This window comes from Clytia hemisphaerica, unplaced genomic scaffold (genome assembly GCF_902728285.1).
Source record: "Clytia hemisphaerica strain Z4C2 unplaced genomic scaffold, Clytia hemisphaerica genome assembly, whole genome shotgun sequence".
Classification (NCBI taxonomy): domain Eukaryota; kingdom Metazoa; phylum Cnidaria; class Hydrozoa; order Leptothecata; family Clytiidae; genus Clytia; species Clytia hemisphaerica.
Window position 1 is genome coordinate 426,506 of NW_027103627.1, and position 132,234 is coordinate 558,739.

Genomic DNA, 132,234 nt, shown 5'->3' on the forward strand with positions numbered 1-132,234 from the left:
AAATAGGGAGGAAATATTAATTTTGAAATAGCTTTATCTCATCACTTACCTACTGTATTTTTTGAGATTTACACAGCATTTATGCTGTAAGATTTTTGAAGGGCTTACACTTTGTTTATCTAGCAGGTTTTAATTTTTATTCCCTTGTTTGTTGATTATTCATTTTATCATGAACATATAAACGACTGGACATCTATCTTTTATTGTCTCTTTGAAGCGAGCTTCGTTGCCGCCTGTATTTCAAAATTGCTATAAAAAATCCGACAATATTCCGTCGTAATTTTATTTCTTTGAATTGTTTAGGTAAAATGATTGATAGAGCTTGAACATTACTCCTAATGCACAAAAAAATTATTTTCAAATTTTTTCACGAGTTTGTAATATATTTTATCAACATTTTCAACTCTGAAAACCAGTGCTCTGTGGAATTGCTCCATCTGACATCCGTAGGAACAAAAACATGCTAGATCTCAGAAACCGTGCTCTTTCCGACGACCACATGCTTAACATCGTCGCCAACAACCCGCTACTTAACGGCAGGTTAAAAAGCAGATCTCCACTCTCAAGGAGGATGCACTCACTTGCTGCTGACAACATCGAGAATGTTTCCCCTCAAACTTGGGCCGATGCAAAATGGCGCCAACGCTGGAATGATTCAACTCACCAATTGAAACAATTTATTCCGCTGCCCTCGAACAAACCATCTGGTCACGATCTAAAGCGCCACGAATGGGTCCTGCTAAATCGCATACGTTCGGGTTACGGTCGTTATGGTAGTTTTATGCATCGGATTGGTCTGAGCAATAACCCTAACTGTGTCTGTGGTGAAATACAAACTCCTCAACATGTTTTAGTTTGCCAAACGATAGGCATCCGAGGTGATATTAAAACAGTTGACAATGACTTTCGAAATTGGATCAATTCAAATAATTTAGATATTTAATCTATTATTTATTTACTATTTATTATACATACTCATTTATTTGTCTTCCTATCATACGCATATATATAACTCTGAAGTGCAGAATTTCAACTGCGTGTATACTTTTGAATCCCTTTTGTCACTCCAATAATTTTTTTTATGACTTGAAAAAAATAGCTTGCCAAAGTTGAGAGCCTGTGTCATAAGAATATCGAAATTAGAATGTGACTCTCTCTAAAATTATTAGACACTTTTAAGTCAAAATTTGGAAATATTTGTCGGAGTTTTGACAAGCTGACGATGATTTTGCCTCTGTTATCTTTGTTATGATATAGATAAAAGACTTGAGAAAAGTAGAACAACAAAGACTTTTGTCGAAATTTTGACGTTGTTAGCAAGGTATTCCCAAGAGGTATACCATCAGAATTTATTGTTTCATTTGATGATTTTAACGAGGCGGCAACGAAGTTAGCAGTGTTATCTTCAAAAATACAAAGGAGATGGATGTCCAGTCGTTTATATGTTCATGATTTTATTCAAAGCAGGTTAAGGTTTTTCTAGTTAGTAATGGATGGTTATGTCTTTGATTTTGGTTGGTATGGGATCAATAGATTAAAGCTGGTGTTTTTTTATGAAGAAAAATAACTCGGAAAGCTAAAGGAAGCAAAAATTCTCGAATTAAAAATTCAAAAATAACTCGGAAAGTTAAAGAAAGCAAAAAATCCCGAGTTAAGAAATGGAAAATAACTCGGAAAGTTAAAGGAAGCAAAAATTCCCGAGTTAAAAAATGGAAAATAACTCGGAAAGTTAAAGGAAGCAAAAATTCCCGAGTTAAAAAATGGAAAATTACTCGGAAAATTAAAGGAAGCAAAATAAACCGAGTTATGAAATGTAAAATAACGTCACTAAATTCAAAAAATGACGTCATAACTCGGGATAGCTCGGTTTTTTCTTAACTCGGTTTTTTTAACTCGGAAAAAATAACTCGGGAATTCCAGGCCTCATCTTAATTAGACGATGCTATCGTCCGTTTAAAGTAAATGCGAGAAAGAGTCAGGGCGTGAGGGCGGTTTACGGGAAAAAAGTGGCGGTAGAGTTTCGAAGAAACGGACGATACCAATTTGGCGCATCTTCACTCAAACGATTTTGCCTGACTGACCTCTGAGAGAGGTCAGCGGGTTTTCGAGATTTTCCGTTTGCGTTTTTTGTTCGAACTGAGTGCAAACAGTGCAAACAGCTAAACGTTTGAGAAAGATGGCTGATGAAATTTCACTCAGATTGTTTTTATGAGATTTATTTTCATGGTGGAGAACAATTATTTCGACTTTTATTAGTCTTTTTTATGCATGAATTTTTGTGTACAGTATATAAGTCTTTAGTGTGTCAGTTGTCAGTAGGGATTAGATTCCTTAAGATTTGCTTTTGGAAAAATCTTTTTGAATATGAACAACAACCTGACTGACTGACTTTCCCCTCAAGATTCCATTTTAAAGGTATGTTTTCCATTCTTTCCATTCCTTGAAATTTTCAGCTTGTGCTTTTATGTGGTTTATGAGCATGAGCAAGTAATATTCACATATTCTCACTCTATTCTCAACTACTTTACTGCTTTATACCTCAAACTACTTTTTGATTTTTGATTGAAAATACTTTCCTTCATTTACTATTTTTTCATGTTTGTTTCTAATCTATTTCCCCAAGTTTCTAGCTGAATAGAACCTTTTAGAACTGGTGTTACAAATTCTAATTCTTCTTATTTATTGGGTGTTCAGATTACCACTGGACATATATAACAGGCTTTTTTGAAATTTTTCTCGAAAAGTAAACAGAGGGTGTTCTTAGGTTAGGTAGGGGCAATTAATTGAACCAGAACATACAGTAGTTTATATTCAGTCAATTCCAGATGTACGAGTACATGAAAAACCAAACGTTTAAAAGTCACCATAAATTTTGGCAAATCAACGGTGTGAAAGGTTGAAATTTTCATGAATTGCACCTTTTCACTGCAAATTCATGATATGTGCCATTCCATATTACATCACGTACCCAATATGTGATTCGTTGTAAGTGACGTAAAATAAGTCAATACGTCACTTTCAACCAATCAGCTGTGGAATAGACAATGGTGCATATCAAGAGTTCACCAAAAAATGTTTTTGTGAAATCACCAAAAAGGTTTTGGTAATAAGTTTCCCTACTGCTTATATACCTTTTTATAAAATTATTTCTTGTTATTTTATGTACTAGTAATTTGTGAAATTTGTGGAATTGAACCAGTAGAACGTGGTTGGAAAATTGTTCTGTACGTTATATGAAGAATAAAACCATTCAAAACAATAAAAAATGGTACTGCCAAATGCAAGCTGTGAATACTCATATCGCTACCCGTACATTGAACCTATTTATTTAATTTTTGAGAAATTTTTCTATATAAGTGATTAATTTGTTGTTTTCTACTTGTTTAGGGTAAGATGTAAAAATTGTACTTACTGTATACATTCTCAAGCAATTGTTATTCCTTTACTATTCTACTACAGTTCAAGACATTCAGCGACAAATTTTTTTTTAGCATAATCTTCGGTTGCGGGAATTAAAATATTTTCATATATATGATTTTTTTGACTTATATTTTTTTATAAATAACTTCAGATTGAATAAATATCTCAAACAAAATTTGGTGAATTGTGTGGCAAAGGAATGTCTATATCATATAAAATAAATTCCAGAATTATCCCAATTTTAGCAATTTTTAACAAGAAATTTGGCTGTTTGAAAAAATAAACTGTCTGACTGTTGTCGCCCTTTGCTGAAAAAACAAGATTTTGATTGGGGTATCTTTTGGGCATTTTTTCTTTGCAAATTTCTTCCAGTCTGTACAGAGAATTTACACACCAGATCTGAAGTCAATCTGAATAGTGCTCTAGGATTTATGGTAATTTTAATGCTACATAAGTTAATGTAAAATATGGTTTCGCAATAGCAGACAGTATATAATGTTTATATAAAGAAGTTAGCAAAACAGAACTAAAACTAAAATTTTATCCTTATTTTTCTATAAAGGGATAATCAGATGGTCTGAGATATTTTGCCTGCAGATAGCTTCTACGATTTTAGGAAAAACTTCTAAATGAGATCAGGAAAAAACAAATTTTTAATTTAGAGATTACTTCAGGGATTTTAATTAGGGTGAGAATTTGTTCGGGCATTTTTTGGTTTAATTTCTCGAAACCCTGAAAAAGCTCAGTTTTTACTCCAATCAGCCGATTAAAAGGCCATTTGTAGAATATGTAGTACGATATGTCTGAGAAAATAAAATATTTTATCTTCTTTTAAATTATCATTTTTTCCAGATAGGATTTGGATAAGACTTTCAAGTAGCATTGTATGGTAGCAATAACAGCATCTTGCTGTACCATGAACGTCTACAACTTCTACCTAAGGCCAGAATATAATTATATTTAAATATAGAATATGGTGGAAAATATTGTAAACAAATTGTCTTCAATTGTCAAACTATCTTGTAATGATTTTTTGTATCAGAATAAAAATCTTCTCTAGCTGCCAGAAGCACATAGTCTACCTTCAAATTGATACCATCTTCCAGACAAACAAAAATTAAAAACTTCAAAATGATTTCCTATAATATAAAAAATATGTATGAAAGTTAAAAATTAGTAACTTGTAGAATGGGCCTAGAATTTCTAACAAAACAAAAATGGAGAGTATTGAAAAGAAGGTAAAAAGCTGTTTTTATCAGAAGGGAAGTGTGTAAAATGATACTAAATGTACAGCAAGTGTAGTGTCTTTGAGTTATAAAATTAGTTAAAAAGAAAAATGAAGGTTGTAAAAAATATTAACAACAAACCTGTTAGTCTTTGTGGTGATTATTTCTGAAGTCAAAGTATGTTAAACATATGAAGCACGGCTCTTAAAATTTAAATACTTGTTGCAAATAAATTGCAAACTAACATTCTAAATTTGAGCTACAAAATAAACCCATAAAGAAAAGAATACACCTTTCCCGTAATTCGTAAAACTGATGCGCGCGCATCATTTTGATGCTCTCCACCGTTTGATCTCTGGAGGTAAACAAACCCGTTTTTGCCTGCGTTCCCTTAGGGAAAGTTGGTTTTTTGAGCTTTTCTTAAGTTCTGTCGAACAAAATCCCCTCAAATTTTAGTATGTTCAATCTATTCATGATATTATACCACCCTGAAAATATTTTGCCAAAAGAAGGTCGCTGTCAAAAGTTAGAGGCTCAAATCCCACTTTCCCTAACCCCTCGCAGGCAAAAACGCGTTTTTTACCTCCCAAACAATTTTATACACAACGGTGGAGCGCACATTTTCCCGGGCCATTTCTGAGAAATTTGAATTACGGGAAAGGTGTATTTCATGCAAGAAATTCCTTCAGCCAACCCTACTGTACGTTGCGCTTTCGAATGTTTTGAAAATGGCCGAACCGAATCGTCAATAATACGCAAAGGCAAATCCACGGCTTTTTTCAGTTTTTTTTCTTTTGCGCCAAATTGGTATCGTCTACACTGTAAACATCTCCGCCACTGCTTACTCCACCCGAATTTATCACGCCTCTCCTAAACTATTCCCTTTTTAGTGATTTTGTGTAGACGATAGGATCGTCTACTCTCAATCTTGCCTTGTTTTGGTTTGGAATTTTCGCAAGATGGCGCATATCATCGAAAAAGTCCCTACAGCTAGTTACCAGGCCCTTTTACGGAATGTGGCTAATGTTGTCTAAAAAGAAAGGGACACTTTACCTAGCAATTTCAGCACTATATTTGCAACAGAATAATCATTTTTCTCGAAAATTGAAACTTTTGTCCTACATTTTAGTATCGATAGATAGATTTTAGGAGGGGCGTTTATTAAACTATTTGATTCTAACGTCGAATATTTAGAGCAAATCTACTCTGTTTTAGTTCTACAGGGTGGCGACGCTTATTTTAGATGAAAAATCCAGCTCTTTTGGTCAAAAACATCCTTTTTTCCAGGTATTTTGAGCTGAAAAATGTACCTTTTTCCAGCCTTCACCAAAAAATCTGTACTTTTTTCCAGCTATAAGCGAGTGCAAAATTATTACCATTGGATACCCCTTTAAAACCTACAAAAAATAGAGATACCCTCTATCTGAAAATTTAGGCTGAAACTTTTCGTGTTGAAAGTACGCTGTCTATGGTTCCTACAAAATGGTTTTTCTCCAATAACTTTTTATATAATAGTCCTTTTGGTCTCAAATTTTGAACAGTGATTCACTGCAAAGTAACTAATGTTGCAATTAGATCATTGGGACCTAAATATTTTCAAGACTGTATGTTAGAATCAAAATACACCTTAAAACCTAAATTAGAACTTTGAGGGCCTTAAGATTTCTCTGGGGTCTAACCACCTGCCATAAATATAGGTACCAAAAAAGTTTGATTTTATGACCCTAAAATACAATTGTGTAGTCTCTAGATGAACTGATCTGGTTACAAAAAGACTAAAATCTTCCTTTTCAATCCTAATCAGAACTTGTATCAAAGTATTTAAGTCATACAAGTTTCTAGTAAACGCCCCTGTAGCACTGTAAATTAGGTCATTTTGCTGTTTTAAGCCTACCTCAAAGGGCTCATTCTGGTTTATTCAACAATTCTTGGATAATACTGAAGGATGGTAGAAATGCCAGGAAATGCAAACCTTTTTCCCCAAGATTGAAACATGCATTTCTGAAAGCAGTTCTACCACCCTTCAATAAAATGAGACAAATCAATTTTTGTTCAAGATTTTTTTGTATTAATTTATTCGTTTTCCTCAGACCTTAATCTGGCGGTGGCGTTGGTTACTTTAATTGAAAGTTGATTGGCACGTTCAACAATGTCTTTTCGTTTACGGGCGGAAACGTTGTGGGCGATTTCTGCGGCGTATGTTCCTTTAAGCATGAGGAGGAGTTCTAATTCCTAAAGTGAAAGAAACGAAAAGAAAACAATTAGGTTTAGGAATTTTCTGTTTGCAAGTTTTAACTGACTGCTTTTCACTGCATGTTTCAAACTTGGGGAACTCTCAATGTTGATCGTAACAGAAGGGTGTGATAAACGATCACAATCACATTTGCCTTCTAATTTTGTTTAAGAAGTAAAAAGACCTGCTAAGACATTGAAACCGGAAAAAAAAAATTGAATTTACAGAAGATTAAAACATGGTCGAACGTGCGCACTGCACTGGGCTCAACTTCAGATTTTCCCGTTATTAGAAGGCCCAATTGTAACATTTCAAATATTTAGTATTAGGTAGCAAATATACTTTGTCCGTTTTGGCTGAAATTTGGTACACTTGTTCCTTGGGTGAATACCTGGGGGTGCTTTTATCTTAATTTTTTCATTTTTTTATGTGCGTTAGAATAGTGTCCTCGTCCTAAGAGCCTTTCAAAATAAATAACTTAGGAGAAAGTTCCTCAAACCTTTTGTGGCTTTTGTTCACACGTTGCTCTGAAAAATTAATTTCCCACAATTTATCATATACGAAAATTGATTTTAAAATTTATCAAGATATTAAAGTTTTCTTGGGTTCACAAATGTTTACATATATCCCTATTCTTAAAGTCTACCATCATAGCTTTACAGTCACTATCCACAGACAAGTTTAAAATATCCCGATCAAAGGGTCTGACAATTGTGAGATCAGCCAATCTCCGAACTCTGCTCAATGGCACATAAACAAAACTCAAATTGATTCTTTTCATTCCTTTTGGAGGGATTAAATCAATTATTATTTTGTTTAATGTTTGTCCTTGACTCTTATGGGCAGTGCAGGAAAAAGCAGGAACAAGCGGAAAGTGGTTTCGTTTCAGCCAAATCGGACCGTTTTTAAAGTCTCCAAGCTGCCAGCCTCGTTTTGGTGAAAAACTCATCCCCAGGCCCCAAAAATCAAAATTTTTAAAAAATGAAAAAAACACCCCCAGATATTCACCCAAGGAACAAGTGTGCCAAATTTCAGCCAAATCCGACCTTTTTTGAAGTGTCCAGGCTGCCAGCCTCGTTTTGGTGAAAAACTCGTCCCCAGGCCCCAAAAATCAAAATTTTCAAAAAATGAAAAAAACACCCCCAGAAATTCACCCAAGGAACAAGTGTGCCAAATTTCAGCCAAATCCGACCTTTTTTGAAGTGTCCAGGCTGCCCCAAAGTTTTAGCCTCGTTTTGGCAAAAAACTCGTCCCCGGGCCCCAAAAATCAAAATTTTCAAAAAATGAAAAAAACACCCCCAGATATTCACCCAAGGAACAAGTGTGCCAAATTTCAGCCAAATCCGACCTTTTTTGAAGTGTCCAGCCTGCCCTAAAGTTTTCGGACGGACATACATACATACAGACATTCTCAGATTATAACTCAACTGAAGTTGAGAAAAGAAAATCAGCTGGCCAAATCAGAAACAATTACAATAAATAACTTACTTTTTGGTTGTGAACGACAAATTTCTTGAAGCCATCAGGCATACAATGTCTGGTTTTAGCGTTAGTTCCATAACCGATGTTTGGCATCAAATATTGCCCCTTGAATCGTCGTCTGACTCTGTTATCAATACCCTTTGGTTTTCTCCAGCTTTCTGCGACCTTAACATATCGGTCAGATTGATGACGAATAAATCTTTTGGTTCGCTTTTTGATGAGCTTCCTCTTTTGTGTTGGAACGACCATGTTGACTCTGCAATGAAGTAAATCGGAAAATAAATATACCTGGGTTTGATGTATTAATAGAGAAAACCTATAATACATCAACAAGTTTAGATTTTAAGTTTCGTTACAGCTTAACACGTCGTTACTCTTTCAAAATATAAATCGGATTCTCAATTTGAAAACGCAAAGTACCTGAACAGTGGTGAAAAAGAATGTGGCTATGGACTATTTTAATTAGTTTTTTCTTTTGAAAACTCTATCTATTTTAGGCTGTGCTGCAAATCAACCCATCATTTTTAAAGGTCTAATTTTACTTTTGTCATTGAAGCTTGAGATTCCTTGTCGAAAAATGTAACGAATCAATTTTTGTCCATGCTCTGTTTTATTTATTATTTGTTATATCTTCCTATCATCATAAGGAGCTTTTTCTCACTACACTTATCTCAATTCCTTATCTGCTTTTACGGATGCTGAATAAAGAAAAGACATCAAAGTCATAAGTGTTTACTCCATAATTGCTGTTCATAGCTACTACAGTAAGCCAGACCACACCCATGAAGCAATTTATCTCCTTCATTTGACGACCTTGTATATAATTGCAAGTCTTGCATAAAGAAGGTGCTTTACAGAAGGGTTAACAAAACTGAGGTAAACTGAAAATATGAGCCTCTTTAATTTCATTTAAATCTATTTATCCCAGGGACATAATTACCATGGTAATTGTTTGAATACGAGGCAAGTGATGTTCGTGCAGGTTTGTGACGTAATTTTTGAAAAGGTCTATTCCTTATCTGCAGCACTGCTTTTAGGGAAGCTGAATAAAGAAAACTTGGAAGACAGCAAAGCTTAAGTCATAAGTGTTTACTCCATAATTGCTGTTCATAGCTACTATAGTAAGCCAGACCACACCCATGAAGCAATTTATCTCCTTCATTTGACGACCTTGTATATAATTGCAAGTCTTGCATAAAGAAGGTGCTTTACAGAAGGGTTAACAAAACTGAGGTAGACTGAAAATATGAGCCTCGTTAATTTCATTTAAATCTGTTTATCCCAGGGACATAATTACCATGGTAATTGTTTGAATACGAGGCAAGTGATGTTCGTGCAGGTTTGTGATGTAATTTTTGAAAAGGTCTATTCCTTATCTGCAGCACTGCTTTTAGGGAAGCTGAATAAAGAAAATTTGGAAGACAGCAAAGCTTAAGTCATAAGTGTTTACTCCATAATTGCTGTTCATAGCTACTATAGTAAGCCAGACCACACCCATGAAGCAATTTATCTCCTTCATTTGACGACCTTGTATATAATTGCAAGTCTTGCATAAAGAAGGTGCTTTCCAGACGGGTTAACAAATTAAGGTAAACTGAAGATATGAGCCTCATTAATTTCATTTAAATCTCTGTTTATCGCATCTGTCATTAAGACAGAGATCAACATTAGGGGCACTACAGATTTTAAGTTCAAAATCAATCTAAATTTCATTTGAGAGGAAAAATCTTTTGTCAAACTCTTTACTTTTATATCACCTATTAAGAAGGTGTAATAAAATGGGAGAGTGCAACTGATCTCCTTTCACGGTTCAACACAGTAGAGCATTGAGATGCAATACCATGTGCGATTCAGAAAGGAGACCTATCAATCATCAAGCTTAAACAGACTTTGACATAATTTGGCATGCGAATTTAAACATAATCCAAGCATAGCTATCATAGAGAGAATTTTAAAGATTCAAATCAAAGTTGTCAAAAATGTTTCTATCAAATGGTATCAACATCCATCTAAAGATTCATCTAGAAATCCTGAAATGCAATCTGAAATTACAGGCTGTCTTCTCGTTACTCTTGAAGAAAATCTTTACGTTGAATTCTCATTTGAGCCATGTTATATTGATAAATACTAAACGTTCAACCAAGCCCGTAGTGAATATCAAAAGAAAATAAGTTACCGTTGATTGTGAAGGTAATGTTAGCTTGTGAGGTCCTCCACTCTTTTTCTAATAGAGAAAGATTGAAAAAAATATAGAAAATGCAGTTACATTTTACATTGTCAGTTCTTAAAAAAAGCCACGGAAAAAATTCAAAAACAATTCTGCAATTCATGGAACAAAGGAGGCCTTAAACTTAAAGGATCTAAAATCTAGTAAATTTCCTCAAATCCGTTCAAAGCATTAAGTCTGTAAAATAATCAACATTCCCTCATATTCAAGGCACTAGCTTTACTAGATATCTGACGTCCCATAGAGAAAATCGACCAACTTGACAATCTTGAATATAAAAAAGCTTGAGACTAATTTTCATTCAATTTGAAAGAAAAAAAAAACAATTTTGTTGAACTCTTTACTTTTATATCACCTATTAGAAAGGTGTAATAAAATGGGAGAGTGCAACTGATCTCCTTTCACGGTTCAACACAGTAGAGCATTGAGATGCAATACCATGTGCGATTCAGAAAGGGAAAGTTGAAACTATTCCTAAAATTTATTCACATTTGTTACAATAAGAAACCTTATACTGATTTGGTTCTTTTCCCAGAGATTCTGATAAGGAGTGACATCAATACTCATTGTACCACAAAAAACACCAACAACATCAATTTGACATTTAAGGGGTCACTCGCATATCGATTTTTCCTGCAATTAACGTCATTGTGACGCTATCTGAAGAACCCCACCCCCCTTTCTTAGCATTATTTACATAAATATAACAAAAATCGATGAAAGTAATTTTTCTTCTCTATTACAGATATTGATATTCCAGTCACATTGATTTTTGTGCTTTGTTTCGCACGGTTTTAAAACAAATGGTTTTGACTTGTGACTTTCACATTTGTTTGTCCCCAGACAAAGGGCTCGTTGTTTCGTCATATCTATGTAGATGGTCTGTCAGCGCGGCCCTTGTATATCAAAATACGGCCCATCTATTTTTTATTGCGGTATCTCTGTTTTTATGATTAGGGAGATAATAACATATTCCTACAAACGTAACGGAAGGGTATTGGATATCATCTGTTATATTTTATGCATTTGAATTAAGATGGCAGGTGTAGCGAAGGATGGAATACAAAATGTTACAGGTTTGCAAATCGATATTCTGTTGAAATTTCTTAGCGTCATGGGCTCTGACCCCCCGTCCCCTCGCATCACTCACAATGACGTTAGTTGCAGGAAACATTGATATGTGGGTGACCCCTCCCTAATGGGATAGGGTTTTATGTTTGATGTTTTTAAAATCTGTGGCTAAATGTTACACATGTCCAGACGGTGTCAATCCAACGAATCGAACGTCGAATCAATTGAACGCAATCGAATTGCAATCGAATATAACCCAGGATTTGCTTTTCGATTGCTTCGATTACGTTCGATTGTATTCGATTACGTTCGATTGATTCAATTATATTAGATTTCATTCGCTTTGCTACGGTACTTTTAGCACTCGGTCACCCGCTAAACCCTAAAAAGCCCTAACAGAGTGATCCAATTTAATTCAATCAAACTCATCAAACAGAATCCTCTAGTCTAATCAATCGAAATCAAATGCAAATGACAATCGAAAATAGTTCAACTATTAATCGAACCAATCTACCTTATTCAAACGCAATCGAACACAATCGAATATTACCCAGGATTCGGCCGTTCGATTGAGATTCGATTACGTTCGACCATCGAATTGCAATTATTCGATCGCGTTCGATTACGTTCGATTGGTTCGATTGCGATTTTTGTTCGATTGACACTGTCTGGACATGTACACAGGTCTTAAACCTAAAACCCCTTAACCTGGCTTTGTTTTGTCACATGATTATTTTAATTATTTTGGATGTACATTTCATATTTATAATTTAACACGAAAAAAACAAACTGAATGATATTCACAAATTTCTTTCTAATTTTCTATTTCGTAATTTCCAGCTTTAATCTTTGTTGTCCAACTTTGTCCAACATTTAATTTATTATAGAATTTGTAATTGAACTCTGTTGAACATAGTTTTTGCTGAATGTGATGAACATTGTATGTTTGGTCGAACTTAAATCATCCACTTTCTTAGGGGTCTCTCACAAATTGATTTTAGGTTAGAAAAACATCAATTGATGTTTTAAAAGCGAATTTCCGATGTATTTTGCAAAAATACATGGATTTTCATCGGAATTTCGGACCACCACTGGAAAAGAAAAATTATTTTTGAGGCTAAAAAAATTTTTAAATGGACGTCTTCCAATGGGGGGTAACAAAAATTTTCTGGGATGACCCAATGACTACAACAGTGAGCTTTTCCCCCTCCTTTAGCCTTGTTTATCTTTGACTTAACAGTGAGAACATGAAACAAAAAACCCAAGCAATCTGTTAAATTCGTTGATAGATCATCAAGAATAATACAGTAAAATACCACTGAGAACAGAATCCCAATCAACAAAAAAAATGCTGTTAAAGATCAAACAACCAACTCAATCAGCCTTTGACAGGCTCAGTAACAATTTACTTGGAGAAGTAGAAGAGCAATTTCTCAAACCGAAGCTGAAATTCATTCCTTTCAAAACCAAACATTCATATACCAAAATTATACACTATCAGTCTCCATTACAGAAAATATGCCAACTCCAATGTGATGTAAACAAAGCTGCATAACAATGCCAATAGCATTAAGTAAGCCAAAATTTTTCATCCATAAGGACCTTCAACTATTCTACAATGCATATGATACTCATCCAGCATACAAAATCATGAGATTATCCAGAATTTCGACGATAAACTTACATGGTATAATTCCAGTAACCAAATTTCTTGAACAAGTTTGTAAAGGAATCACTGAAATTGCGGGTCAAGTTTACGGGTCCTTTGCAGCCATTTTTGTTTGTAATTTGCGGAACCGAACAAATACAATTAATTTCCAACCGCCCGTCGCCCCCTTACTTTTTCTTTTCTGAATTCGATTCACCCTATTTTTTTCTCCACCTCTCTTCTCTAGCTCGCGAGTGAGTTTACATCATTGAGGATTGAGGTTTTTCTCGCACTTGATGTAAGATTTTATGCCAACTAAGCACTACAGCTCTAGATTTTCAACATCCAAAGGTTTGTGGATTATTTACGGAATTCCATCAGCCCCGAGAGCGCGAGTTTTTTTTTTGTATTTGTTTGTGACTGTGAGAGCTTTTGAGGACGGTAAAATGACTGAAGCGATTTAGAATAACACGCCGTTTTGACCCGCAAAATCGAGAACGGTAAAAGTGCTGATTTACCGTCGTCCTCGGTTCAATCAGAATCTAGTCAAATCAGAAAGCTAACCGTCTCCGCTCCATCCGTAGCAGAAAAACACAGTACCTACTACTGAGCAACGGTGGCATGCGCCTCGCTCTCAACCTGGACTCAGACCCCTTGTTTTGAGGGATCGACGATTTAAACAGTAATTCTTTTTCGCTTTTTAGGCAAGGAATCAGATACTGAAAAACAACACTGACTGATTTTTGCCGATTTCTCATGTTTAATATGACACTATTATTATTGTCTCTCTATCGTGTGTGGACAAATAAAAAGAAACACCATAATTCCAAATTTGAGTCAAAGTTGTTCTTATAGATCAAAAAACAACAAAAGGGTGTGGTGGTGGAAAGAAAATCCTCCTCAATTAAATGGGGGTGAGCCACCACACCTATACACGCAACAACGAATGAAGTGAAGACAATCGACATTCAAGCTGAGTGGTCAATCCAAGAGGCTGTACTCCTCGCGAATCCAATTGGATTACCGGATACGGTGGGATTTGGCAATCAACACTCGTAGCACCCCATAGCCTCACAAGCATGGTTGCTAAAAAGCTTATGAAGAACATTTGCTTCATTTCGCAGAATGTACGTGGAATCAAATCTGCCTCGAGACTCGAAGAGTTGTTCAACTCGCTATCATTACGTAAAAATGTTTGGGGTATGTGTCTTCAGGAAACATGGAGATTCGGACATGAGACTCTTGACTGTGACAAGTTCAAACTAATAACAAACGGACTTGAAAAAACAAACGATGCATGTAATCGTGGCTCGCAAGGAGTCGGCATTGTATTAAACCACGAAGGAATATCCGCATGGAAAGCAGCAGGATACGAAAAGCATATCGATTATGGTGCTCGAATTATTGCTATAAGACTTTGTGTTAAAGACAAACACAAAAGAGACGTTTGTTTATTTCTTGTATCAGCGTACGCTCCTGTCGGTAATGCACCAGACCAAGAGTGGGATGACTATCTTGAAAAATTCTCAAATTGTATCAATAAGAGACGCAACGGCGATATTCTGATCATTGGGTCGGACTGCAATGCAAGCGTCGGTTGTGCTTCAGATAATGATAATGGCCCACTCGGAAAGTACGGCTTGAGTCACAGAAACAATGCTGGTTTACGTTTTCTCACTCATCTTGCCATACACGAACTTAAAGTGAGTACAACATGTTTTACAAAGAGACTCTATGCAACCTGGACACACCCAAGGAGTAAAAACAAACACCAAATTGATCATTTCCTAGTAAACGCTGAAATGTTTCATCGTATTGTTGACGCAGGTACGTGTAAACAAGTCATTGACAGTGATCATGGTGCAATCATGATCAGACTTCGTATTATGAAACGTTTGAAAAAGAAAACTACCCCTCGAAATCGCTTAATAAATCTTGATTACACTGTTTTAAATGACAGAACTGTATGTTACAACTTTTGCGAACATGTGAAGCTGAACACTCCAAATACAGTAACCCATACAGAGATTATCAAATCTGTATCCTCGGCTTGTCATTCGATTTTACCAACCAAACCCAGAGCACAGCCAGGCTGGTTTGAAGCAAATAAAGAAACTTTGATCCCGTTGATAAACAATCGTAATGAAGCAATGCAAAGAGTGCTACGAAGGAGGACGAGAAATAGCAGCGAGAAATTGAAACATGCACGAAAGAAGCTGAAACGTGAAGTCAAAATTGCTAAAAACAAGTGGATAGAGTTCCATTGCAATAACATTAATGACTTTGGTACCAAGAAAGCTTGGGAATCTATTAAAATACTAAGAGGTTCTCTGGCAAAAATTCGTCCATCTGTACAAAAACAAATGAAAAAACCAGATGGCTCTACATGTCAAACACCCGAGGAAAACGACACCGTTTTCTATAACCACTTCAAGAATCTTTTTGATCAAGAAGGCACGTACGATCCCACAGTGCTTGACGAAATTTCCCAACACCCTGTCCACAAAGAATATGACCACCCTCCGACAGATGAAGAAATCCAAAAAACTACGCTCAAGCTCAAAAATAATGCACCAGGTGAAACAGGAATCATGTCCCAACCCCTAAAAGCGTTGTTAAATCATCCGGATACTCGTATCATCTTACGACAGATCATTATAAATTTTTGGAATACAGAAATTGTTCCTGATGAATGGAACATCGGTCGACTGATTGTACTCCCAAAGAAAGGTGACTTATCACTACCCAAAAACTATCGTGGGATAATGTTGTTAGAAATTACATACAAAATCATTGCTAACATTTTACACGCCCGATTGCTTCCGATAGAAGAGCAGCTAGATCATGAGCAACAATGCGGCTTCCGACCAAAACGTGGCTGCATTGACGCTGTCTTCACAATCAAATCCGCAATTAAGAAAAGGAGTGAGCATGGACTTGAGTCGTGGGTGTTATTTCTTGACTTAGTCAAAGCGTTTGACAGAGTGCCCAGAAAATTGTTATGGGGCATTTTACTGAAGTACGGTGTGCCACCTAAACTTGTGAACCTCCTAACTGCTTTACACAAGACATTTGCTGTTAAAATCGACAACAACTTCATCACTGATCCCATCAACAATAGTATCGGTGTTAAACAAGGGGATGTCCTAGGCCCCATTCTCTTCACGTTCTTCATCACAGCAACCATCAGTAGTTGGAGAATAAAATGTTCTGCCACTCCTTGTGTATTCATGACAAAAAATGATGCTCAAATGACAGGTAGATCGTTCAAAGCACGTGGAGAACCAATTTCGTTGCTTGATTCAGAATATGCAGATGATACTGCAGTCGTATTCGATAATCGTCATGATGCTGTTGTTGAGACGCAATCACTAGTTCACCACTTTTCTCGCTTTGGTACAGAAATCCACACCGGAGTAACAGAGCCTCGTCAAAGCTCAAAAACTGAATTGCTCTTCTGTGCCAAGGCACCTTCTCTTTACGAATCGCGAGAAGATTACGATAAAGCTGATTTCTCTGACATCATTTTAACCAATAACCGATACATCCCAATCGTTAGCCAGTTCGCATATTTAGGAAGTATCATTACAACAAATGGTACGGATGACCTCGAGATTGAAACACGTATTCGTAAAGCGGGAAATGCGTTCGGCGCACTGAGAAAATCGATTTTCAGCTCCTGTAGTGTCGATTATGTCACAAAGGGAAAAGTTTATTCTTCTTTTGTTTTACCCATACTCTTGTATGGTGCTGAATGTTGGTGTGTTACAGAAAAGTTATTTAAGTTATTATCGAGATTTCATCATCAATGTGTTCGTGTTATGTGCCACACCAATCGCTTTCGGGCTTGGCAGGAAAGGCTTACGATGTTATCTATGTTCGAAAAGTTATCTTTGAAATCGATTGATTTGTATGTTGTAAAAAAGCAATTACAATGGGCTGGGCATGTAATGCGTATGTCGTGGGAAAGGTTACCGAGAAAAATGATATCTTGTTGGGTTCGATCTAAAAGGCCCAGAGGTTGTCCAAAGTTTACATATGGTAGATCTATTTCTAAATGTTTGAAAAAAGCTGGTATTGATAAATGTAATTGGTATGTGATTGCCTCTGATAGACTGAGATGGTGGAAGTTGATTAACAATATTTCGTAGATTTTTATTTTAATAGCACTCATTTATTCTTTAGTTATTTATTTCCATTATTTATTTTTATAATTTATGTAGTATATTGTGCAGTGATCTCTGACTTAGGTTAGGGCCTATTCCCATTTTTGGGAAGGTGTATGTCTTGTCTTGTCTTGTCTCTATCGTGTGAATATTACACATCAAGCTGTGGAGACAGAGATCCCAATTTGATTCAACGCACACTACTCAGCGAAAACAAAAGTAATCATGGTTATCTCCAGGATCTTGGAGTTGGATAAAGCCATGCTAATCAAATTACAAGTGGAAAACGTTAGAGTAGAAAAATTGAACAACAAATAGTGTAGTAATCTCAAAACACAACATAAATATTTTTGTAATTTACATAGGAATCGATAGTAACTTATTTAGAATTGAATAAAAATTATTATTAATGAGTGGGTAATGACTGTTACAGACGAGTAGGTTACACAATTGGCGGAGTCAGAAAAAAGAAATATTTTGAACTTGAAGGAAACTTGTTTCGCTGATGATAATAAATATCATAAAAATTACTTGAGTTTGATAACATGGGGATACATTCTCTTCATTTTCGCATTATTTAAACTTTAATGTGATTGAGACGCAATAAAATTCTTGTAGTCTGTCTCCACAGGTCAAACTTTAGAGAAAGCTCAGCTGTGGTGCTCACCACGGTATATCAATACCCCCTCCTTCCACCATTAAATGGTTTTCATAGCATTTTGATTGCATTTTTCATCAAAACGCACTCATCCAATACCCAAACGAGACTTTTAAGTTCCTCCGAGTGTCAAGCTCAGCTATGAGCCCCCGATAAGAAATTTCCTCCCTGAGCTTCAGCAGCACCGGTGGCCACCACTCCACCATCGGAATATCAATGACCAGTTTAGAAATGTGTGTTTTTTTGTGACAGAGACGGGCTAGCTTTTGAATTTTCCAGATTCCTGAGTATAGCTAAATCGAGCACTTTTATACCGCGCGTCCTCGATTTTGTGCGGGTCAGAACTCCGGGTTGTTCCAAATCGTTTCAACAGACACTCTGTCGTCCCCTTAATTAAGTGTAGATTAGATTTAGAGTAACTATTCGTATTTTTAGGACGCTTTTGGATCCGGGGGGGGCAGTGGGTTTACCAACTGACGGTATGTGCGGCGAAAAAATTGGCTTTTAGAATCGCACCCCTTACAGTGCAGAAAAAAATCGGTGAAATTCATACCCTTACAGTGCATTTTTTCAAATTTTAAACTCTTTTAGAGCAAACAAAATCAACATTTTCGAGCAGATTTGCTGAAATTTGCACCCTTACAGCGCATTTATCAAAAGTCCACCTTTACAGTGCATTTCTGATATTTTGAAAAACATACCCTCTTAACCGCCACACATACCCGTCGGTCAATTTGCCTGACTGCCTCCCCCCCCGGGTTTTGGATATAGCTTATCACTAATATTCCCCGTGGTGTATGTGCTATGTAGTGCGATCACATGAACTCCATCTTTTCTTTCATCTTTCTTTTGAAATAGTATTGTTGGTTAAGATGACGGAGGACTCGAGAATATAACCATGTGCCACATCTGACTCTAGGCTCTATTTTCATTACCATGTGTTTAAATGTTGGCATCTTTTTTGAATCCAATGTTTCTATTTGTGTCTTCTTCTCGGTTACGCATGTTTATCGAGCGTACGAGATTGTCAACCCATCCAACATATGTGGTAACTCAGTTATAACAGTTCCTATTAGCCAATCCTAAACTTTGGTTCTCAACGGAATTGATTAAGGGTTAATCCACACCAAGAGAGAGGAAAGCATATTACTGTTTAACAAGGTGTACGATATGACAATGTTTACACAAGTGATATCCTTCTAAAATGAAGCGGGAAGACCATGCGGTACCACAAATAATGTAAGTGTTTCCGCATTTATAAAAGAGGGAGAAATCTTTTCGGACCATTTCCAATTGTACCGCGCGTGAAATTTAAATATCTGATTCATTGGTGTCATGGGAATCGAATGTTTTGGTAATAGTTTGGTTCACTTGATAGACTGGAGTTGCGAATCATGGAATAAAGTAATATAGTTGTTATATGATATCAGATATCGAAACCATGGAAAAAGTACATTCTCAGTGGATTTTCACTGAGGCTTGGCGGTTCTTATTTAACTTCTTAACTTCTGTTCTTATCTTGTTCTCATGATTTTACAGCAAGTATTGTGGCATTTTAGATTTCGTAGCCTATTTACACCTCTTCGACTCTCAATTTTTGCTAAAAGTTGAATCATTCCAGGCTTAGCATTGTACGTAACTTGTGTTTATTTTCGGTATTTTGTTCTTATGAGCCTCATTGTTCTTATGAAATCTTTCTTATAAATAAATTTCTTATTGAGCCTCTCGTAGGATACCTATTCCTACGGCACGGCACTGCTTTCTTGGACACTAAAAAGGTAGATTTCGTTTCGAACTGTCAAAATTCATGGAATGGGAACATTGTTTTTGACCTTTTTGACAGAGAGTCGTACCAGGTTGCAATAACATCAATCATCTGATTCAGACATATATTTGCAGGTTTTCAAAACAAAAATCTTCATGATAAATTGGATCTTATAAGCTCTTGAAGTTAGATTTTGTGAGCTTTGCTTGTAGGTGAACAGCTTGAAAGTTTGGAGAAAAGTCAGATTGTGGAACTCTTTTTGAATGATTTGCCCGATCAAAAGTTATAGAATTTATTATGGTAATCTTTTTTGCATTTTTTAAGTGTATGATTTTAGTTAAAAGACCTAATGGTTAGAGAGGAATCTTCAAATCTTTCCCGGGCAAGAAAACAGTTACTTTATTGTCCATCCAAGAGGTTTGACTCTAGTCTCTTCAGGACTTTTAACTCAATGGTGCGAGTCTTTAACTCGCAGGATGATCCATGTTTCTGTTAGAGAGACTTAGCAACCATTGCCAAGATTATGACCGTAGGACCAGAAGCAGAACATCTTGATAGTATATTACACATTTTGTAGAACAACGCACAGAGACATAGGCAAGTTCCACAAAAGTGTACTAGAGAATTTGTGTAGTAGAGCAGATTTTTATTACATTGTAGTTATTTATTCACATTATAAAAAGATAACTACTGTACCCCCTGTGTCACAGACCCGCTGGGACCCCAGCCCGCTGGAAAATTTGGCGAGAATTTGGTCCCTGTTAGGAAAATACCCGGGAATTTCATCCCCACTGGAAAATTGACTTTGATTTCATCCCCATCCGAAAATCAATGTTTAAAAACTGCACTTCAAAACCATCCCCACTGGATTTTTTTACCTTAGAACAATAGAATTTTGATCACCTCACTTCATCCTCACTTGAATTTTGATAGAAATTTTTATCCCCACTGAGGAAAAGTTTCAACCGGAGCTGTGAGACAGGGGTGTTACTGTGTCATACCATACTGTAAAGTTCGTCTAAGATTATCCCTTTGAAATGATCGTCCGACCCCTGTATGGAAATGGAATGACCCAATAACTAAGCTTGTTCTGAATAGCAAGATTTTGTTTCCGTTTTACTTGGACTGCTGGATATACAGTTGACTCTCTCTAATTCGATCTTCAAGGGACCAATAATTTTCTTCGAAAAAGAGAAAGATTCGAAATACGTACATAAAATATTTTATACTAATTTCTAGCTGAGGGGACCAATATTTTAATTCAAACTATATAGAAAGATTCGAATAGTAGTGGTTCGAATTAGAGATAGTTGACTGTATTTGTAAACTTTGCTGATGCATTTCCAATGTTACAGAAAATGGGAAACTGCAATCCCCACCGTAATATTTGGCACTAAAGGGGAATTCCCTCAGATTTGAAAACTGCAAGTGATTTTTAAGTGCTTTAAAGTACGGTTGGAAAGTAGAGTTTTAACTCTGAGTTTTAACATGAGACTTAACACTTAGGACCTTAGGATCTCAAGATCTAAAAGCTCAAAAATGTTCCAATGGGGCTGAGAATATAGCCTGGAAGCCACTTAACCCCTACCAAATCGAAAAATCCGATGAATCAAAGTGGAAGTACTGAAACAGCGATTCTCGCCCGATCTTTAAATTCTGAAGTACGTTAAAATACCTGAAAGTGCCAATACCTTAAGGGAACTTATATTGGCGGGAACTAATTTGACGAGCCGCGGCAAAAATACTGAAAATTTTTAATTTTGGCGAGAACTTATTTTGGCGATTTATGATTTTTTTTAATTTCGGCGGGAACTAATTTTGGCGAATGACAGCGTAAATGTGTTCCTATCTATTCTATGTCTAAATTCGCCAAATTCGCAAAAATTAGTTCCTGCAAAAATAAGTTCCCTTAAGGTATAATTCGGCGCCAATTGTGTGTAATTTACTAGCCTATTTACTAACCTATCAAACAACATGATTCATCTTACGACATTTTAAATACTCGAGCAATTAAATCATATTTTATTGATGGCAATTTAATGATCCCGCATAGCAATTAAACGATGAAAAGAGACAAACTAAATTATACTCATCATTCCAAATTGTTGAAATTGCATTTTATTCGAAACTTTGTGTGGGTTTGTGCAGTATTTATTGATATGCAGAATCTTGTTAACTTGGTGGCACGTGGCTTTATGAAGGCGTGTATTAGAGAACCCTGCATACAGTGATATATTACTTGATTTTGGTTTGGAATTGCAAAGCAAAAATATTTGATATGAAATTTTCTTTGGCATAATTTTGATTTAGAACTTTTTCAATAACATGTGGGCGTTGTTTCGAATGTTTTGTGTATTATTCCTTCCCCAGCTGGCACACAACGTTGTTTCAACGTTCATCTAATGTTCACAACGTCCATATAACGTTAGATAAACGTTGAAACAACGTTGTGTGCCAGCTGGGTCCTGTTAAACTGGTGAGGAAGGAAATCAGATCATTCTCGCTAAACTTAAAGTTGTGGTTCAAACTTTAGCTAACTTCCGTCCACCGGAAAATTTACGCGGAATAGAAACAAAAAAATAAAAGTGCAGAATTCTATGTAGCCTGGATATCCAGACCGTAAACTCTTTTACCATCTAGTTTTTTTTAATATTTTGTCTCTGGTTTACGGTCCGTCCCAACTAACTCGTCTGCAGGGATATTTGTCCCTGCATATGTGAGTGCATCTAATTGGTTAAAACGCGCCCAGTCAATTTAATAAAAATATGGATATTGTAAAGATTAAACAAATGAAAATGAAAACACAGGTTCATTGGCTAAACAAAACGACTAATGGAAAGGAGCCTTTATGAATGTGGCTGACGTTTGGATGTAGTTTAAAGTAGCTTTGAAAGACTTTTGAGTTTGTAAAAGAGGTTTTATGGTGTGTCTGCATGGGTTTCCAAAGTTGAGATTCTGTAAACAAGGGTTTACTCACAGACTGTGTCATTCAAACTGTACCAGACTTTTTTTAGTTGCACCATACTCTAAAATTTTAGAACTTTGTATTTTGAGGTAAAAGTTTTTTTACTGAAATTTTAAGTCTGGATACCCAGGCTAAATTGAAACTAGATATTTTCCTTATCAGACAGACACTTAAGTTTTAAACTTTATTGTTATGACTTTTTCGGACTTCGTGTCTTGTTTTTTGAAACGCAACGAAATTTAATTTACGCATTGAAGTTGTCAGACAGTTGTAATCTTATTTCTGTCAGTTTCGCATCGAAAGGATTATATAATCACGGGCAGTAGCGGCCTGGCTTAATTTTCTTGGTGGTGCAAACTATGAAATTGGCGCCCCTGATATTTTTGTCCTTATTTGCGCCCTATACCATTAAGTGAAACTATTAAACTGGTAAGAGCAGTGACTGGTTGAAAGTAACGCCCGGAATCTCTGAGTAAACAAAGTTTTATTTATACGTTCGAAAGTTAGCAAGAATAAGGGTTCTTTGTAATTCTGGCGCCGCAGGCAAAAAAATTTGGTGTAAAAAGGTCAAAAGTTAGTCCGCATAAGACCACAAAAACCACAGCGAGCAGTTTCAATCTCTCATTTTGGGGGTGAGCATCCTCTTTAACCCCTGGTGGATACAAAACACTTCTCTTGCTTTGACTTTTCGCAATTCAATGTTGATAGTAGTTTTGAAAAATTCGTAAAATAAAACGAAGCGCCGCAGGCGTGAAAAAAATTTACATCGCACTTATAGAAGGCGCTAAAAACGAGTCAAAGGGCGCAAAATCGCCCAACCAAACATCAAAAGAATTTTTGGCGCCCCCTTGAAAAGCTTTTTTGGCGCCCCTCTCAGGTCTTTCTGGGTGGTGCACTGCACACCCTGCACCCCCTGCCAGGCCGCCACTGATCACGGGGAGTACAGTTAGTCCTGACACATACCACCTGGAGACACATTCACACCCTAAATCTCTCTCTTGGAAATTTGAATCCATGGCATATGTATGTAAATCATTTTATAAAACATTCTCTTAGGTTAGAATCAAGTCTGATAATCAAGGCAGGTGTGTGAATGAAAAAAAGAGAATTTGGTAAGAAATGTAAATTGAATCAAGAATATATGAACGTAGTTACGGTAAGACCTTTGATGTAAACACACCCATGTCACTTGATGGGATCCCCGTCCTACTGAAAAATTCGATCGCGGAGATTTGGCCAAAATTTTGTCTCCGATGGATGAATACCCTATAATTTCAACCCCACTAGAAAATTGACTTTGTTTTTATCCCCATTTAAAATTCAATTAAAAAAATCGAACCGTCCAACTGGAATTTTGACCTGAGAACAGTAGATTTCCTTTCACCCTGACTGTGGGAAGAAATTCCACCGGGGCAGGAGTGTAGGATTTGAAACAGGTAATAGATTATCGTATATACGAATCTTCCAAAAAGTTTGCTCAGCTTTCAAACATGCAAAAGTCGCACAAATATTTCATCGTACAACAATAAAGCCGCTTCTGAAATAAATTTTGAAAAAGCTAGCCGGCACAATGACGTGACTTTTCTTTGCAAGGTTTTTTCCAAGGTTTTTCACGTTTATGACTGTTACCAGGAGAATCTGAACTATTTCAAACTATTTCCGATTGCAAGAATATTTTTCAATTTTTTTTTAACATTTTACTTCAGCTAATATTGAAGTTTTCCGTATGTGAAAGTGATGTCCATAGCATAAATAGACAAGAAGTTGTTCTTTCTTTTTCATTTTCGATATTTCATCGTTTTTGTTATCAAAATGATATCTCACTCCCGATAATCTTTCCAACAAGCACAAAATCACCCCTTAATACATAAGTTGCAAAATCAAAGTCTGAAGACAAATCATGCTTTTACTCGAAATTTTTATGCGCTTGTTACATGACATTTATTTCTGATTGGTTCGAAATTATTGACACTAATAAAGTTATCAGCTGTAAGTTGTAAAGCAAGTAACATGGGAGTAAAATCACGTGAACTTTTTCGAGTAATCACATGTTTTGACTGTTCTGATATAATTTTGCAACCCGTGTATTCAAATTCTATCAAAAGTTATTGAGTTTTGAAAAAACACTGCCAGCTAATTTGAAATAGACTTCAGTTCAGTCAAATACAGCCTCTCACATTTCACGTTTCACTAAGTTATGAAGTTACACGCTTTATTATAAGAACATCAAAAATGTTTGAAGTCTTCAGATGTTCTTGACTTTTTGAGTTTCAAGCCTAAAAATGTTCTTAACATGTTCTTATTTTCGCCATTTTTTGAGTATCTTTGTCCATTTTCCTAAGAAATTGGGTGTTTTAGAGTCTACAAAGCCTTAATATGTTCTTAACTTGTTTTTAACATTTTGGTCATCGAAGCTTTATGTTCTTATATAGTTTTTTCTTATAAAAAAATGTGTATTCGAATGACAGGTACAAGAAATACGATTATGAAACAAATCCCAGCCTTATATACTATTCAATTCCTCAATCGTTCATTTGAAATGTGCAATATATCTTGTTAAGCGATTAAATTTCTACTAATAAATCTCATACGTGCTTTTTTTATAAGACAAAGTAAAGAGTACATTTTGACTGATTTTTGGCCGTTCCTAATGTAAATATTCGTGATTTTCAACTTTAAATGTTCTAAAGATGCTTACTTATTGACTTATTGACTCGAGAAGGGCTTAAAATCCCTTTAGAAACTAAATAATTTTTTTTAGCCTTTTCTGATATAATTTAAGACTGGGATTGTTCTTAATTTGTTCTTAGGATTTGGCCAATATCGAGTCTCGTGTTTTTATGAAATTGTTCTTACAAAAAAAAGCACAGATTTAATTGAAATGACCTCCATGTCATATCCATGCTATAAACACAAAGATGAAGGGTGTTAAGGCTTGGGGACACGAGAAGTTTTTTTTCGCGTTGGTGCAATGCAACATGCTCCATCTCACCAACACAATAAAAAAGTGTGTCCCATGGTTTCTTTTTTTGTTTCATAGGACAAAAAGTGAAGGGAAATACCCAAAAGACACTCTGATTTTGTCCCAGGAATACAAGTGAGATTTCACTTTTATAGAATACAAGTGAGATTTCACTTTTATAGAATAAACAAAATTTTCTTTGGGTATCTCCCTGAGAGACTAAATGAGAATCCCCTTCTTTTGTTTTCGCAGACCCAGTTGTGAAAAATTAGGTCGTGATTTCGTCCCTGGTGGGGAAATACCTTACAATTTTACCCCCCTATGCTGGAAAAAAATTCCACCTGGGCTGTGAGACAGGGCTTGTACTTCCTGATAAAGAAAGGTAAAATGATAAATTTTATCCCTGCTGTATCACTGAAGCAATAACCCTTAAAGCTGTAACTGTATGACTTTATCATCTGTTTGCAAAGAACCCGATCTGTATTTTATTGGAAAAAGATCCTTGAAAGGCTACTGGAAATACTGCCCCCTTTTTTCCTATATTTACAAAGCCCCTCCCTCCACTTCAAAAAACTCTAAACCTGGCACAAAGCGTCAAAACAATGACCCCATAACGTTAAATGTACGTTGAAAAGACGCTTTGGACAGGGTTAGATGATATAAATGATTACAGTTAGCAAACTTATGTATTTACACTTTTGAGAGTGGCGGAGTGACTGAAGCAATTTTGAAAAACCTGAAGTTTTGACACACAAAATCGAAGTGCTCATTTACCGTCGTCCTCAGTCAATCAGGATGATATAGACAAACTAGAACCTTACCGTTTCCGTTGCTGAAAAACACAGATACATAAAAGTGAGGTTAAGGGCTCTGACCATAGTCAGAAAATTGATTTTAGTTTCTGAACATAAAAGTTATGTTTTAGATTCTTTAATATTTTTAACAAAGAATCGCCTTTATGAATTGCTCTTTAATCAAACCCCTTAAGAGTAATTAAAAACTTATTTGCAAAAATGACGTTATGAACTTTAAAAAGACGTTGCATTATGTTGCATCACCTTCTTTTATAAAAAGTGCTAAGTTTTAATGGGTAATTAACCTTTTTGTTTCGAACTTTTTTCAAACTGTCCGCAAAGAATTGAACTATTTTAAATTTTGCGGAAAATTTTTCTAAAAAGATGTGTCAAAAGTTATGACTGTTTTTTTAAGCAAAATTCAGATTAAAAATTGATGAAACACCACTATTTTGAAGATTTTGAGACAAAGAAGCATTTACAAAAATTTTCCGCAAAAATTTTTATTGTTCGGTAAAAGATACACCATCTACTGCGAAAACTTTTTCAAAATGTTTTTTCTTCGCCGAAACTAAGCTCTTCAAAGTTGAAATACTCTTCCTCGCAAAAGTCTTCATTTTCTTCTTCATCAAATTTTTTCAATGCAATGTTTAAATTTTCAGATTCAAGAATAGTTGGCCTAACAGAAAATGTATAACATGCCATAGTTTTGTTGATGTAACCAGTCAGAAAACACATTTTAAACACGGCAATTATGAAAAATTCACTATGGTCAGAGCCCTTAAGTATACCGGGATAATCACGACGACGGACGAAAATCGTAATAGACTAGTGGAAATACGAAATTTGATTGGTTGAAACTCACTAACCTGTTAAATTTTCGTTCGTCGTCATGATTTTGCCGATTTACTCAACCTCACTAAAGTCGCTAGTTTTAGAACTCAAAATATAGAAAAGTCAAACTATCTACAGTATAAAATTTCCGCTTGAGGCTGTATCAAACCAGACAACGTCCGCAAAACGCTGTGCGAAAGCCCCTCCTCCGCTGTGAGGATTCAGAATCTCTTTATTAATAAATCCTTAGTGGAATTCTCTGAAGTTATGATCTTGTAATTAATTCACGTTTTTTTGACAAATCGAAATTTTGATGATGGGATGGTGATGCATGTTTGAAGGTAACTGAGTATGCTGGAGTATGCAACATAATGTTCAGTTTTACGTGTGAAGAATTTGTTGTAACGTTTATGTTGGAGCTAAACCTAAATATATTGTTGATACCGTAACCTTGTGCAATGCCGACACATACCGTGTCTAATTCCGCCATAGCAACTATCTGGTCTTTAAAATGTTCATAGATAAAACCTCCTGAATAAGCTGTTTCAAAAAATCTCTAACCACTCGTAACTACTTTGCAGACCAGATAGTTGCTATGGCGGAATTAGACAAGATATCTCAACATTACACGAAGCTACGGTAATACGATGGTTTATCAGACTAGCTGGATTTACAAACATTCAGGAGGTTTAACACCCCTGTCTCAGTACTTCGATAAAATCTTTTACCACAGCGGGGATAAAAATTTCTATCAAAAACCCAATATTGTTAGAAAATCTATTTTTCCCAGCTAAAAAAGTCCAGTTTGGATGTTTCCGGGGTGCAGTTTCTTTCCATTGAATTTCATTATGAATATAATAAAAGCAGTTTACACCATGGATATCCAGGCTAACACAATTAACATGGCCATTTATAAGATGGATGGTTTACTTCAAAGCTCCATCTAGCTGTTCTGTTGAAAAATATATATTTTAATTTTCCACTTCGAGTACAAGAGTGAGGATCTGTTGAAATCTATCTAGTACCAGTTGACTGTCTCTTTAACTCGAATGTCTCCTTAACTCGAACAAGCTTTCTCAGTAAAAAAAGCCCTGTAAACCTTACTACATTATCTCGAAATTTCCAAAACTTGAAGAACAAATTTGTGTTCCTTGTGCGCATTCGACTTATGGAGACTCCACTGTTCAACGTTATACGGGAAAATTCATGATATGCACCATTGTAATGTCTTCCACAGCCGATTGGTTGAAAGTGACGTATTGATTTCACGTCAATTACGACCAATCAGCTGTTTTGGATCCGTGATATTATGTCAGAAGACATATTGCAAATTATGTCAGAAGACATATTGCAATGGGTCATATCATGAATATTGACGACTGTATCTACACTTTTAAGGAGGGCGGAGTAACTAAGCTGCTTGCATCATCTAACGTATACAATTGAAATCATGATTCTTATACTACCTACCTTTGTAGAGGTATGTGGTTCAAACTACACGGAGTGACTGAAACGATTTTGAGCAACCTGCAGTTCTTGCTCACTCAAAGATAGTAAAAGTTCCGATTTATTGTCATCTTCAGCAGTTCATAGGCCATCTCACAGTCAAAATGGATCATGGGTAATCAGGACTGACTTCGGCTACATACCGGCTTGCTGTTGGCTAGACGCGATAATCTTCAACATTTTTCAAAACTTCAGACCAATAGTAAGTCGTCATTAGTGCGCAATGGTCCTGATACCCAATACACTTTGCAAATGTGAAATGGCCTATTCAATCTGGGTTTTAAAAAAATCGAACACATCAGTTTCCATCGCAGAAAACAGAGATAAACAGAGATAAACGGACTTGCTTTTACAGAGCTTTATGAAATGCACTTTAAAATTTTTCCAAAACAAAAATAAAGTACGTGAGACATGTTGAAACATCCCATTTTGAAAATATTATTACGTTTAACAAAAACCACAATCTATCGAAAAAGGCTGACTCGTTATTGTAAGTCTGTTAATACATGACACGCGAAATTGTCCTAATGTTTTGTAAATACTGCAGACTGTAGATTATCTAATAACAAATTTTCAGGATCGGTTAGTATGATGATGTCAGATGAGATGGAGTTTTTATAAGATACTTTAATAATTGGTCATTTGAAGTAATAGAAATGACGGGTTCTTTAGAAAAAAGAAGTGTGAGTTCTCTTTTTTCATGATGTGGAAACCATGCTAGTGTTATGAGAATACTTCTCGGGATAGTGGTATAGAACTCTTACTCAGGGGTTTTGGTTTGTTTCTGGTAGGCTGGCAATTTCTAAAATCTAGGCCGGCGAATTCTTAGCATGCGCAGTGTATTGATTAGCGTAAATAAGTACTTGAGGCCCGGGGGGGGGTACTAGGGTTGCGAGCTGACGGGGGGTGCCGCCCGACTTTCGAACTTTGGACCCTTACCGGGACTGAAAATGAGAAAACAAAGGGAAAAATTTGACCAATTTTGACCAAATTTCGATCTTTCAGGGGGTAAAAAGTTAAAATTTTCCTATTTTTCCGACCCTTAGTGGGACTGAAATTTGATTTTCTGATTTTTCCGACCCTTAGCGGGACTTTGGAAGTCCAGAAAAGGTACCCACATACCGTACCCTCCATTTGCCTAAATACCCTCCCCCCCCCGGGACTTGAGGCTGCGAAACAAACTTTTCGAACGGTGGATTGCAATTTTTTTATTGCCTTGGACCGGCGAAATTCACTGCTCGCCGGGTATAAATGAGACTTCTGCAAAGCGAATGGACTTTAGTAATGCACACATGAGCATCAGTGGAGTGACTTGTTTTAACTCAGATTGATTACACTGGTTACTGGGAAACTGAGATATGAAAAGTTTTTTCATTTTATCGTCCGTATGAATGGCTATCTAACAAGATTATCCTACTATTATCGTACAGTGAAAAAAAAACAAAAAAAAAATCGACAAAAGCAAAAGAACTGAAGAAAAAGAAAAATGTTTCAGAAGAAGAAAGGAGACCAAGAATTGATGATCTCAACGCCAAAGGTAATAATGACATCCCTGTCTCACAGCTCTGGTGGAAATCCCATTGTTCTAAGCTTTTGGTCTGTGACACAGGAGTGTGGTAATGACAGCTCACAGCTCTGGTGGAAATTTTTCTTGCAATTAGGCTGTTGGCATCCACTAAGGGATTCGTGCTCCTTATAGATACTACCTGGGGTTTTGTAGAGGTCTGTGATTCAGACTATCTTGCAATGGGAAGAAAAGTTTCTACCGAAATCCCATTGGGGAAAGAAATTCTATTGCTCCATTGCTTGGTTGGCAGGGGTTCCACCGGGTCTGTGACACAGGGTTCTGGTAATACCAGTTAGCCTTGATTCAACAAATACCAAAATGTAGCACTTATCGTTTACTCAGACAAAATTCATCAACTAAGCAGTCGCTATGTGGCGAAAATAGATCCTGTCGGCCTGCTTGTTCGATAATTTGTTTTTAAATGGATGTTTATCTATCTGGAGGCTGTGAAAGGGTCTTGTTCTCTCTCTTGCACTCTATTTACACTTGATTGTTTACTAGATTTAGAAATAAATTGAGGTGCAGCCTTCGTTAAAAGATTTCTTTCTATTTTTTAGCCAGAATTCAGTACGATCAAGATAGTATTTTTACGAACGTTCTGCGTTTTATACCTCTTGATATCCGCCATTTTATTGCACATGGTTGCCATGTTCCGCCCATGGAAACAGGAATGGGTTGGGAAGCCAAGTAATTTGTTTGAGATTTCGATATGGAAGATATGCAGGAAGTCGAGAAAATCAACAAAATGTTATGAAGGTGAACTGGATGATGCCCCAGGTGAAAATAATCTTATTTTGGCATTTTCAATGATGTACTGTACTGATCACGAAGGAAATCATCTACAGTGGATTCCCTTTAACACGATCCTTTATAACTCAAAATTACCTTTACTCCAAATAAATTGTGCTCCATATGTGTGTTCGAGTTATGGAGACTGTATGTATTAAGTTAACAGCTTCTGAATTGTCTAGATCCTAATCAGCTGAAGACGGCGGTATACGAGCACTTTTACCATCCTCGATTTTGCGGTGCAGAATAATTGTTTTTCTGAATTACTTCCAGTCACTCTGTCGTCCTCAAAAGTGCAAATTAAACTCAAGCTAAACTAATTAAAACTCGTTATTGTTAACAAATGTTAGCTCAGTCCTTTTACAAATACAATAGGCTGACCAGAATGACTGGACACAACCCAGCTGGCACACAACGTTGTTTTAACAACGTTCAAATAACGTTATATGGACGTTATGAACGTCACATGGACGTTGTTTTAACGTTGTGTGACGTTTGGGAACGTTATCTGGACAAAGATGCACGTTAGCGTGTCATATGGAGGCGATTATCAAAGTACAATTTTTTTAATTTTCTTTCATTGTCTTATAGGTTGGTTTATGGCACTTCGATGGTTTATCATGTTATCAGTATTCATGCAGTACATCTCCTTGTTGTTCACATTGGCTAAAATCACTTTCACCAAAAACTCAACTAGTCGACAGTTCTGGATACCCGCTTTCTTATGCTTGTTCTCAGGTAAGCGTTTTCAATTATGAATCAAGTTTTATGAAAACCAGTAGCGTAGACAAGGGGACGCAAAATTTGTTTTGGAGAGCAGATTTCTATGACACAGTAATTACTCTTTATATTACGAATAGATAATTACTGTTTCATAAAATTCTGCTCGCCTACACAAATTTTGCGCCTCTCTTCTACGCTACGCTACTGAAAGCAGTAAAACCTTTTGAGCGTCTTGTTGAATAATAGGTGAGTCTTTTGTATGCTGCATTTTCCAGCAGAGAAGGTCAGTTTTCATTTTGTCTTGATTTTGATTGACTGTGGACGTGTTTTAACCACAGATTTCTGTAAAAGATAAAAGTGAATATCGCAAAAAAAATGCTGCTTTTGTTTTCGAAAACACGGGAGACTTCTTATTGGTCAAGTGCTGATATTCTATTGTAATGTTACGTGACCTAGGTAGGATTTCCTACTACTAATCGATCAGTCACTCTATTATTATCGAAAGGCTAGACACATAAATGGGGGGGGGGGTTTGTACTTTTACGGTGTGACGGGATTGGCCCTTTTTTAGTACGGTATTACGGGATTTGACGAAAAAAGAGACGGGAAAACGGTATTTTAAAATCAGACGGTGACGGGATTTAGGTACATTTTTGCCCTGTACAAGCCGGTGTGACGGTGTTGTTATTTTTTCAATTTTCGGGATTCCGGGATTCATCAAAAATTTTGACGGGAAAACGGTATTTCGAACCCTTACAAACCCCCCCATAAATCCACTCTCTCGGTCTTCATCCATTTATACTCTTTTGAGTTATTTCACTGTAGTATTTTTTTCTCTTTTCATAGCTATATTCATACTATGTGGAATGTTGATGTTAGTCGGTTACCGTGAGTTTGACTTCTTAGAAGAATCCAGAATGTATCGCATGGGGTGGCGATTTGAAGAAGTCCGAATTGACGAGGCATGGGGCTGGCCTTACTACCTAAGTTGGGGTAATTTTGCAATTTGTTTGGTCGGCTTTTTAGTATGTATGTACACGCATGTCACAGATACAAAATGGAGTAAAAGTTATGAAATGTTTAACATGAGAAATAAAGCCAAGAAACTTTTGAGGTAATTTCTGATTGGAGGAACGAAGGATATTGTGCGACTTAAACGAGAATCTTTAATGGAGTTTCCGAAGAAAAGGAATACGTTTGTAAATAATTGAACACTGGAGAAGTTATTATTTTTTTGAAATCATTTGGTAAAGGCATTACACGGAGTGGGCACTCACACCCGTGTGTCTCAGACTTACTGGGATTCCAGCCCCTGGAAAATTTGGCCAAAATTTAGTCCTGGTGGAAAAAATACCCTACATTTTTAGACCCCTTCTTTGAAATTGACTTTGACTTCATCTCTATTTAAAATTCAATAGAAAAAATTGCACTCTAAAACCATTCCAAACTGGATTTCTTAACCTGAGAACGATAACATTTCTATCCCCACTGGGATTTCGAAAGAAATTTTTAACCACACTGTGGGAAGTTCCACCACCCGGGGCCCGGGGGTGTGAGACAGGGGTCTGTTTCTTATGACATTTTTTGGTGAAAAACTAATCTCCTTGTAAAATATTTTTTAATTACTCAAATTCTTGAAACTACCCATTATTTTCAATTTTTTAATTTTTCTTGAAAAGCGAATTTTTAATAAAAACGGGAGGCTCAATTTTTCCAAAAACCTTTAGTTTTGACTGTTTTGGGATGGTAATGTAACGAGTTTTAAAAACTAGCCAGTTTATATGTTTGGCTGTAGTAGCCAATCGCCAATCGATCAATTTATTTTTTCGGTCTCACCAGAAAATTAAGTTGTTCGCCGTGATCAATTCCAAAAAGGCTTAAAAGATTTAAAAGTTGAAAGCATCTGAAAGGTTGGTAAGTGTTCAGAGCAATCAACGAAAGTCTTTTGGCTTTTTCGAAAATATATTTTTCATGTCAGATAATTAGAGAGAAATTTATACAGTGTTCTTGTATTTACAATAATATTTATGGTGGACACAGAAGGTACTCTTAGCAAGGAATATAACAAAGATTGCAGATTATTTTGCTTCGCCTGCCGTTGCTTGGAAAATACAGAGTGGCTCCATAATGGGATATCTGTGGATAATGTGCATGGTAACCAGCTGATATTACGTATTTATATACAAAATCATTGTGTGCAATCTTGGGTGGCACAAATTTAATTTTTAAATTTTCAAAGAAAACGTAACTTTTTCCAGTGCTGAAACTTGAAATTATGTTTTTATTCAGTCGACCTTTATTGCAGTCTTTTTAGCAGAAATGGAAGAAGCAACATGCTGCCAATTCTTATGGATTAATGGTATATTTAAAAGTTTTTGCTGTTGTGTATATGGTCTGTTCAATTTTCGAAATGTATGAAGAAGTTGAATGGTGTTCTGATTCACTCTACATTTCTCAAAACTTGAACCAATCCTTCTTTAACTCTCATCTGACGATCTATAGCATAAACCGATTCGTCCGGTCGGGAAACAATCGGTTTGCCATCACTCCATAACCATTCCGAAACGGGTTGTTGTTGTTGTGCCGAAGCAGCGATTAATCTTGAGTTGTTGTCTTGATCGTTGTGTTGTAAGATGCCAAGGAAAATATGTTGTAACAAAAATTCATCTCTCAACTTCTTGTTAACTTCGAGCTCGTTGACTTTTTCAAAGCCCATTTGGTGGAACACGTCATCATGTAAGACTTGTATAGTGAATTGCTTAGCCTTGAGAAGCTCCTTGAAATGTTGTTGAACATCACCAGTGACTTTAACGCATAATCCTTTGACGAAGCAAACTTTATCAACAACCATTTTGCGATTTTGTAACAAACCTCTGATTGGACTCTTCTTAAAAAGCGAGTACATGACAGACAAATCTTCGTTGCTCTTCAATGTTTGCATGAGTTTGATAGCAGAGTGCTTGATGAGGTCATCGATTACAGTGATAGTGAGGTTAGGCCCATAACTTAAGGCTACTTTTACATGGGCATCGTTGATCTTGTGTGAAACCTATGGAAAAGACGAGAAAATGTGGGTAAAGAGATGAGTGCGTATTGTATTGTAATCGATCTACTCTATAGGAATAGACGATATCGGCTTAACGAAATTCTCCCCGAATGATTACCCATGATACATTGCGCAAAAAATTCAGTGAGTCAATATTGTCCGTGAATTTTTTTGCGCAATGCATCATGGGTAATCATTCGGGGAGAATTCGGAAAGCTGATATCGTCTATTGTAACTCCTTCAGACTCCATCGGCAATTTCCCAATATATATAATGCTGCTAATTTTCGCTGTGGCTAATTTTGATTTTAAGCGCTAAAGTGAAGAAAAAAGCAGCTTAAATCAACTTATAAAGAAGTCCAATAGTAGATCAGGGATGTCACTTGAAAAATGTTGCGTTGTCAAATTTTTTTAATTTTCTTAAAAATACTCTCCCAGGACCTCGCAGTGCACTTTCAGAAAACCTGAAAAGTCCTCCAGAGTCAAACCTAAGTAGCCTACCTGTCCGTTGGGTTGGATGAAAGGTTGTAAGACAAAATTCTTTTGTTTATTTCCATAGGTGAATGGCTTAAAAGTCATTCGTCCGGTTTTTTTGGTGACATGTCCCAGTATCATGTTCTGTAAACTCCTAGGACCAGAGTTCCTGGTGGATTGAAGGTACGTTTTAAATGTGTTGTCTTGTGGACAGAAAATGTTGATAGTGTTTCGAGTTGATTTTTTGATGATGGATTTCAAGAGATTCAGATTGTCGAGGTATTTCAAGAAGAGGTTGCAACCAGCTGATTTAGCAATGTTGATAACATCTGTGATCCCAGAAGCAAGTGGCTCTAAATAATTGTAGAAAAAAAGATATATTTATATAGAGCCTAGCATCAATAACTTAGCAGAAAATTTATAAAACCCATTCCTGAAAACATTATTGGGGGACAAAGCCCCCCTCTTAGCCCCCTAACCCCCCGGTAGCTAGCGGCACTATACAAAAGCTACTTTACTCGCGAGTTTGCGATTTAGATTTCCTTTTACATCTTCCCTTACTGCAGTAAGAATCATCGTTCGTCCCTCTCTTTTGAGATGTCTAATGGTTGGAGGGGGGATAACGGTTCAGTATACAAAATACCCTATCTACAATCTGTGACTAAATATTGTGGCAAGAATTCCTTCCCCCCTAGTATCAATGTTGATGGGTGGAAAGGCTGCCAGCATGCTCAGAAAAAGCTCACATCAACACTGATATTAGTGGGGAGGGGTTTTTCAAGAAAATACCACATATTTTGTCAAGTTGAATGGATTGAAATCTGTGTACGAGGGCAATCTGTTTTCGATTATTAATACGACCCCCTACCATTCTTACCTTCTTTCACATTAACCGATCGTCTGACTCTCTTTGATTGGTCGAAAGCTGTTCGCAATGCATCGATGACTTCTGCGTTGCCTGGCAATAATTTCTAAATGAAAAATTATATTCATTAATTTCTTAATCGAAAAAATAGTGCTATTATTGTCTCTTTCCTTTTTTTTGAGAAAGAAATACAATTATTACCTTAAAAAAAGAGTATCTTGTTGACCTTTTTTATGCCGGCCCTTATTGGCGTTTTTTTTTTCGTCGTTGGCGTAATAAGGGCCAGTGTAAGGGATCGGAATTAAATTAGGGCTGGACTAAATATGGAAAACTTGAGTTTTGGTGTTATAAGGGCCGAAGTAAAAGGGGCCAGTGCTAAATTAGGTACTGCGTAGGACAGATAAGGAATTTTATGCTTTGGAGCAGCAATCACTGAGTGATCCAAGGTGTCAGTTACTGATATCTATACTTTTATTCTACTGCCAACATATCAAATGACAGTGTTTGCATGAGTGAAAAATGTATGCTAATCTGAGATTTAAGGGCCCAAAATATCTATAATACCTCCATTCTCTTGATAACTTCTTCGTTATTTTCACCAATTTTCTCTTGCATGTTAACATCAGGTTTCAAAGCTTTGAGGTTGGATAACACGTCATTACCATTGTTTTTTCCCAAAGGTGCTCCTTGCAATAAGTAGTATGGTCCCTGTTGGTGTTTGAGAATGAAAGAAAGTCACTAAACATTAAGTCAACAACGTATATCAAAACGCCTTCACTCATATAGCTAGAAAAACGTTTATCTGATAGTCCGATGGCGGATTGGCGGCCACCCACGCTAAAGCTTTAAAGATGCGGGCCAATTTTCCATCAGAGAGGAATGATACAATCACGGACAAAACATTTGAGACAAAGGGGACTTCCCGGCGAAATGCGTTAAACTACAATTGTAAAGTAGAGTTTTAACTCTGAGTTTTAAGACTTAGGACCTTAGGATCTTAGGATTTAAAACCTCAAATTTGCTTCAATAAGGCTTGGAATATAGCCTAGAAGCCACCGAACCCCTCCAAAATCGAAATATTCAATGAAAGAAAGTGGAAGTGCTAAAATAGCAATTCTCGCCCGAACTTGAAATTCTGAAAAACGTTAAAATACACTAAAATGTTAATATGTTTCGACCATAATTGCAGTCAGCCTTTGATGTGCGGAGAATATTGGAGAAATCAGGGAATTTGAAACCTCCCCTGTCTCGCTGGAAATGCCGGGGCTGTATGGAAAGAGTGATAACGGTAAAAGAGACTTACATCGCCAGACTTGAAGATATTGATGTAGACATTTTGTTTTGGACAACATTGACTGCATTTTGGAACTACAAAAACATTAACAAAATCTAGTTGAATTCTTATCAATAAATGAAAGAGTGTCATAAGTCATTGCTAGGTCTAAATAGAATAAATATGAAACTAGACGAAAAATACCTGCAATTTTGGCTTTGGCTTTTTCTAACTAATTTAATTCAATGTTCTAAAATTCGATACCCTCCATTATTCGGTAATATTTGAAAGTCACCGTTAACAAGAAACTGTCAAAAACGACGCTCTACTATTTGATACACTGAGAGCCCTTATTAGATGAAAATAAATCCAATTCCTCTAGAAAATCAAATTTGAGAGTGTCAATTATTACTTGGAAACAATGCTAAGAATATGACTATTTCAGTATATTATTTAGAGTTCATTGGCTTTGAATTATACCTCCACATGGTGCTTTGGTTGTCAGACATTCAGTGGTCGTTGTTGGTGGCTCTGTGGTCGTTGTAGTTGTAGGGGTGGTCGTAGTGGTAGTTGTAGTAGGGGTGGTCGTTGTTGTGGTTGTAGTTGTTGGGGCTGAAGAAATTTAAATAAGGAAGTATAGTAAGGGTAAAAACTAAACCAAAAGGGGATCAAATATCATTTTTAAAGCGAGGGTGTGTACTGGGATGCTTTTCCCTGTATAAATCGAATAATTTTTATGAAATCATTGAAAATTATTGAGAAAATGAGGATAAACTTTTTCTTACTAGTCGTTGTTGTTGTGGTGGTAGTTGTTGTAGTAGCTATAAATCAAAAAAAAAACTGTCCCCTTTAAACGTATTCGGGAAAGGAGGTTTATAGGGAGTTCGGTTAAGTCAAAGACAAATTTGGTTGAGTGCTTATGAACAAAGAATCGTTGCAGAAATATCTCGTTAAGATATTACCCCCTGAAGTGGCACCGTCATCGTCATTTTTTTCAGAGTACACCTTTCTAACTTCCATCACTCTTATCATGTCAACTCCTGTTGACATATGATTTATGGTGTATTTCTTGCCACTCTATTGGCATGGTGTATTAAATCAACCGGTAGAAATTTTCCATTATGCCAAAGTTATGAAAAAGTCATAGCACAATTTCAAGATTCTAAGGGTGCCCTCTGCCAAACTCCCCTAAGGTGCTTCCCCTACTAAGAAGATACAAGAAGAAATTTCTCACTTGTAGTCGTAGTAGTGCCGTAGTAGTGCCCTCCTAGGGTGCCCTCTGACGAATCCCCACCCCCACCCTAAAGTGCTTCCCTACTAAGAAGATGCATGAAGTTTTAAGCATTTGAATTTCTCACTCGTCGTAGTTGTAGTGACTTTCTTGCAAGTGTTTCGTGTGACTTGTTTCATGAAGACATCACTTTTCAAAGAGGCGGCATCCTTTGAAGTAAAGACACGTTCTGGATCACGTGTGATGGCGGATAAATCGGCTTCGGATGCTTTGTCTCCAACAGCGATGGCGAAAATGTCAATTCCTGTAATGAAAAAGAGTTGACAAAAGCCGACTTAATATAAAAAACTTGAGGACGGACCGTGTCCGAAACGAAATAAGTGGGAGGACTGTATATTTCTATTAGATGCTTCTTCTTCTCTTTCTGGTTTCGTACTAATCATAAATTACAAATGTCGCGCTATTTATATATCCACGTGACCCTACTGGTCACGTGGTCAAACTGTCAATCATAATTTCTATTCCACGACATTCCCCCCGAAATATAAATCACAACATTCCGATACAATCTAAATGTCAAAAGTTTTCAAATTCAAATCTCAAATCAATGTGTGACGATATATTCCCCCAAATGACGGATAGGAATTATTCGTAAATTTGTATCCTCAAATCTCAAATCAAATGTCTGACGATATATTCCCCCAATGACGGATAGGAATTATTCGTAAATGTGTATCCTCAAATCTCAAATCAAATGTGTGACGATATATCCCCCCAATGACGGATAGGAATTATTCGTAAATTTGTATCCAAAGTTTTCCAATTTTCGATACAATCTATAAGGTTTTCAATTCAAATGTAAATCCATAAATCTTATCCGTGTGAGTTCCAAGCTCAACATCATAAGTTCAATCAATAAATGTTTCATTAAATTTCCAATCAAATCCATAAATCAGTGTCCAATAAGTTCAGGTTCAGCAGCACAAGTTCAATAATTATTTATTCAAATCAATTCCAAAATCATTCCAAGCCGGTCAAGTTCAACAACGATAATTCAATAAAAGTTCTTTAAAAAAACTTTTATACCAGATTCATATCCGGTTCGTTTGGACCAAATGTCCGAAACGAAATAAGTGGGAGGACTGTATATTTCTATTAGATGCTTCTTCTTCTCTTTCTGGTTTCGTACTAATCATAAATTACAAATGTCGCGCTATTTATGTATCCACGTGACCCTACTGGTCACGTGGTCAAACTGTCAATCATAATTTCTATTCCACGACAGACCGAGTCCGAAACATGTCGGAAACAATTAAATAATAATCGCCGCAATCTCAATATATAGAAACAATAGTATGCTGCGAAAAATTTGAAAGAAATCATTAAACAAAGGCAAACAATATTCTCACCGAGTTAGTGTTCATACTTTGCTACCCGGCTTTTAGTTTTAAAGAGGGAAGGATCTTTTAACTGATTATTTGTGAGCCATTCAAAGATACGCCACTCAACATGGCATTCCCATTAGCAGCTAAAACCAGGGGAAGAAAGAGGTCACCGCTATTTACAGACATCATATTATCAAACTTCAGACAAACCTCTATCAACCATGGGTTGTGATGCGACAACAGGGTCGTATTGGACTTTTCCATCAGGGCTTTGTTTGGGGTTTTGATTACCATCGGTGATCAAGAAGACAATCTTCGATACTCCATCACGTTCACCTGAAAATAAAATCAAATGAAGGATAAACTCCCTTCTGTTCTGCTTGAAAAAAGCCAAATACCAGTTCGATCAAATAACTACGGAAATTTCAAAATTCATTTACAAGTTATACGTTATACCTGGCTAGTACAGAGTAATCCAATAAAAGGCAACCTCTCCGAAATTTCCAAAAACGATTGCTTACACGGTTAGTTAATTTATAAAAGCCTTTAAAATCGTCCGTTGAGTTTCAAGCCGGGCTAAAGGTAAATCCTCAGCATCAACCTGTTGCTTTAAATCCTACATAAGGAGATTTGAACCTATTCAGCTATATGTTATTGCACATAAGTCTCTATTTTACACTCAAAAATAGATTTATTAAGAAGGAGTGTCTGATTCAAATACCTGATGCGCGTGTGAACAATTTCTCATTAGCTAACTTGAAAGCCAAATCGATTCTAGTTCTGTATCCTTTAAAAGGAAGACGTTCGATTGTTCTTGCCATTTCTTCAAGATCAAAAACTTGATTAAAATTCAATCGGACGGATGAGAATTCACCAGAGTCGCTAAATATGATAACTCCATAATTCGATGCTTCCCTTGAGACATTGAAGCTGAAAAAAAACAATACGGCATTTTTGACTTGATAAATAGATACGGTCCATAAAACCAGTTTGAGTATATATGCACGCTGCCTTTATAGAAATAATCAAGATTTCAAATCGTATTTACCTTTATTTTGGTAAATGTGTCAGACGCTTTTCAAACATTTCACCTGTTATCCACTGACCTCTATAATCCCTGGACCAAGCTATATTTGCTTCCTTTGATCGGAATTTTAAAAGTGGTACCAGCAAAAAAATCATTATAGTGTTTAATCTATACCTAACGACAAACGGCGCTACATCACTAGTGTGCATGCAAAAAGTAGATCAAGCGCTCTCGATGCGTGTACCACGTTCAAAATAACTCCAATCAAAATAATTGCTTTGCGGAGATTAAGAAACTGTCTCCAAGGTTTATATGAAGTCAAAAGATTTTATTCCTACAGTGGAACCTCTAATTAGCGGACATCATCGGGGAATCGGATTAGTGTCCGCTAATTAGAGGTGTCCGCCTTTTGGAGACTTTTTTTATAAGGATTTGACCAGGAAAATCGGATTAGTGTCCGCTAATTAGAGGTGTCCGCCTTTTGGAGACTTTTTTATAAGGATTTGACCAGGAAAAGGTCGGGGAAAAATATTTTGTCCGCTAATCAGGTGTCCGCATTTTAGAGTGTCTGCTAATTGGAGGTTCTACTGTACCTGGCAATGATATACTGAACGAATTGCAATTGCGACAAATACTCTTCTCGGATACTTCCTGATGCATCAATTAAAAATGCTACGTCAGCAATAATCTCACAACCTGGGTCTGAGCGTTGTAAATTCTCCGGTGAAAAACGATCTAAAAGATAAGAAATTGATTGAAATTGACTAACCGTCTGGATTTACCTAACGCTTTGTTTATAAAAAAAACAAGACTATTCCTTGAGTGCCAATACTGAAGCTAGTTTAACTGAATACGATTCTCGGTGAGTACTACGTTAGCCGAATAACAGATAGGTGCCGCGTGATTTGTGAAAATCTGAGATTTTGGTTAAAAAATTGAAGTAATTTATTTGATTCTTGAAGTCATATTCATAAAACACGGCCGAAAAATTTAGAGCTTTTGCGACCCTTATCGGGAGTTTTTCCTCCATTATCCTCGCCACCCCTACGAATATAATTCCAGTATACAGAATAAGGAAGGAAAGACCTCAAAGAGACGAAAATATCCGTTATTAAATAACAACAATTGACATCTAAGCCTCCTTCACGTAGTTTATTTTAAGTAAAATTTAGGATAACGAGAGTGTTTTATCAAAACATTAGATTAAAATTCCGATGTTGTGTAGGCTTCCCGCTTATAATAACAAATCAATGTTTCCGCAAATTTTTGCGCGTATCGAAGAAAAATATTTTTTCTAGCGCGAAAATAGGGACGCGTTAAAAAGAAAATAGGCGTTACAAGGCGGAAATGAAAATAACTTTTTTTAAACGCGGATGGTAAACTTTGAAAATTAGTATAGTGGAGTCTTCAAAGCTCAAACACGCACTGGGAACGCAAATTTGTTCCAGTTAAGGAAATTTCTAGGGTAAGGTTTATTGTTAACTGAAGGGACCATATAAAACTTGTCCAAGTTAAGAAGACATTCGAGTTATACAGGTTCGAGTTAAAGAGACTCTACTGTACAAACAAGGAACACTAGACCTTGTATATAAAAAGCATTACAGCTTTCACAAGATATCCCTCCAACGTTTATAGTCCACCAAAAACTAAAATGAATGAAACAAAAAATACTGGCTTGGACCTATGAAAATTGTACGCCTTTTTGTTAGAATTAACGTACATAAGATTTGAACGCATGTAAGAAATTTGGCGAAAATCTTAAAATACACCTTTTCGATCGTAGCCGCCAATTGCCACGCGTTCTTTTTTTTGTCCGTTTTACCACCCTAAAACCGTCCAAGCCTTTTTTAGCACCTATAGACTATAGAAAAAGGTGTAAAAAAAAGGATTGAATCGAGTTTAGGTTGGTAAAACGGACAAAAAAATTTCCGCGCGGCAATTGACGGCTACGGTCGAAAAGATGTATTTGTCAAACTTAACAAAAATCGGATGACGCTGATCCTTGGCCAATGTTAGCCAATGGCAGATCTGAAGAGGGTCCAAAATTTATAGAAAGTTTTTTTAGCCATACTCCCTATAAGGTGGAGACATTCCCTCACAATTTTTAACCCTCATAAATCTGCAGCTGTCAGCCTAATTCACTGCTACTTTTTCTTATGTAAAAAGTGTATATAGGATGTCAACTTGTTCTACTTTCTTACTATATGTAGAGTCAGAAATCATATCAACAACAACTTCGTGTCCAGCCTTCCCCGCAAACATTTCTTCCAGAGCTCGGACCATCAAATAATGGTGTTGGTTATTCTCCCCTACCAAAATTTCAGCTTCGTCTGTCGCTCCTTTGTCAATGCCAATAACATACAGATAATTTCTGGAAAATACAGTTGAAACAGCAGGTTTAAATTTTAATTGTTCCCTCTTAAGATTGAAGATATGTTATCAAGTAAAGACAAAAAGACAGGCGGCTAACTACTGAGTATTAAGTTTGGGAATAAAAAGTCCCAAACTGAAGGTACCAATTGTCTAAACTATATAAGTATGAAGTTTGATACTAAGTAACATTTTTGCTTTTAGAATAAAATAAATTCAAAAAAGCTATTTATGAGGCAATTATCACCATAGATAGCTGGCAAACAACGTTGTTTCAACGATACCTTGGATTATCTTCTAACCCAGCAACAACACTAGTCAGATCTTCATCCAAAGGAGTTGTCAAAAGTAAGATGATCTTCTTTCTGGCATCCTCGCGACCTCCTACTTGTGATCCAATGATTTCTTGTTGATTCTTCAAAATATCTGCAATCTTGCCTTGGTAAACTCTAAAATGAAACAAAAATATTCGACATAACAATAATGAAATATTGTGAGTATCTGAGAGTTGAAATACAGTATTATGCTTTTGCAGACAAAACTCCAGATAATCAAATAATCAGATTCAATAAACTTTTGGATGACTTTTTTTATTTAAAGTAAAGGACCTTGGATATCTTCTATTGTCTCTTTTACCGCCGCCCTAATTCAATCAGCATTTAGAAAAAATAAAAAATCAATCATTTCTGCAGCATAAAATACAGGGCACTTGCCAAAGACACCCCTTTCCTAGTCTGAATCACAGACCTCTACAAAGTAACACATATCTATAAGGAGCACGAATCTGTTAGTGGATGCGAGCAGCCTAACCCTACCTGGAATTCAAAGTAAAAGGTTTTAAAAGTCTTTTAAGCCCTCTTGAAAGCTCTTACTCTTTGGACCGTTTGAAATTGTCGACAAAAGTAGACAGTTTTCTTTGCACGGTCGTCGTGCAAGCATCATCACATTGGAAAGGTTTGACATAGTCGATCGATTCGCGTGCTAACGTCAAGCTGTACTGGTCACAGGGATCGTTCTTGAAGCCTTGAAATGTGGTAAAGAAAACTGAAGTTTAGTTTTTTTATGTAAACAATCTTAATGATCATCACCTTCCTTTGTGCCATAATTGTGAAAAAGAGATTATACTTAACGAAAGATTTTTCATTTTTCCAGGGGGTAAACATTCTTTTTTTTAAACTTCCAGGGGGTAAAAGACTGGTTTTAGTTCGTCCACCCTAACTTTCAAGGTGTGAGGAAGTATTTTTCCAAGGTTTCTTTGCAAATTTTGCCATTTTCCAAGGGGTAACTATCCACATACATATTTTAAAGAATTATTTCTTTGCTTGAAAAGGTTCGTAACCCCACCTGTATGGATGTTGAATGGAAAAGCCCATTCGAATTTACAAGGGCCAAATAGCATCAAATGTACCCGAGACGACAATTTTGAGATACAGAATATCATTGAATAATAGAGTTTAGTATGGATTAGTAGAATGTGGAATTAAAGCCGGTCTGCACTTTCGCGCGACATGAGCAAAACTATTTGACGTTTTTGTAAGGTCATTGGTCGGTTGAAAAATGAAGCAATTCTATTAGTAGAAATTGACGTAAGGGTTTTTAAAAAGTAGAACTTCCTTCAACTTTTTTTTTGTTCGCGCGACTGCGCGTGAAACTTTTTTATGACGTACTTTAAGGTCCCGAATAATAGGGGGAGAGTCTGAATAAAAGGAAGGGGTCTGAAATTTTTGCAAAATATAATAAACGGGAGGGTCTGAATAAACGGGGGGAGGCCTGATAATCATCATCATTTGACACGTATTTGACCTGGTTTACAGTACTCTAAGGTCGTTTGAAATAGATTAAGCCTGATTTACACTTCAACTCAAAAACAAAAAAACAAAACCTTTAAAAGGAGCAAATAAATGTTTTCGAGTTAAGGAGAATCTATGGCTCGTCGGAAAGAAGTGACATTCTACACGACTAAGTTCAACCCTCTCACCTACATCGTTCGCGGCCAAATACTTACCATCAATGAACTTTTGCAGGGCACTAACTTGTTTTTTACCACGTCTGTCGCTCCCAGGGACTTCATAAATGAAAGCTACATCTCTCTTCACGATGCAATCTTGCGCTAAGGTTATTGTCGCACCTGGAAAAAAAAATAAACAGAAATAATATATGCAGTTTCATTTTGTACGGTACGGTTAATTTTGAGGTACCGTGAAGGTTATACAAAAATATCAATGCACCGTACATAAGGGCAAAATATCTCAAATAAGCGACCCTGGGTTTGTTTTCAAGCATTTCAAAAGTACCACTTTTCGAAAATGTCTCAGACAGGATGTTGCCTAACCGTGAACAAATCGTATGCTTGGCGTTTATTTCTCGCGATGGTATAGTCCATAGATTTAAAAAGCCATCGCAGGCAAAACAAAGTGAATATCGGAAAAAATATTATGTTGCTATTGTTTTCGAAAACCTGCGAAGCTTCTGATTGGTCAAGCGCTGAATTCTATTGTAATGTCACGTTACTTAGGTAGGATTTTCTACCTAACCACGGCACACTTTTCAGCAAAAGCTTAAATCTAAGTACAGTCTAGCATGTCCAAAAGAAAAACATTCCTCCCTTTTGACACGGTGCTTCTAGACTCAACCAATTAGATACAGAACAGAAAACATGTCCCCATTATTGCTTTAAAAAGATTCTCAAAAACAAATTACAGTTATTTCTATCTAACTTTAAATCCATCAAAAAAAGTGTTTGGTGTATTAAAAGCCATAATCAAAAACAAGATAAATTCCAATAAAATCTAGAAGTAAAATCTTACCTAATGACAAAAACAGCAGAAACCATATGACATTTTCCATCTTTGTCCTCAAAAAACACACCCGATAAAATAAACGCCTTTTATGTTTCCGTGACCTACCCTAGCAGTGTCTGATCTGCTAAATAGTTGATCCTTGATATAAGTCTATTAGATTAAAGTCATTAGTAAACACGTGTCAAATTTGGCGACATATTGTTGATTGTTTCATTCCGAAAATTGGGTAAAATCAAAGACACCAAAGGGTGTTGAGCGGCCCGAACGGTATATCAAATACAATAATTGAACTCCATCACGGAGGTTCTTTTATTCACCTGTTTCAAGTGATACCGCCTTTCTAGGCAAAACATACAATGTGACGGAGAGCTATTCTTTTCTTATAAGGCATATCAGTAATTATCAACTACACTCCAGTGGGTTGTTCGTTTTTTCTAACTGGGTCAACACTGTTCCTGTTGATGAGACTTTGGATAAACAAATAACGTTAACGTGTTAAATAAAAATAAGTTACATTATATCACTCAAAGGTGGAGAAGTCTATGACAGCCGAAAATATTGTTTTATAAGAAACGTTCGCCATGTAAATAAATTTTAATCTCTACTATTCGATACGCTCCCTTATACGATGAAAACCCGATTCCCTTTTATACAATACAAGAAGCCGGAGCGGCGTGAAGGTCCAGCTGAAGTGGCAATAACCGAATGTCGTTCGTACCGGGTTCCTTAAGTGATGCAAAAAAAATTTCCTTCCCATCCTCCACTCTGAGCTTCTATTCTTTGACACTTTCTTTGTATTGCTAAGTTTTGAAAGTTTTTGATGCATCTCCCGAAATTTCGAAACTTTTGCCGCTTAGGGGATTCGAACCCACTATATACAAAGCACCTATGATTAGAACACCAGCACCTTAACCACTCAGCCATCGAGTCGCAACTGCATTAAGGAGTTCAAAGTTGGTTATAAACATGGTATTTACTCCAAACTCTACCTGGGGGCTAAAACCCTAACCCTACCTGACCCTACCTGAAACAACCCTTTAATCTAACAGGGAAATTTGACTCTACTACCAATTCAATCCAAAACATAGGTCAAACATCGCACGGGTAAGCGGGGCAAAAATTCTAGATCGGCGGTTGGTTTAGCCTGGACTTGTTAATTTATTGCGCGCACAGGCCCGACAAAGACAAAATCTTTTTGATCAGTTACTTTTTAAAGGTCCATTCTGCAGCGCGCTGGACCAATTAGACGTTCAAACTTTTTATCACAAATTTCTCATCATAACACAATCATTATAAGCATATCGGAATATCGACAAAGTGTTGTTACGTAGTACACGTTTTTTATTTTAATAAGAACGTCAAAAATTTTCGAAGCCTTCGGATGTTCTTAGTTTTTTGGATTTGAAACCTAAAAATGTTCTTAAAATGTTCTTATTTTCAGCATTTTTTGAGCATTTTGATGTAATTTCTTAAGAAATTGCATGTTTTTAAGTCTCTAAGTTCTCCTTCTTAGAATGTTCTTAAATTTTTGGGCCTCGAAGCTTTATGTTCTTATATAGTTTGTTCTTATAAAAAAAAAATGTGTAATGGTTTTGGCAAATACAGGAGAAGAAACTGTTAAATCCACTTGACATTATTAAACATTATAAGGAAGCCGTCCTTTAAAGTTTGTGCCTGAGAATAAGATGATTTTTTATGCAGTGTAGTCATGGTTGTGTCATCAAGAAAGGTTCTACCCTTAGCAAATTCAAGGGGCCTCAGACTCCGACTTTGTATAGTGATTAAAGAGGCGCCACCATGGCTGGCGCCGACGGTATATAGAGCATAAGGCCTAATCAAACTCATGATATTCAATATTTTTAAAGAGTTAATGGTCAGTTTTAGAAGAATATCTAAAACAAACCCATCTTTTCCCAGTGAGGACAAAATATAGAAAACAAATTCCAAGCAGAATGAGAATGTAATGGGTGTTTTTTTGTCAGAGATAAAATTTCAGGGATTCTCAACATTAGAAAATCAATAGTGTGACTCTGTGACACGCGGTGTTTAAATAGATTTAACTCTCTAGCGATTTTTTCTTACAAAAACCCGAAACTCGATGGATGAATGATAGTTTAATCTCCTTCTTTGGACCTTATGACTAAAATTCATTGTTTTCAGAAAACAACAAAAAAAGGGTGCTGGCCCAAATTTTGCTTGATCGTTAAAGTCAATATTATTATACTTTTGCTATTTCGCGAATTGGAGTCTTTAAATAGTCAATATAGTCAAATTATCTTTGGTTGCAAAATTTGAAAAGATCACTCAAAGTCTGCAATGTACTTTGCATTTTCATTTACACTTAGGGAAATTGGTGACCCAGACAAAAAAATTTTCTATAGTAGGGAGAAGTGAATCAATTGAGGTTGAAAATTACTTACAACAAACTTTTTTTGATGAGCAAACTGCTTTTGTTTTGCCCAAAATATACAGCATTTTCTATTTTATTGCTTCTATGCTGAATTCTGTCAGGAAAAATAAAAGCAAAACTTACATTGCCATTGGTTATGGGTTTTTGTTTTAGTCTTGATTGATCAATTTCCATGATTGCAAGAGATGTACTGTACTGTACCTAAAATATAGTAAGAGGTCACATGAGAAGACGGGAAAAAACGGTGCATGGCGTCCACAACACATTTGAGAAAGTTGTGTATCAGCAAGCGTAAAAGGGTGAACAAGGGCTCTTTGATTCATGACAAGGATGACGGCCTGTAAATGGTCAGCTCTAGTTTGGACGGCCGACTTTCTGCCCTACCTATTCTAATTGTATGAGTAGGCAGAAAGTGGACACAAAGTTGGCTGTTAAAATCTATGCTTGGAAAAGATTGAAAGAAGACATTGCATTGACGTCAAAAGAGGGCAATGCATTGACTTTATGCCAACTTTTATTCATAATTAGAATAGACAGGGCGAAAAGTGGGCCGTCTAAACTAGAGCTTCTATTTCTAACACATAATATGATAAAGCTCCTAAATTATAGTATAGATAACAATCCTTAATTTTTTAATAAAATGCTTTAGACCAGCTTCCAAGTTTTAGGACTAAGGTTGCTAAGGCTGATCCCTTTCATAACAACTCGGCTAAGTCGATGAAAATGTTTACAGAACTTGTCTACTTACTACACCTAAAATTTTTCTTTGAAACTATTTCGAGCATTGTTACATAGTCTTCTCGAGTCAATAACTCTCCGATTTTAGGACATCTTTGGAATTACTTGAATACACGTAAGCCTAAAATAAAGCATAGATGAGATAAAATCTGGTTGAACCTCTCTAGGTCACGGAATACACGCTTTTTTTATAAGAATATACTTAATAAGAATGTTCATGATGAAATTGGTCAAAAATTTAAGAAAATGCTAAGAATATGACCATCATGGAATTTGGCAACAGAACCTAAGAATACTATTTTTAAAGCAATTTTAACTGTAAATTTGGGTTGAATTTGGATCCGAGCCTAAGGATACCGTAAGAATATCTCAGGGTGATTATTGGCAAAATGCTAAGAATATCCATGATGGAATGAAAAAACACTTGATTCTTTAAAAGTCCTTCTCATTGTAGACAAAATATTGACATTTTCAAAAAGTAAAACGTCCTATCTACCAAAACATGTTATTTTGTCCAAATGAAGGAAGGAATTTGAAGTGTTTATTTGGGGGTAAATTAGTGATAAGGAAGTAACGGATGGATATGATTGACATTTTATGATTGACAGATCTCTTTTTCATATCTCTCTGAATGTTACGGTTTTTTAAAGAGATTATCAGATAAATTTTGATATCTGGCTTAAGGCCGGTCTCTACTTTCGCGCGACATGAGCGAAAACTTTTTGTAAGGTCATTGGTTGGTTGAAAAATGAAGCAAATCCATCGGTAGAAATTGACGTAACAGATGAAAAAAGTAGAAACTTTCTTCAAAATATTTTTTGTTCGCGCGAAACTTTTTTATGATGTAATCTTTTCTTCAGGCAAAAAAGGTTAGGAAAAAAACTGTCGCCCATTTCGCGCGAAAGTGGAGTCCGGACTCATTTTTAGAGATTTCGAAAGTCAAATATCTTAGTTTTGGAAAAAAATTGGATCGAAAGATTTTGAGGTGTCTCTCTGGACCATAAACGGTATCTCTAAGCCAAATATCAAAAATCATCTTTTAATATAAGAACAAAGTATATAGGAGCATCTAAGACTTCGATGGCCAAAATATCAAGAACAAGAAGACTTTATGGGAAAAAAAGTTATTGAAAAAAAGAAATTAATACTCTTACGAGTGCATCTGAAAAACTCATTTGCAGAATATTTGAGCAGCAGTGTTATACCAGTACTTTTTTCCTGTTTCATGTTTTTTGCTCTAAAATGAAATAAACCCAGGAAAGGTATTAGGTGCTACACACCCTCCGTGAGGGGTTTTCATGAGTGGGAATGCCAAAATATAAAACTTTTCAGGCCATCAAATAAATCAGACCCAACAGCTTGCAACCCATGGGACCAATCAGCTGTTGGGCCCGTGATGTAACGTCAGAAGACATTGAATTGTGATACATAATTAAATTACGTGTATATGTGTATGTGAAGCGTTGCAATATTACATGAATATAAGATAATATGTACAAAATGGTTATAAAAATCACTAAAATTGTGTAGGTTGGGGGTTGTAGGTATTAGAAATACCGTTTTCCCGTCAAAATTGTGGTTGAATCTTGAAATCTTGAAAATTGAAAAAAATAATAACACCGTCACGCCGGTTTGTAGAGGTTAAAATACCGGAATACTGACAAAGAAAAGGGCTAATCACCGTCACCGTTTGATTTTGTAATACCGTTTTCCCGTCTCTTTTTTTCGTCAAATCTCGTGATACTGCACTTAAAAAATAGACCAATCCCGTTACACCGTAAAAAGAAGACAACCCCCTACATAACTATGCTCCTATGCAAAACATGCAACAAAAAAATTTTTGAAAGTATTTCAGTTCTTAGATTCACTTTTAACAAGAGTGTACTGTAAAATTGGGGATAAAAATTGTAAAATTGTGAATAAAACTATTTATTATAAATCAATTAAACAAACTTTTTGAGAAAACTCATAAGAAGAAAGTCATGCGTCAAAAAAACGATTTAACATCCGTAACAACCAATATAACGATATTTGAGCATCAAAAAAAAATTCGACGTTCATATAACGGTGAACAAGGCTACAGTGAAGAAGGCTAGAGGGTCACCATCTTGAAATCTTTCACTTTCGTTTTCAAAAATTATATAAAAAATATAAATTATGATTATAAATAAAATGAATAAAATAAGAAATTAAATAAGTATAAATCACCCAGGCTAAACAGTGCTTACGTAACGTTATGTTCATAACATCAAAATAACGTTATATGAACGTCGTAAGTGATAGGGCAACGAAAAACATTTATCTTCGCCACTTGTATTATCTTTCAATGCATAACTTCTGTAACGCAGCTTGAAAGATTTTTTGGTCATATAATATTTGGTCTGGTTTTTCAAATTGCTGTCCATAACATCTAGTATTGCTTTGGGTACATTGTTTTAATTTAGGTGATATTGTGATGTGTAACTAGGGCTTTACTCAAGTCTTCTCAAAACTTGGACTAGTCCTTCTTTAACCCTAATTTGACGGTCGATGACAAAAACCGAATTTCCCGATTTTACTACAATCGGTTTGCCATCACTCCATAACCATTCCGAAACAGGTTGTCGTTGTTGTGCCGAAGTAGCGATTAATCTTGAGTTGTTGTCTTGATCGTTGTGTTGTAATATGCCAAGGAAAATATGTTGTAACAAAAATTCATCTCTTAGCTTTCTGTTTGTCTTCAAGGCAAGGAACTGCAACGGGTTCATTTTTCCAAAGAAATTATTTTCAACAAGTTGGATGGTGTATTGCTTAGCTTTCAACAAATCATTGAAAAGCTTTCTTAATTTGCCTACGATTGGTAAACAGATTTTGTCAGTGAAACACACACGATTTACGAATCGATTGCGATGTAGCAGCTTCTGGAGAGGGCTTTTACGGACTAATTCATTCATGACTGAAAGATTTTTGTTGTTTTCCAAGATTCCTTTTACAGTAGAGGTGATTGGCTGAAGAACTTTGTCGATGATACAGATATTGATGACTCCTTGAGATAAACAGATTTTGATGTTGGCATCTTCGATCTTGAATTCAGCCTATTGAGAAATTGGAAGGAAGTAAATGACCTCTCCACATTGACTAAATCTAAGGATAGTTTTGACCTATCCCTTGAATAGTGATCGCGTGCTTATGAAGCATTGATAATCCTCTGTTCGGTGACGCTACCTAAACCTGATTAGGTCAAGACGTTTACTCTCCAACATTTTTGCAAGAGGGAAATTCATTTACCAAGTGAATGGCAGCAACAAGGAGGTGAATTGAGACAATAGAGAGAAGAATAAAACTACAAGACCTCTCATTATTATCATATCATGTCAAAGATGAAATTTGAAAAGAAAACATAAAAGAATTTTGAAATGAAAAAAAACTAACATTTGCTTTCGCAGACTTTGGTTGAGCAGCATGCAACATCATTTTACTTCCATCCATCAATGATTTAAACATCATTCCATTTCGGCCAAACTTTTTCGTCAAATGGTGCAATAACACGTCGGGCGCCAATTGTGATTTCTCCATAGAAATGTCTTGTGGGCAGAACAATGTCAATGGTTTATGATGTGTGGTCATAGAGTTCATAACCTGCTTCCAGAGATTGTTTTGCTTCAATTGTTGGATGAACAAATGACAGCCAGACGCTACTACGATTGGTAGGATTTCTTCGAACGGATCTAAAACAAAATGAGCATTATTTATATTGAACCATTTCAAACCAGCGAGTAGTTTGCGTCGAATAAAGATGGGCTCTTCCAGAAAAAGATAAACCGTATACACCCTATTGAGGAAGTACATTTCCGTTCCAAGGGGGTAAGGTTTGATATGTGGAGGAATTCCATAGGAAGATACAAAAATCTGTCAGAAATAACTGGAATTCCATGGAAGTAAATTTTTAAATCAGAGGGGTTTAAACCTAAAATTACCTGGAATTCCAGGGGGTTAGAGCATTTCTAGCCACAGAGGGATAGACCTCCTCAACAGGGGTATACGGTTTTTTCTGGAAAATCCCGATATTATAGTCTTCGAAATCAATCAAACAAAGAGGATAAAAGAAATTAAATTACTAGCTCAGAAACCTGGCAACGAAAATCTGTATGCTGAAACCCATCTTTCTAATTTTCATGACGGCGATGGCTTCAGCAACGGGTTTCGTCGCCGGGGAGATCTAGCACAGTTTTCTTTTTTGAAGCTTCGAATCTTGATCATCGGCTTCGCGACAATGACAATCCTAATTACCGTAGCAATCAGGTTTACAAGAACTCGCGAATTTGATACACGTACCTTTGTTAAGCGACCTCCTTGCTCTTTTGGTCACAATATTATTGGCAGAAGCCAGAGCTTTCTTGATTGATTGCAATAAGGCAGATTGACCATTCAAACGTTTCTGAAATCAGAGAAGATAAACGTTTAGCGGTAAAGTGACTGAAGCGATTTTGAATAACCCGCAGTTTTGATCCGCGAAATCGAGGACGGCATAATTGATGACTTGAGGCCAAAAAGTTTTTCGAAGATCAAACGGTATTTTGCCTAATGTCAATATATTAAAGGGGAAAACTTTTCACCGGGGAAACTTGGTAACAACTCCCTTGAAGTTAACCAGAAAGGTTTTTCGCTGGGAAAAACTTTGTCACTTGCCTAAAGAATTTCGTCACTTTTCCACAACAAAGTTTCCCCTATAAAGTACAGTTGACGCTCTCTAATTCGATCTTCAAGGGGAATCGGATTTTCATCGAGTAAGGGAGCTTATTGAATGAGGGAGCGTCGTTTATGAGAGTTTCTTGTTGACGGCGACTTTAAATTTCATCGAATAAGGGAGCCTATCGAATAGTAGAACGTCGAATTAGAGAGCATCAACTGTATACCAAAAGAATTATTAAGGAAGTAACCTCGATGGTGCTGAGAAGATCATCGTTACTGAGTGATTTCAAATTCAACGTTGGTTCCATCTTTGGGAAAACCAAACCTTTGGAGAATCCTTGATTTTCACTGGTGTTCGATGGTAACCTCATTCCTTGCATCAGATAAGTGGGACCCTATAATATTCAAAAGACGACATTTTTCCGTTGAAGTGAAAAGACAAAAAAAAAACAGAGTTTCGACTCTAACTAATTGTCTATAGGTGCAAAAAAGACTGGGACGGTTTTAGGGTGGTAACACGGACAAAAATATGCCCACGCGGCAATTGGCGGCTAAGGTCGAAAAGATGTATTGTATTATAGCTGAGGAATTCATAAAAAAAGTGAACTCTTTACAAAAAAGGCACATAAAGTGTAGTATATGCAAAGTTCAAGGACTTCCATCATGAAGGAAAACAAAAAAATCCTACCGATCCAGCTTGGAAGATATTGATGTAAGTTTGTTGCGGTTGACAACACGCACTGCATTTGTCGATGCCTGCAAATCAAACAAACACATTATATTTATGACCAAATCATATCAATATTTTTAGAATCATCTCAGGTCTACCAAACTGTTCAACCTAGTCAAGTAAATAATATCTCTTAAGAACTAAGAGGCAAAATTTTCAACAAATTTTGCTTTAGAGTGTATTATTTGGGCTTTGAAAGCATAACCTTAAAATATATTCTTTTCTATGATATAGTAACGAGGCGAGGGAGAAAATTGTTCTTTCTTTGTGTTTAAAGAGGCTGTGCAAACAAATGGTGAAAGATACGTTAAATAATGTCCTTCAAGGCACAAAAAGTGTAATTGAAAGGTGAATTACCTGGACACTTTGGAGCAGGCGTGATACACGGCGTGGTCTGTGGTTTGGGTGCTGAAAAAACGATAATCGAACATAGACTTTTATTGTTGTTGATTCTTTCTATTCATGGTATGCATCACTGCAATGTCCTTGACATCACACCTTAGTCCCAACAGCTGATTGACTCAGCTGTTGGGTCCGTTGAAGACATTGCAATGGTGCATATCATGAATATAGTAAGTAAGTAGTAAAGTTTGCGACTGCGGCCGAGGGCGACCCAAAGGTTCTCATCTCTAGCTGTAACTCGAAGGTAGGGGAGGCCGCCACTTCTTTCCCTGGATTGCTCTACTCTTTCTATATATCATAGATGGTTGGTAAAAGTTAAAAAAAATCTTATTCGAAATTCAAGTTTGGAGTGAATTATGTTGTTATCAGAAACTACAAAACTGAAGCAGCTTATAAGGTAAAATATTTAGTACTTGTCGTGTGTAAGGTCGTCGTAGGGATAGTCATTGTCGTTGTCGTAGTCGGGAAAGTCATTGTCATTGTCGTTGTCATTGTCGTTGTGGTAGGGGAAGTGGTGGTAGGGGTGGTGGTGGTAGGGATGGTTGTGTTAGGGGTGGTGGTGGCTGTGGTAGTTGTGGTAGGGGTGGTTGTGATAGTGGTAGGGGTGGTGGTTGTAGTAGTGGTAGGGGTGGTTGTGGTGGTAGGGGTGGTTGTAGTAATGGTAGGGGTGGTTGTGGTGGTAGGGGTGGTTGTAGTAGTGGTAAGGGTGGTTGTGGTGGTAGGGGTGGTGGTAGTTGTCGTAGGGGTCGTTGTTGTAGGGGTGGTAGTCGTTGTCGTTGTAGTTTCTAAGTAATTGGGTGAAAAGCCGTCTCAGTTGTGTTGATTTTCCTTTCAATAAGGTCTCTTTCACACTTTTTCATATTATTCACAACCTACACGTTTTTTTATAAGAACATCCAAAATTTTTGAAGCCTTCGTATGTTCTTAACTTTTTTAGTTTTAAGCCTAAAAATCTTCGTAACATGTTCTTATTTTCACCATTTTTTGAGTATTTCTGTCCATTTTCCTAAGAAAATAGGTGTTTGAGGGTGCAAAAAGCTTTAAAATGTTCTGAACTTGTTCTTAACATTGTGGCCATCGAAGCTATGATCTTATGTAGCTTGTTCTGATAAAAAAACGTGTATAAGTGCCGTTTTAGAGAAAACATTTAATTTTTCTTTACTTTTCTTTACCACCACATTTATAATTTATGCCCTAAATTTTAGGAGGAAAATTTAGTCAAAACTTTGAGGGAGACTTTAAATTTACCTTAATAAAATTAAAAGAAATAAAGCTATGTAAGAAAAGACGAGCACTACTTACTTGTGGTTGTAGTAGTCGAAGTCGTCGTGGAGGTTGTTGTGATTATCAAATTTGCTGAAAATATCAAAACATGAACGGATCAAAAATATCTTCATGGTTTGTGTTTTGAAATCTAAAACGCATATTAATCTACAAAGAATGCAAAAGCTGTGAAGAATTAAAATATTTGAATGAATTTCATTTCAGGTGTTGAATAAAAAAAAAATACATCAAAAGAGTACCCCATGAAAAGATTAAAAGATTTTTCGAAAAGTTCACATCAAATGTAAAGATAGAAATTAAATGTTTACCTAATTTACAGGAAGCATCTGTAACGGTTTTTAAAAACTGTGGTTGTATCAATTCATCAAACGAAGAGGAAATGTAAATATTGTCAATAGAACCTGCAATCCCTTGCAGTTCAACAGCCTTGATTCCATCTCCTATACCGACGGCCAACACTTTGTAGCCTTGTGATCGAAGTTCTTCAGCCACAACTGCAGGATTTTCAGCACCAGCGTCTTGAGTTTGTGAGCCGTCTGTCAACAAAACCACAACTTTGCTCACACCAGGTCTGCCTCCATTTGCGATGGAAAACATTTGGCTCTGAGTCAGACGAAGAGCTTTATCGATTCTTGTCGTGTATCCCATCAGTGGAATGTTGTCAACAGCATCATTGAAGCTCGCCAAATCGTAATGGTCGTTCAGTTTGACGCTGTGTTCTGCGTCAAAACTGAATGTCACCACTCCTGCTCTCGCACCTTGTTCGCTGACACCAAAAGTCGCTGCCAAAGCCTTCAAGAAGCTCTTTTCTTTGCCGTAATCGTCTTTCAAACTGCCTGATGAGTCGAGCACGAATCCAACATCAACTTTGACGTCACAGCTTGGTTTCACTTCCCTCTTAGCTAAAATAGAAAGAACATTCGAAAATCTTCATTCTAAAGCTGTTCAAATGGTACGGTATGTGATTCACCTGCTCTTCTCTGGTGGAAGAAAATCTTGTAGAGTGAGAATCGAATCCAAAATACAATATTCCCCTTTTTTGAAGACTACAAAACAACAGTCATCCGTGAAAACCAAAACACAGTATAACAAAAGGAGATCTTTCTAAAAAGATTCCACCCAACCTACCTTCTTTGCATCCAGCTTGGTTGAGTTTGTCCAAAAATTCTTGACTGATAAGCTCGTCGAAAGTCGCTGCAGAAAACACATTTGATTGAGCACCAGTAATGTGAGCCAACTCTGTACTGTTGACGCCACCTCCGATACCGACGGCCAACACTTTGTAGCCCTGTGATCGAAGTTCTTCAGCCACAACTGCAGGATTTTCAGCACCAGCGTCTTGAGTTTGTGAGCCGTCTGTCAACAAAACCACAACTTTGCTCACACCAGGTCTGCCTCCATTTGCGATGGAAAACATTTGGCTCTGAGTCAGACGAAGAGCTTTATCGATTCTTGTCGTGTATCCCATCAGTGGAATGTTGTCAACAGCATCATTGAAGCTCGCCAAATCGTAAACGGTCGTTCAGTTTGACGCTGTGTTCTGCGTCAAAACTGAATGTCACCACTCCTGCTCTCGCACCTTGTTCGCTGACACCGAAAGTCGCTGCCAAAGCCTTCAAGAAGCTCTTTTCTTTGCCGTAATCGTCTTTCAAACTGCCTGATGAGTCGAGCACGAATCCAACATCAACTTTGACGTCACAGCTTGGTTTCACTTCCCTCTTGGCTAAAATAGAAAGAACATTCGAAAATCTTCATTCTAAAGCTGTTCAAATGGTACGGTATGTGATTCACCTGCTCTTCTCTGGTGGAAGAAAATCTTGTAGAGTGAGAATCGAATCCAAAATACAATATTCCCCTTTTTGAAGACTACAAACAACAGTCATCCGTGAAAACCAAAACACAGTATAACAAAAGGAGATCTTTCTAAAAAGATTCCACTCAACCTACCTTCTTTGCATCCAGCTTTGGTTGAGTTTGTCCAAAAATTCTTGACTGATAAGCTCGTCGAAAAGTCGCTGCAGAAAACACATTTGATTGAGCACCAGTAATGTGAGCCAACTCTGTACTGTTGACGCCACCCTCCGATACCGACGGCCAACACTTTGTAGCCCTGTGATCGAAGTTCTTCAGCCACAACTGCAGGATTTTCAGCACCAGCGTCTTGAGTTTGTGAGCCGTCTGTCAACAAAACCACAACTTTGCTCACACCAGGTCTGCCTCCATTTGCGATGGAAAACATTTGGCTCTGAGTCAGACGAAGAGCTTTATCGATTCTTGTCGTGTATCCCATCAGTGGAATGTTGTCAACAGCATCATTGAATCTCGCCAAATCGTAATGGTCGTTCAGTTTGACGCTGTGTTCTGCGTCAAAACTGAATGTCACCACTCCTGCTCTCGCACCTTGTTCGCTGACACCGAAAGTCGCTGCCAAAGCCTTCAAGAAGCTCTTTTTCTTTGCCGTAATCGTCTTTCAAACTGCCTGATGAGTCGAGCACGAATCCAACATCAACTTTGACGTCACAGCTTGGTTCACTTCCCTCTTGGCTAAAATAGAAAGAACATTCGAAAATCTTCATTCTAAAGCTGTTCAAATGGTACGGTATGTGATTCACCTGCTCTTCTCTGGTGGAAGAAAATCTTGTAGAGTGAGAATCGAATCCAAAATACAATATTCCCCTTTTTGAAGACTACAAACAACAGTCATCCGTGAAAACCAAAACACAGTATAACAAAAGGAGATCTTTCTAAAAAGATTCCACCCAACCTACCTTCTTTGCATCCAGCTTGGTTGAGTTTGTCCAAAAATTCTTGACTGATAAGCTCGTCAAAAGTCGCTGCAGAAAACACATTTGATTGAGCACCAGTAATTGGAGCCAACTCTGTACTGTTGACGCCACCTCCGATACCGACGGCCAACACTTTGTAGCCCTGTGATCGAAGTTCTTCAGCCACAACTGCAGGATTTTCAGCACCAGCGTCTTGAGTTTGTGAGCCGTCTGTCAACAAAACCACAACTTTGCTCACACCAGGTCTGCCTCCATTTGCGATGGAAAACATTTGGCTCTGAGTCAGACGAAGAGCTTTATCGATTCTTGTCGTGTATCCCATCAGTGGAATGTTGTCAACAGCATCATTGAAGCTCGCCAAATCGTAATGGTCGTTCAGTTTGACGCTGTGTTCTGCGTCAAAACTGAATGTCACCACTCCTGCTCTCGCACCTTGTTCGCTGACACCGAAAGTCGCTGCCAAAGCCTTCAAGAAGCTCTTTTCTTTGCCGTAATCGTCTTTCAAACTGCCTGATGAGTCGAGCACGAATCCAACATCAACTTTGACGTCACAGCTTGGTTTCACTTCCCTCTTGGCTAAAATAGAAAGAACATTCGAAAATCTTCATTCTAAAGCTGTTCAAATGGTAACGGTATGTGATTCACCTGCTCTTCTCTGGTGGAAGAAAATCTTGTAGAGTGAGAATCGAATCCAAAATACAATATTCCCCTTTTTGAAGACTACAAACAACAGTCATCCGTGAAAACCAAAACACAGTATAACAAAAGGAGATCTTTCTAAAAAGATTCCACACAACCTACCTTCTTTGCATCCAGCTTGGTTGAGTTTGTCCAAAAATTCTTGACTGATAAGCTCGTCGAAAGTCGCTGCAGAAAACACATTTGATTGAGCACCAGTAATGTGAGCCAACTCTGTACTGTTGACGCCACCTCCGATACCGACGGCCAACACTTTGTAGCCCTGTGATCGAAGTTCTTCAGCCACAACTGCAGGATTTTCAGCACCAGCGTCTTGAGTTTGTGAGCCGTCTGTCAACAAAAACCACAACTTTGCTCACACCAGGTCTGCCTCCATTTGCGATGGAAAACATTTGGCTCTGAGTCAGACGAAGAGCTTTATCGATTCTTGTCGTGTATCCCATCAGTGGAATGTTGTCAACAGCATCATTGAAGCTCGCCAAATCGTAATGGTCGTTCAGTTTGACGCTGTGTTCTGCGTCAAAACTGAATGTCACGACTCCTGCTCTCGCACCTTGTTCGCTGACACCGAAAGTCGCTGCCAAAGCCTTCAAGAAGCTCTTTTCTTTGCCGTAATCGTCTTTCAAACTGCCTGATGAGTCGAGCACGAATCCAACATCAACTTTGACGTCACAGCTTGGTTTCACTTCCCTCTTGGCTAAAATAGAAAGAACATTCGAAAATCTTCATTCTAAAGCTGTTCAAATGGTACGGTATGTGATTCACCTGCTCTTCTCTGGTGGAAGAAAATCTTGTAGAGTGAGAATCGAATCCAAAATACAATATTCCCCTTTTTGAAGACTACAAACAACAGTCATCCGTGAAAACCAAAACACAGTATAACAAAAGGAGATCTTTCTAAAAAGATTCCACCCAACCTACCTTCTTTGCATCCAGCTTGGTTGAGTTTGTCCAAAAATTCTTGACTGATAAGCTCGTCGAAAGTCGCTGCAGAAAACACATTTGATTGAGCACCAGTAATGTGAGCCAACTCTGTGCTGTTGACGCCACCTCCGATACCGACGGCCAACACTTTGTAGCCCTGTGATCGAAGTTCTTCAGCCACAACTGCAGGATTTTCAGCACCAGCGTCTTGAGTTTGTGAGCCGTCTGTCAACAAAACCACAACTTTGCTCACACCAGGTCTGCCTCCATTTGCGATGGAAAACATTTGGCTCTGAGTCAGACGAAGAGCTTTATCGATTCTTGTCGTGTATCCCATCAGTGGAATGTTGTCAACAGCATCATTGAAGCTCGCCAAATCGTAATGGTCGTTCAGTTTGACGCTGTGTTCTGCGTCAAAACTGAATGTCACCACTCCTGCTCTCGCACCTTGTTCGCTGACACCGAAAGTCGCTGCCAAAGCCTTCAAGAAGCTCTTTCTTTGCCGTAATCGTCTTTCAAACTGCCTGATGAGTCGAGCACGAATCCAACATCAACTTTGACGTCACAGCTTGGTTTCACTTCCCTCTTGGCTAAAATAGAAAGAACATTCGAAAATCTTCATTCTAAAGCTGTTCAAATGGTACGGTATGTGACTCACCTGCTCTTCTCTGGTGGAAGAAAATCTTGTAGAGTGAGAATTGAATCCAAAATACAATATTCCCCTTTTTGAAGACTACAAACAACAGTCATCCGTGAAAACCAAAACACAGTATAACAAAAGGAGATCTTTCTAAAAAGATTCCACCCAACCTACCTTCTTTGCATCCAGCTTGGTTGAGTTTGTCCAAAAATTCTTGACTGATAAGCTCGTCGAAAGTCGCTGCAGAAAACACATTTGATTGAGCACCAGTAATGTGAGCCAACTCTGTACTGTTGTGACGCCACCTCCGATACCGACGGCCAACACTTTGTAGCCCTGTGATCGAAGTTCTTCAGCCACAACTGCAGGATTTTCAGCACCAGCGTCTTGAGTTTGTGAGCCGTCTGTCAACAAAACCACAACTTTACTCACACCAGGTCTGCCTCCATTTGCGATGGAAAACATTTGGCTCTGAGTCAGACGAAGAGCTTTATCGATTCTTGTCGTGTATCCCATCAGTGGAATGTTGTCAACAGCATCATTGAAGCTCGCCAAATCGTAATGGTCGTTCAGTTTGACGCTGTGTTCTGCGTCAAAACTGAATGTCACCACTCCTGCTCTCGCACCTTGTTCGCTGACACCGAAAGTCGCTGCCAAAGCCTTCAAGAAGCTCTTTTCTTTGCCGTAATCGTCTTTCAAACTGCCTGATGAGTCGAGCACGAATCCAACATCAACTCTGACATGACAGGTTGGTTTAGGTATTGGCGTTGCTGTTTAAAAGAGTTTATTCAAGATAAGCAAATGAATTATTATGAGTTCCCCATAGCTCTTTGTGGTAGCGTATTTTGGAATTGTTGTCATTGGAAAAAATAATTTGGTTTCATTGCTAATAAAGGCCTATTTTACTGTTTGGTAAATTCCGTATTATGCTTGTGACGAGTGAATAAGACTGTATTTACAACCTTCTTTGCAATTATTTTGGTGAGTTTGTGATCTTATTGAGAGCATAACATAAGTGTCGTTTTATTTTACCACTGGTTGCTTTTTAAAAAAGATAATAGGGGAAAAATCCATTTCAAGTCTCTTGTATAGAGGGAGAAATGCATAGTTAATTATGTGTTTAAACTGGAATTCTTCAATGGTTAAAATATTAGAAGTTTCTGACACTTTAAGACACTTTCCTGATATGAAATGTGTGTCTGATAAGAAACGGGAACATTTATGTAAAAATAAAACTTTTAAGCAGGATCAAACATTTAAATAATATTCTACTTGTTGTAGTTGTTGTAGTTGTTGTAGTTGTAGTGACTTTCTTGCACGTGTTTCTGGTGACTTGTTTCATGAAGACATCGCTTTTCAAAGAGGCGGCATCCTTTGAAGTGAAGACACGTTCTGGATCACGTGTGATGGCTGATAAATCGGCTTCGGATGCTTTGTCTCCAACAGCGATGGCAAAAATGTCGATTCCTATTGGTAGATATAAGAACAATAATACATAAAATCTTACTTATGGTAATTCTTGATATTCACGACGTTATCTTTTATACGGAAACACTTGAAATTGCCGGGCGTTTGCCACCAGTTTAATCTTAATGCCCAGTGTTTTTCGGGTGTTTCCGTTTAAAAGATTACGTCATGGATACCAAGAGTATCTAGTTTTTAAAGATGGCGAAAAAGAAAGATGGTTACATAGAACTAGGACAATAACCTTGGGGGGGCCTTAAGGTTCCTTTTTCCAAGTTCACAAAGTGCACCGTAAGGGTTGAAATGAACAAAGATGAGAAAATGTTCACTCTAAGGGTGTAAACTCTGACCATATTTTGCCTTAAAATGGTCAAAATGTTCAAGAAATTACACCGACAGGGTCGATTTTTTGCCCAAATTTGGCTAAAATTTCTCTGAACTGTAAGGATCCGATTTCAAAGGCCTGATTCTGTTCTGCACACATGGTCGTTTTTTTAATAAACTTTCCCCTCCCCTGGAAACAGCAGTAGTTCACATAATTCTTCACATATATGGTCCCTGGGACCAGCAATGTTAACAGTTTTCTTCCGTATTTTTGGAGACATATCAACAGCTTCCACGAAACATGAATCATGAAATCATCATACCTCTATCAACCATTGGTTGTGATGCAACGACAGGGTCGTATTGGACTTTTCCATCAGGGCTTTGTTTGGGGTTTTGATTACCATCGGTGATCAAGAAGACAATCTTAGATACTCCATCACGTTCGCCTGAAAAGATGGATAAAGATTTAGAGATTATCTAAAATTCTACCGCTGTCTTATGCTTATCAAAGGTGGCTTGTTTCTTATAACAATATTTGTTAGTTTGAAAACAAACTACTAAACTAAGGTCTGGAATATAATTTGAACTCCCGACATTCGCATTGGAAGCACATTCGCGAACATCATCGGCTTTCGCAAAGTTTTGCTAAGAGTCATTTAAGGACTGAGCAATCGTAAAATATATTGGCATTTTTTGTGTATTTTAACATTTTTCAGAATTTAAAGCTCGGGCGAAAATTGCAATTTTAGTACTTTTACTTTGTTCCATCGAATTTTTTTATTTGGGAGGGGTTCAAGGGACCAACAATTTTATAGAAACATTCAGATTAAACGGTTAGTAATTAAACGACTTTCCAACCAAGGGGACCAATCTTTAAGTTCGAACTACAGGGAAATTCGAATAATGGAGATTCGATTTTAGAGAAAGTTGACTGTATAACGAAGAGAAAAAGTTTGCCTATCTAGCTTAGTACAATGCTGGACAAAAGGTTGTAGACAAATGAAATTTCAGTAAAAAATGATGAGAAATAGACCCGGGGGGGGGGGGCAGCTGGGCAAAAGGACCGACGGGTATGTGCGGGCCCTAAGGGTACCTTTTCCAATATGTTTAAAATGCACTGTAAGGGTCGGAAAAACTAGAGATGCACTGTAAGGGTAGAAATTTCAGAAAATTCTTGAAAAACCTAGATATTTTGACCAAAAATGCTAGAATTTTGACCATTTTTTGCACGAAAGGAATCGAAAATTTGGGGGAAAATGCACTCTAAGGGTATGATTTTCACTGACTTTTGCTGCACTGTAAGGGTGCAATTTTAAAAGCCAATTTTTGGCCCGCACATACCGTCAGTCCGCAAACCCAGTGCCCCCCCCCCCGGGGAAATAGAGCAAAATGACTCTTCAATGTGTCTGAAAGGGGATGGAAGTTAAGAAAAACACCTTTGAAGTCGTTGCATTGCTTTTGAATTGCTTTTGAGGAAACCACAAGCAAAAAATCAGCCTTTTGATACTGGTGTAAGCCAGTTAATCAAGCCCTTGTGAATTGCCCTTCCGGTTAGACTGCAGTGGGTGACTTTGAAAGACTTTGGTTTGGAAAGCACCCAGAACTTGTTTTTGATCGATATTGAAGTATTTTGCAAATATTGCAGAAGTCTACGAACCTTTTGTCCAGCATTGTACCATGATTTTAATTTGAAAGTTATACCAATCTATTTAACGTCTAGTTAAGTGGGTGAGCTACTTTAATGGGATATCTTTTCGCTGGGATTAAATTTAGCAGATTTCGCGTATTCGGGTCTCATCAGGTCTCATCTGCGAAATTTAGTCTGAGTGGAAGTTTGGAAAGGCCTTATCTGCGAAATATTTTTTGTCAAAACATAAAAAAATGTCACAATGTTTACTGGTATCAAAGAAAGCTTATTTCAACGACCAAAATGCATAGTTTGGTACAAAATTATAAAAATATTGTCTCCAAATAGTGTCATCCACGAAATTAAGTTCCCGCAAAATCTTAAAATTTCGCTGATGAGCTCAACCGCATAATAAAATCCCCATCAAAATTTATCCTATTAAAGTAGACATTGATAACAATAACGTTTCTCTTGACGGTTGAAAAAGAAACAGCGAGGTTCACATACCTGATTGTTTCGTAAACAATTTCTCATTGGCTAATTGGAAAGCCAAATCGATTCTCGTTCTGTACCCTTTGAAAGGAAGACGTTCAATTCTTCTTGCCATCTCTTGAAGATCAAAAACTTCATTGAACTTAAGCTGTACCGAAGAGAACTCGGCAGAATCACTGAAAATGATAGCCCCATAATTCGATGCTTCCCTTGAGACATTGAAACTGAAAAAGAATAAAGAAAATTTATAATAGCATTAGGAACGTTATTGATGGTGGAAATTCCTAGCATCTAATGGTATTTTTTTCTAGAAAAAATCAAAGTGTCATGTATCATTGTATTGTGGAAAAGAACACTAGATCCCCACCTTTATTGGGAGAAAAAGAAACTTTGAGAAAATTTACGAAGGTTTGAGGTAGAATAAATAACAATTCCCGTTTTACCTAGCAATAATATATTTCACAAATTGCAATTGTGACAAATATTCATTTCGTATACTCCCGGAAGCATCAATCAAAAACGCAACATCAGCAATAATCTCACAGCCTGGGTCGGTGCGTTGCAAATTGTCAGGTGCAAAACGATCTATAGAAGTAAAAAAGAAAAATAGTGTTTTTTAAAAGACGGTAGTCCTGAGGTCACTCAGGGCCCTCTATAGTTTGAATGTATTAGTTTTTGGTGTATTTTCCAGCAATGTAGAGGCCTTAGCTTTCAAATTTTCCCATGGCTGGCCCCACAGATTTATAAAGCCATATGTCTATATGTCGTGCTTTAAGCTCTTCCAAGCAAAAAAAAGTGAATATCGCAAAAAATATTGCTGCTATTGTTTTAGAAAATCGCGGGTTTCTGATTGGTCAAGCGCTGCAATTCTATTGTAATGTCACGTGACCTAGGTAGGATTTCCGACCTAGGTAGGATTTCCTACCTAGCCCCGACACACTTTTCAGCCAAAGCTTAACATCTAGCCCTTCGGGTTTTATAAATCTATGGTTGACCCTCGCGGTGTCACTAAAGTTCAACCCCCATGCCCTAATGTCATAATGGCAATGGCTTGGAAGCATATATAAAATTATGATGCACACAGGTATCACTACCACTACGCTTCTATCAGAAAGCACCCTGTTATCAGCCTTCTTATTGCTTTATTGTTTCAGGGCTAAAAGTGTTTTGAAAATCATAAGTTTACCATCGTAAAAAATGTTACAAGTTGCCTTAAACACTCTTTCCACTCTTTTTGATAATCTTGCCCTTAGCTATACAAAATAAGTGTTTTTTTCTTCTTTTAGTGTACACATTTTTTTCTTTATAAGTAACAAGGTTGCCAAGGCTCCAGCCCTGAAAATAGCCAAATTTTTTTACTATCTCGTAAAGTAAAAGCTTTCTAGATATGACAAACGATAGCCCTAAACCAAAAAGGCATAAACATGGTATAATATCATGGTAGGTCAAAGTAAATTTTTCTAAAAATGAGCTAGGATGCTAAGCAACCCCAGGGCTGACCCGAAAATTGGAGTTGCTTATAAAAAAGAAATTGTAATTTAGCAAGGCTCTACTTCTCCATATCTTGATAGATATATTATGAAAATTCAATAAATATGACAGGATCAATATTGATAAAGGTAAGACCTAGGAGATTTAGCTGAAGAAGATCAATACTGCAGACATTTTTTATAAATTACGTCACGAACATAACTAGCCTCGTATTCAAAAAATTACCGTGGTGATTATGTCCCTTGAGACATTAAATGATTTTTTTATAAATAGAAAGTAGTTTTAATAAAATCCGCTGGGAGTTAATCACCATGGCAATAATTTCAAAACGAGACAAGTGATGTTCGTAACGTAATTTATGAAAAGGTCAATTATTTCTTTGATAAGTTTGAGTCAGTTGTGAGTCAAAGAATGTTTTATGTAAACATTGGATTAAATCAAAACTCACAAAATTGTCTGAGTTTTTGTTAAACTAAACAAACGCTGTTTCGCTATCACAATTTTGAGCCGATTAAGATAATTCCTTTCGCGAAAAAAATATGACACAAACAATCTATTTTTGACGCGCAAAGAAAAAAAGGTGTAATCCACAAAAATAGAAGGACTTTTCAATGTCTTAGGGACTTTTCTTAGTTATCCTTACTCCTCAAGATAAATTGACAACAGCCTTCTGACAACAGCCTCTCGATAGGCACCCAGGGGGTCACTCGGTTTCTAAACGACGTCATGTGCCGCCAAAATCGCTTTCAAAGTCAGACTCTTACAGTGCAGCCCTTGAGCAGTGAAAAGGTACCCTTACAGTGCATTTTACCAAAAGTTTTTTACCCTTACAGTGGGGTTTGATGTCATAACTTTTTTTGCTAAAGCCACTTGAAAATGAGCCTGATATGTCAACACAATGTGCAAAACAAATTAAATTGAGTGCGAGTCAAAACTATAAAGATACATCAGATTTCAGATTTTCACTGTAGCTGAAATCTTTTGTAGTTCACTCCATCAAACCCTTACAGTGCATTTTGAGGGTCTCGAAAAACCTACCCTTAAGGGCGGCACCGTATTACCCCCCCCCCGCGATAGACAACAGAGCTGGGTTCAGATTAAATGTCGCTTACTATAAGATGCATCAGCAATCATATCAACAATAACTTCGTATCCAGCCTTCCCCGCAAACATTTCTTCCAGAGCTCTGACCATCAAATAATGATGTTGATTATTCTCTCCGACCAAAACTGCAGCTTCGTTTGTCGCTCCTTTGTCAATGCCGATCACATAAAGGTAGTTTCTACAAAGAGAGGAGTACAAACTGTATTTAAGAACATAAGGTCTCGATTGCAAAAATATTAAGAACAAGTTAAGAACATTTTAAGGCTCTATGGACTCTCAGACACCAAATTTCTCAAGAAATTACACAAAAACACTCATGAGAATGGTGAAATTAATTAAGAACAGATTGAGAACATTTTTAGGCTCCATAGAGCACCCAATCTCTTAGGAAATTGCACAAAATTACTCACAAAATATCAAAATTATCAAGAGTTTTTGAGGTTGGTGCTGCTTCTGAGGATTGAACCGTGCGCTTTTCTTTGTCTTCATGTGGTACATTTTTTCGAAACCCGGCGTAGATTTTATTTTCATTCCGGAGTTTGTGTGAAAACCATGCTGGCCACGTGTTTTGGATGGGAAATAAGTGGCTCCTCTGGCCTCCAGGAATTTCTAGTCCCTCCTGGGGCTATAAATTCAACGAAAAGAACCGCAGTAATCACACCACTGTGGCACAGACCCGCTGGGACTCAACCCCAGTAAAAAATTTCGTCCCCGCAGGGAAAATTACCTTACAATTTTAGTCCCACTGAGAAATTCAATGTAAAAAATTGTACTCCAAAACCACCCCACTACCTAGAAAAACACAGGTCGAAATCATATCGACGCTGTGCCGACCAATCTAAATTCTATTCAGCGCACAATCAACGCAGAGAAAAGTAACCATGACGACCATCCAAGATCTTGAATAAAGTTCAAAGTTGATACCTTTATTCGTTGAAAACACAATTCAAAAATGTCATCAATGCTTTTTAAAAAGAGTCAGTGATAGAGAATCATAACATAAAGTCTGTCTATTATTTCGATTCAATCAAAATGGCATTTCCATAATTAATAGTTTAGTAACTACTGTTATACATTTGGGAATCATGTATAAGATTTCTTTCGAAAGAAACTCATTGGCCCAGCGCTAGCGATAGGGCCTTTCATTTGCAACTTTCCGTCCTCATCCTTCCGCTGTCTGTCCGTCCGTTTTGGTAGAAACGGCACTTAAAACCAGTAACACACTTTTTAATTTTGCCGTCTGAAGAGGGAAAAGCTTGCTAAAGTCGGATACTGGCTATAAAAGATATATTTTCTGATTCCGCGCTCCTTCAAAACAATTTTCAAAACAAAACAAGATGGCGGTCGAAGCGAGGAGGTTGATTCATACTTTCTTGAACATTTTCTTTGCTTTAGTGGTCAAGAGACTTTCAAACCAAAGAAATTTTGTAATGATTTTTCTTTATAAACCTTTTTCAACATTCTGTCATATCTTATAGTCTTTGCTCAAGTTTTAATAAAGTTTTATGAGTGAAAATTCTACCTAAAAATCACCTTCATTTTTTAGCTTCTTGTTTTCAAAAAGATTTTATTTTTAGGAAATAATGGCTTCCGATATAGAAATAAATAAACTGAAATGCAGCTGATGTGTAAAATTGAATAAGATTGGAACTTTTTTCTTGATGCGACACAAGAAAACAGTCACTTTTGGATATGTCGCTGTTTTACCAAAACAACAGTCAGTGGTGGGACGTGTGCGTGGTATGATTTTCAAACTCAACACATAATTATTACAAGTTAACTGATTCTGGAATTTGGTAATGGACACTAAAATGGAGCTCGTGTGTAAATTCGAACAAGATTGGAACTTTTTCCATGATGTTACGCGTGAAAATGGTTATTTCTGGTTCTGTCTCGTTTGACGATTGGTGGCTTGATTTTTCAAACTCGACACAGAATTATTTCAAGTAAGCTGATTATGGAATTAAGTTATTGGAGACTAAAATGCAGCTCAATGTGTAAATTTGAACAAGATTGGGACTTTTTTCATGATTCTACGTATATTAAATAAAATGGTCTTTTCAAAAATGGTCTCGACTGCGGTCGAGCAATGATGATGATGATGAAATAAAATGGCCATATCTGTTCTGGATCTGTCGCATTAAACGATCGGTGGCTTGATTTTTCAAACTCGACTCACATAATTATTTATTGTTTAAAAAGTATAAACTGATTCTGGAATTTGTTAATGGACACGAAAATGCAGCTCATGGGTAAATTTGAACTATATTGAAACATTTTTCATGGTTGCAACGCATGAACAGTGAAAATGATCATTTCTGGATCCGTCCAATAAACTGTTAACTCACATTAACCACATGAATTTTATTGGCCTGGATATGCAGACTGTAAACTATTTCACCGTCTAGTTTTTTAAAGATTATTTTTCTGGTTTACAGTCTGGTCCAACTAACATGCCTGCATGGATATTTCTCCCTGCATATGTGAGTGCACCTAATTGGTTAAAAAGCGCCCACTCACTATATATTTGCGGGTATTTTTTATATTTTCTATGGGCGCGCATAATTTATGGAAATTTTCCACCTAGGACATTTTTATTCCAACCCCCTGCCGCTTATTAAGTTTTGAGATTTTTTCCAACCTCCCCCCCGCTTATTCCAAACCCCCCCCGCTATTAGGTACCCGAGAGTATTCAACCGTGAACCTGCGCCTGTAGACCCGGTTGGAATGGAGACCATTCAATAAAGTTTCAAGCGTCTAACTATTGAGAAGTACCGCAGTGACTTTGAAAATATTTTTCCTGTCTTTGATCAACATGGTCATACATTTGCTGTTTTGCACGCTCGTTTTCAACACGTTACTTTTCGCTGGGCCTTCACGCCCAACGGGCTTCTTGTTTCAATTACACTTGGAGGTTTCTGGGGAATTCGTAAATAGTAAACTACATACTGATGCAGTCTGCTAGACATTAATATGATAATATTTACTCTTCATCTTTGATTCTTTCTACAGTGATTAGATTGACACATGCGCGATAAAATTTCTATTATTGGTCTTCAGATGTTGAAATATTCTTTGAAAACTCAACCTCTGATACTTAAGGTTGAGTTGGAACAATAGAATTTCTATCCCCATTGGGGTTTCGATGGAAATCTTCATCCCCACTGTGGGAAAAATTCTCAACGGGGATGTGAGACAGGGGTGTGTAATCATACCTGGGATTATCTTCTAGCCCAGCAACAACACTTGTCAAATCTTCATCCAAAGGAGTTGTCAAAAGTAAGATGATCTTCTTTCTGGCATCCTCGCGACCTCCTACTTGTGTACCGATGATTTCTTGTTGATTCTTCAAAATATCTGCAATCTTGCTTTGGTAAATTCTAAAATGAAACAAAAATATTTGATATAAAAGTATTGCCTTGATTTGTGTCAGGTTTTTTAACCGTCCATGCTGTTTGGAGCCTTCTGCTTCAGTTAGATACCGCGAAATTATCCCAGAAAGAATCTTCTTGAGAAAACTCTTATTTCTTTTGCCGTGAATATTTAAAAAAAGCTTAAAATAACAAAAATTTGTTCCTAAATAAGGCAAAAAAATTACTTCCTACGAAATTATATCCCTTTTTAAATATTACGCAGCCAAAAACCAAATTCCTCATCTCATAGTCACGGAAAAAGTTCTGGTAAATAGCAGCTTCCCTATGAATGATTCTAACTCTAACCAACTGGCGCGAGAATGTTTTAGGCGAATCTAGTCTTAGGAATTTAGCTACAAACGCCTTTAGAGAATACAACATACACCTATCAACCCTTAACAACGTGACCAGCTTTTGAGAAAACCGGTGAAGAATTTACCAGAAAGATTTCTTCTCCGCACACGGTATTTTTAGACCTCCTCCAAAACAAGCCAACCAAATTCCGGCCGAAGCCTTTTTTTTAGTCTTTGTGGTCGAGTGCAAACCATTATCAGCATTGTAATTGACGTTACTTTTAGTGCAGTCTAAAAGTGCCAAAAGTCATTAACATTGTGCACAAAGGCGTACAAGCATGAGACTTTGCACAATTGTAGTTTATTCATAAAAGTTATCGCAGAAGGCTTTTTGAAAAATGACGTAATTGCTGACGTCAGCGCAAATTCAAGGACCACCCGAAAAAGTTTATTGCTATCAAATTAAATAGAGGACCTTTCAATGTTTAAATGGATAGCTTTGGTTGAGAGTTAGACTTATTTGACATTGAATATCGCGTTTTTATACCCTTCGAAAGCCTTAGGCTAAATGGGTTGCATCAGGCATACCCATGATAAGCACTTCTAAGGCAAAATTTCCCACCCTAACTCGAAAAGTTGTTGTAAAATAAGTTTGTATCTGATCTCATTAATCGAATATAGTACCTGAGAGGTGCGTTATTGAAATTCACAAAAATAAACGTCTTTGGGTGGTTCTGGAGTCTTTGCTGGCGTCAACAATTACGTCATTTTTCAAACAACGTTCCGCAATAACCTTTTTGGCTTCGTTTTCAGATATGGGTTGTAATGTTTTTCTAAGCGAGCATGAAAAATGCTTTCCAACGGTATGTAACATGACATACTTTGGAGAAAAAATAATTCATTTTAGGCTGGGAACCTGTTCTGGTCTGTAAAATACACAAACAGGTGCCAATTTTTAGGGTCTGAGATTTAAATCCATTTTGACCCCTAAACTACAATTGTGCAAAGTCTCTTATGCTTGTAGGCCTTTGTGTACAATTTTCACACAATTAGACCGTACTATTTATCCACCTCAATGCAAAGATATCTTAAATTTTTCAAAAGAATACACTTGTGTTTTTGATAACATTGCTGAACAGAATTTTTCTTGTAAATTCAGTAGTCCCCTCAAAAAATCACGCTGCTAAGAGCTGCAATGCTGGACAGAAATGTTTTTCCACCCCCTCCCCCAAAATCAATGTTGATGGTGAGTCTTGTGAACATGCAAAAATTGAACTCCAACATTGATTTTGGGGGGAGAGAGGGGACTTGCCAATGGTAAAGGGTCACCGGATACCAGATTTGACCACGATTATGGTAAGTTTACTATGATAAAATTTGGGTAACTCTTACTCTCTGGTTCTCCGGAAATTGGCAACCAACGTGTTCAATTTCCTTTGTACGGTTGCCGTGCAAGCATCGTCGCATTGGAAAGGTTTGACATAGTCGATCGATTCGCGTGCCAGCGTTAAACTGTATTGGTCGCATGGATCGTTCTTGAAGCCTAAAGTGTGGAAATAAAGTGTGGTATCATTAATAAGTAATAATTATCGGACAGTGAAATATTTATGTATTGTATGAGCAAATGTCTGATAACTGGTTTATCGGGGATCCAAAAAATACACTTTTTGTGTTGGAAAAAAAGCGCAGGGCACTTTTGTAGCAAAGTGACGTTAGATTGCTGCTACCACTACAATGCTTCAATGTACCTGTAAAATACAAGATATATTATACTCAACCAATCAGATTGCTCATATTTTTTGGATCGCCGATAAGAACTAATTTTGAAAAAGATTGTAAACATTTTTGTGTAATAGGTCCAACGACTTCCGTAACTCTGGATACGCTTTGGAACACAATGAAAAATCCAAGCAAAATGCATAAGTATCATTTCTTCGAATTACTTTAAAAACTTATCCCGTTTTTGAAAATTATGATTTTCAAGTTGGTATCGATACCTTTGGGGTGATGGTTTTAACTTAGCTGAAAAGGTCAAAAGTTGGGTTTTTGGACTATGAGTTGGTATTATAAATGTTGACCCCTCTGGACTAACTTAACTATTTCACTAACGTCTCTCTGCGAGTCCTAAACAGCTTACAAATTTTAGGTATATCTCCAAATTTAGAACTTTATTTCGAAAACGTATCATATAGAGATTTATATAAGGTTTTGACAAAGTTACGTAAGTTATAGAACATATCCGCTCATATGCAAAAAAATGTTCAAATTTTATGGGGATCCCGTACGCAAATTGAACGTTTGTTTCCGTAATGAGAGAAGTTGACAGAACTTAGCTCTAGTTTAGACGGCCCACTTTTCGCCCTGCCTATTCTAGGTGTGAATTAAAGTGGGCATAAAGTGGGCTGTCTAAAGTCAATGCATTGCCATCTTTTGACGTCAATGCAATGTCTTCTTTCAACCTTTTTAAAGCAAAGAATTTAACAGCCCACTTTGAGCCCGCTTTGTTTTTACTCTTATAATTAGAATAGACAGGGCAAAAGGTGAGCTGTCTAAACTAAAGCTAAGCCAACTTGAAAAACCATCTATATCTACACTATGTTTCTTGAAAGATAAACCAATATATGTTCTTAAGATCCTAAAACTCACCATCAATAAATTGTTGCAGGGCAGCAACTTGTTTTTCCCCTCGACTGTCACTACCAGGAACTTCGTAGATGAAAGCGACATCTCTCTTAATAATACAATCTTGCGCTGATGTGATCGTTGGGCCTGTAAAATGAGTAATATAGTGAATAAGGAAAATTACATAATACACATAGAAAGCTACCAAATTTTAAATAGTAAAAGTGGTAAAAGTAATTTTTGTCCAATACACATTTTTTTAAGAAACTAGTTTTACCAAGCAGCCTCCATGTTTCTTAAGAAATCGGCCTTTTGAGCCTTAAATGTTTCTTACATGTTTCTAAACTTTTTGACATATTCAGCCCCATGGAAGGCTGGATTGGAAGGTTCTTAAGAAAAACCGAATTAAAAAATGTTATTTTCTCATTCTCAGCCTCAGCATGTTTCTTAGATGTACCCTCGAAAAGCTTTTAACAACAGCCTATCATTTTTGTGGAAATATTAGCGGGGCCGATTCCGCAAAGCAGGAACATTTATTGAACGAAAAATTATCACTCTTTCGTTTGCATGAGAAAAAAAATCTGGAACGATGAATTGTCCCGATAAACAAGGGGTTGTCACTGGCGAATTTAGGACAATAGAGCAAGTACGTCGGAAACATGCGAAGGAGTGTAACACTCGTTAAAAGACAATGAAATTACAATTACAAACTCTTCATCTAATAAGTTCGGGCTAAAACCGCCTATGGGTTGTTGACAAGTGGTAGTGCACTTGACACTGGAAGGTCGAAAGTTCGATCCCAAAGCAAATTGAGCATTTTAGCGAGATCACGTCTCTAATCTTAGGATCTCTTGAATAGAAGCGATGGCCAAGTGACCTTAACGCTTCAAACCAGGAGTTCGCAGTGCTAATCCCCGCTCCTCCCGACGGCTGTAAACCAGTAGCGTAGCCAAGAGGAGCGTAAAATTTGTGTAAGAGAGCAGATTTTAATCGCACTGTAATTTAACTATTTAACTGTAACTTCTATTCATGGTATAAATAGAAAATTACAGTGTCATTAAAATCTGCTCTCCTACACAAATTTTACGCCCCTCCTGTCTACGCTACTGTAAACCCCGTAAAAACAATTGATTACTTGGCTATCCACGTTTAAAATATCGACTCTAATAGCTTTTCATCACTCGTTCCACATGAAGAACAAGAATTCATGCGAACCCAACAGCTGATTGGTGGTAAGTGAAGTATTGACTGTTACGTCACTTACAACCAATCAGCTGTTTGGTCTGTGATGTAAAATGTCAGAAGACATAATCATGCATATCATGAATTGAGGATAAGGCGAATGCAAGTTCGGTCGGACCCAAAACTAAATTAAATTTCAAAAATAACATTTATCAGACTTACCCAGCGACAAGAAAATTAAAAAACAAACCACACCAATCATGATGCACTCATAAGCCTAGTAAAACCTTCCGGCGTTTCTAGACCTAACTTATACGTGATTCAAAAATTCAAAAATGTTCTGACCAGTTAAATGGTCTACCCTTATTTAATGTTAAATGATGGAAAGGGCGTTAATTTATTAATCGCTTTCCGTTTGGTAGAATTTCTATTCATAAAACCAATGACGTAGTCTTTTAGTGCGGAAACACCCAAAAGACACCGGCTATTTGCCACAAATCTGCTGTTTGAATTCTAAAATACCAGTCTTTTGCGAGCGTTTCCGTAAAAGATCGATTTTCCTGTTTCTATTGGACTTAGGATAAACATTTAGAGATAAAGGGATAATGAAATGTTTTTATTGGTCAACCCATAATTTGCTTTTTTCACTCTTTCGCTAATCTTAAGATGTGAACAAAAATAAGAATAAACGCGAATATCAATTATTGAGATTAAACTTGACTTTCTAATGGAAATTAAAGTACTCAATCTATAGTAAGAGTGCCTTAAGTAAGATTAACTTTATAGTCTAGAGGTAAACATACTTGATACTTAAGAGGACATTAACTGATGATAACCCAGTGGATATGGAACGTCAATAGTTTCTTTCTTCTTTACTCACCCTTACCCAGCTGGCACACAACGTCGTTTTAACGTTTATCTAACGTCTTATGGACGTTGTGAATGTTAGAAAAACGTTGAAACAACGTTGTGTGCCAGCTGGGTAACATTTGAATAATGGATGTGTTATTTACCGACTACTAGGTCAAATTAAAGACATCTTTTTAAAACGATATATAAAGGAGGCTAGTAACACGAACTGTAAAATGACTAATTTTCAATGAAGAGACCACTATACTAAAAGAGGTCGGCCAACTAAATATTACTCTGAACCAATATTTCACCCATGCCTTAAGCAAGAAAACTTAATTTCTAAAATGTTGACAGCTCGGCATAGAGCCATGGCTATCAGAAGTGAGTAGGCCTCACTGACGAGAGGCCATGCTCAGCCATGGGTGGTTGTAGAATTGTTTTCTCTCGTGCTTAACCCTTAGACCACGAGGGATGCGTATATGCGGCCAAAACAAGCCAAAATACTGAGTCTCAGACTACGGGTCATAGCTCCTGACCACTTGATTTAAAGGGGCATAAACTGAATGCTTCAGAAAGAATATAAAATTAGCTTTTCAATGGTACCAAAACCATCTTCTAATCAAAAGCTAAAAGTTTTTATGGCACTTTAAAGTTAGTTTTGAGTTTCAAAAAAAAAAATTAGAAAAATTTCAACTTTTTCAAAAAATCAGAGCGCACAAAGGGTTAAAAAAAATTAACAAACAAAATTCTCAAAATTCGTGCATGCACAACACACCAGGGAACTTTCCAAAACATCAAAGGAGTTCGTCAGCTTCCACAACGTTCATAGAACGTTTAATGATGAACACCAAAAAAACGTTAAAAAGAACTACCAAAGGTGTAGTTTTTTAGACTTTTGAATTTTATCGGGAATAAATCTAGGGACATCAATAAAAAGGCAGAGTACAGAGTGTATTGAATTGTAAAAAAAGTGACATGGACAGTTTTGCGTATTTAAATATAATTAGATCGCTAATGTAAATATTTTGCGTTATTTCGAAAATTGGAAGTCTTGACTTTGACTTAGCGTGCGGATTATGATGAGGAAAATTAATAACATGTTACTTTCACACTTCTCTTAAACTTTAAGAGCGAGATTTTGGTGAACGGCTAAATTTTCATGCAAGCTGGTTATACACCTTTTCGACCATAGCCACCAATTGCCGCGCGGGCATTTTTTTGTCCGCTTTATTCCACTAAAACCGTCCCAGTCCTTTTTTCGCACCAATAGACAATAGAAAAATGCCTCAAAAAAGGATTGGGACGGTTTTAGAAAAAAATGCCCGCGCGACTACGGTCGAAAAGGTATATTTTGTTTACGTAAGTTTAGAGAGGCGGGGTCAGAATTTTTGACAGAAAAAGCTGGCCTCTATACCTTCTTTTTTTATAAGTTTCCCATTTCCGCACTAAGATTCTTGTCACTTTTCCGGAATCTTTCCACTATTTTTACCGGGATAACCGGCATTATATTGGAAAGGATTTGTTTCTAATGGTACGGAAAATCTTGTGTCTACTCAAGAAACTGCCTAACTTTCCGAAGCTCATTTTTCAACTACTCGAAGTCCTGGTCTTTTTCCGCTAGTAAAGTGGCAAAGATTAAAATTTTAGTGCAGAAATGGGAAAGGTCTAAAAAACGACGGTAGAAAAGAAATATGGATGAAAAAACACTTCAATTTTGAACTTCCGTTAGATCCGCAACTGTTTGGAAATAGTGACCGTGTTTAGGACAGTCTGCCTAACCTTTGTCGCGACCTCTATTGAATGATATGTATTGTTCTGTAGAATAAATTATTCGTCAACTCCGAACACTTGACGTGTATGACATAATTTATGCGAGTTTCATCCGGAAATGAGTTTTAGCGTTTCGTCTACCCAACTTTTCGCTCGTTTAAATTTGTTAGTTTTGTTATTGTTTGGTCTATGTTTTCGTCTAGGAGTGTCCATTGGGACTGGATTAAGTCTTAATTGTGCTTTTCAAAAAGTCAATTTTCCTGTTGGTTTTTCTATATCCAACTGGAATCCTGATTGACAACCTTCAACCAGTTGACGCGAACACGACAGTCAATCTTTGCCCCGTGAGCTTAAAGACAGAGGCTAGAGAGAGATCTTCGATCTTCATTAGAAAGAAAAAATCAAGCCATAAGATTTGCGCCGCTTCTAAGGATGACAGATTGAATCTAGCGCTTTCTTTGCTTTCAAGCGGTACATTTTATTTTCGCAACCTGGTGATAGCTTTTCTTTCAATCCAACATTTATTTGAAAAACACTCTAGGCCAAGCCATTCGGATGGGAAATAAGTTACTTCGTTTCTCATCCAAGAACATTAGTTTCTTCTCTAGCCCCTTCGGGACTTTAAACTCAATGCTTTTTCCCCATCGGTTTGCGTGAAAGCATGAATACAATACAGAGAAAACTCTTTTCTCTTATATTCACGGGGGCAGGGGAATCCAGCTCAGAAGGTTTAGACGGCCCAAATTTCGCCTATTCTAATTGTGAATTAAATCGGGCAGACAATTAGCTATCTAAAGCCAAGCATTGCCCTCTTTTGATGTCGATGTAACAGTTTCTTTCGTTCTATTTTGCCCACGATTTGCTTACTCTAACAATTAGGATAGAAAGGGTAGAAAGTCGGTCGTATAAACTAAATGAACCAGCTTTAAGGGGGTAGTCATATGAGAAATTTGAAATGTCATTTTTTAAACTTTTTGTTATATCTTGTGAAGTAGTAAATATTTTTCAATGAAACTTTCCACAATTGTAGCACAACTATAAAGGATATGAAAAAGTAAAAAAAAATTCTAAAAATAGCAAAGAAAGGGGTAATATCGTCCAGGGGGTAAAAGCTATAAAAATATTGTGTCAACCTTTTAAGAAAAGCTAAGAAAGCTATTCAAAAATTTTTTTTTGGTGAAGGTTAGTATTATGAAAGTCTCCAGAATGAGTGGAAAAATTTTTCAAAATTTCAAGCCAGGGGGTCTGGAACCTAAAATTTGTACTTTTTCAGTTTAAAAAAGTCAAAAAATGATTTTTTTGAAAAACTGCTTCATTCATCCTGAGGCTTACCATAATGGAAAACTACCCTGAAAATTTCAAGTCAATAGCTTTTCTCAATCCTGAGAAAAGGCTGCCAAGGTGCGGGAAAACCCCCTAAAACGTGTTTTGAGAAAACGGCGCAGAAAGTTAAAAATAGAGGTTTTTCTCAATTTTTCGCGATACATAGACCGTTTTACAAAATTTTTGTGTGGTTGACCAAAATGGATTGACACATTACTTTTAATGTTGAAAAGGTACTGGAAATACTAAATAGTCCAAGTTTTTTTGAAAAAAATGGCCTTCCACGTGCTCCGGGAATCTCCAAGTATTTTGCGTCAACTCTGCGTACAACGCGTAAACATGGCTTTAAGTCAATAAAAGTGCATTTTCTCGTCAAAAAACATATTGCCAACAAAATATATCATCCTTGTGCTCTCTCAAATCTGTTTATATCATTTACAGTTGAATTTCAGTGTTGATCTTAGGGAAACGTGTCTTCAGGTTGAACGTCAATCATGCATAGTTTTACTCAATTTTCCAGGATCGCCTCCTGGCGCCATGAGTGCCACGATTCATCAAAGACTAGATTTCCACTGGATTTAAGACTCATAATGGATACATCATTGAATGTGTTTAGTTCCTTGTTTCAAACTTTATTCATACCATGGTTCATAGTCTATAGTCCATCACTTTGAAAAGTTTTTTCAGTGTACAAGTTTTACTGCTCGAAAACATCAGTTCGCAGAATCAAATTGTTGCTTTCACTCAAATATAGGCTTCCAAAGCTTTCCCAGATGTGAGAAATGAAATGAAACATTCAATAATATCATAATTCAATCCAAAACAATACATAAGCTCAGTTTCCATGTCAAAAACACAGCTGACTGCCTCCAAAATGTGAATGTTTTTGAAAATACCACTTCTTCGGTTACCATCTTTAATTACGTCATATTTAGAAATCCCGGGGAAAAAAGGCGGTATTGACTTAGACGCCCAAAAAGGGCGTAAAAAGAGCTTTCATTTGGTATGTCATGATGCTATGTTTAGAGCAGCCATACGGAAATGAGGCCCTAGCAACGGATGCGATTTACCGTTGCTAAGGAGAAAATAAGGAGAAAATTGTATACCAGGGCTCATAAGAAACCCTATATATTAGGCTGCACGCATCCCCTCTGATATGATTTGATATAACAAAATAAATTCTGGGGATGCGCGCAGCCTACCTATATATCGGCAGATATTTATGCTACGGCCTTGAAATTTTCAGGGTATGTTCAGGAAGGATAAAGGATACTAAAAAGCCTTAAATCCCGAAATTTTCACCAATTTTCAAAATCTCATATGACTACCCCCTTAAAAGGATACAAGAGAAATAAAGAATGAAAATCCTTTAATCCACAGTAAAAGATTTTTTGGAAGAGGGCTGGATGCACAATACACCTTTTCGACCGTAACCGCATGGACAGGCGCGCGCCATTTGATTACTTAATTATCCCCCTAAACTTGATCCAACACCTTTTTCTTTTGTTTTTATATGGGAAAAAAAGACTAATACATGGTTACGTAGAAGGTTTCTACGCAATAAAAATATTGACATTTGTGGTTGAAAATTAATCCGCGAAAGATTGTTGTGATCAGCCCTTAATTAAATCAAAGACTCGAGTGTTGATATTTTACATGATTGATCTTTACGGAAGTAAATGTCAGATTTGATTGACATCTCCTTATTTTCTAGTCTACACAATAGACAGCTCCAAGCTTTTAGGTCTTACCCCGAAGAGTAGGAGTTTTTACGCTCGAAACGAAGAAAGATATGATGTAGCCTAAAGTTTTACGCTCGAAACGAATAAAGATATGACGTACCCTACCTCTTTTCTTGTGTTGTTCTGAGAATTTTGAGCGCATGTTGTTGTTGATATTTTTAAGGAAAAGCTTCAACTAATCAACAGGGTCAGTTTCCTTAAACTGACATTCCCTTACTTTCGATGATAAACCCACCTTTTTACCTGACAACATCCAAAAGAGGAGGGAAACTTGACTTAACATACAGGATAGTATAGTTACTGTCAAAAAATGAGAATTTTCAGCTGATAAGTCACGAAAAATCATAATTGTTCAAATCTCCCCAAACATTTGTCGTAGATTTTCTTTACACTTTTCTACAAAGTTTTTGACAAAGACACATCCAAGTTTTCTCTGATTTTTTTTTCCAACGAAAATCTTTGACCAGGTTGTTCTTGACCGCTAGCTCTTCCAGGATAAGGCACGATATGGATAAGCTTAAAGGTTTAAAGTCAAATGCTTGAACGTGTTCCAGTAAATAATATTGGGCTTTTCCAGAAAAAAACCGTATACCCCCTGCTGAGGAGTCCATTTCCGTTCCAAGGGGGGTAAGGTTTGATATGTGGCAGAATTCCATAGGGAGATACAAAAATCGGTCAAAAATAACTGGAATTTCATAGGGGTAGCTTTTTAAATCCTACTAAAATTCAGAATTCCAGAGGGGATGGACCTCCTCAACAGGAGGTATACGGTTTTTTTCTGGAAAAGCCCATTTAAGAATTCATGATATTCATGACGTAATGTTTTCTACGGAAATACCCCGGTTTTTGCCAGTAGTGGCACATTTTATACACATTTTGTCTCGTTTAAATTTGCCACTTCTGGCTAAAACCGTCATGAATATCATGAATCTGAGCAAATGTAAGAAAACTACTCACCTCTTGTCGATCAATTTTTCTGTGTTACGACATGTTCTTCGAATCTTTATTATTTCTTTGTTTTTTTTTATTTCTTTGTTTTTGTTCTGTAAATGATAGAACGGTTAGAACTTTTCATTTTTGCCGAACACAGGGCGTTAAACAAGCATTGAAAAAGACTGAGTTCGAGTTTACCAGGGTAAAAATAGCTGGATTCACATTACTTGTATTAATTGAATTGGATTTTTCCAGAAATAGTCCGTGCCCCCCCCCCTGTTGAGGATATCGGATATTCAGGGGGTTAACGATTTTTGTTCAAAAGTGGATATCCAGGGGGTTAAATATCTACAAGGGAGTGAATATCAAGGGGGTAAAGTGTCTTAAAGTAGTAAAAATACGATATCCAGGGGTAAGCATCTTTATAAGAGAGGATATCCAGCGGGTTGAGCATATTTTTAAGAGAGGATATCCAGGGGGGTCTTTACTAATAAAGTAGGATATCCAGAGGGTTCGATACTTCGAAAAATCAATATCCTCAACAGTGGGGATACAATCTTTTTCTGGAAAAGCCCATTGAAACACTTGAACAAAATATGCAGTTTACTTTCGCTTATTCGAACTCTGAACGGGAAGCCTAATTTGTTCGAATTACCGTGAAATTTGAATTATAGAGAGTGTCTTACGAAGGTTTCCCTATTATGGCGCGAACAAAGAATTAGTTCAAATCATAGAAAAATTCGAAAAATAGAAATTCGAATCAGCGAGTGGTCTACTTTAATTGGGCCTTAGTATAATCATCCCCTTGAGCATTGATAATAGTGTATGACCCTTTTCTTCTCTCGCTACCCAGAAAATCTTCCCTTTAAACGAAAAACATATAATAACCGTTATAAACGTGTATGTATGTGTGGATATGTGAATATTCGATAATCTAAAAACTATTTATAAAACATTAAAATCACTAAGGGCTACTTAGACTACACAATATATTGACGAACAATATTTGACAATATTGTGTAGTGTATGTAGCCCTGTAAAAGAATTATGAATATATGGTGTTTAATAAGTATCTAATTATGTTTATAAAAAGCGAGTAATAATTTTTGCCACCATGTTGAAACCACACCCAAGGGAATAAGTCAATAAGGGACGTAGTTATTAAAATAACGCAAAAACAGGGGACACATCTTTATTTTCTTAATTTAGGTCTGCATATTTCTAGTTTCATTTTAAGTCTTTTTTTCCACCAGCGAATCTTCCCTCTCGTAGTTCATGATTTCTAAAATCTTCGATTTCATTTTCCTTCCAAAGACTTATTTCATTATTGGATGCATTGAAACTAGGGCTTTACTCGAGTCTTCTTAAAACTTGAACCAGTCCTTCTTTAACCCTAACTTGACGGTCGATGACAAAAACCGATTTTTCTGATTTCGAGACAATCGGTTTGCCATCACTCCATAACCATTCCGAAACGGGTTGTCGTTGTTGCGCCGAGGTAGCGATCAACCTTGAGTTGTTGTCTTGATCGTTGTGTTGTAAGATGCCAAGGAAAATATGCTGTAACAAAAATTCTTCCCTGATTTCTTTGTTTTGCCTCAATGATAACATCAGCTTCGGATTCATATTGTTGAAGTAATTATTTTCAACAAGTTGAATGGTGTATTGCTTAGCTTTCAACAAATCATTGAAATGCTTTCTTAATTTGCCGACAATTGGTAAACAGATTTTGTCAGTGAAACACACACGATTTACAAATCGATTGCGATGTAGCAGCTTCTGGAGAGGACTTTTATGAACTAATTCATTCATGATTGAAAGATTTTTGTTGCTCTCCAAGATTTCTTTCACAGTAAAAGTGATTGGCTGAAGAACTTTGTCGATCACACAAATATTTATGACTCCTTGGGATAAACAGATTTTGATGTTGGCCTCTTCGATCTTGAACATAGTCTAGTAAGAATAAATCAATAACAAAATTAAGAATAAAGAAAACCACCCACGTCAGTATTACGTCCGCATTACGGCAGGGAGCACCCTAAACCCTCATGTACACGCAAAGAAATAAGACTAACTAAAAAGAAGCTAAACAATGAAGTGAAGAAACCTAGGGAAAGTTAAATTTGGCTTGCCAGTAAGCGGAAAATTAAAGGATCTGTTCTTACTTTGCCTTCGGGAGATTTCGTTGGAGCAGCTTGTAGCATCATCTTACTTCCATCCATCAATGATTTAAACATCATTCCATTTCGGCCATACTTTTTCGTCAAATGGTGCAATAACACGTCGGGCGCCAATTGTGAATTATCAATAGCAATGTCTTGTGGGCAGAACAGTGTCAATGGTTTATGATGTGTGGTCATAGAGTTCATCACCTGCTTCCAGAGATTGTTTTGCTTTAATTGTTGGATGAACAAATGACAGCCAGACGCTTCTACGATTGGTAGGATTTCTTCGAACGGATCTTGAAATAAAACATTCACAACAATTTATAAAAGTGAAGAAAAAAACAAGCCTTTTTGTGCTTGTCAAATAATACTCAAATAATGCGTTGTTTTTTTTATAAGAGCATCCAATTTTTGAAGCCTTCGGATGTTTTTAACCTTATGAGTTCTAAGCCCAATAGTTCTTAACATGTTCTTATTTTGACAATTTTGCGAATATCTTTGATATTTTGAATTGGGTGTTTTCGAGTCTACAAAGCCTTAAAATGTTCTTAACTTGATCTTAACATTTTGGCCAGCGAAGCCTTATGTTCTTATATAGTTTGTTCTTATGAAAAAAAACGTAATGCAGTAGAATTATGAAGTTTACGTGAAAAATGGCAAGAGTAGAAAAATAGCCTAAGATTCAAACAACAATCTGATTTGATTTGCTTAGTTGATGGTCTGTTTTCATAAAGGAAATTCTTTAATACCACACCTTTGCTCAATGATCTTCTTGCTCTTTTGTTATTTCCAACAGCCAAAGCTTTTTTGATGGCTTCTAACAAAGCAGATTGGCCATTCAAACGTTTCTAGGATGAGATAAAATCATAAAAAAATTGAGATCTCACTTTCTTGTAATCTACATTATTATTCAATAATAATTATTATTATTATTATTATTAATAATTATTTACAGGCCAATGTCGTCGTGGTTGTTTACCCCGTTAAATAAATAAGTTAAAAATGAAAAATGCAATAGTTGGGTGAAAATGAACTCGTTGTGGATTCCTGCTTAAAGTCCAGAATGAATGCAAGAAACAGAAAGAAACAAGAAAATACAGATGTCCTGGAAAACCCCGTTTCACCCCCTCCCATCGGATAATAAACTTGGTTCGGGTAACTAAGTGAGACAGGGGTGAAGTAAAACTTACCTCAATAATACCAACGATATCAGCATTACTTATAGCTTGGTCTGAAGTCAAATTTAACCAGGGTTCCATTTTTGGGAAAACAACGCCGTTTAAAAATCCTGGGTTTGTGTTCGTGTTTTGGGAAAGTCTCATGCCTTGCATCAAGTAATTTGGTCCCTAAAAGTTGTAAAGGATGAGTTAAGAAGAGGGGTATATCAGCAATCACTTTTAAACACTATAATGACAAGTTTAAACAAGCACAATGCATATTGGACCTACCTAATGATAAATAAAAGAATGGAAATAGAAAACGAAGTAAAATAAGAAACGGCATATTTCCGGCACTTTCAACCGGAAAAAATTTTCTCCACAATCAGGCTCAACCATGTTTTGGGCATTTCTAATACGCATCTTTGTGCAAAAAATCAAATGAGCCAATCCTGAGAAAAGCTTGCATCAAACGGACGGACGGAAGGACGTACGGAAGGATACACCGGGATAGGGCCAAAAAACGAGACGACACTTTACAAAAAGGGTAGTATATGCAAAGTTCAAGGGCTTCCAACATGAAGGAAAGCAAAAATCCTACCGATCCAGCTTGGAAGATATTGATGTAAGTTTGTTGCGGTTGACAACACACACTGCATTTGTCGATGCCTGCAAATTATACACATATTATAAATATCGTTCATTATCATCAACATGAAAAATATAAGCAATCTGATTGGCTAAAAATGCGTACAAAAATGCTGTATTTCATATTGCATTGTACAAATACAAGACCGTGTTCAAAGAAGGTTATTTTGAACCTTACTGTGCGTCCCCCCTTTCTTAAGAGGGGGGTGACACCTTCCAAATAATGAAGAAGGGGTAGTTCAAAAAGGGGGGGGGGGCTTACATATATATTGTAGATCATGAAAGGAATTTTTCTGTTAGAGTAGTCTGAGTCAAAAAGAAAAAGTTTATTATTTCGCTTTCTCTCTCTAAAGATATTTCACATATATTTGTTAGCTATTTTTTGTTCAAAATCCTTGGGGGTAGGCATTTTTAAAGGTTGGGGGATGCAAAGAAGGAGGGGATCATTTATATAAAAACTGGTAAATTTATTTCTCAAGACGTTTGTTATACGGGGCTATACAATGTTAATTATGGTAACTTAGATGCTTAAAATTGATTTTTATGGAGAATTGACAGATCTTTTTTATTAATACACGGGTTTTGCATTAAACTACGCACACGGAAAAATATCAAGTAAACACAGCGAGAGACAAGCGTGAATGCCTTATAAAATAATTTTATTCATTTAAAAAATGTTTTTTCTATTTTTAAATTCAATAAAAGAAATTAGACTATACCATTTTCTTTTCAATTTTATGTTTTGGTTGTTACACAGTGACCCATAAAGTATGCCAAAATTGAAAAAAGAACCAAAATTGTCGCACGGCCAATTTCTGTTTTCCTTATTTGATTTTTTTGTTCGTGCAAATTACGTGAGATCAAAGCAAAAGCTACACAAAAATGTTATTCGAAATCTGTGTACTGTCTATAACATAAAAGCGTTTATCGAATAAAAAAGACAGGGATTTCCCTATCATACAAAATTACTCATACCTGGACAAACTGGGGCAGGTGTTGCACAAGGTGTAGTATCTGGTTTTGATGCTGAAAATGAAGAAGAAGAATGTTAGTAAAAAACACTTGTTTCTGAATTATAAGATGTTCGACTCGTTTTAGATGATCGACAATGGAGAGAAGGTTAAGAGTGAAATAATCTTAACTTCGTATTTTAACAGTACCTCTAAAAGACTTAAGACTTAAGTTTAAACTGCTTGTATAAAGAATCGGTATTAAAAATGTTTACTTGTGGTTGGGGTGGTCGTGGTCGTTGAAGTGGTTGTAGGGGTGGTCGTTGTCGTAGTTGTGGTTGGGGTAGTAGTTGTTGTTGTAGTAGTAGGGGTGGTCGTAGTCGTTTTAATAGTAGGGGTGGTCGTGGTCGTTGTAGTAGTTGGGGTGGTCGTGGTAGTTGTAGGGGTGGTCGTTGTCGTAGTTGTGGTCGGTGTCGTAGTTGTGGTCGGAGTAGTAGTTGTTGTTGTAGTAGTAGGGGTGGTCGTTGTGGTGGTTGTAGTTGGGGTGGTCGTTGTCGTAGTTGTGGTTGGGGTGGTCGTTGTTGTTGTAGTAGTAGGTAAAGTGGTTGTCGTTGATGTTGTTGGAGTCGTCGTTGTAGTGGTTGTTGTAGTTGCTATAAAGAAAAATAACACAAGGTTAAATAATTGAGGTTTCAATTAAGTTTAAATTGAAAGAAATGATTTGGTGTTAAGTTTGATAAAAAGATTGTTTATTATGTGAAATAAGTTTTAAAAACTTACTGGTGCTCGTTGAGGTAGTAGTCGTCAATTGGGCTGAAAAAAAAGTAAAATTAAGAACTATAACAGGCAGTTCTGCTAAGAGATACTTTCAAAGAGAAAGATAACTGGAACCAAAATAAAACATACTGAACCATTTGAGTTCCCTGCATCAAAAAGGCTTACTTTATCCAAAATAATCAATATATTAAGGTTTGACAACTTGACAAAATAAGTTATTTTGAACTCGACATGTGTCAATTAAACAGAAAAATCCAACCTAGTACGAATAGAGTTAAAGAAAACGGTCTTTACACGTCATAATAATCTTCAAATTAGAAACAAACCTATCTCACAACCAGCTTTGTTGACTGTGCCCAAAAAGTCTTGACTGATAAGCTCGTCAAAAGTCACTGCAGAATACACATTTGCTTTGTTGCCAGCAATATGAGCCAACTCTGTACCGTTGACTCCACTTCCAATACCAACAGCCAACACTTTATATCCCATTGATCGAAGTTCTTCGGCAACATTTCCTGGATCTTCAGCACCAACGTCTTGTGTTTGTGAGCCGTCTGTTAACACAATCACAATCTTGCTCACACCAGGTCTGCCTCCGTTTGCGATCGAAAACATTTGGCTCTGAGTCAGACGAAGAGCTTTATCGATTCTTGTCGTGTGTCCCATCAGTGGAATCTTGTCAACAGCATCGCTGAAGCTGAACAAATCGTAATGGTCATTCAGTTTGATGCTGTGCTCCGTGTCATAACTGAATGTCACCACACCTGCTCTTGCACCATCTTCGCTGACACCAAAAGTAGCTGCCAAAGCCTTCAAGAAGTTCTTTTCTTTGTCGTAATCGTTTCTCAAACTGCCCGATGAGTCAAGTACGAATCCAACATCCACTTTCACTTCGCACAATGGTTTTACTTCCTTCTTGGCTAAAACACAAACAAAAAAAGAACATACAACTATTCGATTGTCAAAAGCTTTCCGGACGTGTCAATCTTCAAGATCAACCTTTAAAGATCCATCTTAAAGTTAGTTCAATTAGTGAGTTGTGAAACACACTATCTTTCTTCTTTTTCAAATCAAACAAAGTTTCTCCATAAAATCAAAAGACACAGAACAGAACAGTGAAAACTCTTCGATATGATGATTTTCTCTTACCTTCGTCACAACCAGCTTTGTTGACTGTGCCCAAAAAGTCTTGACTGATAAGCTCGTCAAAAGTCACTGCAGAATACACATTTGCTTTGTTGCCAGCAATATGAGCCAACTCTGTACTGTTGACGCCACTTCCAATACCAACAGCCAACACTTTATATCCCATTGATCGAAGTTCTTCGGCAACATTTCCTGGATCTTCAGCACCAACGTCTTGTGTTTGTGAGCCGTCTGTTAACACAATCACAATTTTGCTCACACCAGGTCTGCCTCCGTTGGCGATCGAAAACATTTGGCTCTGAGTCAGACGAAGAGCTTTATCGATTCTTGTCGTGTGTCCCATCAGTGGAATCTTGTCAACAGCATCGCTGAAGCTGAACAAATCGTAATGGTCATTCAGTTTGATGCTGTGCTCCGTGTCATAACTGAATGTCACCACACCTGCTCTTGCACCATCTTCGCTGACACCAAAAGTAGCTGCCAAAGCCTTCAAGAAGTTCTTTTCTTTGTCGTAATCGTTTCTCAAACTGCCCGATGAGTCAAGTACGAATCCAACATCCACTTTCACACTTCGCACAATGGTTTTACTTCCTTCTTGGCTAAAACACAAACAAAAAAAGAACATACAACTATTCGATTGTCAAAAGCTTTCCGGACGTGTCAATCTTCAAGATCAACCTTTAAAGATCCATCTTAAAGTTAGTTCAATTAGTGAGTTGTGAAACACACTATCTTTCTTCTTTTTTCAAATCAAACAAAGTTTTCTCCATAAAATCAAAAGACACAGAACAGAACAGTGAAAACTCTTCGATATGATGAATTTTTCTTACCTTCGTCACAACCAGCTTTGTTTGACTGTGCCCAAAAATCTTGACTGATAAGCTCGTCAAAAGTCACTGCGAAGACACATTTGCTTTGTTGCAGCAATATGAGCCAACTCTGTACTGTTGACGCCACTTCCAATACAACACAGCCAACACTTTATATCCCATTGATCGAAGTTCTTCGGCAACATTTCCTGGATCTTCAGCACCAACGTCTTGTGTTTGTGAGCCGTCTGTTAACACAATCACAATCTTGCTCACACCAGGTCTGCCTCCGTTTGCGATCGAAAACATTTGGCTCTGAGTCAGACGAAGAGCTTTATCGATTCTTGTCGTGTGTCCCATTAGCGGGATCTTGTCAACAGCATCGCTGAAGCTGAACAAATCGTAATGGTCATTCAGTTTGATGCTGTGCTCCGTGTCATAACTGAATGTCACCACACCTGCTCTTGCACCATCTTCGCTGACACCAAAAGTAGCTGCCAAAGCCTTCAAAAAGTTCTTTTCTTTGTCGTAATCGTTTCTCAAACTGCCCGATGAGTCAAGTACGAATCCAACATCCACTTTCACTTCGCATAATGGTTTTACTTCCTTCTTGGCTAAAACACAAACAAAAAAAGAACATACAACTATTCGATTGTCAAAAGCTTTCCGGACGTGTCAATCTTCAAGATCAACCTTTAAAGATCCATCTTAAAGTTAGTTCAATTAGTGAGTTGTGAAACACACTATCTTTCTTCTTTTTCAAATCAAACAAAGTTTCTCCATAAAATCAAAAGACACAGAACAGAACAGTGAAAACTCTTCGATATGATGAATTTTTCTTACCTTCGTCACAACCAGCTTTGTTGACTGTGCCCAAAAAGTCTTGACTGATAAGCTCGTCAAAAGTCACTGCAGAATACACATTTGCTTTGTTGCCAGTAATATGAGCCAACTCTGTACTGTTGACGCCACTTCCAATACCAACAGCCAACACTTTATATCCCATTGATCGAAGTTCTTCGGCAACATTTCCTGGATCTTCAGCACCAACGTCTTGTGTTTGTGAGCCGTCTGTTAACACAATCACAATCTTGCTCACACCAGGTCTGCCTCCGTTTGCGATCGAAAACATTTGGCTCTGAGTCAGACGAAGAGCTTTATCGATTCTTGTCTTGTCGTGTGTCCCATTAGCGGATCTTTCAACACAGCATCGCTGAAGCTGAACAAATCGTAATGGTCATTCAGTTTGATGCTGTGTGTGCTCCGGTCATAACTGAATGTCACCACACCTGCTCTTGCACCAATCTTCGCTGACACCAAAAGTAGCTGCCAAAGCCTTCAAAAAGTTCTTTTCTTTGTCGTAATCGTTTCTCAAACTGCCCGATGAGTCAAGTACGAATCCAACATCCACTTTCACTTCGCACAATGGTTTTACTTCCTTCTTGGCTAAAACACAAACAAAAAAAGAACATACAACTATTCGATTGTCAAAAGCTTTCCGGACGTGTCAATCTTCAAGATCAACCTTTAAAGATCCATCTTAAATGTAGTTCAATTAGTGAGTTGTGAAACACACTATCTTTCTTCTTTTTCAAATCAAACAAAGTTTCTCCATAAAATCAAAAGACACAGAAAAAAACAGTCAAAACGCTTCGATATGATGATTTTCTCTTACCTTCGTCACAACCAGCTTTGTTGACTGTGCCCAAAAAGTCTTGACTGATAAGCTCGTCAAAAGTCACTGCAGAATACACATTTGCTTTGTTGCCAGCAATATGAGCCAACTCTGTACTGTTGACGCCACTTCCAATACCAACAGCCACACTTTATATCCCATTGATCGAAGTTCTTCGGCAACATTTCCTGGATCTTCAGCACCAACGTCTTGTTGTTTTGTGAGCCGTCTGTTAACACAATCACAAATTTTGCTCACACCACCGTCTGCCTCCGTTTGCGATCGAAAACATTTGGCTCTGAGTCAGACGAAGAGCTTTATCGATTCTTGTCGTGTGTCCCATCAGTGGAATCTTGTCAACAGCATCGCTGAAGCTGAACAAATCGTAATGGTCATTCAGTTTGATGCTGTGCTCCGTGTCATAACTGAATGTCACCACACCTGCTCTTGCACCATCTTCGCTGACACCAAAAGTAGCTGCCAAAGCCTTCAAAAAGTTCTTTTCTTTGTCGTAATCGTTTCTCAAACTGCCCGATGAGTCAAGTACGAATCCAACATCCACTTTCACTTCGCACAATGGTTTTACTTCCTTCTTGGCTAAAACACAAACAAAAAAAGAACATACAACTATTCGATTGTCAAAAGCTTTCCGGACGTGTCAATCTTCAAGATCAACCTTTAAAGATCCATCTTAAAGTTAGTTCAATTAGTGAGTTGTGAAACACACTATCTTTCTTCTTTTTCAAATCAAACAAAGTTTCTCCATAAAATCAGAAGACACAGAAAAAAACAGTCAAAACGCTTCGATATGATGATTTTCTCTTACCTTCGTCACAGCCAGCTTTGTTGACTGTGCCCAAAAAGTCTTGACTGATAAGCTCGTCAAAAGTCACTGCAGAATACACATTTGCTTTGTTGCCAGCAATATGAGCCAACTCTGTACTGTTGACGCCACTTCCAATACCAACAGCCAACACTTTATATCCCATTGATCGAAGTTCTTCGGCAACATTTCCTGGATCTTCAGCACCAACGTCTTGTGTTTGTGAGCCGTCGTTAACACAATCACAATTTTGCTCACCACCAGGTCTGCCTCCGTTTGCGATCGAAAACATTGGCTCTGAGTCGACGAAGAGCTTTATCGATTCTTGTCGTGTGTCCCATCAGTGGAATCTTGTCAACAGCATCGCTGAAGCTGAACAAATCGTAATGGTCATTCAGTTTGATGCTGTGCTCCGTGTCATAACTGAATGTCACCACACCTGCTCTTGCACCATCTTCGCTGACACCAAAGGTAGCTGCCAAAGCCTTCAAAAAGTTCTTTTCTTTGTCGTAATCGTTTCTCAAACTGCCCGATGAGTCAAGTACGATCCAACATCCACTTTCACTTCGCACACAATGGTTTTACTTCCTTCTTGGCTAAAACACAAACAAAAAAAGAACATACTACTATTCGATTGTCAAAAGCTTTCCGGACGTGTCAATCTTCAAGATCAACCTTTAAAGATCCATCTTAAATGTAGTTCAATTAGTGAGTTGTGAAACTCATTATCTTTCTTCTTTTTCAAATCAAACAAAGTTTCTCCATAAAATCAAAAGACACAGAACAAAACAGTCAAAACGCTTCGATATGATGATTTTCTCTTACCTTCGTCACAACCAGCTTTGTTGACTGTGCCCAAAAAGTCTTGACTGATAAGCTCGTCAAAAGTCACTGCAGAATACACATTTGCTTTGTTGCCAGCAATATGAGCCAACTCTGTACTGTTGACCCCACTTCCAATACCAACAGCCAACACTTTATATCCCATTGATCGAAGTTCTTCGGCAACATTTCCTGGATCTTCAGCACCAACGTCTTGTGTTTGTGAGCCGTCTGTTAACACAATCACAATTTTGCTCACACCAGGTCTGCCTCCGTTTGCGATCGAAAACATTTGGCTCTGAGTCAGACGAAGAGCTTTATCGATTCTTGTCGTGTGTCCCATCAGTGGAATCTTGTCAACAGCATCGCTGAAGCTGAACAAATCGTAATGGTCATTCAGTTTGATGCTGTGCTCCGTGTCATACTGAATGTCACCACACCTGCTCTTGCACCATCTTCGCTGACACCAAAGGTAGCTGCCAAAGCCTTCAAAAAGTTCTTTTCTTTGTCGTAATCGTTTCTCAAACTGCCCGATGAGTCAGTACGATCCAACATCCACTTTCACTTCGCACATGTTTTTACTTCCTTCTTGGCAAAACACAAACAAAAAAAGAACATACTACTATTCGATTGTCAAAAGCTTTCCGGACGTGTCAATCTTCAAGATCAACCTTTAAAGATCCATCTTAAATGTAGTTCAATTAGTGAGTTGTGAAACTCATTATCTTTCTTCTTTTTCAAATCAAACAAAGTTTCTCCATAAAATCAAAAGACACAGAACAAAACAGTCAAAACGCTTCGATATGATGATTTTCTCTTACCTTCGTCACAACCAGCTTTGTTGACTGTGCCCAAAAAGTCTTGACTGATAAGCTCGTCAAAAAGTCACTGCAGATACAACATTGCTTTGTGCCAGCAATATGAGCCACTCTGTACTGTTGACGCCACTTCCAATACCAACAGCCAACATTTATATCCATTGATCGAAGTTCTTCGGCAACATTTCCTGGATCTTCAGCACCAACGTCTTGTGTTTGTGAGCCGTCTGTTAACACAATCACAATTTTGCTCACACCAGGTCTGCCTCCGTTTGCGATCGAAAACATTTGGCTCTGAGTCAGACGAAGAGCTTTATCGATTCTTGTCGTGTGTCCCATCAGTGGAATCTTGTCAACAGCATCGCTGAAGCTGAACAAATCATAATGGTCATTTAGTTTGATGCTGTGCTCCGTGTCATAACTGAATGTCACCACACCTGCTCTTGCACCATCTTCGCTGACACTAAAGGTAGCTGCCAAAGCCTTCAAGAAGTTCTTTTCTTTGTCGTAATCGTTTCTCAAACTGCCCGATGAGTCAAGTACGAATCCAACATCCACTTTCACTTCGCACAATGGTTTTACTTCCTTCTTGGCTGTAAAAATTAAAGGATTAGTTTAAATTCTTGTTTGTGAAGATAAATCAATTTCTTTCTCTTCATTATCAAGATTTCTTAAGTCAGGAAAGGGACATTTTTCATATTTCTTTTGGAAAATGAATATGCAGGAATAGATTTATATTATTACTATTTATAACGCTTCTTCATTTTGCCAATTTCATATTTCTGGAGGCTTCTTTTGAAGTTTCCATTTAAACCGAATCAGACTGTCCCTATCAGATTTTTTTCAGATGTGAGTAAAATGAGCTGAATAATAGATTATCAAACAGTAGCATAGACAGGAGGGATGCAAAATTTTTGCAGGAGACCAGATTTTTATGACACTGCAATTATATACTTATCATATAAAAAGATAATTACTGTGTCATAAAAAGCTGCTCTCCTACACAAATTTTGCGCTCCTCCTGCCTACGCTACTGATCAAAGATTATATGTACCTTCTTCGCAGCCAGCCTTACTCATAGAACCAACAAATTCAGGACTGATCAGGTCATCAAAACTCGAAGCAGTATACACAGCCGACTTCTCACCAGTAATGTGAGCTAACTCTGTTCTGTTGACGCCATCTCCGATACCAACGGCCAACACTTTGTAGCCCTGTGATCGAAGTTCTTCGGCAACATTTCCGGGATCTTCAGCACCAACGTCTTGTGTCTGTGAGCCGTCTGTTAACACAATCACAATCTTGCTCACACCAGGTCTGCCTCCGTTTGCGATGGAAAACATTTGGCTTTGAGTCAGACGAAGAGCTTTATCGATTCTTGTTGTGTGTCCCATCAGTTGAATCTTGTCAACAGCTTCACTAAAGGATACTATGTTGAAATAGTCATTTAATTTGATACTGTGCTCCGTGTCATAACTGAATGTTATCACTCCTGCTCTCGCACCTTCTTCGCTCACACCAAAGGCAGCTGCCAATGTTTTCAAAAACTGCTTTTCTTTGCTGTAATCGTCCCTCAAACTACCAGAAGAATCCAAAACAAATCCAACATCAACTTTGACATCACAGCTTGGTTTTGGTGGAGGAGTAGCTAAGAAAATAAAGAATTTGTATGTCGTCTACAGAAATCAGTAAAATTCAGAATATTTGATACCTGTACTTGCGTATGTGAGTATAAATTCATGGAGGTATAAAGAAAGACAGGAGTTGAATCTGTCTTTTATGAAATACCAAGAGAAATTCTAAGCTCAATTTTGCTCTGAACATTCTAATTATCAGTATTGAAGATTGTATCCTTCTAATCTACAAAAATTAGATAAAACTTCATCCACGAAACAAGTTTATGATCAATTTCGTTATTCGTTAAATTTCGTTTTGAAAATTGAAAATTTCTCAAGCCAGAAAATGAAAAGTACTATATATGCACACACGATTTCAGACTCAATTTGTAGACATTTGTAGAGGAAAGTATCAGGCAGTAGAGTTCCCCTTAAAGGAAACATTGATCAAAAAATCTAATCATTTGATGAAGGATTGCCAAGTTTACAGGCCTTTTTTAGTCCAAATATTTTCTTGAACTGATGTCAGAAACAATGAATCTCGACTTATCTAATTTCTAAAGCTTAAATGAGCCAATAAGATTTCACCAATGGATAAAAATGCACGATGTATGGGATTATGAACATGCATACATCGTAACTTTTTTAATCGTAGGATGAGCTTGGTTACAATAGCATACATCTCCTGTTTCTTTCTACCTCCATGATAAATTTAACACAAACACAAATTTTGACTTGACTAAATTTACGTCTTCCAAACTCATTGGAAGAATGGGCTGTTCCATTAAAAAATCATACAGAGGGGTGGACGAACTTTTTCAAGTCAAAAAAATCATTAAAAATGTGTGGATACCTCCTGGAAAATGGCAAAATTTGCAAAAATTCCCTTGGAAAAGTCTTTTTAATACCGTAAAGTGAGGGTGGACGAACTAAAATTAGTCTTTTACCGCCTGGAAAATTTAGAATAACTTTAAACCATCTCGGAACAATGAAAAAACAGACTAAATTAAGTTCTTCCAAACTCGTTGAATACAAACCATTAAAGGGCCCCCAACGGTTTGTGTGAATGCGTGAAAATTAAGAAAAAATTGCGTGAATGCATGAATTGGAAAGCTTTGCGTGAACAAAAATTGCGTGGATTGCGAAAATACATTGCGTGAATGCGTGAATTCGGAAAAAAGATTTGCGTGATTACATGAATTGAAGGTCCGCTGGGGAGCCTCATTGAATTTCAGAGTACAGAAGCAATATCTACTAATGTACCTTTACCAAGTGGTAAAAACTGTTAACAAGTATCTGAATACTTCTGAAACAGACAAACAATGGTAACCTATTGATACAGACCCGGCTGCCACCGGAAAAATCGGCCAAAATATCGTCCCCGGTGGAAGACTATACATCAATTTTTGTCCCCACTGAAAATAATCAAATAAACCAATCCTCAACGAAAAATGTTCACTATTTTTCCCATCCCAACTAAATTTTCGGACTTGAAAACAAAAGAATTTAAATCCCCAGTCATAACAAAATATGGGAATATCAATCCCCATTGAGTTTCAGTCTGTTATTTTTACCCCCACGAATGGCTGAAAAAATCCTACCGGGTCTGCGAGAAGGGGGTGTATTGATGGACCCGGAAAATTTGATTCTTCAATAATAAAGATTTTACTCACGTATAATTCTGCAAGTGATATCAGCTAGCTCTTTAACAAATTGCTCTGATGCAAGATCAGCTGCTGTTTCTGCAATCTTAACTTGATTTTCATTTCTGGCAATCTTAACCAATTCATCATAGTTGATATTATCTGAACGGTTACCGACACCGATGGAGAAAATTTGAATACCACGATCTATCAAAGGTTGAGATGCAGCAACTGGGTCAAAAGTAAGACCAGCTCTGCGATCAATGGTTGGGTTCTGTGAGCCGTCGGTAATGAGAAAAATGACCTTCGGAACGTTATCTCTCATACCTAAAGGTAAATGTCATTATAAAAATTATTATTTTGAATGGAGGGTGTAATTTTTATTTAAAAAGCACTAATACAGTTGAAATATGCTTAATTTTAAAGAAATTCGTCAAAAAGTTGACGTCTAAATCCATGCAACGACTTTAATATACGTCAATGCAATGTTTTTTTACTTGTTTTCAAGGAAATATTTAATTTCTCGACCTTGCCAAAGCTCAGACAAGACAGAAAGCTAATCTTTTGCGTCATTATCATAGCTCATTAACTAAAGTCCATTTCAAATAAGCTTGCAGTGTTTTTTCAAACCTGAAAGTATAACTTTTGATAGAATTTGAATTAATTAGCGGTTTTGTACTCGTTAAAAAGATAATCCGGAGTGGAATATTATCAAAAATGAAAAAATTTAAATGGAAAAACAAAGATGAAATATGAAGAAGAGAATCAACTTCATGTAGAATAATGCTATGATCTTCCTTTTTGTATCAGAAACTCTTCAACCTTAGAACGTCACAAATGCGGAAAAAGATTTTAAGAATAATCATTCAATCAAAAAATACAGCTTAGAAATTTGCCCTGGTTGACTTAAAAGAGGGCTCTTTTTTGTTGTTTTTTGATGATTTTCTGAAGTCAATTATTTTAATAAACTTTCGATCTTTCGATGGAATAAATTTTTTTGAAAAGTTTTTCCACATTAATGATGTTCTAAGATCAAAGAATCACCCGTGTGAAAATGACAACTATAGCACATTTTCTTCTTCTCCTTTTTCAATCTTCATTTTCCGATCTTTTTTTGAGTTTTTTCTTTATGGCAATATTTCACTCCTGTTGGTCTTTTCAACGAGTACAAAATTGTTACTCAATTCAAATTCTATCAAAAGTTGTTGAGTGATCTTTAAATATTACACCCCTCATTCAAAATAATAATTTTTATAATGAAAATAAGGGCTAAATTACACTACAATCAAGGTAATATTTGAAAAAAAGGTAAATTCCCCAGGAACTTTTGAAACCACAATCGATTTGTAAGTGCTCTAAAGTAGGCTCGAAGGGTAGAGTCTGAGTTTTAACGCTAGACTTAAGAGTTCAAAAGTTCAAAAAGAGATAAAAAATCGACTTTCTCGCCGGAACTTTAATTCATGAAAAACGTTAAAATAACCGGAATTCTCAATATATTTTGACCATGATTGTAGAAAACAAGTATAAAAAGTAAACTAGATTGAAAACCAACCTCCAGCTTTTGAGAATAACTCTTTATCTGCAATTTCAAAAGCCAAATCAATCCTGGTTCTGTATGCGTAAAAAGGTAGCCTTTCAACATGTTCTAAAAAAGGCTTCAAATCATAGTATTGGTCGAACTTGATCTCTAATTGTGAATAAGGGCGAATATCACTGAATACCACAACACCAGCATGTGTTCCATTCTTCTTTAGTCCGAAGCTGTATAATATAAAGTAGATACAATTGACGCTCTCTAATTCGATTTTCAAGGAGTATTGAATTTTCATCGAATAAGAGAGGGTACCGAATTGTATGTAGTCTGAATCGCAGACCTCTACAAAACCCCAGGTAGTATAATGAGCACGAACCCGTTAGTGGATGCCAGCAGCCTAAATAGTATGGTGTTGTTTATGACAGTTTCTTTTCCTTTGACGGCGACTTTCAATATCATTGAATAATGGAGTATATCAGATGGTAGAAGGTCAAATTAGAGAGCGCCATCTGTACCTTATAATACAATTGCACAATTTCAATTTCATCCCCTGTAGAGTAGAATCTCCATAATTCGAACCCATACAGGGAACGCAAATTCGTTCGAGTTAAGGAACTTCCTTGATGGCGCTCTCTAATTTGACCTTCTACCATCTGATGTACTCTATTATTCAATGATATTGAAAGTCGCCGTCAAAGGAAGAGAAACTTTCATAAACAACACCATACTATTCGGTACGCTCTCTTATTCGATGAAAATTCAATACCCCTTGAAAATCGAATTAGAGAGCGTCAATTTTGAGTAAGGTTTATAGGGCATTGTTATTGAAAGGACGAGAAAACTTTCCATTCTCATCTCATCATAATAAAAAACATAAGAAATCAAATGATCATCTTTACCTGGCAGTAATAAACTGGACGAATTGTAATTGATTGAGATACTCTAGACGTATACTATTCGATGAATCAATCAAAAATGCAATGTCAGCAACAAATTCACATCCTAAATCTGGGCGAGGTGCTTCTGCAAGTGTTTTGTAACGATCTAAGATAAAGAATATAACAAAGAATAACAACATTGGCAAAAATGGACTATAACCCAACATTGCAGAAACAAATAATAAAACATGTTAAAAGTGACATCCTTAAAGAGCTACTTAGACTACACAATATATTGACGAACAATATTTGAAAATATATTTTTCAGACCGTAATGTATGGAGTAAACAACAGGCAATCTATTATAAAAAGAAATTTTCTTTCTTTAAAAATCCCCCTATATTGTTGGAATATTGCAAATCAAGCTGACAATATATTGCAGCAATATATCGTAAATATATTGCCAATATTGTGTAGTGTATGTAGTCCTTAGATATGGGGTTCAATTTTGTCGAGTTTTAACAGGCGTTTGATAAATTGCAAACATTTAAGGTAGTAACAAATTATCTATAGAAAATATATAGTTCTTCCTATTATTACCGGAAAAATATATTAAAGCAAAGAAAAATGTACCACAATCAGGCCTTTTATAATATTAAATATTTAGGAAGTATAAATCATCAATTGGAAATACAGTCATTTCTTTTATCAAAGAAAAAAGATATAAATCAAAGCTAGAAAAACGTACCATAATCTGGGTCATTTAATAATTCCACCAAAATCTTATAGGCAGCTTTTCCAGGAAATAATTCTTGCAAATCACGCAATTTCAAGATGCGATTACCACGATTGGCAATGGAAAGAAGGTAATCATTGGTCAATTTAGTACCAATGCCAATCACAACGATTGCATATCTACATATGAAAAATCAAAAAGACAAATCAACAAACTGGCACCACTACCATTTGTGTATCTGAATAGAGTAAGTAAGTCCAGATTAGTAGGCGTCGAAGGCGACCTGGTGACTCCTATTTCAATGGCTGAAGGTGAATCAAGGCTTCTTTCGATAGCTGTCTACCCAAAGGTAGATAAACCCACAAAAACTTTCTCGAAGGATGTGCTACTTACCCTTGATCTTTTTCTTAATTGCCGAGTATTAAACAGAGAAGGATCAAGTAAGATTGTTGTACTAAGTGGTCTTTGGTATGACCCAGCTTGGGATCGAACCCAGGCCATTGCGCACCGTAGCCGAATGCTCTACCTTTATTTGCACTACGGTGTGCACTTTGCGTGTAGCTAAGTACACCGGAATGCAAAACATTTGTAAAGATTTTCTCAAACAACCAACGATGTTTGAATGATTATTCAGTTCTTGTGGAAATTAAAACTGTTAGCAATATTGGAGGGGTATCATCATAAGAGCTACAAAGTACTTGCAAAAATGAAGCAGGAAAATTCCAAGAAATTTCCAGAAAAGAATTTGGATTTTCTTGATCTTGCTATGTTCATCAAAAAAATAAAATAGGATGCAGCTTAACGAAGTCAAAGGTAGAGACAACTGTCATCGTGTCTCAAAGTAACCGCACGGATCCTTGATTAGACTTAAAAATCTGATCAGTATATAGCTGAAAAATACACTAAAAAAGAAGAGTTAATCAAACTTACTCATTATGAAGTTTATTTAACATTGATTTCATTTCGACGTTATCTTCTTGTGGAGTTGTGAGCATCAAAACAATAGATTTCTTAGCATCCACACGGGAGCCTTTATCTGCCGAGAAAATGGTCGCACCAATAGTTTCCAATGCCTCTCGAACTCTGATCTCGTTTGTACTTTTAAATAAGAAATAAGATATATCATCATTTAGGTAGAGCTTTATCATGGTCCTTATGAAATACCACAATCATCAACTGAATAAAAACATTAATAAAATCAATATATGAGAGTTCACCATTACTAGTTCTGGGTAAAATATCGTTTTTGGAAAAAGATTAGAATCAACTAAAAATAATATTGGTAATAAGGTGAGTTCTTCAAAAAGACACTTGGTACATGGATGGTTGGAGAGTACAATGTGTTGACTTTCATTTTAATATATCCTTAAAACTATTTGGATGACCGTTAAATGTCATTATAACTAAATGGCACTGTTGGTTAATTTGTTTTCTCCCTAATAATGATCAGTACATAATTCATTAATCGCTGACAAATCAAAAGGTCTAATCTCAAAATTATTGCCTGAGAAAACTAAGAACTTTTCTGTTTGTCTGAGCATAAATTTTGAGATTGACTCTGTTTTGTAGATGTAGATGGGACCCTCCTAACTACTCAAATTTAAGGCTAGCCAGACAGAAAAACTCTTAGCTTTCACAGACACTAATTTTGTGATTGGCCCCTTTGATTTGTCAACGACGTAATACAATACAAATTTACTCAGAACCTGTTTCTTTACTTACAAAGTTTTGTAAGAATCATCCAAATCCCTTTCGATCAAATCTAACTTCTTGATTGCGGAGGCACTGCATGCTTCACCACAGCTTAATGGTTGAACAACATGCAAATCTTTACCAGCAACAATCAATGAGATTTGGTTGCAATCACTAGATGTACGATCCTGATGAGAAATTGAGGTAATTCAAAAAATTACATAATCACAATAAAAATATGCGTAAATAACTATTTTTTTTGCTTTTGGTAGGGAGGGGATGATTGTTATCCTATTTTAGCAGTTTTATTTTTACAGAAGTGTCTTATAACAAAATGTAGTGGAAAAAATGATGAATTACTTGCTTAAGAGATTCTGAGTAGAATTTCATCAGCAGAAGAATTAAATCAAAAATTAGGAAAACAAAGATTTGTTTTGATTTTATTTATTGTGTAACAAAATTCCAGTTTATCATATTATTCATAAAACTTCTGTCCTATTTTGTTTTCATAATGAAAGTTAATTCAAGACAATTTATTTTCAAAGTAAAGTTCTGACATTGTTAGGGTTTGGAAAAGATGGACTAAAAAGGAAGAGTTGCTGTACCACCGCTTTCAATCTGAAAGAGAATAGAGATAAAAGAGCATACCTTATTTAAAATGCCTACAATCTTCCTGAGATAATTGAAGGTTGTAGCAGCTTTGGCATTTGGGATCTCATACACAAAAGCAATGTCAACTTTGTTGGCACACTTTTTATCATCCTGTGCATGTGCCGTGCCTGAAAAATTGAGAACAAAAAACTACGTTTAGTTGCGTCTTGTTAATAAGTTTCGTAATGTTAATAAAAAGAATTTGGTTTAAAATTATCAGTCCATCACAAAGTGCGATATTTCCATCGCACGGAAGCGCACCGAAACACCAGCTTTTTTCAAGTTTTGTCTCGTTTACCCAAACACTGCAATATCGCGTAGGCTTAGAGCTCAAGACTAGAATCTCCAAGACCGAAAAAAAATTATCATCATCAATTTTGTCAATTGTCAGAATTGTTTACTCTCTGGAAATACCCAACTTTCTGAAGTTTCATTTGTTTTTAGTTGTGCTTCATTTCAAAAATAACTAAGATGAAAAATTACTATCAATCCTGTGAGCAAAAAGAAGTACTCCAACTAGTCTACGAAAAGTGCGCTCTTGCGGAGAATAGAATATCTTGCAAATTAATATGCATAAAACTGACAAAATCCTTTCTTTTTTATTCTTAGGTGACGTCACAATCAATCCTGACTTGACGGTAAGAACAATGGAGAACCATATTTGGCAATGCATAATTATTACAGTACGAATGGCCGAGAAAGTTTTTGTGACGTAAACATTGCAGGATAAACGAAAAACTTGAAAAACACTCAATGAAAATTGAAACTAGGAAGTTATATTTCACTAATGAATTATCAATCTTTTTGTTTTTGGTAATAATTATAAATTCGTAGTTTTAAAATACTATTTTTTGGAAGTCAAAGGACAATTAAAGTGAATTTAAGATGATTGGGTAGATATTGGGCGGACAGGCTTTTTGCACGTTCTGAGATCCGAAATTGGACCAGATTAAAAGAGGGGAATTTAAGTATGTAATATTAATTCATTATATATTTTGTTATTTTTATTTTTCGTGAATGCAAAATGAATTTTTGTATTTTTGAATTAAAGGCAATAATGAAATTATATTATATTTGATTGTCACTAAATAATCTGCTGTGTTGTTTCGACACTTCGTACCCCGGATTGTTTTAATAGGCACTTCAGTCACGTGACTAAAAAGATGGGTATATATTGAACCTGAGTGACCGAAAGAGTAATTACATAAATTATTGTGGAAGTGGACTCTTGAAATGAATGTTTAGGAAATCAGCAAGACAACTTTTGTAAGGGTGTAAAGTTTCTTTAATACCAATGTTTGTAACGGACTGATTATAAGCTGTCAATTAGAAATTTCTAACTATGTTTGACAAATCCATATATTATAGGTACATTAAAGGAAGAAATTTTGGCGGGAAGAAAATTTGGCAGATCCGTCAAATTAAGTTCCCACCAAATTTAATTTCTTCTGTCATCCGCCAAATTAAATTCCCGCTCTATTTTACTCCCCCACATGTGTGTTATTTCAGGCTTTAAAACAGGTTTTTCCTTTTTTAATGGCGTTTTTTGACAAAAATGTCCTTCATCCGCCAAATCTAATTCCCACCAAATTTAATTTTTCAAGTTAAGCATCAAATTAAATTTCCTCTGAAAAAACGGTTAGTGTAAAACGCAGGTCACAGGTCACAGGTCACGGGTCACAGGTCACAGGTCAGTGTTGACAGGTCAGCTTTGATTACTGTAAAACACAAAGAAAATGTTTGAAAAACAGTTGTTAATGTCAATGATATAATTCCAAAGGTATTTTGTTGATCTAGAACTATTTTAAAGCTAAAAATCTACCCACGTGTTTACCACGTGATTTCGCGTTTTATGCCGTGTATAACACAGACCTGTAATACTTGTATTATATATTACATCTATATCACACATGCAAAAAAGTTATCTTTTCAATGTTATACGCATGTTACGAATGTTATATACAAAGAATAAAGAAATATTCGAATATCGATCTCACCTTTACATTAAACAGCCCCTAACAGGAAAATAGCTATTTCACAATCACTAATGTCATATCTCATTTTATCTCCTGCATCACCTTGGGTATGATAACAAGAATTGATGAAAATAGCGTCTATGGGATTATATTTCATGAATGTTTTAATATTTTTATCCCCTGCTTCGTATTTTTGATAAAATGACGTCACTATTTTCATCTCTCTAAAACAGCTCTCTTGGAGTATTTATTGTTTTCAAAACCTGTCAATCTATATCCACTTGCAGCGTCGGCATCCTATTACGCATGATAAATATTTTATTGTTAATTAGTGTACAAAACCTCATACTTTGAGATAACATCATTATTTACATAATTTAAGTGTCATTTGTTGTCAATTTTTGGGGTTGAAGATTTGTCGTTTAAGTCTTCTTAATACCATATTTTGATATTACATTTCTATTACATATAATATTTTCAGGAACTTTTGTTATGAGTTGTATGTTATGGCTTGTATGTTACGAGTGCGTTACAGTTTTCCGGTCTGTAATTTGTATGACCTGTGACCTGTGACCCGTGACCTGTGACCTGTGACCCGTGACCTGTGACCTGCGTTTTACACTAACCGCTGAAAAAACATTTCCGGCCATCTGCCAAATTAAATTCCTGCCAAAATTTCTTCCTTTAATGTAGATTCTTCATGAACTCTTTACTTGAAAGGCACCCCTAGGCAAAATAGTTTAGAAATTTTGTCAGTCAGCACTTTTTCCAATTTGGGAAGACTTGAAGACTTGAAATATAAGGTTTCCAACAACTAGGAAATCAAGTTTTTAAAATTTGGCTAGGTTTATGATAGGATTAGCGTTCACTTGCCTAATTGCGGGCAATGCCTAATTCCGGACACCTTACCTACAGCTCTAACTAGCCAGTCAAAGTAGTTGGTTTTGCTTTTAAAAAGTGCACTTCTAGGCTACCATTATGATTTGATAGCTTTACCTGTTAACCCAGGGGTGTTTGTTCTGCAAATTACAAAAGTTTTTTCTACTTTTATAATCGCGGGCGCACGACGACGCCCTTGCTATTTATCTTTGATTATCTCTGCAATCACGTCGGATAAGTTTGTTATGTTTATGCTATGTTAAATTATAACAATTCATTTCAACTTTCAAGAAAAATTTCAAGTAGAAGTTTCCAAGATTAGGGACGGATATCTGTAATAAGGAACGTTTGGGAGCTTGATGTTTTTGTTTATATTTATTTAACGGCAAATGGAATATTTGAAATTTTTGTTTGGAAAGGAAGGGGAAAGGTTGAATTTTTTTCTGTTAACAAAAACTTTTTCATTTGATAACTTGTGCTTGAGATTTGATTGAAAACATTGAAAACCGTCCGGAATTAGGCAAGTGTATGCTGGCCCTTTGGAACTAGGCCTAAACCGTCACCAAAGACAGCAAAAATTACCAACTTCACAGTGCTGTAACTTCTTATCTAACAAAGATACCAAAAATCTGAACAATGGCAAAAGGGGGATTGAAATGGCAGCTTCTTCTAAAATATTCTTCAAATATGTGAGAAAAATGATGACCCATGGGAAAAAATTTCATCTGTTCAATTTTCTGCAAGTACCGCCCACTAACTTGGGACGGCTGGTCGAAACATTGGACTGTTGATATCTGGCCTGTATTTTCACTTACTGTTAAATCTCTTTGACAACAAATTTGTTTTGATAACTCCACCAAGTTTATCAATCATACTTTCTGTCATAACATGTCACGATAACTTTCACTGGATAGCGCACCCTTTTTAACTTTTTTGTTTTTATTCAAAATGACATGACGCCGATTGGAGAATTAGAGAACGCCCGCCGCCTATCCGCCTATCGCCCGATGGGATTAACGAATAACGAGTGTGTAACTTGCCGCTCGAGTGACGTCAAATGCTACATCGTTTTGCCATCTTATTTGTTCTTCTTCGTTCCAGACACTTGCGTATGTTCCACTACGGAATTTCTTTCATATTTTGATTTAACAGCCTACTCGGTGCGAAAGAGAAATTGTGTATTTTTTAATACGCTGTTCATTAACTCAAATCAAATGAATTTGGAGGTTCGTTGAAATGGTGGCCGAATTGCCGTCCCATGTTTTAGTTTTTAAAGCAGTTGACAGTACAATTTTATCCATTTACCAAATTGAATGAAATTAACTACCTCTTTTTTTTATTTTTACCCATTGCATTTGCAACAAATTGCAGTTTGCAAAAAAACCCATGCAATTGACTGCAAAGATATCCTTGACAGTATTTGTTTTCATTTGAAATGCCCAGTTGGGTGTTTTTTTAAGATAAAAGCGGCAATTATTTCTCTTTTCGGCAATTATTGCCGAAAACGGCAATTTTTTCAGCGATGAAATGCTGAATCAGCAGAAAAATTAAAAAAGTAAATAAATGAAAATTGCTGTTTTCGGCACTTATTGCCGTTTTTGGAAAGAAAAATTGATTTTAATATTGAACACGTGCTATTTGACACCCTTGCGATAAGTAGGCCCACTATGCCTCGTTTAGTTTTGTTTTCAAGTCGTTTTTGTTGGAGATGCAGTTAGCAAAATCGAGTCACATATGTAAACAAACTTACAACGGGGGTTTTGTTATCTCTTTCTGGCTGTGTTTCGCCATCGATGCCGAACCCGTCTGCGTATTTTTTTTAAATCTGATGAATACTTGATGGGTCAGAGCTGTGAGTCCGATTTTGGCCTCAAAAGAATTACAGTGGGAAATTCGAATTTAGCGCTGTCCTCACTTACTAAAATAAAAACCAAATTTCGGAAGTTGCGCTTTCTTTAAGAAAGTGTGACCATTGAAACAATAACAGGATTTGATTGGCTGTGTTTGCAACCGTTATTAGGATATGGGAAATTCAAACTGTCAGCCCATACCATGCTATATATAGACCTTTTTTTAAAGAGGCAATCCTGTTGAATAATTATGTAGTCCAGCATAAAAACAATGATACAGCCATGCATAATTACTGTTTCATGCATATTATAATAATTATGCTTGGCTATATCATTGTTTTTTTTGCTGGACTACATAATTATTCAACAGGGTGGCCTCATTAAAAAAAGGTCTATTTTGCCATCAGTATATAGAATAAGAAATCATAACATGGATCTCCAGGCTACATCGATGCAGGATCTTTTTGCATATTAATTTAGAACTTTTCATGTTAGTGAGCAACGAAAAATCGAAAAAATCACTTTTAAAATCCGACAAACCTTTTTCTCGATGCAATTTTACAATTTTCAAAAACCTCTTTCATCTTTGCCCTTATAAGTACAACATATTTTGCTGATTCAGCATTTCATCGTTGAAAAAAATCCTCTGTGCTCTGAACTTCACAACATGTAAAAAACTTAAATTATACTGACTACCATATAGACCAAAACTTACAGGTCCTGACGAAAAAGCTTACCAGGTCATTAGGATAGTCTTTGTTACCATCATGGACAGAATTTGTTAGTTTCAGCTAGAGCTCAACAATAATGCTGGATAATGTTACTGTGACTTTCGCGCCATTATTTTATTCTTCGCTACTTTACCTACCATTTTAAATTTTTAAGAAAAAAAATAGCGCGAAAGGTTTAGATTGCTCCACCACAAGCTTTTATTTTTTCGTGCCGCATTTTTTTTTCTTCTGAAACACCGCACCATATTTGATTGATATTTGAAACTTGAGCAGAATAAGCAGGTCTTATTTGGAAAATCATAAAAAATATAGAAATTCTATTCATTTGACTGGCGAACTCAACAATCCGACTGGTGGAAGATTCATCATCCAGATGGCATAGGCATACAATTACCTCATGGATATCCGCATCCGAGATGTATCTTGATAAGGGAGGTGAAGCAAAGGGGATATTATATTAACTAACGTTTCTTTGATGGAATACGTTTTAAAACATCATCGTAATGTGGGGGGTTAAAGACTAGATTTTCTGGAAAAAGAAGAAACTAAACCTATTTTTGAATGAAGAAATTTAAAATTTTAGAATATTCCAAACTTTGAAAAATTTTCCTTGCATAGATTACTTTTGTAGTTTGAAGGGATTTGCGCACCAAAATAAATCATAAAGCTTGCAGAAGGATCGTCTCTCAATGATCAGGGCATTCCACTCTGCTGATCAAATTTACACAGTTACATAATTAATTTATTACATTGGTATGTTTTTCTCATATTGTGTAAATATAGCCTGTTTGTATTTTAAATGTGTAAAGTAATCAAATTATACAAATATTTGTTTCTCCATATTGCTAATTTAACAGTCAGACGATCCATTGCATTCATGATAATATTTGGCCAATGAGTATGTAAGGTTTTTTAAACACAGTTAAAAAGATTAAAATTGTACCAATATTTACAGTCTAAATTCAGGTAACGTCATTGAGCAGAATATACCAAATTTATTGATGTGCATCTGAAACTTGAGCTTTACTACTTGCACTGCAATAACTCATACATGTCCAGTATAAGGGAATATGTCAAACTGAAATTAAATGAAAGTTCAAATTTTCCTTTTGACAATGAGGGTGTACAAGTGAGCTATCTACCCTTCCCCACTGTCTTGGTATTGTGGAGATAATTTGAAATCAATTTAACTAGCCCAAATTTATTTAAGAAAAAACAAAAAATGTGATTATCTCAAGACTTGGTTCTTATAAAAAAAGTGAAGGAAACCTTTGATCTTTGTTTGTTTCCACATGGACCCATGAGGCCATCGGGCCAAGGGATACGAGGGTCCCTGTGCCCATTTGTTAAATTTCAAAATTTGCTTCTATAAATTGGAAAGAAACCCCAGTTCTTTTTTTTTTCTTTTTGTCATTTTGGCTCAATGAGGCCGGGGGTCATAGGGCATAAGGCGTCCCTATACCCCAGTGGACATACCCCAAACCCGTGTCATTTGTTTCATTTGTTTCATTTTGACTTTGAGTCTCAAAAAAAGGAGAGACCCCCGTTCTTTTTATTCTTTTTGTCATCTTGGCTCAATAAGGCCGGGGGTCATAGGGCATAAGGGGTCCCTATACCCCAATTGACATATCCCCAAACCCGTGTCATTTGTTTCATTTGTTTCATTTGTTTCATTTTGAATTTTTATTCTTTTTGTCATTTTGGCTCAATAAGGCCGGGGGTCATAGGGCATAAGGCGTCCCTATAACCCAGTGGACATACCCCAAACCCGTGTCATTTGTTTCATTTGTTTCATTTTGAATTTAAGTCTCGAAAAAAAAGGAGAGACCCCCGTTCTTTTTATTCTTTTTGTCATTTTGGCTCAATAAGGCCGGGGGTCATAGGCAATAAGGCGTCCCTATACCCCAGTGGACATACCCCAAACCCGTGTCATTTGTTTCATTTGTTTCATTTTGACTTTAAGTCTCGAAAAAAAAGGAGAGACCCCCGTTCTTTTTATTCTTTTTGTCATTTTGGCTCAATAAGGCCGGGGGTCATAGGCAATAAGGTTTCCCTATACCCCAGTGGACATACCCCAAACCCGTGTCATTTGTTTCATTTGTTTCATTTTGACTTTAAGTGTCGAAAAAAAGGAGAGACCCCCGTTCTTTTTTTATTCTTTTTGTCATTTTGGCTCAATGAGGCCGGGGGTCATAGGGCATAAGGGGTCCCTATACCCCAATTGACATATCCCCAAACCCATGTCATTTGTTTCATTTGTTTCATTTTGAACTTTTATTCTTTTAGTCATTTTGGCTCAATAAGGCTCAATAAACTTTCATGTCTCGAGAAATTGAGGGAGTATGTTTTATTCATATTTCATTTTAATTATTCAAAATTCTTTTTTTAAGTAAGGCATATAACTTTGTTTATTTTAGTTTTAATTAGTTTTTGCAAAGTAAACAAATGGTAACATACTTTTGAGGACATTTTATTTCATTTATAAGGACCAACTTTATAAGAATCCAATCCATAACTATTTAACCATTTAAATTTATAATGTCTTGTAGCTGACTTTAAACGTATACGTCACAGTTAATCACGTATTTCGACGACTTGTCACTGTGTCGGATGTATACTCGGCGCCTTAGGCCCTACAGGGTTGTTAGTAACGGCTCAAATTTCTATCATGTTATACCCGTCGAAGATAAAGATATATGAACTAATCATGTTTTAATAAAGCTTTGTTTTTCGATGTTTAATAGCTAAATAATGAAAGGCATGGGACGTAAAACAACGATTAATTACGTATTTCAAGGGCTTGTCACGGTTCCGGGTGTATACGTCAGTTGACGGCTTGTCACTGTGCCGGGTGTATACTCGGCGCCCTAGGCCCCGCAGGGTTGTTAGTAACGGCTCGAATTTCTATCAGGTTATACCCGTCGTATAGAAAAATATATGAACGAATCAGGTCTTAATAAAGCTTTGTTTTTTAATGTTTCATAGCTTAATAATGATAGGCATGGAAGGTTATACGACGATTAATTACGTATTTTGAGGGCTTATCACTGTGCCGGGTGCATACGTCAGTTGAAGGCTTGTCACTGTGCCGGGTGTATACTCAGTGCCTTAGGCCCCGCAGGGTTGTTAGTAACGGCTCGAATTTCTATCAGGTTATACCTGTCGTATAGAAAAATATATGAACGAATCAGGTCTAAATAAAGTTTTGTTTTTTAATGTTTAATAGCTTAATAATGAAAGGCATGGAACGTAATACGACAATTAATTACGTATTTTGAGGGCTTGTCACTGTGCCGGGTGTATACGTCAGTTGACGGCTTGTCACTGTACCGGGTGTATACTCGGTGCCTTAGGCCCCGCAGGGTTGTTAGTAACGGCTCGAATTTCTATCAGGTTATACCCGTCGTATAGAAAAATGTATGAACGAGTAAGGTCTAAATAAAGTTTTGTTTTTTAATGTTTAATAGCTTAATAATGAAAGGCATGGAAGGTTATACGACGATTAATTACGTATTTTGAGGGCTTTTCACTGTGCCGGGTGTATACGTCAGTTGACGGCTTGTCACTGTGCCGGGTGTATACTCGGCGCCTTAGGCCCTGCAGGGTTGTTAGTAACGGCTCGAATTTCTATCAGGTTATACCCGTCGTATAGAAAAATACATGAACGAATCAGGTCTAAATAAAGCTTTGTTTTTTCATGTTTCAAAGCTTAATAATGAAATTTTGGAACGTAATAAGACGATTAACTACGTATTTTGAGGGATGTATATGTCGGTTGACGGCTTGTCACTGTGCCGGGTGTATACTCGGCTCCTTAGGCCCCGCAGGGTTGTTAGTAACGGCTCGAATTTCTATCAGGCTATACCCGTCGTATAGAAAGATATATGAACGAATTGTTATCGGATAGAATAACATGTAACTCGGGCTATTTCGTCATCTAATCAAATTTCTTTTGTTGAAAATGATTATTGGTCGTAAAGACAGTTTCTCCAAAACATAAGCGTTGATAGAAATCTCTCTATAAGGCTATATGTTTGCATGGTAATTTTTCTTAGGTCGCAAAATGGGATTTTAGGGTCTGAAATTTAGTGACTCTATTTTCACTCCAACATTTAAAACTTAAATTTTAGTCTACATGGAAGGAATAAGTAATTTAGATGAAACCTTGACACAAAATTATCTCTCCTTAGAAATGCGTTTTCAAAGTTTTCAACACTGGTGAATCTTTGGAAGGGACCGCAGTGCCCCAAATTTTCATTTGAAAATAGTCAAATTATATGCATAATTTTTTAAAATTCAAAAAAAATTCAACTAAGCATAAGAAAATATGCAATTAAAACACGATTAGAACATAGAAATCACATTATCATTTAAGACGTGCAATGGAATGGAAAATAGACCAAATACACGTTGTTTTTATAAGAACATACTATATAAGAACAAAAGGCTTCGATGGCCAAAATGCTAAGAACAAGTTAAGAACATTTAAGGCTTCGTAGGACCCTAAAACATCCAATTTCTTAGGAAAATTGACAAAAACACTCAAAAATGGCAAAAATAAGAACATGTTAAGAACATTTTTAGGTTTAAAACTCAAAAAGTTAAAAACACTCCAAGGCTTCAAAAATTTTTGATGTTCTTATAAAAAAGAAAACGTGTACCAAGTTCCGACCAGCCCAAACGCCCCCTTTCAGGGGTACTCGATTCCGTATCCCGTAGGTATATTAAGGAGGTATTTAAACCGGGGGGGGGGTTGGCAGCCAAGCTACGAAGAAAGTACGGTCCTTGTACAGTAGCGTGGCTAGGTCAAAGCTGGAGAGGCAAAAGTAGAATTTTAGCTTAAAGCGCCCCCTGGTAGGCCTATTCTAACGCCCCCTTTCTCGTCAGTCTCCTTCGGGCGATTCGAATACTGAAATTAGAGCTTATTTTCGGTGTTGGTCTTTTATGAAACATTAGAAAATGCAAGCAAAGCAAGCAAGAAAAATTTGCGATATTTTTTTATCAAGATGGATTGAGTAAAGCCAGTTAAAACAATGTTGAAATGCGAGCGAAGCAAGCACAAAACCTTGTCATCCTTCTCTGTTGTGAAAAGAGAAGTGACTCTCGCTTCACTTGCGAAAATTTTTTCGAAAAAATTATCAAACGTTTACCAGTAGGATTCTTGTGTTTCTTTGGCCAATAGATAAATGGGAGACCCAAGTCCTTCTCAGAAACAGCCATATGTACCGGGTGCGCCAGAAAAAAAATATACAGGTTTTTCAAGACATTATGGGCTTAGAAATAAATATTTTTTTTGATTATTTTTTTATTCCATAAAAGAATGCCTAACTTAAATTTTGGTATATAAAACTTTAAAATCGGTTCAGTCGATCAAAAGTTATGTTGAAAAACTGACTTACCCAAAATAACAAAATTAATTAAAAACAGGTAACCAAAATTTGAATGGAGAATCACCACTATTATCAAACGTAATTAAAGCAAACTGAAATTTGATATATTGTTTTGGGCGAAATTTTGTTTCTAATGTTTTTCGCAATCCTGAAATACCAATTCGCCTTTTTCAAAATTTTTCAGATTCAAAAAGTTGCACAAAACCAAACATATGACATTTAAGTATTTATAGGGATAGGGTGGATTTTGACAGATTTCTTAAATTCTGGGTGGTTTCTTGTGTTTTTACCAAAATTTTTGAACTTTTAATGGAAATTTTCTCTTTTTGAGCAGGAAACAAATGAAACAAATGACACGGGTTTGGGGTATGTCCACTGGGGTATAGGGACCCCTTATGCCCTATGACTCCCGGCCTTATTGAGCCAAAATGACAAAAAGAATAAAAGGAACGGGGATCTCTCCTTTTTTCGAGACTTAAAGTTTTCGAGACTTAAAGTCAAAATGAAACAAATGAAACAAATGACACGGGTTTGGGGTATGTCCACTGGGGTATAGGGACCCCTTATGCCCTATGACTCCCAGCCTTATTGAGCCAAAATGACAAAAAGAATAAAAAGAACGGGGGTCTCTCCTTTTTTCGAGACTTAAAGTCAAAATGAAACAAATGAAACAAATGACACGGGTTTGGGTTATGTCAACTGGGGTATAGGGACCCCTTATGCCCTATGACCCCCGGCCTTATTTAGCCAAAATGAAAAAAAGAATAAAAAGAACGGGGGTCTCTCCTTTTTTTTCGAGACTTAAAGTCAAAATGAAACAAATGAAACAAATGACACGGGTTTGGGGTATGTCCACTGGGGTATAGGGACCCCTTATGCCCTATGACCCCCGGCCTTATTGAGCCAAAATGACAAAAAGAATAAAAAGAACGGGGGTCTCTCCTTTTTTTTCGAGACATAAAGTCAAAATGAAACAAATGAAACAAATGACACGGGTTTGGGGTATGTCCACTGGGGTATAGGGACCCCTTATGCCCTATGACTCCCGGCCTTATTGAGCCAAAATGACAACAAGAATAAAAAGAACGGGGATCTCTCCTTTTTTCGAGACTTAAAGTCAAAATGAAACAAATGAAACAAAAGTCAAAACGAAACAAATGAAACAAATGACACGGGTTTGGGGTATTCCACTGGGGTATAGGGACCCCTTATGCCCTATGACTCCCGGCCTTATTGAGCCAAAATGACAAAAAGAATAAAAAGAACGGGGGTCACTCCTTTTTTTCGAGACTTAAAGTCAAAATGAAACAAATGAAACAAATGACACGGGTTTGGGGTACGTCCACAGGGGTATAGGGACCCCTTATGCCCTATGACCCCCCGCCTTATTGAGCCAAAATGACAAAAAGAATAAAAAAAGAACGGGGATCCCTCCTTTTTTTCGAGACTTAAAGTTTTCGAGACTTAAAGTCAAAATGAAACAAATGAAACAAATGACACGGGTTTGGGGTATGTCCACTGGGGTATAGGGACCCCTTATGCCCTATGACTCCTGGCCTTATTGAGCCAAAATGACAAAAAGAATAAAAAGAACGGGGATCTCTCCTTTTTTCGAGACTTAAAGTTTTCGAAAGTCAAAATGAAACAAATGAAACAAATGACACGGGTTTGGGGTATGTCCACTGGGGTATAGGGACCCCTTATGCCCTATGACTCCCGGCCTTATTGAGCCAAAATGACAAAAAGAATAAAAAGAACGGGGATCTCTCCTTTTTTCGAGACTTAAAGTTTTCGAAAGTCAAAATGAAACAAATGAAACAAATGACACGGGTTTGGGGTATGTCCACTGGGGTATAGGGACCCCTTATGCCCTATGACTCCCGGCCTTATTGAGCCAAAATGACAAAAAGAATAAAAAGAACGGGGGTCTCTCCTTTTTTGAGACTTAAAGTCAAAATGAAACAAATGAAACAAATGACACGGGTTTGGGTTATGTCAACTGGGGTATAGGGACCCCTTATGCCCTATGACCCCTGGCCTTATTTAGCCAAAATGACAAAAAGAATAAAAAGAAATGGGGTCTCTCCTTTTTTTTTGAGACTTAAAGTCAAAATGAAACAAATGAAACAAATGACACGGGTTTGGGGTATGTCCACTGGGGTATAGGGACCCCTTATGCCCTATGACCCCCGGCCTTATTGAGCCAAAATGACAAAAAGAATAAAAAGAACGGGGTCTCTCCTTTTTTTTGAGACTTAAAGTCAAAATGAAACAAATGAAACAAATGACACGGGTTTGGGGTATGTCCACTGGGGTATAGGGACCCCTTATGCCCTATGACCCCCGGCCTTATTTAGCCAAAATGACAAAGAGAATAAAAAGAACGGGGGTCTCTCCTTTTTTTAGAGACTTAAAGTCAAAATGAAACAAATGAATTAAATGACACGGGTTTGGGTTATGTCAACTGGGGTATAGGGACCCCTTATGCCCTATGACCCCCGGCCTTATTGAGCCAAAATGACAAAAAGAATAAAAACAAATGGGGTCTCTCCTTTTTTTTTGAGACTTAGAGTCAAAATGAAACAAATGAAACAAATGACACGGGTTTGGGGTATGTCCACAGGGGTATAGGGACCCCTTATGCCCTATGACCCCCCGCCTTATTGAGCCGAAATGACAAAAAGAATAAAAAAAGAACGGGGATCTCTTCTTTTTTCGAGACTTAAAGTTTTCGAGGCTTAAAGTCAAAATGAAACAAATGAAACAAATGACACGGGTTTGGGTTATGTTCACTGGGGTTTAGGGACCCCTTATGCCCTATGACGGGGGCCTTATTGAGCCAAAATGACAAAAAGAATAAAAAGAAATGGGGTCTCTCCTTTTTTTTTGAGACTTAAAGTCAAAATGAAACAAATGAAACAAATGACACGGGTTTGGGGTATGTCCACTGGGGTATAGGGACCCCTTATGCCCTATGACCCCCGGCCTTATTTAGCCAAAATGACAAAAAGAATAAAAAGAAATGGGGTCTCTCCTTTTTTTTTGAGACTTAAAGTCAAAATGAAACAAATGAAACAAATGACACGGGTTTGGGGTATGTCCACTGGGGTATAGGGACCCCTTATGCCCTATGACCCCCGGCTTATTTAGCCAAAATGACAAAGAGAATAAAAAGAACGGGGGTCTCTCCTTTTTTTAGAGACTTAAAGTCAAAATGAAACAAATGAAATAAATGACACGGGTTTGGGTTATGTCAACTGGGGTATAGGGACCCCTTATGCCCTATGACCCCCGGCCTTATTTAGCCAAAATGACAAAAAGAATAAAAAGAAATGGGTCTCTCCTTTTTTTTGAGACTTAAAGTCAAAATGAAACAAATGAAACAAATGACACCGGTTTGGGGTATGTCCACTGGGGTATAGGGACCCCTTATGCCCTATGACCCCCGGCCTTATTTAGCCAAAATGACAAAGAGAATAAAAAGAACGGGGGTCTCTCCTTTTTTTAGAGACTTAAAGTCAAAATGAAACAAATGAAATAAATGACACGGGTTTGGGTTATGTCAACTGGGGTATAGGGACCCCTTATGCCCTATGACCCCCGGCCTTATTTAGCCAAAATGACAAAAAGAATAAAAAGAAATGGGGTCTCTCCTTTTTTTTTGAGACTTAAAGTCAAAATGAAACAAATGAAACAAATGACACGGGTTTGGGGTATGTCCACTGGGGTATAGGGACCCCTTATGCCCTATGACCCCCGGCCTTATTTAGCCAAAATGACAAAAAGAATAAAAAGAAATGGGGTCTCTCCTTTTTTTTGAGACTTAAAGTCAAAATGAAACAAATGAAACAAATGACACGGGTTTGGGTTATGTCAACTGGGGTATAGGGACCCCTTATGCCCTATGACCCCCGGCCTTATTGAGCCAAAATGACAAAAAGAATAAAAAGAAATGGGGTCTCTCCTTTTTTTTTTGAGACTTAGAGTCAAAATGAAACAAATGAAACAAATGACACGGGTTTGGGGTATGTCCACAGGGGTATAGGGACCCCTTATGCCCTATGACCCCCCGCCTTATTGAGCCAAAATGACAAAAAGAATAAAAAAAGAACGGGGATCTCTCCTTTTTTCGAGACTTAAAGTTTTCGAGGCTTAAAGTCAAAATGAAACAAATGAAACAAATGACACGGGTTTGGGTTATGTCAACTGGGGTATAGGGACCCCTTATGCCCTATGACCCCTGGCCTTATTTAGCCAAAATGACAAAAAGAATAAAAAGAAATGGGGTCTCTCCTTTTTTTTTGAGACTTAAAGTCAAAATGAAACAAATGAAACAAATGACACGGGTTTGGGGTATGTCCACTTGGGTATAGGGACCCCTTATGCCCTATGACCCCCGGCCTTATTTAGCCAAAATGACAAAAAGAATAAAAAGAAATGGGGTGTCTCCTTTTTTTTTGAGACTTAAAGTCAAAATGAAACAAATGAAACAAATGACACGGGTTTGGGGTATGTCCACTGGGGTATAGGGACCCCTTATGCCCTATGACCCCCGGCCTTATTTAGCCAAAATGACAAAGAGAATAAAAAGAACGGGGGTCTCTCCTTTTTTTAGAGACTTAAAGTCAAAATGAAACAAATGAAATAAATGACACGGGTTTGGGTTATGTCAACTGGGGTATAGGGACCCCTTATGCCCTATGACCCCCGGCCTTATTGAGCCAAAATGACAAAAAGAATAAAAAGAAATGGGGTCTCTCCTTTTTTTTTGAGACTTAGAGTCAAAATGAAACAAATGAAACAAATGACACGGGTTTGGGGTATTCCACTGGGGTATAGGGACCCCTTATGCCCTATGACTCCCGGCCTTATTGAGCCAAAATGACAAAAAGAATAAAAAGAACGGGGGTCACTCCTTTTTTTCGAGACTTAAAGTCAAAATGAAACAAATGAAACAAATGACACGGGTTTGGGGTACGTCCACAGGGGTATAGGGACCCCTTATGCCCTATGACCCCCCGCCTTATTGAGCCAAAATGACAAAAAGAATAAAAAAAGAACGGGGATCTCTCCTTTTTTCGAGACTTAAAGTTTTCGAGACTTAAAGTCAAAATGAAACAAATGAAACAAATGACACGGGTTTGGGGTATGTCCACTGGGGTATAGGGACCCCTTATGCCCTATGACTCCTGGCCTTATTGAGCCAAAATGACAAAAAGAATAAAAAGAACAGGGATCTCTCCTTTTTTCGAGACTTAAAGTTTTCGAAAGTCAAAATGAAACAAATGAAACAAATGACACGGGTTTGGGGTATGTCCACTGGGGTATAGGGACCCCTTATGCCCTATGACCCCCGGCCTTATTTAGCCAAAATGACAAAGAGAATAAAAAGAACGGGGGTCTCTCCTTTTTTTAGAGACTTAAAGTCAAAATGAAACAAATGAAATAAATGACACGGGTTTGGGTTATGTCAACTGGGGTATAGGGACCCCTTATGCCCTATGACCCCCGGCCTTATTGAGCCAAAATGACAAAAAGAATAAAAAGAAATGGGGTCTCTCCTTTTTTTTTGAGACTTAGAGTCAAAATGAAACAAATGAAACAAATGACACGGGTTTGGGGTATTCCACTGGGGTATAGGGACCCCTTATGCCCTATGACTCCCGGCCTTATTGAGCCAAAATGACAAAAAGAATAAAAAGAACGGGGGTCACTCCTTTTTTTCGAGACTTAAAGTCAAAATGAAACAAATGAAACAAATGACACGGGTTTGGGGTACGTCCACAGGGGTATAGGGACCCCTTATGCCCTATGACCCCCGCCTTATTGAGCCAAAATGACAAAAAGAATAAAAAAAGAACGGGGATCCCTCCTTTTTTTCGAGACTTAAAGTTTTCGAGACTTAAAGTCAAAATGAAACAAATGAAACAAATGACACGGGTTTGGGGTATGTCCACTAGGGTATAGGGACCCCTTATGCCCTATGATTCCTGGCCTTATTGAGCCAAAATGACAAAAAGAATAAAAAGAACGGGGATCTCTCCTTTTTTCGAGACTTAAAGTTTTCGAAAGTCAAAATGAAACAAATGAAACAAATGACACGGGTTTGGGGTATGTCCACTGGGGTATAGGGACCCCTTATGCCCTATGACTCCCGGCCTTATTGAGCCAAAATGACAAAAAGAATAAAAAGAACGGGGGTCTCTCCTTTTTTCGAGACTTAAAGTCAAAATGAAACAAATGAAACAAATGACACGGGTTTGGGTTATGTCAACTGGGGTATAGGGACCCCTTATGCCCTATGACCCCTGGCCTTATTTAGCCAAAATGACAAAAAGAATAAAAAGAAATGGGGTCTCTCCTTTTTTTTTGAGACTTAAAGTCAAAATGAAACAAATGAAACAAATGACACGGGTTTGGGGTATGTCCACTGGGGTATAGGGACCCCTTATGCCCTATGACCCCCTGCCTTATTTAGCCAAAATGACAAAAAGAATAAAGAGAAATGGGGTCTCTCCTTTTTTTTTGAGACTTAAAGTCAAAATGAAACAAATGAAACAAATGACACGGGTTTGGGGTATGTCCACTGGGGTATAGGGACCCCTTATGCCCTATGACCCCCGGCCTTATTTAGCCAAAATGACAAAGAGAATAAAAAGAACGGGGGTCTCTCCTTTTTTTAGAGACTTAAAGTCAAAATGAAACAAATGAAACAAATGACACGGGTTTGGGGTACGTCCACAGGGGTATAGGGACCCCTTATGCCCTATGACCCCCCGCCTTATTGAGCCAAAATGACAAAAAGAATAAAAAAAGAACGGGGATCCCTCCTTTTTTTCGAGACTTAAAGTTTTCGAGACTTAAAGTCAAAATGAAACAAATGAAACAAATGACACGGGTTTGGGGTATGTCCACTGGGGTATAGGGACCCCTTATGCCCTATGACTCCTGGCCTTATTGAGCCAAAATGACAAAAAGAATAAAAAGAACAGGGATCTCTCCTTTTTTCGAGACTTAAAGTTTTCGAAAGTCAAAATGAAACAAATGAAACAAATGACACGGGTTTGGGGTATGTCCACTGGGGTATAGGGACCCCTTATGCCCTATGACCCCCTGCCTTATTTAGCCAAAATGACAAAAAGAATAAAGAGAAATGGGGTCTCTCCTTTTTTTTTGAGACTTAAAGTCAAAATGAAACAAATGAAACAAATGACACGGGTTTGGGGTATGTCCACTGGGGTATAGGGACCCCTTATGCCCTATGACCCCCGGCCTTATTTAGCCAAAATGACAAAGAGAATAAAAAGAACGGGGGTCTCTCCTTTTTTTAGAGACTTAAAGTCAAAATGAAACAAATGAAATAAATGACACGGGTTTGGGTTATGTCAACTGGGGTATAGGGACCCCTTATGCCCTATGACCCCCCGCCTTATTGAGCCGAAATGACAAAAAGAATAAAAAAAGAACGGGGATCTCTTCTTTTTTCGAGACTTAAAGTTTTCGAGGCTTAAAGTCAAAATGAAACAAATGAAACAAATGACACGGGTTTGGGTTATGTCAACTGGGGTATAGGGACCCCTTATGCCCTATGACCCCTGGCCTTATTTAGCCAAAATGACAAAAAGAATAAAAAGAAATGGGGTCTCTCCTTTTTTTTGAGACTTAAAGTCAAAATGAAACAAATGAAACAAATGACACGGGTTTGGGGTATGTCCACTGGGGTATAGGGACCCCTTATGCCCTATGACCCCCGGCCTTATTTAGCCAAAATGACAAAAAGAATAAAAAGAAATGGGGTCTCTCCTTTTTTTTTGAGACTTAAAGTCAAAATGAAACAAATGAAACAAATGACACGGGTTTGGGGTATGTCCACTGGGGTATAGGGACCCCTTATGCCCTATGACCCCCGGCCTTATTTAGCCAAAATGACAAGAGAATAAAAAGAACGGGGGTCTCTCCTTTTTTTAGAGACTTAAAGTCAAAATGAAACAAATGAAATAAATGACACGGGTTTGGGTTATGTCAACTGGGGTATAGGGACCCCTTATGCCCTATGACCCCCGGCCTTATTTAGCCAAAATGACAAAAAGAATAAAAAGAAATGGGGTCTCTCCTTTTTTTTTGAGACTTAAAGTCAAAATGAAACAAATGAAACAAATGACACCGGTTTGGGGTATGTCCACTGGGGTATAGGGACCCCTTATGCCCTATGACCCCCGGCCTTATTTAGCCAAAATGACAAAGAGAATAAAAAGAACGGGGGTCTCTCCTTTTTTTAGAGACTTAAAGTCAAAATGAAACAAATGAAATAAATGACACGGGTTTGGGTTATGTCAACTGGGGTATAGGGACCCCTTATGCCCTATGACCCCCGGCCTTATTTAGCCAAAATGACAAAAAGAATAAAAAGAAATGGGGTCTCTCCTTTTTTTTTGAGACTTAAAGTCAAAATGAAACAAATGAAACAAATGACACGGGTTTGGGGTATGTCCACTGGGGTATAGGGACCCCTTATGCCCTATGACCCCCGGCCTTATTTAGCCAAAATGACAAAAAGAATAAAAAGAAATGGGGTCTCTCCTTTTTTTTTGAGACTTAAAGTCAAAATGAAACAAATGAAACAAATGACACGGGTTTGGGTTATGTCAACTGGGGTATAGGGACCCCTTATGCCCTATGACCCCCGGCCTTATTGAGCCAAAATGACAAAAAGAATAAAAAGAAATGGGGTCTCTCCTTTTTTTTTGAGACTTAAAGTCAAAATGAAACAAATGAAACAAATGACACGGGTTTGGGGTATGTCCACAGGGGTATAGGGACCCCTTATGCCCTATGACCCCCCGCCTTATTGAGCCAAAATGACAAAAAGAATAAAAAAAGAACGGGGATCTCTCCTTTTTTCGAGACTTAAAGTTTTCGAGGCTTAAAGTCAAAATGAAACAAATGAAACAAATGACACGGGTTTGGGTTATGTCAACTGGGGTATAGGGACCCCTTATGCCCTATGACCCCTGGCCTTATTTAGCCAAAATGACAAAAAGAATAAAAAGAAATGGGGTCTCTCCTTTTTTTTTGAGACTTAAAGTCAAAATGAAACAAATGAAACAAATGACACGGGTTTGGGGTATGTCCACTTGGGTATAGGGACCCCTTATGCCCTATGACCCCCGGCCTTATTTAGCCAAAATGACAAAAAGAATAAAAAGAAATGGGGTGTCTCCTTTTTTTTGAGACTTAAAGTCAAAATGAAACAAATGAAACAAATGACACGGGTTTGGGGTATGTCCACTGGGGTATAGGGACCCCTTATGCCCTATGACCCCCGGCCTTATTTAGCCAAAATGACAAAGAGAATAAAAAAAGAACGGGGGTCTCTCCTTTTTTTAGAGACTTAAAGTCAAAATGAAACAAATGAAATAAATGACACGGGTTTGGGTTATGTCAACTGGGGTATAGGGACCCCTTATGCCCTATGACCCCCGGCCTTATTGAGCCAAAATGACAAAAAGAATAAAAAGAAATGGGGTCTCTCCTTTTTTTTTGAGACTTAGAGTCAAAATGAAACAAATGAAACAAATGACACGGGTTTGGGGTATTCCACTGGGGTATAGGGACCCCTTATGCCCTATGACTCCCGGCCTTATTGAGCCAAAATGACAAAAAGAATAAAAAGAACGGGGGTCACTCCTTTTTTTCGAGACTTAAAGTCAAAATGAAACAAATGAAACAAATGACACGGGTTTGGGGTACGTCCACAGGGGTATAGGGACCCCTTATGCCCTATGACCCCCCGCCTTATTGAGCCAAAATGACAAAAAGAATAAAAAAAGAACGGGGATCCCTCCTTTTTTTCGAGACTTAAAGTTTTCGAGACTTAAAGTCAAAATGAAACAAATGAAACAAATGACACGGGTTTGGGGTATGTCCACTGGGGTATAGGGACCCCTTATGCCCTATGACTCCTGGCCTTATTGAGCCAAAATGACAAAAAGAATAAAAAGAACAGGGATCTCTCCTTTTTTCGAGACTTAAAGTTTTCGAAAGTCAAAATGAAACAAATGAAACAAATGACACGGGTTTGGGGTATGTCCACTGGGGTATAGGGACCCCTTATGCCCTATGACCCCCGGCCTTATTTAGCCAAAATGACAAAGAGAATAAAAAGAACGGGGGTCTCTCCTTTTTTTAGAGACTTAAAGTCAAAATGAAACAAATGAAATAAATGACACGGGTTTGGGTTATGTCAACTGGGGTATAGGGACCCCTTATGCCCTATGACCCCCGGCCTTATTGAGCCAAAATGACAAAAAGAATAAAAAGAAATGGGGTCTCTCCTTTTTTTTTGAGACTTAGAGTCAAAATGAAACAAATGAAACAAATGACACGGGTTTGGGGTATTCCACTGGGGTATAGGGACCCCTTATGCCCTATGACTCCCGGCCTTATTGAGCCAAAATGACAAAAAGAATAAAAAGAACGGGGGTCACTCCTTTTTTTCGAGACTTAAAGTCAAAATGAAACAAATGAAACAAATGACACGGGTTTGGGGTACGTCCACAGGGGTATAGGGACCCCTTATGCCCTATGACCCCCGCCTTATTGAGCCAAAATGACAAAAAGAATAAAAAAAGAACGGGGATCCCTCCTTTTTTTCGAGACTTAAAGTTTTCGAGACTTAAAGTCAAATGAAACAAATGAAACAAATGACACGGGTTTGGGGTATGTCCACTAGGGTATAGGGACCCCTTATGCCCTATGATTCCTGGCCTTATTGAGCCAAAATGACAAAAAGAATAAAAAGAACGGGGATCTCTCCTTTTTTCGAGACTTAAAGTTTTCGAAAGTCAAAATGAAACAAATGAAACAAATGACACGGGTTTGGGGTATGTCCACTGGGGTATAGGGACCCCTTATGCCCTATGACTCCCGGCCTTATTGAGCCAAAATGACAAAAAGAATAAAAAGAACGGGGGTCTCTCCTTTTTTCGAGACTTAAAGTCAAAATGAAACAAATGAAACAAATGACACGGGTTTGGGTTATGTCAACTGGGGTATAGGGACCCCTTATGCCCTATGACCCCTGGCCTTATTTAGCCAAAATGACAAAAAGAATAAAAAGAAATGGGGTCTCTCCTTTTTTTTGAGACTTAAAGTCAAATGAAACAAATGAAACAAATGACACGGGTTTGGGGTATGTCCACTGGGGTATAGGGACCCCTTATGCCCTATGACCCCCTGCCTTATTTAGCCAAAATGACAAAAAGAATAAAGAGAAATGGGGTCTCTCCTTTTTTTTTGAGACTTAAAGTCAAAATGAAACAAATGAAACAAATGACACGGGTTTGGGGTATGTCCACTGGGGTATAGGGACCCCTTATGCCCTATGACCCCCGGCCTTATTTAGCCAAAATGACAAAGAGAATAAAAAGAACGGGGGTCTCTCCTTTTTTTAGAGACTTAAAGTCAAAATGAAACAAATGAAACAAATGACACGGGTTTGGGGTACGTCCACAGGGGTATAGGGACCCCTTATGCCCTATGACCCCCGCCTTATTGAGCCAAAATGACAAAAAGAATAAAAAAAGAACGGGGATCCCTCCTTTTTTCGAGACTTAAAGTTTTCGAGACTTAAAGTCAAAATGAAACAAATGAAACAAATGACACGGGTTTGGGGTATGTCCACTGGGGTATAGGGACCCCTTATGCCCTATGACTCCTGGCCTTATTGAGCCAAAATGACAAAAAGAATAAAAAGAACAGGGATCTCTCCTTTTTTCGAGACTTAAAGTTTTCGAAAGTCAAAATGAAACAAATGAAACAAATGACACGGGTTTGGGGTATGTCCACTGGGGTATAGGGACCCCTTATGCCCTATGACCCCCTGCCTTATTTAGCCAAAATGACAAAAAGAATAAAGAGAAATGGGGTCTCTCCTTTTTTTTTGAGACTTAAAGTCAAAATGAAACAAATGAAACAAATGACACGGGTTTGGGGTATGTCCACTGGGGTATAGGGACCCCTTATGCCCTATGACCCCCGGCCTTATTTAGCCAAAATGACAAAGAGAATAAAAAGAACGGGGGTCTCTCCTTTTTTTAGAGACTTAAAGTCAAAATGAAACAAATGAAATAAATGACACGGGTTTGGGTTATGTCAACTGGGGTATAGGGACCCCTTATGCCCTATGACCCCCGGCCTTATTGAGCCAAAATGACAAAAAGAATAAAAAGAAATGGGGTCTCTCCTTTTTTTTGAGACTTAGAGTCAAAATGAAACAAATGAAACAAATGACACGGGTTTGGGGTATGTCCACAGGGGTATAGGGACCCCTTATGCCCTATGACCCCCCGCCTTATTGAGCCAAAATGACAAAAAGAATAAAAGAAGAACGGGGATCTCTCCTTTTTTTCGAGACTTAGAGTTTTCGAGACTTAAAGTTTTCGAGACTTAAAGTCAAAATGAAACAAATGAAACAAATGACACGGGTTTGGGGTACGTCCACAGGGGTATAGGGACCCCTTATGCCCTATGACCCCCCGCCTTATTGAGCCAAAATAGTAGTAAGATATGGAGAGAGCTGGCACATTTTTAACACCTCCAGCAATGCCGAAAGTGAGTGACACTACAGAAAGTGAGTGACACTACAGAAAGTGAGTGACACTACAGAAAGTGAGTACATTGTTGACAAAAACAGCATATGAAAGGTATGATACATAGAGCAATATTTATACTAACAGGTTATTATAGAAAACATGTGTGAGATAGTAACAATTCTGATTAAAGAAAATGACCAAGTCTTATTTTTGATTTTAAAAGATGAATTTGGAAACGTTCGTTTTTTGAAAGTCTTCAAGGCATTTGATTGAAAATTATTTTAACACTACAGAAAGTGAGTGACACTGCAGAAAGTGAGTGACACTACAGAAAGTGAGTGACACTACAGAAAGTGAGTGACACTACAGAAAGTGAGTGACACTACAGAATAAGTTCTGAGTGGTAAATAATTTTCTGGTAATCTATAAAAGCACTAACCATCACAGTCTAATCATTCAAAAGTCATCAACGAAGAAACAAAAACTGAAAAATGGAATCGAAAGGTGAAAAACGCTCATCAGATACTAGTTCAAGTGGTGAACCTCGTGGTAAAAAAATGAAGAAAGAAGTGAAAAAGGAAGCCGTATCAAGAAAACTAAATCTTTTGAAAACAAAGTCGATGGCAAAATGTCTATCAAAATACAAAGTGGTTTATTTACGTGATGGGGAGGAAGATGCTATGGTCGTTAGAGATGTCTTCTCAGATACAGTAGATTACAGATTCGGTTTCAAAGGACGAGCTAATGCTGAAGTATTGATCAACGGTGTGCTATCCCTTTTACAAAAACTCGAAAAACCTGGAGAGTTTGTTGACAAGGCAATGTTCGATGAAATCAAAGCACTAAAATTAGAACCGCTAGATGCTGAAAATTTTCAAATAATGCTCAGTGAGGATAGTGAAGCAGAAGTCGTTCAAATCAAACATTTTCTAGACGAAGAGAAGAAAAACGCAATCATCATGAGTCTTGTCAAGTTCGAAAAATCTACACCACAACTAAGATTAACAAACTATCATCTAGGAAATTTTAGAGGTAGTGTCTATATGTATGACTTAGAAGCTATAAATTTATTAAGATATATTGTTGAAAAATTTGATATTGAAAAATATCAAACCCTTTTTGTAAACGATGCAGACTTAGTAGGTGATAATTTTTTTTAATCATAATGATCGAAATATCTGTCATCACATACATAATTTATAAAAACTTTTCTTTAAAAAGTGAAAGAGATCAAGAAGCAGAACAACTAAATTTTTTATTTATTTTTTCTTTTCCTTAAACATGTTTTGTGTTGAAGAATTCATCTGATAGTCTGAAAATTATCAAGTCTAAGTATCAATTAACGAATTTAATGTCGAAAAGTATTAAACATTATTTTCAAATCCTGATGTAGATGTTTGAAATATCTTGTAAAATATTTACAGTAATTAAAAGGAAAGAAAGAAAAGGACAAAATCAAATCAATTTTATATATGTAAATTGTTTATTTTATTGATAAAACAATTTCTTAATGGATGTGAATGGGGTTCTACAAGTTGGGCACTTTTTGTCCAACATCAACAGCATACTTGCACATCCATGACAAATCCCCACACATCCACACCCACTCAGAACAGCGTTTCGTTCCTTCGTCGTGCATATCAAGCATTTTGTGGGATCCGTCAATCCATCCTCGTCTCTGAGCCTGGGAAATAAAAAAATAGTGAGAATGTTTTAAGTTAAATGCACTTCAAAGCTTGAATTCCTAAGAACAATTTAGAAGACACCGCTGATATCAAACATCATCTGAACTCCCAAATAAAGCAAATAAACAAAGTAGATTAAAGTCTTCAAATGTTAAAAGTAAAGAACAAGCCAGTCTGAGGTCTGTGAGGTAAATAAAATTATATAAAACTTAGCATGAAAAAGAAAAAAAAAAAAGAAAATGAAGAAGAAAAAGGAAAAAGAAAAAAGAAAATAAACTTACCATCGACAGATCCCACACGTACACTGGGAGAGCTGGCACATTTTTGACACCTCCAGCAATACAGAAAGTGAGTGACACTACAGAAAGTGAGTAACACTACAGAAAGTGAGTGACACTACAGAAAGTGAGTACATTGTTGACAATAACACCATGTGAAAGATTTGATGTATAGAGCAATATTTATACTAACAGGTTATTATAGGAAACATGTGCGAGCAGAATAAGTTTCAAGTGGTAAATAATTTTCTGGTTATCTATAAAAGCATTAAAGTCATTTTCCCTATCGGAAACACCCGAAAACACCGGAATTTGACCAATGAGTTTTACTAAAATTGCAACACATGGGTCAAATTCAACACCTCCAGCACTACCTAAAGAATACGTTCCAAGTGGTAAATAATTTTCTGGTTATCTATTAAAGCACTGAGCTTCTTAGTCTAATTATTCATAAATCATAAAAACTGAGTACATTGTTGACAATAACACCATCACCATGTGAACGATTTGATATATAGGTAATTTTATCAGTAACAGGAAACATAATTATGCGAGATAGCAACAATTCTTATTAAAGAAAATAACCAAGTCTTATTTCTAATTGTAAAAGATGAATTTGGAAACGTTCGTTTTTTGAAAGTCTTCAAGGCATTTGATTGAAAATTCTTTAAGCGTTTATTAACCTTGTACATTTTTCGAGGTAAGCAACACTGCTGCACATGTAAAAATCGAGTCAGGTATAAACAAGTGTCGAGGTTGATGAATTAAGCAAATCAAAGTGAAATTCTCAAATTGGAAGAACAAAAGAACATTAAATTTTGATGTTGAAAACTACTTTGATAAAGACAAGGAGGAATTTTTTATCATAATTCAACGACCCAACATTTGAAGTCCAAAGAAAATTCGTGAAGGAGGCTCAGAGGAGTACCCAGAGTCAATTAAATTACCACTATTGTCTAGCCACTGGAAACAAGAGTGTTCATAGAAGATGGTTTTTCGAACTTCACGAAAGTTGTTAATGAACGGGAATCAAACGATAAATTTGCAATAGTACGCTGGATGGATGGAGAAATTGAGTATATAAAGTTGGAATTCTTAGCTGATGATCGATGGATTAAAAATCTAAGATTACAAAAATTTTAGATTGTTAAATAGGGAATGAATGAAATAGTTTATTTGAGAAGAAACAAAACAACATTGGTAACAAAATTGAACGTGGATACACCAAATAAAAGATGTGTAAACGAATGTATTTAAGTTATTACTATAATCCAAAAACCCTATGTAACACTACTTTGAACTAAAATCGTAGATGCAATAAAAAGAACTAAGAAAACAAAAATATTTATTGCTTGATGGTAATATATTTCTAGCATATAAAAACAATGTTATCATTTACAAGGATCAAATCTCATTCTTTCATTGCATCATTTGGAATTTGTCGATTAATTAGAAAGCGACGTTTTTCAACAGCGAAATCTAATGCTTCTTCAAAATCCATATCTTCCTCATCTCTAACCCTTTGTAAAGTTTCCATCACAGATTTATGTGTTTTATCCTTTTTCATTGCTCGAAGAAAAAGTATTTTGTATTTATAAATCTCATGAATTGATAAGTCAGTCTCTTGACATTCGTTCAACATGCTCTCCCAAATATTAAATGTTTCTTTAACACTTTGAGATTCTTCACTATCACTGGACATGGGCTCGCTGTCTGTAAAGTCTTCATCAGACTCTTCATTTTCTTCTTCAGATTCTTCAGGGTGGGCCTTTGCAACATGTCGATTATAATTGCTTTTATTGGAAAAGGTCTTTTCGCAATCGTCGCATTCATACATCGTGTTTCTTCCACTGGTTTTAAACTTATTTGAAGAAGTAGCATCCTTACTTACGAATTTATATGCAAAACACAAGAGTAATCCGATATCGGGTTTCTCTTTAGGAGCCTGGTTTCTCTCTAAGATCTTTGTTTCTTCCAGATTACGTAGTCTTTATTGGTCCACGTTCGTTTCTTGGTCCAGGACTAGCTTGAGAAATCTAGTCTTACTTGATCCTCTTTTGGGACTCCAGTAGTTCTTTACCTAGTCCTTGTTAGTCCCTTATTTGAGACCAACCAATTATTATTGGTGGCTGCCTTTTTGTGTCGACATAGTCCCTTTTAGACTTCTATTAGGACTACCCGATTCCTGTTTCGGACTACTTAGTTTTGATAAATCGTTTTCGGAATTAGCTAAATCCTGTTTTGAATACCCAATTTAAGCTTCATGAGTATCTAATCCTCTTTTGTATCTACATAGTCCTAGCTTAATTATCCTCAGGATTAACGGGATTACCTACTCCTTCTTTGGAACTAACCAATCCTTATTTGGGATTGCCTAATCCCTCTTTGGGATCAACTAATCCTCATTTGAGATTACCTAATCCCTCTTTAAGATCAACTAATCCTCATTTAGGATTACCTAATCCCTCTTTGGGATCAACTAATCCTCATTTGGGATTACCTAATCCCTCTCTGGGATCAACTAATCCTCATTTGGGATTACCTAATCCCTCTTTAGGATCAACTACTCCTCATTTGGGATTACCTAATCCCTCTTTGGGATCAACTAATCTTCATTTGGGATTACCTACTCCCTCTTTGGGACTAACTAATCCTCATTTGGGGACTAGCTTGAGAAATCTAGTCTTACATGATCCTCTTTTGGGACTATGTAGTTCTGTACCTAATCTTTGTTAGTCTCTTTTTTGAGACCAACCAATCGGAACTGTGTGATTCTAGTTAATCCCTCTTTTAGGATTACTTAATCACTAGTTGGATCCTTTCTTCCAATTCATATCAAAGGCTCATGGTATGTTGTTGTTGTTGTTGTTTCCTTTTTCTTTTCTTTTTTGTTTTTTTTTTACGCGTTTTTTGTTTGGTGTGGGATTTTATTATTTTGTTAGTTACACCCGTAAGTCCCGCCAAAGGCGGGGCTTACGCCCCTGGCCCCGTCAGAAGTGCAGTGAAGGTCAAATTTAGGGATAAATATAAATCTGATCAACTTTGACGTTTCAAGTCATCACTTTGTGAGAAACACCTTTGCAGATTGTTTTTCGATTTGTCGAACATTTCATCAAGATCGGCGGGCAAACCAATTACATATTCTACGATTGGAAAGTAGGACTTCAACCTTTCCAAAAAATCTTCCTGATGATTGGTGATCAACCATACTATTCTATCAAACTCTTTATCGAAAACATCATTTCTGTATTTGATCAGATTTTGGGCAAAAACAGATTTCTCTGCACCTCTTAAACAGCTAACTAGTATACTAAAAGGATGCTTTAGCTTACATCCATTGTTTAAATCATAGTTTAATTTCTTAGCACTCGTTACGACTTTTACTGCATGAACGTGTTAGCTTCAAAGATGCTTATCAATGACTTGAAACGTCAAAGTTGATCAGATTTATATTTATCCCTAAATTTGACCTTCACTGCACTTCTGACGGGGCCAGGGGCGTAAGCCCCGCCTTTGGCGGGACTTACGGGTGTAACTAACAAAATAATAAAATCCCACACCAAACAAAAAACGCGTAAAAAAAAAAAAAAAAAAAAAAAGAAAAGGAAACAACAACAACAACAACATACCATGAGCCTTTGATATGAATTGGAAGAAAGGATCCAACTAGTGATTAAGTAATCCTAAAAGAGGGATTAACTAGAATCACACAGTTCCGATTGGTTGGTCTCAAAAAAGAGACTAACAAAGATTAGGTACAGAACTACATAGTCCCAAAAGAGGATCATGTAAGACTAGATTTCTCAAGCTAGTCCCCAAATGAGGATTAGTTAGTCCCAAAGAGGGAGTAGGTAATCCCAAATGAAGATTAGTTGATCCCAAAGAG

General features: G+C 37.0%; 10 protein-coding genes across 12 annotated transcripts; 1 reads left to right on the forward strand and 9 right to left on the reverse strand.

Moving 5' to 3' along the window:
* Nucleotides 1–6,691: 6,691 nt before the first annotated feature.
* LOC136802519 (large ribosomal subunit protein eL32-like) lies at nt 6,692–13,452 on the reverse strand. Of its 2 annotated transcripts, XM_067059259.1 has the most exons (4): nt 13,344–13,427; nt 10,538–10,585; nt 8,368–8,617; nt 6,692–6,878 (listed from the first exon to the last, which is right to left on the reverse strand). In XM_067059259.1, exons 3-4 carry the CDS (start codon nt 8,608–8,610, stop codon nt 6,720–6,722), a joined length of 402 nt encoding a protein of 133 aa, XP_066915360.1. In that variant the 5' UTR covers nt 8,611–8,617; nt 10,538–10,585; nt 13,344–13,427; the 3' UTR covers nt 6,692–6,719. The 2 variants fall into 2 exon arrangements, with proteins under 2 accessions (XP_066915360.1, XP_066915359.1); XM_067059258.1 differs by lacking the exon at nt 10,538–10,585 and having other exon boundaries at nt 13,344–13,452.
* Nucleotides 13,453–30,391: 16,939 nt separating this feature from the next.
* Nucleotides 30,392–34,117, forward strand: LOC136802517 (uncharacterized). The gene is made up of 4 exons (XM_067059255.1): nt 30,392–30,494; nt 31,082–31,301; nt 31,905–32,051; nt 32,883–34,117. Exons 1-4 carry the CDS (start codon nt 30,444–30,446, stop codon nt 33,152–33,154), a joined length of 690 nt encoding a protein of 229 aa, XP_066915356.1. The 5' UTR covers nt 30,392–30,443; the 3' UTR covers nt 33,155–34,117.
* A 46-nt stretch (nt 34,118–34,163) lies between these two features.
* Nucleotides 34,164–46,706, reverse strand: LOC136802506 (uncharacterized). Its single transcript, XM_067059245.1, has 16 exons — nt 46,514–46,706; nt 45,712–45,834; nt 44,579–44,729; nt 43,991–44,155; nt 43,538–43,707; nt 41,930–42,071; nt 41,031–41,239; nt 40,520–40,645; nt 39,052–39,228; nt 38,479–38,514; nt 38,174–38,305; nt 37,724–37,788; nt 36,985–37,128; nt 36,433–36,526; nt 35,583–35,908; nt 34,164–35,085 (listed from the first exon to the last, which is right to left on the reverse strand). Exons 1-16 carry the CDS (start codon nt 46,551–46,553, stop codon nt 34,477–34,479), a joined length of 2,709 nt encoding a protein of 902 aa, XP_066915346.1. The 5' UTR covers nt 46,554–46,706; the 3' UTR covers nt 34,164–34,476.
* A 5,042-nt stretch (nt 46,707–51,748) lies between these two features.
* LOC136802509 (uncharacterized) lies at nt 51,749–58,250 on the reverse strand. Of its 2 annotated transcripts, XM_067059247.1 has the most exons (10): nt 57,871–58,250; nt 57,051–57,644; nt 56,761–56,814; nt 55,872–56,243; nt 55,414–55,464; nt 55,015–55,082; nt 54,575–54,721; nt 53,970–54,072; nt 53,067–53,362; nt 51,749–52,729 (listed from the first exon to the last, which is right to left on the reverse strand). In XM_067059247.1, exons 1-10 carry the CDS (start codon nt 58,208–58,210, stop codon nt 52,127–52,129), a joined length of 2,628 nt encoding a protein of 875 aa, XP_066915348.1. In that variant the 5' UTR covers nt 58,211–58,250; the 3' UTR covers nt 51,749–52,126. The 2 variants fall into 2 exon arrangements, with proteins under 2 accessions (XP_066915348.1, XP_066915349.1); XM_067059248.1 differs by lacking the exon at nt 55,872–56,243.
* LOC136802532 (collagen alpha-6(VI) chain-like) lies at nt 58,233–60,265 on the reverse strand. Its single transcript, XM_067059268.1, has 5 exons — nt 60,229–60,265; nt 59,511–60,104; nt 59,247–59,286; nt 58,690–59,150; nt 58,233–58,465 (listed from the first exon to the last, which is right to left on the reverse strand). Exons 1-5 carry the CDS (start codon nt 60,263–60,265, stop codon nt 58,233–58,235), a joined length of 1,365 nt encoding a protein of 454 aa, XP_066915369.1.
* LOC136802533 (collagen alpha-6(VI) chain-like) lies at nt 59,918–76,179 on the reverse strand. Its single transcript, XM_067059269.1, has 13 exons — nt 76,029–76,179; nt 74,649–74,771; nt 73,395–73,545; nt 71,512–71,676; nt 68,305–68,474; nt 66,145–66,286; nt 65,717–65,925; nt 63,903–64,028; nt 63,064–63,258; nt 61,966–62,561; nt 61,149–61,671; nt 60,330–60,924; nt 59,918–60,104 (listed from the first exon to the last, which is right to left on the reverse strand). Exons 1-12 carry the CDS (start codon nt 76,066–76,068, stop codon nt 60,527–60,529), a joined length of 2,838 nt encoding a protein of 945 aa, XP_066915370.1. The 5' UTR covers nt 76,069–76,179; the 3' UTR covers nt 59,918–60,104; nt 60,330–60,526.
* A 7,148-nt stretch (nt 76,180–83,327) lies between these two features.
* On the reverse strand, nt 83,328–91,894 carry LOC136802510 (uncharacterized). The gene is made up of 13 exons (XM_067059249.1): nt 91,754–91,894; nt 90,922–91,524; nt 90,100–90,692; nt 89,273–89,868; nt 88,450–89,043; nt 88,127–88,159; nt 87,622–87,999; nt 87,372–87,422; nt 86,350–86,417; nt 85,782–85,937; nt 85,346–85,439; nt 84,592–84,887; nt 83,328–84,379 (listed from the first exon to the last, which is right to left on the reverse strand). The coding sequence occupies exons 4-13, from the start codon at nt 89,610–89,612 to the stop codon at nt 83,777–83,779; spliced, it is 2,613 nt and encodes an 870-aa protein (XP_066915350.1). The 5' UTR covers nt 89,613–89,868; nt 90,100–90,692; nt 90,922–91,524; nt 91,754–91,894; the 3' UTR covers nt 83,328–83,776.
* LOC136802534 (von Willebrand factor A domain-containing protein 2-like) lies at nt 90,163–91,210 on the reverse strand. Its single transcript, XM_067059270.1, has 2 exons — nt 90,922–91,210; nt 90,163–90,692 (listed from the first exon to the last, which is right to left on the reverse strand). Exons 1-2 carry the CDS (start codon nt 91,208–91,210, stop codon nt 90,163–90,165), a joined length of 819 nt encoding a protein of 272 aa, XP_066915371.1.
* Nucleotides 91,346–92,868, reverse strand: LOC136802535 (collagen alpha-6(VI) chain-like). Its single transcript, XM_067059271.1, has 4 exons — nt 92,580–92,868; nt 92,012–92,350; nt 91,754–91,819; nt 91,346–91,524 (listed from the first exon to the last, which is right to left on the reverse strand). The coding sequence occupies exons 1-4, from the start codon at nt 92,866–92,868 to the stop codon at nt 91,346–91,348; spliced, it is 873 nt and encodes a 290-aa protein (XP_066915372.1).
* A 269-nt stretch (nt 92,869–93,137) lies between these two features.
* On the reverse strand, nt 93,138–103,090 carry LOC136802536 (collagen alpha-6(VI) chain-like). The gene is made up of 11 exons (XM_067059272.1): nt 102,964–103,090; nt 102,346–102,503; nt 101,554–101,721; nt 100,636–100,802; nt 99,909–100,053; nt 99,028–99,236; nt 97,506–97,802; nt 95,271–95,864; nt 94,220–94,809; nt 93,402–93,924; nt 93,138–93,172 (listed from the first exon to the last, which is right to left on the reverse strand). Exons 3-11 carry the CDS (start codon nt 101,616–101,618, stop codon nt 93,138–93,140), a joined length of 2,625 nt encoding a protein of 874 aa, XP_066915373.1. The 5' UTR covers nt 101,619–101,721; nt 102,346–102,503; nt 102,964–103,090.
* Between the last annotated feature and the right edge of the window lie 29,144 nt (nt 103,091–132,234).

Excerpts from the sequence above, each read along its gene's own strand:
- LOC136802519 (XM_067059258.1), bottom strand. The coding sequence starts at position 8,610 with ATGGTCGTTCCAACACAAAAGAGGAAGCTCATCAAAAAGCGAACCAAA. Across the intron at positions 6,879-8,367 it reads TTGTCGTTCACAACCAAAAA|GAATTAGAACTCCTCCTCAT; the intron begins GTAAGTTATTTA and ends CTTTCACTTTAG.
- LOC136802517 (XM_067059255.1), top strand. The coding sequence starts at position 30,444 with ATGTTTCAGAAGAAGAAAGGAGACCAAGAATTGATGATCTCAACGCCA. Across the intron at positions 30,495-31,081 it reads TGATGATCTCAACGCCAAAG|CCAGAATTCAGTACGATCAA; the intron begins GTAATAATGACA and ends TCTATTTTTTAG. Across the intron at positions 32,052-32,882 it reads TTTCTTATGCTTGTTCTCAG|CTATATTCATACTATGTGGA; the intron begins GTAAGCGTTTTC and ends CTCTTTTCATAG.
- LOC136802506 (XM_067059245.1), bottom strand. The coding sequence starts at position 46,553 with ATGGAAAATGTCATATGGTTTCTGCTGTTTTTGTCATTAG. Across the intron at positions 45,835-46,513 it reads TCTGCTGTTTTTGTCATTAG|GTGCGACAATAACCTTAGCG; the intron begins GTAAGATTTTAC and ends TTTTTTTTCCAG. Across the intron at positions 38,515-39,051 it reads AGTCACTACAACTACGACGA|CTACTACAACAACTACCACC; the intron begins GTGAGAAATTCA and ends TTTGATTTATAG.
- LOC136802509 (XM_067059247.1), bottom strand. The coding sequence starts at position 58,210 with ATGGGATACACGACAAGAATCGATAAAGCTCTTCGTCTGACTCAGAGC. Across the intron at positions 55,465-55,871 it reads GACGACCTTACACACGACAA|CACCCAAACCACAGACCACG; the intron begins GTACTAAATATT and ends TCGTTTTTTCAG. Across the intron at positions 54,073-54,574 it reads ATCTTCTCAGCACCATCGAG|AAACGTTTGAATGGTCAATC; the intron begins GTTACTTCCTTA and ends CTCTGATTTCAG.
- LOC136802532 (XM_067059268.1), bottom strand. The coding sequence starts at position 60,265 with ATGACTGTTGTTTGTAGTCTTCAAAAAGGGGAATATT. Across the intron at positions 59,287-59,510 it reads CCAAGCTGGATGCAAAGAAG|CCAAGAGGGAAGTGAACCAA; the intron begins GTAGGTTGGGTG and ends TTTCTATTTTAG. Across the intron at positions 58,466-58,689 it reads CAAAGCTGGATGCAAAGAAG|CCAAGAGGGAAGTGAAACCA; the intron begins GTAGGTTGAGTG and ends TTTCTATTTTAG.
- LOC136802533 (XM_067059269.1), bottom strand. The coding sequence starts at position 76,068 with ATGATTGGTGTGGTTTGTTTTTTAATTTTCTTGTCGCTGG. Across the intron at positions 64,029-65,716 it reads ATTGTTTACGAAACAATCAG|GCGAACGTGATGGAGTATCT; the intron begins GTATGTGAACCT and ends CCATCTTTTCAG. Across the intron at positions 61,672-61,965 it reads CCAAGCTGGATGCAAAGAAG|TTTGAAAGACGATTACGGCA; the intron begins GTAGGTTGGGTG and ends CTCATCAGGCAG.
- LOC136802510 (XM_067059249.1), bottom strand. The coding sequence starts at position 89,612 with ATGGGACACACGACAAGAATCGATAAAGCTCTTCGTCTGACTCAGAGC. Across the intron at positions 89,044-89,272 it reads CAAAGCTGGTTGTGACGAAG|CCAAGAAGGAAGTAAAACCA; the intron begins GTAAGAGAAAAT and ends TTTGTGTTTTAG. Across the intron at positions 86,418-87,371 it reads ACCTGCCCCAGTTTGTCCAG|GCATCGACAAATGCAGTGTG; the intron begins GTATGAGTAATT and ends TATAATTTGCAG.
- LOC136802534 (XM_067059270.1), bottom strand. The coding sequence starts at position 91,210 with ATGTTTTCGATCGCAAACGGAGGCAGACCTGGTGTGAGCAAGATTGTG. Across the intron at positions 90,693-90,921 it reads CAAAGCTGGTTGTGACGAAG|CCAAGAAGGAAGTAAAACCA; the intron begins GTAAGAAAAATT and ends TTTGTGTTTTAG.
- LOC136802535 (XM_067059271.1), bottom strand. The coding sequence starts at position 92,868 with ATGTTTTCGATCGCAAACGGAGGCAGACCTGGTGGTGAGCAAAATTGT. Across the intron at positions 91,820-92,011 it reads AAACGGAGGCAGACGGTGGT|TGACTTTTGACGAGCTTATC; the intron begins GTGAGCAAAATT and ends TGTATTCTGCAG. Across the intron at positions 91,525-91,753 it reads CAAAGCTGGTTGTGACGAAG|CCAAGAAGGAAGTAAAACCA; the intron begins GTAAGAGAAAAT and ends TTTGTGTTTTAG.
- LOC136802536 (XM_067059272.1), bottom strand. The coding sequence starts at position 101,618 with ATGCTCACAACTCCACAAGAAGATAACGTCGAAATGAAATCAATGTTA. Across the intron at positions 99,237-99,908 it reads GTCCAGTTTATTACTGCCAG|CTTCGGACTAAAGAAGAATG; the intron begins GTAAAGATGATC and ends TATATTATACAG. Across the intron at positions 94,810-95,270 it reads TAAGGCTGGCTGCGAAGAAG|CCAAGAAGGAAGTAAAACCA; the intron begins GTACATATAATC and ends TAATTTTTACAG.